General features: G+C 45.0%; 1 protein-coding gene across 1 annotated transcript; it reads right to left on the minus strand.

The window, feature by feature from the left end:
* Nucleotides 1-7834: 7834 nt before the first annotated feature.
* Nucleotides 7835-48888, minus strand: SFRP1 (secreted frizzled related protein 1). The gene is made up of 3 exons (XM_081128806.1): nt 48264-48888; nt 43132-43209; nt 7835-11358 (listed from the first exon to the last, which is right to left on the minus strand). The coding sequence occupies exons 1-3, from the start codon at nt 48805-48807 to the stop codon at nt 11036-11038; spliced, it is 945 nt and encodes a 314-aa protein (XP_080984932.1). The 5' UTR covers nt 48808-48888; the 3' UTR covers nt 7835-11035.
* Nucleotides 48889-144179: the final 95291 nt, after the last annotated feature.

Here is a 144179-nt window from a genome sequence, read left to right on the forward strand (position 1 = left end):
AGCTCAGAACTTTACTACTTGTACCAGCAGGGATTATTCTAAAAAGTCAATAAATGGTCCCAAGGGGAGTGAGCCAAATGCAGACGTTTAACTGTTCAGAAAGATAAGAGTTGAAAGCATCTGATGAGAAAGCGTTCAGCATTCAGGTCCTGGCTCTGGGCTTTATGAGCCCTCATTCTGATCCACTGTCAGTTGCTGGGTCCTCTGCCAGGGAAATACTGGAACACCAGCTTTTCCCTAATTTCATTGGTATGTCAGCAGCTGATGGACACCGTCTGTGAAGACAGACCAACCTTTAACACATTCGAATCTACTGGCACGAATTCACCATTTTCCTCTCATAATGGAAAAACACAAAGCTTGTTTGATAGAAGACACCTTCAACCCAATAGTGCCAATAGGAGGTGAGGAAGCGGCTCCCAGGCAAAGACAGCAAAGACACTGGAATGCTGCCCAACCTCCTCGCCCTTTAGGGTAACTTTCCTTTCTCCTGATGGCCCCACGTAGGCCACGACCGGCAAGACTTTGATGTCTGGTTGTTTCCACCCACCCCTGTCTTTTTTTGTCTTTTTTTAAATATATCTTTATTGATTTCAGAGAGAAGAAAGGAAAGGGAGAGAGAGGGAGATAGAAACATCAATGATGAGAGAGTCATTGATCGGCTGCCTCCTGCACGCCCCCGACTGGGGATCGAGCCCACAACCCGGGCATGTGCCCTGACCGGGAATCGAACCCCGATCGCCTGGAGCCTAGGTCGACGCTCAACCGCTGAGCCACGCCCGGCCAGGCACCCCCACCCCTTTCTTAACCACCCAACACGAGTTACTTGAGTACAAGCCCTGTGCAAGGCACATGCTGAGGGCAGTGGCAGTGGCAACAGGGTGAAACGCAGACCTAGTAGTATCCTGGCGTAATACTAAAGGCATTACGATGTGTAATGTACAGGATACTAGTATCCTATCTCACGGTGTCTACAAACAGGCTGAAGTGATTAAAATATCCCAGAAACAAGAGTGATCAATATAAGGCAGGCTTGGCACCGCACAACTTAACACTTTAACATCCCACTGTACCTCTCATAGGGCGGGTGCTTGCGGAAGAGGGGCCTGATTTTGGAGCCGTGTTACACACACAGACACCAACACAAACTCAAGCATACACATCCCAGCGCCAACCCCTACACACACTGACACTGATACGCACCCACGCACACCCACACCCACACCCTGGAAACAGATGTGCTCCTGGCACACAAGTTCAGGGATACTTTTTTTTAAGTTTCTCTCCTGAAATAAATAAGAAATGGGAAAAAGCCCAGGGCTTCCTAAAAAACTTTAGTGGCCCATGAAGGCACTTGTAGCTGAGTTTATAGTATGTCATACTATGTCCCATTCCAAACAGGTTTTATGTGTACCTCATACAAAAATGCACCCCCAGTTCCTGGAATGGTTGGGTTTCTGAAAGAGTAACAGTGTTCATGGGAAGCAGTTGCTGGAATTTCAGGTGAAGAGGAACGGCGACATGGGGTGTTTATCCCAGAACTCCAAGAGCTCTCTGCAGACACACGTTTATTCCTGTAAACAGATGATGGTCTTTCTTTTTATGTACTCTGGCTCATTTTCAGCACAGGTCAAGTTCAAATGCTTCGTGCTGCCTGGAAAGTGACTGGGCCTGAGGAAGTCCAGGTGGTTCTGATTAGGTCTAGAAGCACATGACGCGTCCAATATAGAACCCAACTGATTCCAGAGGGCTATGCTCCTGTCCTCTCCATCCAAGTTTATTCCTGATGGAATGCGACTCCCCAGTTCAAAGGCGAAAACTTTGATTTCTTCTTCCTACCTACCCTACTCACAAAAAGTCATAAGAAAGGGGGAAGAAAGGCTGGCTTGGAATAGAGGCCCCGGAGGTTTGTTTGGACATCACTCGCCCTTTGTAAATCAACATTTTAGTGAGCTGAGTGCACATGAATCAGAAACACAAGGGTCACATTTCCTCTGAAATGATTGGGATGGGAATGCAAAATGCGCTCCGAGGTTAGCCTAATCCAAAATCAGGAGGCAGGCCAGGCCCTTGTCAAGTCTCCCTTGTCCTGATATTTGGCCCAGCAACCAGGGACCCCAGCTGGTCAAGACAGAGCTGCAGCTCTCAGCCTTGAATTCCTGCGGCGAACTCCTGACAGCCCAGCCGCCTGAGGGCCTGCCTGCAAGGGGAGCCCGTGCCGGGCCCCATAATCGATACCAACCGTACCAAAGGCGCTGTGATGGGCCTTCTCTGGCAGGCAAAATATGAAGCAAGCGATAATGAGAACAAGGAGAAGGTCTGACATGGAAATTTCAGTAGGAAACAAGCAATTACATGAGAACAAACATGCCCAACGCCACTCACAATCATCTGAACACATAACAGTGATTGTGAAAACGAGAGCAACAAATGCAGACCCCGAGCAGTCTGCACTTTGGCCAAAGAGTCCTCCCGGGGCAGAGCCCTGACCTTCCCTGGGAATGTATGCGACTGTGTGTGTGTGTGCGCACGCATGCACGCACACGCATGTGTGTGCCTTTCGAAACACATGAATTTCATTTGACTTGATTGAAAGCTGGATCCCTTTCCCCTGCCGTTGAAACCACTTCTCCTGAACAAACACATTTCCATCCACTAGGCGGGGAGGAAACAGTGAGTCAGAAAAGAGGAGAGGATTTTCTCGACCTGCTGAAGGCTCAGTGAGAGGCTTGCTGAGAAATATCTAGACCTGGAGAGAACAGTCCCCAGTGGAGAGCTGTGCTCTCCAGCTCAGAGTGAGAGGTGGCATGGAAATGAGGAGGGTCGAGGAGGCAAATGTCTGCTAGGAGCCACACTGACCGGGACACACCAGCTGTCCTGTATTGTCATCAAGATTCACGACACGATCAAGCCAGTTCAGGGGGTTTTAAAGGTGAGCTTTCTTTCCAGCCCACGGAGTGGAAATAAATGCAAGCCTGGTCCCGGTGTTCATCTAAGCTGTCCCTACCACGTCTCCGGCGTGGGATGCCTTCATCACCTGTCTCCAGTCTCCATGTCCTAGGAGCTGTCAGTCCTGGCACTGCAGAGAGGAGGCATCTGAAGTAAGGAGGCAACTTGAGAGAAGCACGAGAGGACACAGAGTTTACACATGCTGGTTAGCAAGTCAGAGGCAGAGCTAGGAAGGGTCACGCTGACATTAATTGCAGTTTACAGGCCGGTGCTTATTTTTACTCTAGCCAACTACGACTGCCTCCGCCTCATCCCTCTCCTCTGCCTCCTCTGCTTCCTCTACCTCCTCTGCAGGGGCCGGGGACCTTGCCCAGGCATGGCCCAGGTCAGGACCGGATTTGCCAGGCCAGAGGGATATACTGCTGCTGAAAGTCACTGGTCACTGGCCAAGACCAGCAGCCAAATTTAGATTCTTGGTGGCCTCAGCTGCCAGCCTTGGGAGGCAGTACTGATCCCAGAAGAATCCAGTTAATTCTGCAGAACCCACCCTGGCTGTCCCTGGGCCGCATTGTGAAACAGGCACTTGGGTTTTGGCCTGTTATGCCTTTATTCCTTCATATTATGGGCTTAATCATCTACGCAAAAAGGCAAAATTACCCAGATCTTCATAAACTCTCCAGAGAACTAAGCAGCAAAAATGGAAACGAGGCCCTTAAGCCACCTCCCACCTCCAATCCATTCCCAGGTCTAAACAGTGACAGGTGATTATAGTGAGAATTAGTAAACAGTGCAACAGAGATGGGATCATGCACAAAGCACTGCAGCAGGTCTCCTCATCGCCCCTCCCCTTGTTTTTTTTGAAAGGAAATCTAATGTGCAGTGCTGGGTTTTTCGATCGCTTTAAGTCTTCACATCTGTGGAATCCCAGAGAAGCCCTGGCCTCGGACCTACCTGGCTAGCCAAGGAACAGGCTTCCTGAATGCGTGCAGCCCTAGAGCCCAGGACGCAAATGCTCCCGGGAAGGAAGGGAGTAAGAGCCTTTCCTCGGAGCTCACGGATGCCCACAGCAGAGCAGGGCTGAACCCCACAGACAGAACCATGAGGATTCCAAACCCTTCACCCGGCTCCCACCCACCAATCCTGGCATTCAGGTGATGAGAAGGTCATCCTAATTAAAACCACGTGGAGGGGTTTCAGCCGTGGAAAATTGCTGGATCCTTTCTCCTTCCTCCCACCTCCTCTTTCTCTCCTTAAACACATACATGCAATTCTCCTTCCCTTTATTTAAGCAAACAACTCCCTCCATGATTAAGTACAGCCCCTTCTTATCTAAATAGTCCACAGATGTATAAAGACACAGGAGCTTTCTGCTCCTATTTGGAGCTTGTTCTGGTACCCATCTTCTCCTAAGCCTACAAAAGGCAGCCTTCCCCGGCCTTCGCTGACAGAAATTCCTAACGCCTGTTCCCCCGGTAAGTCAGCCTTGCTTGGCAGGCTGTCCTCAATTTATCAAAGAGGTGGGATTTCCCCTCCAAATACTTCAGTTCCCCACCCCCCTGTCTTGGCCTCTCCCATAACCTGAGCTTGAAACTGCCCAGATGTGAACAAATGGAACATGAAAAGTCCCAATTCTGTTGTCAAAGTCTGATATTACTTTAGCGGTCGAGGTAAATGCCACCAGTTGGTTAACTCCAACGACCTCTGGTTGTCCGGGACAGGGACTGGGGGAGTTTGGTAAAGGGCAGAGATCAGATTCTAAGTTTGCCAAGGAATTAAAAAAAGAAGGGGTCCGTGAATTTCCAAAATTCATGGAGTCTGAGGGAAAAGAACCAACCCTCAAGACCATGGACAACAGTGAAATCTAATGGGTGGGTTGAGAAGATAAGCCCCAGCTTTGGGTTTCTAACTGTGACTCTTCTGTAATAGGGCAGTAAGACAGACATGAACAGTGCAGGACGATGGGCCAGGTACAGAAGGTCGTCGGGGTAGAAAGCTCCAGGTGCCTAGCAAGGGGCAAAACTGAGAAAACAACGACCTCACCCCCAGGGTAACCTTTCCTCCGCTAGCATAGCATATCGCTGGTCATGCAGTTTAGACCCATTGACCTTTCATATTGCCGGTCATGCAGTATAGTCCCCCTGACCCGTTCCTCCCTAGGATAACATCTCGGCCTCAGTTGTATTTCAGCTCCAGGTCCAGAAAAGCAACAAAACCAGACAAATGATGCCGTGCTGCCTCAGGACCAGCTGCATTGACTAATAACCCCCTCCCCTGGCTCAGACCAATCAGCGGAGACCATGACCCTGAAAGAGCACACCTGCAAAGCTGAATGAATGTTCTATTGAGACCCTCCCCTGAGACTTCCTCTAATATTCCCGCCTGCAAGAGAAAGATGAATATCCTCAAAGCAAAGGACCCAACTGGAGCTCTCCCTGAGGGGAGCATGCCCAAAAATTCCCTTCCCCCACTTCTTCCCTCTAAGGGTCCCCAAGAGACTTACAACCAGGGAAGCAATGGGCAGTGGCAGCTCATCCTGGGCTAACCCCCTGAACCTGTCTCCAAGGCCCCCATTTCTCTGACTTCCCAGTGAGCCAAAGCAGCCCAGCCTAGGCTGTCCTGTGGCTTCCACGCTAAGCCCTTCCTGTTTCACTGTCCTGAGTGTGATTTTGCTGCTGCTTGTCCCTTAGAGCCTCACTACTCAAAGTGTGCTCTGTGGACTGGCAGGGTCAGCCTCTCCCCACAGCAGGAGCCCAGAAATGCGGAACACCAGCCCTGCCTCAGACCCACCTGGTGGGAATCTGCATTTTAACCAGGTCTCCAGGTGACTCTCGAGCATATTAAATTTTGAGAAGCACTCCTTGGAGAGCCAGGTATACCCAGCTCTAAAGGAGTTAGGCTCAGTCCCTCCCTCATGTACTAACTGGCCTCTATTAACTAATGCCCAGTAAGAATAGCTCAGAAAACTTCAGAAGGGGCTGCAGCAATATGAAGTGTGTGGATATGGGAAAGGGAAATACCCAAAAAAAATCTTTGTCTCATTCCCAGCCAATTAAGTCCTACTAGAATGTTTTGCAAAGTAAGACCCAGTGGACTGCGGGGTCCTAGAGCGCCAGTTCTAAGTTCAGAGTCCAGGGCCCCGTGGCAAACAATCTGGACCCAAATGTCTGCAGGGTAGAAGCCAGAAATTGCATGTTAGCTAGTTCCCCTTGGGGATACACACTAAGATTTAAGATTCTCCCTACTTCCTTTGATTACTACTGGATGATGGGTACAGATTTTCTCTCTCAGGAGCAAAAGTGAAATGATGGCACTTCTGGATTCATGGTGGGGAAATGGCGTTAGAAGTAAGACCAGCCTAACTTGGAAACATAGTGACTGGCCCTTCATCTCTTTCTGCCTGTAAGTCGGCGAGCACCGGTGTAATTCCTTGAAGAGGCGTGGGTGCTATAGAGCTTGAAGACAAGGCTGCTGTTTTGACACTGCCAGCATCCTAGACACAAGGTGCAAGCAGTCCTGACCCTTGGACACCCCAAACTCCGGGGCTACTCCAGCAGCTGAAGCCAAGATGCCCTTGTACACATTTCATTCTTCTGCTGATGTTAAAAGATAAATTCAAACAGCAATGGGAAACCATGGGTCATGGTGGTAGGGCTTCAGTGGAGTGACCATGACATCCACACCCAGCCTAAAATACATTTTCCTTCTTTTTGTCTTTAAATATGTTTTTATTGATTTTTTTTTTTTAGAGAGAGAGGAAGGGAAAGGAATAGAAACATCGATGAGAGAGAAACAATTGGCTGCCTCCAGTGCTCCCCCCACTAGGGATTGAGCCCGCAACCTGGGTATGTGCCCTGACTGGGAATCGAACCAGTGACCTCTTGGTTCATTGGTCAACACTCAACCACTGAGCCACAGAAGCCATTCATTTTCCTTATTAACCACAGGGGAACTGAAAGGAAATGCTAATAGTTTCCTTGGCTGGGCTAGTTCACCAGTCAGGTACACTAGATGAGGAAATCTTTCCATACTGGAGCACAACATTAATGGAATTTTTACAAGTCTCCATACGATGACTGAAAAAGTGTCTCTGTGCTTAGGTGTGGTTTTGTGTGATGGAGTATTTCCTCACTTCTAGATAAAGCTGCCAGTTGTCTGAGGTTTGGAAGTGCCTTGTTAGTCAGGGAATGACATCAACTGAAGCTGTCACTGTAATTGCTTACAGAATTACAAGTCACACTGAACAATTCCTTAGGCAATAAGTATATAACCTAATATGAAACAGCATGTGCCTGGCAAAGGCCACACTCTGGGTCCAAAGGGAAGTTCAGTGGTAAGTCAGACGTCATTCCCACAAGACTAGGACTTGGGAGACCTGAGTTCTAGTTCCAGCAACACCATTGACCTAGGAGCCCCAAACTCTTTAGGAAATCCTAGCCACCTCTCATCTTAGTTTCTCCATCTGTAAATTACAAGGGTCTCCTCTAAGGTCTCATGGGAGTCTAAGATTCCAGATACCAAAGAGTTTTCAAATTTTAGTCAGTAATTTTAACATTGAATTGGCCAGAGCAGCAAGAGCATTTAAAAGCAGAAGAAACTCAGGCAGGGTTGAAAAATAGATTCTCGCAGAGCAAGTATTTAACCGTCTTTCTGATCTGAAACACACACAGCCAGGAGAAACACTCCTAGAAGCTATTCATGGGAGCAGAAGGTAAACGTCGGATGCGGGTGAGGGTGCTTCTCCAGCCCACTCATGCCCAGCTACTTCTTGAAAGCTATTTAATTGAGACCAGAAACATCACGGAAAAAAAATCAGGAGTGGGGTATGTGTGCAGTGGAAGAGGGTGAATGGTGTATCGTTGGGGGAAAAAAGTCACAACTCACATGATCATTGATTAATTGAGTGATTTTAGTCAAGTGAATATTGATACATGGCAGGAAAAGCATGAAAATAAAATGAACACATACGGGAATTACTATTAACATAAGTGATAACATCAAAACATCTGGTAAAATGCAGTTAAAAAACACACACAAATGAAATGGAATGTAAAACATTTTCACAGTATTCAAAGCTTTTGTAGAAGATTTAGATTCTAAAAGAGGAGTGCTACAGGAAAGAACTAGAGGAAATAAGAATTTTGCCTGTGTCCTATGTATCTGCTGGTGACAGGTCAGAATGGCCAGTACATTATTCCATGGGAGTTACCTAAGGTGTGCTTCTAGAACAGATCGCCTAAGCCCATCACACCTGTGGAGTTACAACAGGGCAACAGTTACCTGGAGTCTGGTGAGAAACACAGATTCTAGGCTTGAGGAAAGGTGTTTCTGTAATTTACAGATGCAAGTGAAAACTGGAGCTCTGACTGGAGTCTGCCTTGGTGTTAATTCGGTGGCACCAAGAGCCAAGTGTTATACAGGATATTCTAAAAGTAAAGTATTCTTGGAATTCTCACCTCCCTTTCTATCTTCTAAGATAACCACTAATATCTGTCAAAGGTTGAGCTGAGTCCTGTCAATGACCTAGCAGGATTCTACCCAGAATGATTATCTGAAACCTTTACAAATATGACCTTTGCACTAGCAATAATTACCAATCACATACACACCTCCTCTTTTGGAAACCAACGACCAAGCCAATGAGTCTGCACATTGGTTTTGTTATAGCCTTTGTTCAGCAAAACAAAGGTTTGTGATAACAATGCAGCTTTGGGCCCTGAAATTTTCATGTGTTATAGACAGAGCTGGTGGGTGCCTCAAACTCACTGTAAAACTCAAAGTCCTGGGATGCTGTGGTTGGGGTAAAAACTGCAACTGCAGTTCATATTTCCAATTTACTTTGAACTTTTTCTGAAAATGTCACCTTCTACCTGAGAATTCCCATTTAGGGAGTTGCACAGCACGGCCACCTATTATTTTTCCATAATCTCTCTGAAATAACTGCTAATACCCCACACAAACCCCTCTCCCAAGGCCCCTGCTTTGGAATGAGGGTCCTGTTGCATGATGCTCTCGGTCAAGACAAGCAGATACATCAGGTACAAACGTTCAACGAACACTTGAGTGAATCAACCAAAACTAAGACCCAGATCCATGCACTCGTGAAACTGCTCTGAATTTCAGTTGACAATAGGAAAGTAGGATATTTCTAATTAACTAATATATATACACATTTTAAAAAACCATCCTAAATTACAGGCAAATCACTTAACATCCCCAACACTTTATGATTAAAGGTCAGAGAGAACCAAAAAAAGGTGTTAAAATGATGGGATCACTAATTATGAGAGGTTAATTACATCAGGATAGCCCTCAGGTAGGTAACAAAGTTGGCAGCTGGTTTTCAGGCTGGAGTCTTCAGAAGTTAACAGCATGTTCCACTGTCTCTGTGTCAGTCCAGGGCACGCGGGTAACACTAGCTTGCCTCCCTGCAGCACCCACGTTGGGTATAACCATTCGCCCAGAGGGACAATCACTAAAGTCCTCGAGGTGTTACAGAGAATTAAGAATCAGGCTTGGGAAGAAATTAACATTGACTGTTTAGAATTGCTTCCTATACACTGAACCAGAGAAATGAAGTTGCTTAAGCAAAACAGTTTATGTACATCACTTATTAAACACAAGGGCTTTGAGAAGTATCTCAGGGCACTCAGGAAAAACTGCAGAGATGTGTTGTCTTCGGAACTCTCTCCTTGGGTGGGGAGACACTTGCGGTCTAACTTTCCCTCTACAGAAATAAAAATACTTTCTTTGAATGCAGGTCAGGCTGGCTGGCAGTTCTGAATTTCTTTGACCTGTAGGCAATCAGTTTCTTTCTAGGAATCTATTTCTTCACAGGAAAGACAGGAATAGGAAGCACTGTGAGTTTTGATGAGTGTCGTGCTGGGGCCAGAGCAATCTAGGACTCCTCAGGAAAGAGGGCCCACGGCTATGCACCAGCTAAGTCCACCTCCCACCCAAAATGCCCAGCGATGGCACCACTCTGCTAGAAAGTAGCCTCAGATGCACGAGAGACCCTGGTCTTAGCACACCTTTCAAATGCTCAATGTAGACTTTTTTAAAAACCCTTGAAAAGGAAGTGGGTTTTTTGGTTGTTAGTCTTTTAAAAAATGTGAAATGAACAAACAGATGACATTAGAATACTAAGCTCTTCACCCAATTACGGTTCACCCAGACTAGCAATTTGCTGGACTGTTGTAATTTTTTTTTTTTCTTCTTTAACTATGTTTTTTGAAATCCACTAACCATGGCCTCCTGGGTCTGAAAAGCATCGTCACTCTCATGCCACGGGCCTGGTGCCACAGTGTTTCCTCTTTCTCGCACAAAGGCAGGCACATGCTGCCCTCCCCATGTGCAGGGGTTAGGTCATGACTGATGTCAACTGCCACTCACATGGCGTCTGAGACTGGCTGGTTCATAGCGAAAGACAAGCCCATGGGCAGGAAGGGCAGGCGTGGCCTCCCGTTGCTTTTGCTGTTGCTTACTGTGCTGTGCTTTTCTTCCCTGCATCCTCTGCTCTCTGGAACTGATCTTAAGTTGTAAGTGTGGCAGGTGCTTGTCTCTGTCTCAAGCAGACACAACAATTACTCTGAAACAAAAAGTAATGTGTCTTCCCAATAGTTAGAATTTCCTGCTTCCAAAGGAGTAACTGATCGACCCACAAGCAATTTGTAAAGACACAAAGAAAGGTGCAGGACTTAGTTTTTGCTGCTGTCCCTCACATTTTGCTTAATCCCTTTTCTGTGTGCGTGGAAAAATTTTCTCTTTAGTGAGCGTGTCTCTGGTTGACTATGTCTAGGGTTGATCGTGTCTCTGAGTGACTGGTTTTGCACCTCCTGTCCTCAGTGACACACTGCTCCAGACTGGAGATCATACAAGGCTTCCTAATCTAACAGGGTTTCCTTACCTGGGTGTGCAGCTTTAAATACTAGCTATACCGGGGTGTGGAGGGTAGAGTAGGGGGGCTGCAAGAGGAAAGCCAACTGGACTACAAGGTTCTCTACCCACAGAAGCGGTGAGTTCCGGCGTCTGCTCAGGCCCCATCCCTCACCCCAACCCACGGCTCCCTCCCCAACCCGCCCCAAGAGATTCATTTAAAGACCGACTGGAAAGTGGGACATTCGTGATTTTTCATTTTCTTCATGAAGTTTTTGAACTCCTTGTTTTTCTTGTCCCACTTGTGGATGGCCGTCAGCAAGTACTGGCTCTTCACCTTGCGGCCCATGATGAGGAAGTGGTGGCCGAGGTTGTCCAGCTGGTGGCAGGGGCAGTCGGCCCCGTTCTTCAGGTACAGGACCAGCTTCTTCAGCTCCTTCTTCTTGATGGGCCCCAGCTTCAGGGGCTTCTTCTTCCTGGGGACGATCTTCTTGTCACCATTTTCTTTCTTCACTTCTTTTATTTTCATCCTCAGTGCTAGAGATGGGGAGGGCGGGGGGGGGAGGGGAGAGAGGAAGCATTTTAGAACACAGCTTTTCACGTAAACCCACCACCCAAACCTGTGGCTGAAGGGGAGGGTGACATGAAAGGCAAACAGCAGGCCAAAGGAGGCCATTTTAGAAATTAAGTAGCAAGGGCCCAGTTATCCTTTATGACTGCTTCTGCTTCTTGGTTTTGTGGTACCTTCCAGTAGGTACCTCAACAGTGGCCACAAGGGCCATGAGTCTCAAGTATATTTTCAAAACCAGCTCATATTTCTCTTTTTGAAAACTTGGTGACTCAGAATAGCACACAATGCTTTAAGAGAGGAAGGGGATTATATAATCCAATATAATCCATATAATCTAATGCTTTAGACCTTTGCATTCCAAGAAAAATGTACCCTGAGGTGTGTGTTTTTAAGATATTGGTTTCATTTTTTTAACATCCAAGGGGCATGAAATTCCTCAAAAGCTGTGTCCTCTAAACAAGATGGATAGACTCTACGTGTGCACAGCCAGCGAGGGAAAGTTACAGGATGCTTCAAATTGTCATGCTCACGTGCATGAAACATCAGTGCCCACCTGCAGCATTGGAGAAATCAGGGCCCCACCAGCGTGCCTTTTAAGGAGGTTTGACACCAGATACCCCTAATGTTTTGTCAAGCGCTAATCAGCCTCTAGTGGCTGCCACCAATGTTCTCTCCACTGAGTAGACCCCAACGGAAGCAAACTCTCTTTTGACTTCCCGTTGTTAGATGAGAGCAAGTCCTGGTGAAGTCCTAAGAGGTAAACGCGGGTGATGAACTCTCAAGTCTAATCTGGTACATGGGCTTCTTCTGTTCTCAGCACATCCCCCTGCACAAAGGGAAAGCCAGCGTGTCCACCCACTCGGGCTTCTCTTTTCTTTGTCTCTACACACCCTGAGTTAACATTATTTCATTTTTTAAATTAATTTATTTTTTATCCTCAACTGAGAATATGTTTATTGATTTTTAGAGAGAGGGGAAGGGAGAGAAGAGAGAAAGAAACATTGACGTGAGAGAGAAACATTGATTGGTTGCCTCCCATATGCATGTTAACCAGGGATCGAACCCACAACGTAGGTATATGCCCTGACCAGGAATCAGACCTACAACCTCTTTGGTGCACTGTATGATGCTCCAACCAACTAAGCCACCCAACCAGGGCTGAGTTAACTTTTTTTTTTTTAACATGTTTTATTGATTTCAAAGAGAGGAAAGGAGAGGGAGAGAGAAACAGAAACATCAATGATGAGAGTCATTGACCAGATGCTTCCTATTGGGGATTTAGCCCCCATACCCAGCCCTGAGAGAGAATCGAATTATGACCTCCTGGTTCATAGGTCGGTGATCAACCACTGAGCCACACCAGCCAGGCAGTTAACATTATTTTAATGCTAACGTGTGAACCAGATGCTTTAGTGATGGCTGCACAGGGTCCCTTGATGAAGATAAATCAGTGTGGAGACAACTCTCTAAGTTGTTAGTGCATTAATACACGGCATCGCTGTAACAGTCCTAAGACCAGCCAGTCCCGATATTTCCAAAGGAGTTGGAAATCATTTTCTAGATGCTAGTCACCAGATAATTTGTACATCCTCTGAGTTCTTCTGAATTCAAAATTACTCAGCCCCCACCTTTTTAAAAGATTTTTTTAATTGCCTTTTAGAGAGAGAGGAAGGGAGAGGAGAAGAGAGAGAAAAACATCATTTTGGTGCATAAGACCACATCCAACCAACTGAGCCACACCAGCCAAGGCTCAGCCCCCTCTTCTTAATAACACAAAACTTCCACCCACACTCCATGAGGAAAGGCTTAAATCTGAACTAAATAACCACAGCTAACAATTATGAAAGCATATGGCATGCCCAGGAGTGTGCTGAGCATTTTCCACGCATTTCCTCAATGAAACCCAACAACTCCATGAGGGAGGTGCCATTATTTTCCCCAACTCACAGGTGAGAAAACTGAGGCCTAAGGGGTTAAGTCCCTAATGCTAAAGGGAAACTCATGTCTGAATGTGCACTTTTAATCACTGTGCTGCCCATGCTGACCCTATGGTTGCAAAATTCTTTATAATGAACCCAAAACGTAGAGCACTGATTAAATGGGCCATGAAAATCGGGGGGAGGAGCTCGAACTCTTCCCAGTTTCATCCACATTTCAAAATGACTTGACTTGTGAAATGGTAAAAGAGGTTGTTCTGGCAAAGGAAACGCTGCATTTATGAAGGCTTTATAACTTAATATTTAGTTGATTAGAAAACACACCCTTGGCCTAACCCAAAAACAAGGAGAAGGGGAGAAAATGTCCTAGGAACAAATCTTTAATGAATGAGTCAAAGTCAGTAAATTAAACATGTTCCCACTGCTTTCTTTTTCTTACACAAGGACTCCAGACCTTGCAGCTTACTTAACCCCATATAATACCCTAGGCCTGGTGTCACTTATGAAATGCCTCACTCCTAAGAGTGGCAGAAGGTTCAGGAACTGGGCACCGAGCAGCAGAACGCTCTCGCTGAGGATTACCATTGACCTCACAGGCTGGTCCAGGCTTCCCCGCACACGTGGGAGTGAGTTCCTTTCTTTAATTCTCCCCCAGCCCGAACCAGCCATTGCCCAGCGCCTCTGATTATGCTTTACTCCCACCCCCACCATGGACAGATGTCATGGGACCAGCAGCGGGGGGTGTAGAACAGAAAGCGGACCTTACCCCAGACGTGTCCAAACAGGCCCACACCTGGTTAAGCTTCCCTTGTTGGCTTACAAACCTTGTGCCTGGGGTTCACTTGAGAAAAGACTTCAACTGTTCTAGTCTGTGTGGCTCGCTAAATAAGAAAGGTTCTCAGCAGGGTTGAGTGAGGAACCAGCCAGAGGAGACACAGTGCTCAGGCCCAGGCAAAGTCAAGTGTCCATCCCTGCCTCCTCTCTGCCAAACAGAGCCAAGGAAAAACCACACAGAAAGGCAGCAAAGAATACTGCAGGGAGGCAATGCAGTTGGAACAATTCTCCTTTCACAAGATGCTCTAAGATGTGGCCCCGCGGTTTAAATGAGTCTCAAGCTACTTCCCAAAGTCCAAGGCTGGAAATGAAGAGCTGCCATAGAAGTGATCAATTCCATCACCGGGAGGGGTGAATGCATGCCCAGCTGACACTGTGGGCACCCTCTTTTCTGCAGAGGAGTGAGCCATCCTTTCTTAGGGTCTCACCACGTGCCGTCCTCTGTCTATGAGCACAGGAGACGGGCTGTCGGCTTGGCTTCTAATTTAATGCTCACAGCATCCACGTGAAGAATCTTCATGATTATTTATTACAATCAAGAAGGACTCAGGTTAAGCAATGAAAACACATGGCCACTGTTTGTAAGAAAGAGAATCAGAAGTAGAACCCACACCTAACCCCAGAGCCCCCGCTCTTTCCTACCACACCACCACTGGGTTTCAAATGATATTGCTTCAGTGGAAATTATCTCACTCTTCTGACTGTATTGCTTTTAATCACAACTCAAATCAAAAATTAATGGTCCTTTGCCATGACCGTGTAAAGGAATTTAGTTTACATAAGCGGGGGGACAGTGCGGGGAGGGGAAATCAAATGACGGACATGTGTTCTGCATTAGGCTCTTTATTCCTTGCCATTTGGCTCCCTTTCTTTTCTGAGGTGGGGAAAGTAGGGAAGGAGGAGGCACATATGGCCAGAAATTACTAACATCTTTCCATCTTTCAAGGGTTTATTTTAGGGATGCAGATTACCAACAATGTTTGGATAGGCGATTAGCCGTCCGAGGTTGATTTCCCTGTGCCTGTGGTTACGTGGGCAGCCCCCCACCATGCCTCATCCAGTGGCTGCTGGGACAGGGGTGGGTGCTGGCCCAGGAGCAGCCTGGGACTGATCACCTCTTCCTCCCCTCCCAGCCCCCACCCTGCTGACAGTGCCTGGCCCCCAGGGCTTACGCCCCTGGACTGTGTTCTCAGTTTGCAATGCACCTGGTGGTGGTGCACAGGGAGGAGATGCCTCAGGAGGCAGCAGCTGGTGCGGTGGAAGGAGCCCTGGGTCCTGGGTTCTAACTGTGTGACCGCAAAATCTGGTTTTGGGCTGAGTGTCTGTTTTCCATCTATAAAGTGTAGAGTGAAGTCTGCAAGCCTAGCAGTACTACTATTCGGAGGCACCATGCTGGGCAATACCAGGCAGCCAGCAAGGCTCATCTCCAGCATCCCCACACTGTGCTCATACTTTTGTCCCCTCCTGGTGAGCCACTCACATGGGGAGAAGCCACATCGGCCTCAGGCTCTTGACCTCAGCTACCTGTAGCAGCTAGACTCTGAACCAAAACAAAACAACACAACAAACAAAACAGTTCTCAGGGTATTTCTGTTGTTACTTGTTTTTAGCAACAACTTAGCATCCTTCAAGACTAGAGTATACTCCCACCATTCACCTCACCAGTCCCTGTGAGCAACAATTCAGAGACCTAGAAACTGTGAAAACCCCACATTTAGGGTTGTAATTAGGGGCTGTTTAGGTCTTTCTCAGCAATCTTAAAATAAATAATCCCTTATATTCAGGTAGGCCCTTAAAGCTTCATTCCACTTCAGTCACCTAAGCCATATTTTTTTGCTCACAAATTACAGTCCCTTGGTGTACTTCCCGTGAGGCTTGGCCATATTTCTGAGGCTGAAATGGGAACAGGAAACGCATTACATTCAAGGCAAACCCACACTCTCTTCAAAACCATCTCTTCCTCCTGACCTGCTTATACTAATGGTGCCACCACTCTTCCAACTACCTAGATAGGGTGAGTCAATGTAGGACAACTGTTAGCCAAAGGCCAGTCATTTAGACAAGGAACAATGTGGAATTGCTGCAGGAATACAAGAAAGACTTGAGGGGAAAGGTGGGGATGGGGCTGAGTTAGTAACCAGATGTGTGACTCATCTGATTACAGATAGTAGTTACAGTGAAGAGTAAAGCACAAAGACAAGAGAATGAGGGACCCCGGGGAGCACCTACACACGGGGGAGAGGAGGAAGAGTTACTGCTAAAGTCATCACAGGCACAGAGAGAAAGCCAGGCAGCCCGGTATCTCAGGAAGCACAGGGGGAAGGTGTTCTGAATGGAGAAAATGCTCCTTGATCCCAAATGCTGCAGAGTTTAAGAATAAGTGTGAGACTAGATCCCCCAGTTTGGCAATCCGGGGGTCCCTGACAACCCGTGGGAGGCCAGGATCCACAGGGGTGAGGGTGAATTCCAGAGAGCTAACAACCAGAGGGAAGTGGAAAGGAAAGGTATGCCACACTGACAACCACCAAGCTTCTGGAATGTTTGTGTAGATTTACCACTGGCCACTTCTAGCCAAACATATCAGACTGAGCACACGCAATCATTTCCACTCCTTTCTGAAGTCAGTTTAAAACTGTAGTAAAAAAACAAAACAGTTATACACACATGTAGAAAAATGGTAAAAGAAAACAAGAACGTATCAACATTTAGTGTAAGAGAAAGCAAGTGGGTGGTGGAACCTGGCTTGACAGGGAGAGGAAAAGCCGAAACCTCACTGCCAGTGAGAAACAAGTCGATCCACACTGCAGGCCTCAGAAACACCCAGGAATTGGGGCCACTGGGTGCTTCTGCACCCCATTACAGGAGTTGTGTTAAACACGGGAGCTGGTAAAATTCTGTATGAGGACACTCAGATCTACCAGCCTGGGCCATAAATCCAGGTGACTGTCCTTCACCAATTCCAGCAGCAGCCAAGAGCTTGATTCTCTACAGAAGGTGTGAACCAGACAGGCTGTGGGCATGGCTACACCAGACAGGACAGGGTGGTGAAGTGCTGCCCTAGTGGAAGTTTGCATGAACAGTCAGACCCTCAGGCCTTAGGACACTACATTTATATCCCCCAGCCAGGGAACTGAAGGGTTCCTATGTAAAGAAGCTAGTAGCCCAAAAGAAAAGACCTACAGCTCCGAAACTCTAAAATGAGGCCCCACAAAAAATAAAATAAAATGAGACCTTACAAATCATAGACCATGCATTTACACAAAGAGCTTCCAATTCAGTGCTTCACGAAATGGCCAGCCAAGGATCAGCAGGCATTTTAGGAAGCCCCTAAATGTGAGCAACAGAGACCAAAACATACAAAACGAAAAATAATAATTCAGAGATAACAGAGACAATGTAGGGAACATTAAAAAAACTTGTACAAAGATAAAATCAGATAAAATATTGCAGTCATAAAACCAGAACAGAAAGCTGTTTTAAAAAAATGTTTAGAGAACAGAAAGAGTATTTGGAATTTTAAAACATAAGAACAGAAGTAAAGAATGCAATGCAAGTACTTTAAGGTAAGGTTGAAAATATTTCCTAGGAAGCTGAACAAAATGACACAGAGATGGGAAACAGAAGAAAGATAAGATAGACGGTCAATCCAGGAGTTTCAACACCTGAATAGAAGGCATTATAGAGAGAACCAAGAAAATGAATGGGAGAAAATATCAAAGAAATAATGCAAGAAAATTTCCCAGAAATGAGGAACACGACTTCTCAAATTAAACAGCCCTGGCTCAATGAATCATAACATCTGGAACCACCAGGGATAAAGAGAACTTTTAAAATCCTCTAGAGAACGGCATCAGAATAGCATTGGATTTATCCATAGCAACACTAGAAGCTGGAAAATAATGGATCAATGCCTTTAAAATGCCTGCATTTGATACCGAGCCTATCAGTCAGCATGTGAGAGCAGAATAAAGACATCTTCAGATATTCAATGATTAAAGGAAAATTATCTCCCACATGACTTTTCTCAGGAATGTACTCTAAAAAATGCAGAACAAGATGACACAGAATTCAGAAAAACAAAGATCTCACTTAAAATAAAAGCAATGGAAGTCTTAAAATGGTTCTTCCAGAACAACTGTGTGGCAGGTTGAAAGCTCAACCAGTCCAGACTGAAACAGGAGGAAAGAAGACTCAGACAGATTACCTGCAGATAAGTTCTGGGGCTGAATTCATAATACAAACATAAGAACTGGGGACAAAAATGAGGCAATTAACAACTCAAGGAAAAACAAAAAGGTGTACAAGAAAGGAAATATAAATGCAGTACACTACATGGCTCAGCTGCAGATAACATTTATACAATTAGAAAAAATTAAACACTGAGTATGAATTTAACCAACACTGTCATATAACTTTATTGGGGAGAAGTGGGGTGATGGTGTAAAACAGGTAAATCTTTATCTTCAATAACAGAAATAAACAATGTCTAAAAATTAAAATTAAGAAATCAAATTATAACCACGTTAAATATCACCAAAAAATAGCTAAAATGATTACCTCTGGGTTGCGGGAGTTAGTAGTGGGAAGGCACAGGGCAAGGGACTGCAGTTTTTTGTTAAAAGCCTTTTATTACTATTTGACTTTTTAAACTGTACTTATTTTGAAGCAAAAAACTTAAATTTTTTAAAAGGTGTGTAGTGTCTAAATAACTTAAAATATACATGAATCTACAAAATGTGAGATCTTAAAAGAAACACAAAGATTATATTTCCAGGTCCTCCACTGCCCCTCAACTACAGCAGGTTGGCAGTAGTTAGGACTTCTTAAGGGTTATATTTGAGTAAGAATTCTGCTTTTTCCATTGATTTTGGGGGGAGAGGGTGACCTACAGATCTACTCAATCCCCATCATTCTTTAGATAAAAAAATCAATTAGTTAGAATTTTAATTATTTCCTTTGAACTGAAAGGGATGTTAAACCTAGTTCAACTGATGCTCAAAAATAACTTGTCCAAGGTCATTCAGCTGGAGGTTCCCATAGCTCTGCTGAGAACCTGCTCCCCAGCCTCTCCAGCAGAGTCCACTGCTTTATTCCATAGTTCCTCCAAGCAGAAAAGCAAGAGGGGATGAATGGTGCCTGCAAGATTCTAGGGACAACTAGACAAGCACGTGGACCCATTTTCACTAATCGGTGTTTATGAAAATTCATCCCACAGCAGATAACAGAGCACATACCCAGATTCCTAGTGACTTGCTTTTTTCCTCAATCGCTTTCTTTTGCAGAGAGGGCTAAAGTTCCCAAATAGATGATTTGAGAAGCTGGGGGGTTAGATTGGCAAACTCCATACAAAGTAGCCTATTACTGGCCCCTTGGATTAGGAGGAACCCACAGATGGGCACCTCGACATCAGCTCTGTGGCCTCAGCTCACATCCCTCATCCCACATAGAGCCTCCAGGTGAAAAAGCCTGTTCAGATAACAAGACCTCGCAAAGTAATAAAAACAGAGAGGACCCGATTTTCTACTTCTGGACCCATTTTCACAAATCTCTTGGGTGGGCATCCCTGAGGCAGAAAGCACCATCCCCAAACCCAACTGTGCATATGAAATTGGGTAACATCGCTGGGTAAGGGCTGGGTTGTGAGAAACTGCAGCCTCCTTCCAACTCACAGCAGAGGGTCTGGGCACCGTGGCGAACTGGCTTTGAGGCAGTAGGGCCAAATGAGTCCTACTGACAAAGGCCCTGCAATGGAGGCTTAACAGACCTCTCTGTTTCCAGCAGGGGCAGTGTTTGGCATCATTAATTCGTTTAGCAAAGAAAGCAGCTCGCACTTGGTCACAATAACTCAGACTCTCTCCCTTGACCACAAACCACACGCTGCATACTTACATGCATTTACTGGCTGCAGGACCTATGCTACCAAAAAAAAAAGAAAAAAAGAAAAAAAGAAAGAAAAATAAACCCCCCCAAAAAAGACTGAAAGCAGCTTTCTTTTTCTCTCATTTACAAAAACGGCAGATGTAAAAAATGCTCCTTAGTGACTTACTTAGGGCAAATTATTAATTGATGTTGCTGTTTTCTGGACCCCAGACATCTTGGGGAGATGGGAGAGGTAACGCAGGAAAATGGAGTTTGCAACTTTACAGGCCCCTCCCCAATAGACACACACACACACACACACACACACACACACACACACACGCAGCACTGATGTCAGCCAGCCAGGATCTCACTGCCTAATTGCTTGATTTCATGGATTGTGTTAAGTCCCCATTGGTTTAAGCTAATGGTGCAAAATGAAAACCCCACTTTAAGAGCAAAGAGCTGCCTGGTGTGGTTTTATTTGGGAAGACGTGTGCACTGGCAGCTCTAGCAGCAGAATGGGACAAAGAAGAGCTCTGGACCCCTCCCCTTCCAGTAAGCACTGTATCTCTCCTCCCCACCTCCCCAAGCAGGAGGCAGAAGAGAATGGCTTAAATAAAGTCAATCACTAGGATTGATTGAATCTTGGCTCCAAGTCCAGGCGAACCTGCCAAGGCAAACAGTTTTTCCTGCCGCAGGGTCACTGTTTTCCATTCCTCTCCATTCCACCCCCTACTGTTCCCACAAATGGCAAGCTGGAGTGTGGAATGGTCTCTTGGAATGAAAAAAAGTGGAGAATAGGCTTCACAACCAACAAATCGGAAAAGCCATGAGCTGTCCCTGGCTCTGAGAGAGGAGTCCTCAAACTTCAGTATCATCAGAATCACCTGGAGGACTTGTTACAAAAGCACATTGCAGAGCCACCCCCAGAGTTTCTTTTGGTAGCAATGGGGTGGGGCCCAAGAGTTAGCATTTCTGACAAGTTCCCAAGTGTTACTGAAGCAGCTGATCCAGGGACCACACTTGAGAACCACTGGTTCAGAGAGTTTGAGGGGTGGGGAGAAGGTGGGCTTTTTGATTTGTTGCCTTGGGTATTCAGTGGTGCATTCTGATGATTCTTTCTTGGATGGTGTTTAAACATGCTGGTGGCCGGGACAGCCCTCCAAACTCATGCGTGCTCAGGCTGATTTCAGCAAGACCAACATGGGCGTGTCCAAGGCCCAGCGGACCCTTGGGCGAGCTGTCGAGCACTGTTTTCAGAATTGCAGAGATCCGTGGGCCCCTATCCCTCAGTGGTGGATTCTTACAAAATCAGGAAAACAAAAGCTTTGAGAGAAAAAAAAAAAAGAGTGCACATTTCAGAGGAAAGGACTCTAAGTCCAGAGTCAGCAGAATTCAGCATTTTTGTGTAAACCTGGGTAAATCATTTTACTTCCCTGGGTCTCTGTGTAGCCATTTGGACCAGCTATTCTCTGTTTCCATCCCAGCACTCGCAATCTTTCTAAATCTTTTCCATGTCTTGAAATTCAACACAGAAACCCTAATCATACAAGGGAAAGCATCCCCCATCTCGGGTGGTAACTGCTAGCCTGGCCTACTCACATCTCCAGGGAAACTCGCTTACATAGAGCATAGCCCAGGACTAGAGGGAACACAATGGTACGAGTCTAATCCTGGTCATGAAGCTGTCTAAACTCAAAGACAGCCCCAGAAAAGCAAGAGACACAGTCCAACCATGGTGGAGTATCAGGAGTGTTCCCATTTGACAGATGGGAGAAGAGGCCTGGGGTGTGCCCTGACCCATTGGCTGGCCCCAGGCCCTGAGCTGGGATATCCCTGAAGAAGGGCCTTAAAAACGCGCAGCAGGCACATCTCAGCTCTTATCTCTCTCTTTTTATTTATTTATTTTTTTGAGAGAGAGGAAGGGAGAGAGAGGAACGTCTATCAGTTGCCTCCTGCACACGCCCAGACTGGAGATCGAACTTGCAACCTGGGTATGTGCCCTGATCGGGAATGGAACCTGCCACCTTTCGGTGAATGGAACGACACTCCAACCAACTGAGCCACACCGGCCAGGGCTTGTCTCCCTTTTTTATTTCTTACTTGATCCCTCTGAAGGCAGAGGGTGCACTCCAGACTAAATTTGCATTTTCCTACCCATCCTTCTGACAAAGCTACAGGTCATCTTCTCCCTGAAGCCTTCCTGGCCTGGTCCAGCCATGCCCAAGGAAAAGGGCTTCATTCTAGGTATAAAGGGATTCAGAGAGGGACGCCCCTTTCTGAGCCATCACGGACTTCTCAAAAGTACCAAGTAAGAACACAAAAGAGAAGCCTATGTCCCAAATCCTTCATTCCACCCATCACAGGATTCTCTCTGAAGCAGAAACAGAGGTCTCATCATAGAGCTCAGCCACCCCACCCTTGGTATTAAGGTTCTTCCTACTGATCCACATTTCTGACCCTACATATCTATCCAACTTGCTGCACTTGCATTTTGTTTCATGTCTTCAGCCTTTCAGGGTTTTATGTAAACAGCAGGGAGACTAGGAAGACTGAGTTGCCTTAGCAGCCTGCCCAACTCTGGCACTTGGCAGGCACCAAGGTCCAGTGTGAGCCTGGGCCACAATAGACACCCCCCTGTCCAGGAGATGGGGCAGTGCCCGGTTTCACTACAAAGTCCCAGGAAGGGTGGACAGTGCACATGTGGCTGTCCTCTCTCCCACCCAGCCAAGCCCCGCTGGAAACAGACCTGTGACTCTCTAATCTCATTGTTCTTCATCCTACGCCCAAGAGTAAGGCTTCCGACTACTTCACAGGTAAGAGCACTGCCAAATTTCAATCCTTGTTTTTCATTATGTGACCTTTGACAACATGTACTCCCTGGCCTGTTTTTTCCTCTCTTTCTGCCATTTAGATTTCAATATCTTTAGTTCTTGAGCTTCAGGACACAGCCACATCTTTTGCTTCTTTTCTTTGCTCTCACAAAAAGTATGCTACCTGGACACAAGTTAGAATTAGAGAGACTAGTGGGTGGCAATCACCTATATCTCCTCTTGTCCCCTCTTAAAAGTCTGTGGGTTCTCCCTGTGAAATGTGAATGGAATGATCTGTAGGCCTTTCTCCTGGAAATATGTCAAGTCCCCCATGTCAGACAGACCTGCTGGTGGACAGGAAACCGAGTGAAACTGTCCTTGGGAAGACAACCAACAGGCACCAGGTGGCTTTTTCAGCTGTTCTCAAGCTTTACTTAAAACGATCCAATGTAGGTATCAGAAGGTCAAACCAAAATCAGCAGCTGAGCTTGTAAAAACCTCCCAGATCAACACTATTTTTCTAGAAAGAAAAAGAAATTCATTCCTCCAATTTTCTTTTATCTATTGATTAGTTCAAATAATATAGAGTTGATTAGCATTTGTTCCTTTGCTCAGACTGACTGCTCTGGACACAGGTGTCCTAGTGGGGCCACAGCACAACTGGTGACAGCACCCACCTGCCTCCAACACCATCATGATCACCTGTTAGCATGAGAGCGGAGGAACTCTCTGGAAAAAATAGAACACTACGATTTGCAGTGAGTGGGATCCACACATACGCCTACAGGAACTTTCGAGAGTCACATCACTGAGAGGGCGTGAAGCCACTGGAGACACCCAGGAGGAATGAAAGTCTGGCTCATTAGTCCAGACTCAGAAGCAGGACCCAAAGGAAGGAAGGAATCGTGGCTCTGGGTACAGCACAGTGGCTACTGTGTGCACCAGCCACACTGGGGAGAAAATGTGCTTTGGAAAGATGCTCAAGAGCTGTCTCACTGCAGGCTGTGCCACATCAGGACCAGGTACCCCTGTGTAGGGCTCCTGCCCCAGGGCACTCCTGTGCGTCTCTGAGCACTGGGAGCCCCAGCCCAAGCACAGTCTTCTGCAGTGACTACCACCAAGTCTTGAGTGGGCAGCGAAGCCAACAAAGGCAGGCTACCTGGCTAGCAGGTCCTCGGTTTGGATAGAAATGGTATCCTCTGGACCCACAGGCAGCCAGGTCAGGGGACATTTGGTAAAGGCCCCAATGTTCCATTCAGGATGAAAGTATAGGGTGTGTGTCATCGGCTAACCCAGCCCTTCTTCCCTGAGGTCACATACCCAGTTACTTAAAAGAGTATCTGATGTGCCCAGGCCAACCCACTCCAGGTCCCCTCCTCTTCCAACCCAGCGGCCCGTGTTGACGGCTTTTCTATAATGGAATTCAGGGTAAAATTTTCTTTGAAGAAAAGTTCTGTTTCATGGCATGTATGTTTGAAGATCGATAACTTAGGACACAGAAGCACAGAGTCTTAGAGTGGAATGGGCTTTAAGAGGCCATCTAGCCAAAGTCTCGTTTCAGAGATCAGAAAACAGAGGAAATGAGGACCACAGTCTCAGCTGTCAGCACTGATCAGGAGCTAAAGCCTGGAATCCAAGTCCCTGTGGCCATCCTGTTCCCCCTCGTTCCCCAAGCACGAGTCCCTCTTGTGTCTGTCCTTCCCACATACACACTCCGAGTTGATCCCCCAGCCTCCCAGGCTCCAGCCCCATGTGCTCACACAGCCGCCCTCTCCCTATTCCAATGCCAGAACAAAATGCCAACAACGAGAAAACTGAGCTGCATCCAGGCTGGAGTACAGCCCCAGCTCACTATCATATAAGTCGCCTCCTGCAAGAAATGTGGCTGTGGTGAAAGGGAAAAGCTGGGGGGTCCCACCCCCTTCAGGGAGAACCTGGGAAGTGCTGCCCGGCCCTTTGCACTGGCCCAGGACCACCCATCAGATAAAACAACAGGCTTTAGCCCCACTCTCAATCCCCTCCAATTCAGGAAACTCTTACTGAGCAATCCTGGGGCCTGTGCAGGTGAGTCCCCAACCTATCTTCCTCTGACGAGCATTTTGGAGAGAGACTAACACAGAAGGATGTGCTCCTGTCAGCTTACTCATTAGAGAGCAGCCCCAGAAATGGGCTCCTGGACCTCACACCACCAGGCAATCGGACCTGGGGGATGCCAGTGATCCCCCCCGGCCACTTCAGAAGGAGCTCTCTGTTGTGTCCTGTGCCGGAGTTTCCCGGGGTGTGGGCCCCCCAGGGACCCCCATGCTGAGGACTCCATGGGAAGCACACAGACAGCTTCTCAACTCCAGCCTGGGGTTCTCTTTCTCAGGAACCCAGAGAGCGAGGCAGGAGTCAGAGTTTTTCGCTGGCCCAGACCAGATTCAGCTCACCAATCGACTCCCAGAGAGCAGCAGGACAGGGGGACCTGGACAGAACGATGCGCAGAAGAAAAGGCAAGTGCCCAGCTCTTTGCTAGGCTTGACTGTTCTCCACTGGAGTAATCATTCAAACAAGGAAACCTGCCAGGAGACACATTAAGCCTGTAAGAAAAGACGGCTGCAGGCAAAGAGCTGTCAGTCAGGCAGAAAAATCAGCAACACAATCTATTGATTCTTCTCCTTTGCCAGTGAAGGGGCAGCCCCATGCTCGGCATTCTCGCTGCCCTCCCCCATCACACACAGTTATACAACTGTGAAGGCAAAAAGGGATTTTTTTTAAAAGTCACCAAGAAAACTGATACCAGGGAGTGGGGGGTAGACCAGATGGTCTTGCTTGTATGAAGGAAAGGGCAGGACAGGGGGAGAGGAGAAGAGGGAGGCCCGGCCTGGGGCCTGCACTTCATTCCATATCTGTGGGATCTCCTCTCTGGCAACTGGAGGACCATTCCCCAAGAGTCATAACCACCAGGATGCTCCAAGCCATCTGGTCTTCATCACGAAGACACACAATTAGGAATGAATTCGAGATTCTGCTTTTGCGCACCTAGGAACCGGCCCTCTCCTGGCTGAGTGGGTCTACAGGAGAGGTTGGAACTGAATAGAAACACATTTCAGAGGTGGCATTCCATGTTGCTGGGTGATCTAGTGACCTGGGGACCCTGATTTATTACCCCACCTTCCTCAGGAAAATAACCTGATATTCCCATGGGAAAGAAGGTTCATCCACCAACACAGTCACCTTCCGGGTGGAAAGCAAATAGCAAGTGCTCCATAAATCACTGAATCATGGAATCTGCAGGGTTGGAAAGGACCATAGATAGGGTCATGCCTTCTGAATTCTTCCCAAATACAAGCCATTCAGGTATCACAGGCAAGAGATCATCTAGCCTTTGAACAGCTCCTGTGGTGGGGACCCTACTACCTTGTTGATCAAGGTTTTATTTCTTCACCAAGCCAGGTTCTACCAGAGCCACACAGAACAAGTCTTCCCTTTGCTGGACTAGACAGTGTCAACTCTCTTGACTACTGTCCCCCTCAACACTTGTAGTCCTGAGAGGCAGATTTCTTTAGACACACAGGCTTATCCATCGGAGGGACGACATGGGAGAATCACCAGGCCCCTTAGAAAGTGGGAAACATCCAACCTACTGTGCAACACGTACATCTAGGAACGGTGCTTGGCAGCTCAGTGTCTGACACCTCACAGCTCTTGTACACAAAATACCTGCCATCATGGGCCAAAAGGAGGCTGAACACTCATTCTACACATGGTATCAGTGTAGAGGAACAGTACAGAGTGCCAGTGGAAGCACCAGATCACTCCCAGATGCGACATGCCTGCACCAGGACCTGCAATGGCCATTGGCCCCTTTGGGGGCCAGGTAGGCACAAGATGCAGGCCTCGATTTTCCATGTTCCTCTCCCACCCCATGGTTTTGGACCTCAGTCTTCTGGTAATATGTGCTCCCTGTGAGCCCCGAGATGCTTAGGAGTTAGATTGGCCTATATTTTAATAACCTCTAAAACTACAAGCTCCTCCGAAAGAAGCATCATTGTCACTACCCTGGTTCAGATTTGTTGTGACTGTAAAAATGCACTCACCCTTTATTTGTCCTTTTTAAAGAAAGCCAAGTGTGTGTTTATGCTATAAATGCTTTAGGGGGAAAATGGCCATGCTGGGCATGGTGACAGCCTCTGCTCAACAGGAAGCCTTTCTGGGGATGCCAAGTGAAGCTGAAGATGGCACCTGTAATTGGCTGCCAGGGGGTAACTTAGATGAGAATTTGCACTTCATGCTTTCCAGGACACTTAGCATCTCATGGGTCTACATACCAGCTCCAAGAAGTATGCATAAGTATCCCTATTTGCTGGTGAGAAAACTGAGTGTAGAGAACTAAACTTGGCCTAATTCTCACGGTTGGTAAATTGTGGAGCTGGAATTAAAACTTGATTGTGAAATTTAGATAGTGCTCCTTAGAAATCATGTGCTCCACGCTTCCAAACTGCTTTCCCATGAGGCTGTGTGCTCTCCATGCAGGCGAAGAGGGTCCTATGCCCTCCATCCCTGGGTTTCTGGGTTAACACAGGGGAGAGCAAGAACCTCGGGACAAGGTCAGGAGAGGGAGCCCAAATGTGGACCCAGTCCAAAGAGCTGAGGACAGGATGCCTAGCGCCCACAGGCACTGCCCGGGGATGCTCACCTACAATATAACAATACAACCCCAACTCCACCTCCACCTCGACTCTTCAGGGAGGGTATCCAACTTACTTGTCCTCTGCTGCACACTCTGAGACACCAGCTTCTCCTCCACAGGTGCCTTTGATGGGTGCCAAGTGTTCCGGAGTGAACACTTCTGGGGAGCAGGGAGGTGCCCACAAAGATATTCTATCAAGAAACCACATCGCAGAGATTTTGCAGAATAAAACTGTATAATTTCAGGGCTGGAAGGAGCCTTAGAGTTCACCTAGGGTGACCCCTTCAATTTGCTTAAGGCAACAGGCTCAGAGGCTTGAACACATTGGCCCAAGTCACAAAACTGTCCTGAAATCAGACCCCAGGACAGTCCTGAAATCAGACCCCAGGACTCCGGAATTTGTGTCATTGTCCATCACATCACATCTCCTTGCACAGAAGTTTTTATTTTTGTTTTGTGACAGGTGGTAAACTGAGTCACGGAGCGGTTAAGTGGCTTGCCAGAGCTGACACAGGAGGTGGTCGAACCAGGCCTTGACCTCAGGTTGGTGTGACTACTGGGGCCACGCATGTTCTTTCTGCCCTACTTGGTAAATCCCTGGGATTACAGCATGCCCTTTATGACAATTCCCACTAACCACTGGAATCTGCTAAGGAAGTGCCTCCTGCCCAGAGAACCAGCAGTTCTAAATGGACTTGCTGCAAACTCTAAAACCTAAACAAAATAGGCCAAGTTGGTATCTGGAGTAATAAACAAAACACCAAGGCTGTAGGAAGTGTTCCCCAGACTTACAAGATGGGTCTGCATAAAGACGAGCTGCAGAGAGATCTTTATGGGCTTCTCTAGAGCCTTCCTGATCCCGGGGGAATCAAGACCACGTTCAGAAGGCCCCTCCGAAGCGATGGAGGAAGAACGAAGCCTCTGACCTCACCAGGAGAGACTAAGCACCTGAGAGGCCAGGGCAGCGGTAAGAGGCGTGTTCCCATTAATTGTGCAAGCAGCTGTCTGCCATGCTTGTGCTTGCCAGGCAGATATGCTGAGCACACAGATAGATAATCACATGTGTGTGCACATGCACATGGCCCACTGTACCACACGGCTACACACATATGTGTACACCCACAGCTCAGAACCTACCCATACACACACAGACATAAACACACACAAGTCACACATGCACCCCAGCTGAGGCCTCTCCCCCTGTCCTGTACTATAGCCACAGCCTCTCTTGGCTCTCTCCTCCAAAAAACCCCAGACACCTGAGCTGATCCAGCCCCTCAGGCCCTGACCAGTCCAGCGATTACAGGGCTGGCTCCAGAAGCACTGTGCTTACTGCCTGCCTGGGCCACTAACAAGGTCTGGAGAGAAAAGTCAGGGCAGTTTATGACAGCCCCTAATGACGACTGCTCTTGGTAATGACCAGCTCTGCGGTGACCCAACTCTGAGTTGATTACAAGCTCTGGCTCCTGCTCCACACACCCAGAACAAAGGTTTCCCAGGGCCCTGACCGCAGCAGATGGCCCCCTGCCCTGGCTGCCCAGGCCACGTGCTGACCTCATCAGACAGGCTTCAGGAGCTCCTTCAAGTGGGTGGCCAGAGCTGGTCCAGGGCTAGCCAAGCACTGCCCGGAGCCCTTACTTAAGGGAGGTGACTTGAGGGCCTCTCTCCCCAGTCCTCACCCTAACCCAGACATCTCTCCTGCCCCAAACATCCCAGCCCCTGATGCCTGAAGTTCCATTAGTGCTTCATCGTGGGGATGAATGCGTGCCTGCTCTTCCAGGTGTCCGTCTCCTTCTCCCCCTGCTCCCCACCCAAGGTCTTCTTTAGAGATGTAAGTTACATTTTCAAACAGGCTTCTGATACTTCTCCATTACCAAGACGAGAGCTCCATTGCCAGCATGGCATTTAAGACCACCATGAGCTGACTTCTGCCAACTTGGTCAGTCCCATTTCTAGATACTGGGCATACAGACCTTATGAGCTGACCACAAAAAGATTCTCCGTGCCCCAATGTACAATGTCATGCCTCCATGTCTCCATCTCTCCTAGGCCCTCAACCTAGATATTTTTCCTATGCCCGTCTTCTTGGCCTGGCAAACTCCTACCAATTCCTTGGAAAGCAGTACAAGTTATCTCCTCCCTGGAGCTTTCCCTGGCCCCTCCCTAGGAAGAACTGTTCCCTCCTCTGTGCTCCCATGGCTCCCCATTCTTACCTATTACTGGAATTCCAGCATTTGATGGCATTGAATTATATTTATGTTTTTTGCTCTATGTCCCCTCTAGATGGTGAGGGCAGGCACCACATCCCATTCGTCCCACATACCATTTTTATGTGCACGTACCAGGGCTGAGCCTGATATGATACATCCTCAATTCAACTCCACTGGCATTTATTCTGTCTCTAACACTAACATGAGATCAGTTCAGCAAGGCACTTCTTTCTCTAGGGCAGGAAACGCCATGCTGAATAACACAGAAGGGCAGGGTACCAGAGCCCGTGAGGCAGGAGAGAAGCACCTTGGGGAAGCCCTTGACAAATGAAGCTTTGGCCTCATGCTGGCCCCAGCAATGGGGAGGGGGAGGTGTCCTGCTCCTCCCATGAGCTCACCCACAGATACACCTTCAGCCCCACCTCCCAAACTCATTCAGTCAGATGGAAGCATGATAAAGCGGGTGCTCTCACCTCAACAAGGTGGCTCTGTGCAGGGCTCACTCAGAATCCAATGAAAAAGGCAACATGCAACAGGGTAGAATTGGACCTACTAAAAATCTCCCCGTCGGAACTTATGTGCACAGGTGAGACCTATCTTCCGGCCAACTAAGGTCTTACCTTCCTTGCCAAGGGCTCAACTCAGGATTCAGAGCACCACCTAGAGGGAGGAAGTAGGTGCTCTCTTTGGCTTTGACTATGGGGACGCTTAGACCCCTCTTCCTAGATCCTGGGGAGGAATGACGCAAACTCTCCATTTGCTCAACTGACAGTTCTCTGGGTGTTGATCGCAAAGTCAGCATATGCAGTATAAAGTAACGCAGGCCCATGTACTCAGTAGAAGCCCAACAATCGTCTGCGGAATTAAATCTGTGCAAGAATGCGCACCTCCTGTGGTTAGCTTTTCAAAAGAAAATGCCTGTGTGCACACACAGACGCCCACATATCGTACACCTGTTTTTAAATGAATACATGTTTAGAGTGAAGAAGCTGTAACCCGAGAGGCTGGGTGCTGGCTGACATTTGGCGCCTTGCGCCTCTGAACCTCAGAACAAAGGCTGTGGCTCTCCAGTTAGTCCTGCTCCCTGTGGGTGGAAGGGGCTGTAGGTTCCGTGCAGTTTAGAAGCTGCCCCCATCGGCCCAGGCTCACCCTTCCACTTCCCAGCACCTTGCCCAGAGCATACCACAACTCTTCTTTTTATTTTATTTTTTATAATACTTTATTAAATTTATTGGGGTGACAATGGTTAATATGAACATATAGGTTTCAAGTGTGGATTTCTATGTTACAAGATCTGTATATTGCTGTGTGCCCACCGCCCAAAATCATATCTACTCCTGTCACCATATATTAAGTCCCTCTTTACCCTCCATCTCCCCACCCCCTTCCCTCTGGCAACCGCCACACTGCTGTTTGTGTCCACAAGTTTCAATTTTATATCCCACATATGAGTGAAATCATATGGTTCTTAACTTTTTCTGACTGACTTCTCTCACCTAGCATAACATTCTCAAGGTCCATCCGTGTTGTTATGAATGGCAGTCTCTCATCCTTCCTTATGGCTGAGTAGTATTCCACTGTGTGCATGCACCACACCTTCTTTATCCAGTCCTCTATAGCAGGGCATTTTGGTTGTGTCCATGTCTTGGCCACTGTGAATAATGCTGCAATGAATATAGGGTGCATATATCCTTGCAAATACATTTTTTTTAGTTTTGTGGATATATATATATACCCAGGAGAGGGACTGCTGGGTCATGCAGAAGCTCTATTCTTAACTTTTTGAGGAACCACCAGACTGTTTTCCATAGTGGTAGTACCAGTCTACATTCCCACCAACAGTGAATGAGGGTTCCCTTTTCTCCACAACCTCCCCAACACTTGTTATTGCCTGTCTTGTTGATCATAGTCACTCTAGCAGGTGTGAGGTGGTATCTCATTGTAGTTTTGATTTGCATTTCCCTAACTGCTAGTGAGGTAGAACATTTTTCATATATCTATTGGCTGTTCGTACGTCTTCTTGGGAGAGTTGTCTGTTTCAGGTCCTCTGCCCACTTTTTGATTGGGTTGTTTGCTTGTCTGGTGTTGAGTTTTATGAGTTCTTTATATATTTTGGAAACTAAACCCTTGTCAGAGCCACTGTCTACAAATATCATCTCCCATCTGGTTGGCTGTCTCTTGGTTTTGCTGTCAGTTTCTTTTGCTGTGCAGAAGCTTTTTAGTTTGATATAGTCCCATTCACTTATTTTTGTCTTTACTTCCCTTGCCTTTGGGGTCAAGTTCATAAAATGTTCTCTACAACCAAGGCCCATAAGTTTGGTACCTATGTTTTCTTCTGAGTAACTATTGTTTCAGATCTCACATTTAGGACTTTGATCTATTTTGAGTTAATTTTTGTACATGAGGACAAACTGTAATCCAGTTTCATTCTTTTACATGTGGCTTTCCTGTTTTCCCAGCACCATTTATTGAAGAGACTATCTTTATTCCATTGTGTGTTTCTGGCTCCTTTGTAGAAAATGATCTGCCCATATACATGTGGTTTTATATCTGGGCTCTCTACTCTGTTCCACTGACCTATGTCAGACCACAGTTCTTACTGACTGACCTCCCTCCTTCCCTCCTACAGCCCTGCCCCGCTGGGTGGTGTCTCTGTCTTGGGCCCATGCCATACTGAATGGGTAACCACTGTAACACACCTGCTCATTCCAACTGCTGCTCATTCATGGGAAGTGGGCCCAGTGTCACTGGGCCCCGCCACCCTCCAGCGGGGTCCACAGGCAGTGGCGAGTCAGGACCAACTCTTCTTCACACCTCATTCAGCCTGAGACCCCACGCTTTGGGCCAGGGCCAGCCCTTACACGGGATGCAAAGTTAGCATCCAGAAAGGACAAATGACATTCTTTACCTGCGTTTGTTTACCTGCTTTAAGTTTTGTCACTTTAAGAATTCCTATTTGTTTTGAGTCTTCACTACTCCCTTCCCTTTTCTAGATCTCGTCTCCTGACACCAGGAATGCCTTTCTTTACTCTCTCCATTATCCTAAAGCCCGAGTTAGGATACTCCTCTCCTCTAGGTAATTTGCCTCTTTGTCTCCAGCCCCCACCCCTTAAGAAACCCTTCCTCCTTCAGGCCTGAGAGTAGGGACTATGCACTGAAATCACCGGGAACAGAGTCAAACAAGCACTGTAAAGGCCAGCCTCATCTACCAGATTCTTAAATTTCTGAAGGACAGGAGCCGCGTCCTCAGTGCGGAGCTGAGACCACAGAAAGCCTGGAAGACAGGCCACCTCTGCCACAGACACAAATACCAGCATCCATGGCCCGTGTGCAGCAGCTGGCATCGCTGCCCCATGTGGAGTGCAGCTTGAGGGCACTCTCCCAGGTTACAGCTGTTTCTGAGATTTTTTAGCTCTCCTACCAGATACAGAGTTAGGGATTACCTGCAGCCAAAGAGCCATTTCCAGAAGCTGAATGGATCCGTTGTGGGAAACACACCTGGGTGAACTAAGTTTCAAAGGGCTCACACAGAGAAGGGAACACATCTGAGGAACTATGGAAGTGTCCTGGGAAAATGCTGATGGAAGGGCAAGAGAAAATAAGGCAGGCAAAATCCTGCTCATAATCCTGCCAGAAAGAGCCAGAACACAGTTCAGGGAAGCTGCTTCCTAATTCCTCCCGGCTGCCAAAGGACCATGTGGGCATCTCTGTACAACTCACAGACATCCTTTCAGAATTTGTAAATGATTTCCCCTCATGCCTGCCCGGCAGAAAAGTACTCCTTTATTCCCCTAAATACCTGCAAGCCAGTAAGCATCTGTTACCTGCACATCAGTCCCTAAAGCTGCCAGAACGGCCTGGCCTCACACACCCAACATGGAAAGGCGGTTCACTCTCAGGACTCAAACCTGAGCACAGGTGCCCTGCTCATGAGCCCAACTCGAAAAGCCCTCATCAAACAGACACAAATGTCACCTCTTCTCCAGGGTCTCCCCCACCACCACCCAACAAGGTGGTTGGGATGACAGGGACCAGGGTGGTGCCTAAGTTATGGAAGGTACCCACAGACGCTGTTAAACTCAGTCCTGACCCAGGCGGTGGTGGTCTGGAAGCTCTAGCCTCTGGGACTGAGAACAAGTGGTTTGTAACTCAGAGGCCCCTCCCTGAGAAGCCACTATGAACGATGACAGCCACATCTTCCTTTCAAAGATGGAGAAGGCTTATTTCCTCTCTTCTCCAGCATCACCTTTCATTTGTTCCTTCACTCATTACTCAGACAGGCCCTCTTTACTCCCAAATGGATCGCTCACGACCACCAATGAGCAAAGCCAGGAACCCCGGGGAAGCACCCCAGGGCTTCTGCCACTGTAATTCCAGCTTAGCAGAATTCAGTGATCCCCCCCCTTCCCACGGTGCCCTGGCCGCAGCTCCCAAATCATTCAACACGCCCCAGTCCCCTGCCAATTTGGTTCAACAAATGTCTATTTTCAAAGAAACCTAAGCTGCCCGCTTCTGGTTCACTTCCCTCATAACTCATCACAGGTTGTGTGTGTGATGCTGAGGGAAGCCATCCTGAGGCTTGTCCCCTTGGATCCAGGAAGTCCCCAGTGCCAGCACTAAGTGGCACTCAAGCACAGGGAGGCCCACACAGCAGGGGCAGCTCCTGCACACACAGGCCCTGCCAGTTCTCGCTCCTAGTGGCCCAGGGGGCCGGGCTGCAGTGCCAGGTCCTCCCAGGCACAGTGAGAGTGACAGCATTAGTGACAGGCCAGTCCTCTTACACAGCAAAGCTGTAGCTCAAATATTTATTGTATGTGTCTGGCTTTCACACGGAATTTGCAACCTGCCAGTTACCAGTGTTTACCTTGGTAGAAATTCACGGGAAATCTTAGCCTGAACAGGCCCAGAGTTTATTTTACTGCCAGATAAACAACTTTCTTTGATAAATCATCCATGTGACAGTGTTCCTGAAAGACTAAACAAAGATTTCAAGTGCAATCTATAGGCCTTTGAGAAGCCTTCCAAAGCTAATGCATGTTTAATTGGCTGCTCTAAGCAGGCTGAGGCAGGGCAAGGGACTGACATTTCTTTGGCCATTTGTACTCTTTTTTTAAAAAAAAAAAAGTTACAGATTGGAGCTTCTGGCTCATTTCTGCAAAATTGGACAAAATTTACCAATATTTAAATGTTCAGATGCTTCTCAACATAGCCTGTTTTTGGTTAAAGGGAGTACTTATCAAACATCACAAGGCAGTTTTTGGAAAAGAAATTAAAAATTGCCCTGGAAATGCTGCTTGAGAAAAAGGGGCGGGCAGAGGGAAGTACAACACACAAGGTCTAAAATCTCTCTTAAATAGACCCCAATATATTAGAAGTTGAAAAGCTCATATTAGGAATAAGATTTTTAAGTAACACACAAAAACACAAAAGAAAAAACTTGGGTGGGCATGTCCTAGAATTGGTCTATACTCAGCCCAAGCTTCCTGTATTCTGCAGTTTTGATTGTCTAATGACATCCGGTTTTACAGTGACATAAGGGTGGCATCCTACTAAAACTGCTAGTAGGCTGGTTTTTTGTCTGCTTTGGTTTGGTTTGGTTTTTTAACTACAGCACCTTGAAGTTGCATAAAGCTTTCAAAGTTTTTCCAAATGGGCTTTTAAAAAGGCTTCTTCAGCTTAATCCTCTGTTAACCAGAGAATTAATTGGGACATTCCATTCTATTTCCTAAATTTTTTTTGCCAAACCAGGCGATTTCATTAGTGCTAGGATTTTCCTACCTAGGCTAATTTCCATCCTGAAATAATCATACACACACACATATATATACACACACATACATATATAGGTGTGTGTGTGTGTGTGTGTGTGTGTGTGTGTATATATATATTATTGATTTCAGGGAGAGGGAGAGAGAGATGGAAACATCAATGATGAGAGAGTCATTGATCAACTGTCTCCTGCACGCCCCCTACTGGGGGTCTAGCCCGAAACCCAGGCATGTGCCCTGACCGAGAATCGAACCATGACCTCCTGGATCATGGGTTGACACTCAACAACTGAGCCATGCCGCCAGACTGGAACAATCCTTTTGAATAAGAAGAGGTCATTATTACGGATGAAGCAGCCACCGGCCGTATTCCAGGAACGGGACACACTTGGTTTATTCAGCAATTCCCAGTTAACACAGGAATCGCCATCCACATTTTGCAAGTGAGGAGACAGGCTCAGGGAGGTTTAGAAACTTCCTCGTGGTTGCTCAGCTTATCGGGTTGGGGTTTAATCCAAGCCTGTTCTTTCTACTCTACTGTACTGCCTGCTTTTCTCCACAAAAAAAGAAATCAACCATCGCTGAGTTCTTTCTATGTTAGGCACAGACATTAGTCCACTTATATCCCACAAACTCTGAATGTAGTGAAGGAGCACCCTGTGCCCCCTTCACAGGGCGCCTCCTCTACCATTCCTGGCAGGATGGAAATGTGATGGGCATGAGAGAACATGAAGGAGGAAGGGTATGGAATCTGGACTGGCTACCCAGGTAGGTGCTGATGGGAACAAAACCTGGAAGGGATGCCAGGTGGAGTGGCCTTGGGCAACCAAGTGACTAACTCCTCTATCTGAGCCTTATTTTCCTCAGTCTTTAGCATGAGAACCCTGGACTGGCTGATCTTGAGGTCCCACCATGCCCTGCATCTTTAGAATGACAAAGGGGTACAGATGAGCAAGACAACACTCAAAGAAATGGGCCATTTGTGAGGGCTACAGAGCAGCCCCCTTATCCAATCTCATCCTTTACCCCCTCTTCCTCCAACCACTCCCAGAAAAGCTTCAGAGAGCAGGGGTGAACTTGAGGGCAGATCCTCCTTGCTCCCCTTCTCCATGATAGTTTATATACACATCAGATGATAAAGAGGACATTTGTTAAGTGAAATAAGCCAGACACAAAAGGACAAATACTGCAGGATTCCACTTATATGCAGTACCTAGAATAGTGAAAGTCATAGAGAAAGTAGAAGGGTGATTTCTGGGGTGCGGGGAGAATGGGGAGTTAGGGTTTAGGCACAGAGTTTCACTTTGGCAAGATGAAAAATGCCCAAAGGTGGACGGACAGCAAAGGGAACATATGCAATGCCACTAAACTGTATACTTAAATATGGTAAAGATGGTAAATTTTATACTATGTACATTTTACCACAATAAATTTTTTTTAAAGATGAGGGCAGGACTACTCATAACCAGAGAATGATAGAATCGCAGGTTTGAGGGTACATCAAAGGATCCCCAAGCCACACCGCTGGGCAACTGACCATCCCAAGGAATATCCTGGTCAGAACCAGTTCACCACAAAAAAGGGGAAGTCATGTGTCAGCCAATCCTGAACCTACCATGCCCACACCTAGACATGTCCTAGGACAAAGAAGAGCTACCATTCCAGGTTGGCACAAGGAGGGGGAAGTGCTGAAACCAGAATTCAGTTCAGGAAAGATTTCAATAAATAAGCCAGAGCAGGAGTTCCTGAGATGCACCTCTCACTTGTTTGGTGAGAGTCACAAAGGGAGGGCTCGTCTGCCCGGGACAGGTGGCTGGGCTACTGCCGTCCCTGCAAAGAGCACCAAAATGAATGTTTAGTGAGTCTAGCCTGGGCTGGGCCCAGGGTGAGGTTCCTTACACACCAGCTCATCTGCTCCTCATCAAAACTTATACCTGGCCATCAGCTGTCATTTCACAGAGGGAACTGAGGCTGGAGAGGTTACAAAACTTGCCCAGTGCTGCAGAGCATTCATACGGTGATAGAGGGAGGAGTGAACTCGGTTCCAGAGAATGCCGTGCCCACCCACCGATCCTGGGTTTCTGTGTATTCTCTCACACTTAAATGTGCTTTCACATCTGAGAGATGCTAAACAGAAGTGCTCGGTGAAATATGTTTTATCTAAGTGTCTTCTTGCCACAGGTAGAGCCAAGAAGAAATTAGAGATGGAGATAGGATGTACCACAATCACCAGAGGGGAACTACAGCTCTTTCTCCAGCTTTTCCTCAGTTCCTGGACGTGACTTCCGAGTGCAAAGTGCTCCCGATATGACCTCAATCCAAACTGCTCAAGACCTGATTCGTCTGGCCAGGGCCCCAGGTTTGGCATCTATTCAGGAACTCTATCTGAGACTGCGGGTGAGCCAGGAATGACATCACAACTCACCCGGCCAACTCGAAGGCTTGGAAGGCTCCTGGTTCAGATAGGTCTGTGCACCGTCCAGCCCAGCCCAGTGCATGGGAAGACTAGACTGGTCTCAGGCTATGAGCTGAGAATTACATATCCGGTGCACTTAAAGTGCCAATACCACCTTTCCCCTCACATGAGATGCCACAGCTCCTTCCTAGTATTTACAGAGCGGTGGGTGGAATATGTATTTTGGAGATTGTCAGCGACAACTGTTACCCTTCTCCCATGTCTATTTAATTCTACTTTGACTGAACTAGATTTCTGAATGTTAGGGCTTTTTTTTTTTTTCTTTTACATATATACTCAGTCACTCAAAACAGGGCATGTAATTTTCCTTGGACTTAATAAACAAGTGGAACATATTCACCTGGAAAGGAGCCTTTTCCCTTTATAAATAAGGAAGTCCAATTTCCAAATCCCTGCCATCCCATGTCATTCATATTCTCATCTGACAAATATTTATTTTATGCCTCCATGTCCAGGACCCTGTGCCAGAGGCTGTAAGTACAAGCAGACCTTGTTTCGTTCATTCTAAGACACAGATTAGCATTACATTTGAATACAAAGTATGTTTTCTTTATCAGTGGTACCAAATGAATAGTGCATCTCACAATTAATGGGCATCTTACATTAGGTGAAATATGGTACAAGATATAGCCCCTGCTCTCAAGCAGCTTACAGATGTTGCAATTACTGTGCTGGCTGCCAGTTTTCTTCCTCTGTGGGAGGAAACTCGGGGCTTAGTTTGGAAAGGCTGAACCTACTCTTTGCAAGAGATCAAACAACCCTTCAGAGTGAAACAGTGTGCCTCCAAACAGCAGCACAGCCAAGACACCTTGAAAAAGGAGTGAGAACAAATTAGCGAAGGTGCAGGAACCTCCAAAACTATTTCTTCTAGGAAATATTCCCAAACACTACCCATGAGAGCCGATTTATTTTTTTTATTTTTATTTTTTTGCTTTCCTATTTGACTCATTTTTATGTTGCAAAGTATGGTTTTACTCTTTATGAGGAAACACATAAATGGAAAGAAAATCCTTCCAGAAGGCAAGGAAAATTTCTGGGGGCAAAGAAATCTTTTTCCACAGTGAGAAAATACCGGGCTAAAGAAGTTGTCAATTGAACTCTCAAGCTCAAAAAACTGGAGAAACCAGCACAAGAGAAAGCTCTGATCTTAGAAATACATCATCATGCACAGTTCTACCAGAAAAACTCATGGGTGTTTGCAGATACTAGAGAAGCTTGAGAGAGTGGCCAGAGGTGCGGTCCTAGCCTCACAGCAATTATAAATCAGATCCTCACATCCTTAGGACAAGCTGACCTGAAGACGGCTATGGGCACTGGGTGGTTAACAGCAGGATCATTAGTGTGCCAGCTTGCAAATATTGCATTGGCCTGTGTAAGAGAAGAAAGCAGCACCCTGTTGTCACATAGCAGGAAAACCAGAAAGGACAAAAAGCAGATGGGTGCTTCCTGAGTTAAGCACAGCAGGCAGGCTGGCTGCCATGTTGAATTCGGAGGCTCTGCACCACCTAACTTTTGGCTCTGCCACATCTGGTACTTGATCCAGGCTGATCCAGCTGCATTCCTGAGCTTCAGAACACAGGTGTTTCTACTGATGCTTTTCCCTGTTGGGGGAAAACAATGTGTTCTGAACTGAGGGGGTCCAGTACAGGGGTGTTGAGACTGGTGGCCAAGCAGACCAGGCAGAGTTACAAATGCACTGCCCAAGGAGGAGGTAACAGGGTGGCCACGCAGGAGTCTGAGGATGAGTTGGCAGGAGGGCAAGTGTGCGTGCTGACCCCGAAGGAATGCACCCCTTGTTCCTGGAGCTCACAGAGAGTCTTCCCATTCCAGCCAGGGTGTCAGGGCCACTTACTCCAATGTTTGATCCCTAAAGCAGGGAGCAAAACGTTCTTTTTCTTTTCTGTTGTGTGTCAGCTTGCATTGCTGAATGTCTTTGTTTCCTAACTCAATCCCATCAGTGTAAGCTGACTGCCTCACTTACTTGAAATGAACTCAGAGAAGAAACAAGTTTCCCACAAGGCTGCATTCTCCAGGGTGCTGAGAAGGACAGAGCTAGGCTCAGCCCCTGCAGAGAGGGACAGAGGAGGAGGGGGGACCCTATTTATTGTCTTAGAAGAACATTACAAACAAAACACTGAAAGTCTCTCCTGCATCCAGATGAAAGCAGCACAGCATTTACCATACCCGTACTGGAGAGATAAATGCCTCTATGGCCAAGTCCAGTGGCTGTTTGTCTTCTCGTAAATGAGGAAGGCGGCATGAGGAAAGATAAAGGAACTCCAGTTGGGAAAGTGCGATTCCTTATTTATGAAATAAGTGAACTTGATAAGACGATCTGCAGGGTCCAGGAAAAAGTCAAAATTTCCACGAACCCAAGAATAAAATAATCTCAGAGCTAAAAGAACACAGTCCCAAAAAGCTAATCACTCCGATACACCAAGACCTGACTGGTTATTAAAATAAGATATAGCCCTCCCTTCTGGAAGGCATGAGCAGGTGCTGGCTGACTCAGTAGGTACCTACTATAGTGGGGGAAATATGTCCATCCCCAGGGGAGTTATTGAGCACCCTTTAGACCCTTACCTTACACCAGAAGGTCAACCTTCCACATTCAAATTCTTTCCCAAGGCTTGCCTCTTCAGCTCATGTCTAGGGAAGGCCTCCAGTTTAACTAGCTGCCACAAAGCCCCCAGCTACCAGAATTTTGGTGGGTAACTGAGAGAGATTAGAGGGGACCTGATGACAAGTTCAGGCTGTTATGTCCCAGACAACAATCTGAGCATAAGCATGGACCCGCTTCTCACAGCTCCTTGGCATTAACTTTGGCCCTGAGTTCCCACAGCCCCCTCTTCAGCTGGTGAATTATAAAATGTGACTCCAGTTTCTAGGAAATCAGTGATTAGTGTTTGATCAGGATTTTAAATTTTTTTAATTAAATTTTAATTTATTCCAGGTAAGTATTTCTGGATATGGCATCTAGCACAAGGCTTTGCACTCAAGAAACACTGAATGAATAGATACATGAATCAGTAAATAACCAGATGCATTGGATCTGAGCTCCGTAACAGGAAGACATCCCCTGCCAGTCACCTCCACACACTCAGTTCCAGGGTTTGCCATCACATTTCCCTCAGGAGCCGAGCCTGACAGAGGTCATATGAGCAGCTAGTACATCTGCTAATATATTACCTTTCAGAGTTTAATATGATTCCCTGGATTCGATGAAATGTCAGAGGGCCAATTTCTGAAGATAAGTGTGGTGACTTACAATATCTGAAGAGGAACAATGACATCTACAAGAGTGGCCCCTTAGTCACCCCTCCTAAGAATCCCTCAGGAACACGGCCATACCTGAGCAGATTCTTCCTGCCCAGCCATGCAGCCAAAGTCTTCTCATCAGGATTTCTGAGATTTTATTTATGTCTTTTTTCTCCATACTCAAAGGTGTCTTCAGGAAGGAATCCCAACCCCATGTGTGGAAGTAAAGCTTGTTGCTAAGGCAGTGTGGGGCTGTGCACCCACGGGCTTTACGGCAGGAGACCCACCAGGCTAGGCTGGTATTCAACACCCCCTGGTGAAACAAGAGTGTGACCATTGAGAAGCAAATGTCACTCCAGTCAGATGGAAGGGTAATCAGAGCTCTCCACAATTTTATTTGAGTTCATTTAAAATAATCAACAAAGAGCCCGGCTGGGCATTGCTCAGCGGTTGAGCGTCGACCTAGGATCCAGGCGATCGGGGTTCGATTCCCGGTCAGGGCACATGCCCGAGTTGCGGGCTTGATCAATGACTCTCATCATTGGTGCTTCTATCTCTCTCTCTCCCTCTCCTTTCCTCTCTCTGAAATCAATAAAGATCTATTTAAAATAAAATAAAATATAAAAAAAAAATATGTAAAATAAAATAAAATAACAAAGAAAAGCGTGTGACAAACACAAGCAGCAAAATGCAGAGTAAACCAAATCCTCTTTGAGGTCCTGCTATCCCCCCCAAGGACGAAGGAGGTCTGTAGAGACACCTAGTATAGAGATAATGCACACAAAATGCCTCCCTCCTCAAGAAGCTCTCCATGCCAAAGGATCTGATTTCTCCAACTTGTCTTCGGTCACAATGGCAAACACCCTGAGAGCATGTCTGTCATATGTAAACTTCCTGTAACTCACGTGTTCATGCACATACGTGTGCAGCTCATTCAGACATGGCACTCTGCCGGTACAAGGCCCCTTCGGGTACTTTATGATATTTGGTTAATGAAAACACGGAGTAGTAGCTCTGAAAGGGCATAAAGACTCGTGTTACCTTGATAAGAATTCTGTACAAAATCCAGCCTCAGGGACGCAACGCAGGCACCATGAGAAACGCCCTATTCAGAACCAGGCTGAACCTGCCCTTCAGCAAAGCAGGCCTGGCTCGAACCATTCTAAGCATCCATATGAAAGAGACGCAGGCATGAGGGAGTCGGCCCCTCGAATGGGTGCGGTGAACATTTACTTCTCCCAAAGGAGAGAATCCCAGGGTGTCTGGTGCACAGGTCTAAGAGGCAGACCACCAGGGACCATCCCTGAAAGGCCACCTGAGATCGGCCCCCCAGGCCATATCTAGCCCTTCTCCTGGGGCTATAAATGCTGATTTGAAATTCCCTTTTAACCCAGAGTGATTTGGGGGAAAAGGGAGAGAAATCCCAATATTGTGAGGATGTCAGTTTTCTCTGCCCCTCCTCTGAATGCCCTCATGTTGGACTCTCCCCTCCGGGGAAGGCACCCAACCATGGGCCATTTCAGATCCTGGGTAGAGTGGTGCTGACACCTAGGGGTGGATGGCGAAAGAGCCAGTGCGGAGAGAAGGCCAGCCCAAGCTGCACGGTGTACCTCCGGGGAGTGTCCAAGGAGTGGTGTTTTCCCCCAGTTCCTGTCCACCTGTCCCCAAGTCTACCTCCCTCCTAGAGAAGGTCACCAAAAACCTGTCCAGTGACCTCCCACACAGAAGGACAAAGGCAAAGTTTGACTTTAATTAAAACCGGCCAGTTCCCCACCCCGTTCCCACATCTGCCTGAGAAAAGCAGCCACAGGGGAGGCTGGAGGTAGAGAATATAAAGCCAGAAGAAGATGCATCGACAGGCTCTGTTCAGCAGGGACACGGGCCAGGAGGAACCGGGGCGCTTTCTTACCAAACTCGCTCGCACAGAGATGTTCGATTATGGCTTCAGATTTCAACTCGTTGTCACATGGAGGACACACGGTTGTGCCTGGGAAGGGAGAGGAGAAGGAAAAGAAGCTGTGAGTTGTGGGTTAGGGGGTGCAGAGAGGAGCCGTCCCTGGGAAAGAGATCAGCCCACAACCATAATGAAAGTAATTAAAGGCCTTCTGGAATTTCTGAAGGGCAACCCAACAATCAAAGAGAGGGCTCCCAAGGCCCAGGACCTAATGCTATTAAGCGGACATATGGTTTCTTGAAAATCTGGGGGCTAGAGCTGTTGAATATAGCACAGATACTTACAGCATCAACACCTGGGGCTGGGTGGGGGCGACTCCTATGGCTTGTGGCTTGATGGGCTATGGCGGGCCTCTGGGGAAAGCTGACTTATAAACCAAACACATCTATTCCAGTTGTCGGTTTCCTGTTCTTCCTCCCCTTTCCTTTGAATATCCCCCATCTGATTCCTGCCCCCTTCCCGTTCTCAAGCTCCCAACAAGACAGCAGATCAACCTGACCGGCTCTCTAGGAGCCAAGAAGGAAAAAAAACCTCAGCCAGACTCACAAACTCTAACCCCAGGCCCTGAACACCTCTCAAAAAGGGCTATCACTAGCAGGAGCTGCCAAATGGGAGGACAGAGCTGGATGGGAGAGACCCTCTGGAGGCATTTTCATGACACTGTGAAGTGCTTTGAAGAGGAGATGTGTGTGTGGCCGACATCAGGGCCACTGGTAGGTGGCTAAGTTCCAAGGGGAAAAGGCATCTGAGGACGGGGCTAGAAGCCTCCTCCAAGTCAAAATGCTACTGATGCTGGAGGGATCCCAGGGAAATAAAATGTCTCTGTGGAAGGGCAGGGAGAAAGAGGTACAGTGTAATCCCCAGAAAGATGCAGTGGCTTCTCATCACCACCACCATCACCATAAGCATCTTCCAAATGACTTGGAGTTTTATCCGTGATCTGGGAAAGCATCAGCATGCTCTAAGGGGCACTCCATCCTTGGCACAGCACTAGAGGCCGAGCCAGGCTGGAGCCAAGGAGGACAGGAAAGTCACCTCAAGGAAGGATGGTGGCTGAGCGACCTCTGCTCAAACATAAGGCTCTTGACACCACCCCCCTCCTCCCCCCTTCCCTCTCCATGGCTCCTGGGATAGCATCTCCTCCTCAGGGAGCTCCCCTGTGGCTCAGTGAAATGGGCAAGGCCTCCCAAGATGAAGGAAAAGCAGGGCGCTGCACAGCCCTCCCAGGCCCATGCTGCCCCCAGGACACAGCGGCCCAGAGCTGGCCACCCCCCTCCACTTCCAAGCAGGGTCCCTACATGGCCCATCAGAGACCACATGTCTTAGTCTTTGTTGACAGATTCCTCTCCAGCCTTTACTCTACATCCAGGGCCAAACACCATCCAGATTCTCAATGCAGCAAGAACCACAGCCACGCTCCAAGCGGAAGACTGTGTGACTGTCTTTTGGCCCAGATGTTGGAAATTTGCTTTTCACCCAAAAGCAAATTTGAGATTGGTAGTGTTTCTAACAAAGGGAAAAACTTACCCAGAGTTTTACATATGGTTCTTGCTTCCATGGGGAGAAAAACAGGGAAAGGAAGTCCTGCAATATGGGCAGGACCATGTAACTTATAGTGGGAGCATCACCTGTGCTTTGGGGTTTTCCTTGTTCAGGTTTTTTGGTTTTTTTTAATGGAAGCTAACACACTGCAAGGTTCTATGAATATAATCCTGACCAAACAAGTAGAAGGGCAGGGCCATCAGAATATAAACGCCAGGTCTCCATCTGCTCCTCACACTCACATCATTTTATCTAGACACTGGGTTCCCGATCCCAGCCAAGGGCTCTGTACCCCACAGGGGCATTTCCCTTGGTACCATCAATGACCTTTGGCCTTCAGTGCCTCTCAGGGCAGCAGGAGTTCCTTGAGGTGAGCTCTGTGTGTTCTCAATGTGGCTTCCCCCCATCTTACTTTCCTTATAGCCGGCTATGGAGCAGCAGCAGCTCGATCCAGACAGGAGGAATGTGTAATGCAATATTAATCTGTGCCCCTTCTGACTGTCCTTGGGGCCCCACAGGCTGCCTCAGCAGGAAAAATCCACCCAGGCATCTGTCTGAGAGGTAGAATGAAACCGCTGTTTTAAAGTGTATTTAAAATGTTTAAGCAAAGGGACCAAAAACTAAAACGTTTTTGTGTTTTATTAATATTTAAAGGGGAGTAGAAGAGAAAGCCCAACAGTGGGATCAGGATTAAGTAAATTTTTAAAAATCAATGCACACACACACACACACACACACAGCACATTCTCTACCCCCTCTCTCACACAACGCTCTCTCTCTCTCTCTCTCTCTCTCTTACACACACACACACACACACACACACACACACACAGCAGGTCTTCCCTGGTCAGCTCCTGGATACACGGAGAAGGGACTCCATGGAAGGCTGTTGGGCATAATGAGGGCACTGTGGCCTCTGTGACCTGTGACTAGAACAGCCAGGCTGATTTAATGCACAACATGCCTAAACAACAACTAAACTAAACTAAAAGTATGTGCTTGTTCATACAACTTCAATCAATAAAACCTTGCAGGAAGGAAAACAACTTATCATAATGTAGAGGTCTAATGTAAGTCAAGACTTAGAAATAACTTTCCTAGGAAAAGAACCATTGCCTCTCCCATAACAGATGCTTGATGCAGTTTGGGCCATGGCCTTTTTTTGGGGGGGAGGGGGGCGTTGTCTTTTGCCTCATTTCTCATAACTGAGTTTATTTTAATAACACATGGCCACAAAGGGCAGCCCAATACCCCAAAGTATGTAAACAGAAATCAGCCAAATCATACAGAGATCTGATGCTGCTTTGAAAACTCAGTTTTAATTTTCAAGAATAAAAGAATAAAAATAGGACATGTGTACTTATTGTCATCCAAAAGTACCAGCCACCAGCCATCAGGTTATAAGAACCAGTAGTGCAGTCATCTCAACCTGCACCAATGCACATGCACACAGCCCTCCCACCTCCATGCTCAGCTGACAGTCAGTGGCCATTTGGCCACAGAGGAAATCATGTGGGGCTCCTTCCCACTGAGTGGCTGCAGGCCTGGGGAGGAACAGATGCCCTCTCAAGGCAGAGCCTCTCACCAAAAATGCTGAGGGGGGACAACCAGTTCCCTGGTCCCACACCTGACTGGTCCTCTCACAGCCTTTCTCTCTGTTCAGCAGCTGGTCTTGGGAGGGTGACTACTGGGCACTCCTGGGATGGAGGAAGAAGAGAAGAGGGAGGTACAACAGCCCAGACAGGAGGAAGCACACCAGTGGAGCAGCAACCAAGGGGTGAAAGGCTTCAAGAAGACACCCCAGACTTTTGGGGGTTCAACTGGGAGGATTCTTTTCCCTTCCTAAGTAGGCACCCCAGCCAGTCCTCCCATCTTCTCCTCAGAAGGTGTTCCCCCAAAGGTCTGCTTGTCCACCAACTAACTGACCCAGAAAGACAAGTGGACTCAGCCCAAGCAGAGCTGGCCAGGGCCTCCCAGGGCAGGACTAGGCTGGGTTGGGCTAATCCCCCAGTGGCCGGCCAGCCAGCGAGGAAGGGGAGAAGGAAAATGCTGTGGGCCGCAGGGGGTGGCTCCACACCGCGGAACACAAAGTGCTTTGTTTGCCCTAGGTAATTGCTCAGCTCTTGCTCTCAAAGAGCTGCACTTCCCAAAGGTTAACCCTGTGCAGACACCCAGGAAGTGGACAGCAAGAGGTGCCCGGATTCCCACCAGCCGGGACCCATGCCACCCAACATCAATCACATTGGACTGATCTTCTCCCTCCCTAGAATAAGTAAATGCGTTCAAAGTTCAGGGTGCCCCTTTGCCCAAACCCACCCCTACCCTCACTCTGCGGGAACACGCCCTTCAGTGGACATCTCTTTTTGGCATCACATAAAGATATGCGAAGTCAGCAAGCAGCCTTCCTGAATGTTACATGACAAGAAACACCCCCACCGGAAGCCCCCTCCTCAAAAAGCCCTCCAGACTTAGCCCCTGAGCTAAACACACCTGGGTATGGCTCCCCATCTCAGACTATCTCCACATCTTTAAGTCTCTGCTTCCAAAGAATTCAGGGTTGAATTTACTCCTATAAAAGTCAGGACACTGTGCTGGGGGGTTTGCTTGTTTCCTTGTGTTGCCTCTCTGGGATTTCTCTCCTCCCCCCCCCCCCCCAAGAACTGCCCTTTAAGTGGGAGGGAGTTCGAGGAACTTCAGGCAGTCCCAGAGACAGTTAGGAAAGTCTCCAATTTGCAGAAATCCACTCCCCAAGGAGAGGCGAACAATGAACTAATTACATTTTTATCTTTCTAATTACCTGGGGATTTGTGTAAATGAGACACGCAGGGGGTATGCAAGCATGAAAAAGAGATTTCCCACCCCCACCCCCAACCCTCCCCAAGCCGTTACCTGAAAGGGGTGGAGAAACAGAAAACCCCGTTTCCAAAGTTTCTTTCTCAGCTAGTTCTGCAGTTTCGGCTACTTGGCTGAATGACTAGTTAAGGCAAGAGCTGTTTGTTTGTTTTTGTAAAATCCTCATGGAATCTAAGAAAATAAAGCTGCGCCCCAGCATGTATCCCGGCCTTCCTGAGCTTTCTGCACTTTGGGTTTTGGGTTTACCCTCCTGGTGCATCCCGTCTGGAGTGTTAATCACTGCGATGAGGGCTCGGTTCCCTCTCGGAAGGGAGACGGGCTCTCCTTTTATTTGGAGCTTAAGGCTTTGTTTCAGGTACGGAAAACAGAGACTGAACCCCAGGAAGAGCAGCTCCAGAAGCGGGACCCCGTTTGGGGGAGGAGGGAAGCGCAGCCGCCGCGGCCGGGCCAGCCCGGAGGTCCGTGCACCTGGGTCGGGAGAGGCGCTAGGCAACACCTGGGACGGCCTGGAAGCTTTGGGGGGAAAATCATTCTCTGCCCAGCTGAGGAGCAGTCTCTAGGGAGCACGTCCGAACTCCGGGGGGAGCGGCAGCCGGCGGTCGGGGTGGCAGCGGCTCTCCCGCAGCCCCCGCTGCAGCCCGGCGGATCCCAGGGTCCCCAGCAGCCCGGGGCATCGGAGGGGGTGGCCTTACCTTGGGGTTTGGAGGCTTCGGTGGCATTGGGCGGGGTCATGGCGATGCAGACATCCCCCTCGGGGAACTTGTCACACTTGAGCATCTCGGGCCAGTAGAAGCCGAAGAACTGCATGACCGGCTCGCAAGAGTCGCGCACGGCCTCGCAGAGCCAGCGGCACGGGTAGATGGGCCGGTCCAGGCAGACGGGCGCGAAGAGCGAGCAGAGGAAGACCTGGGTGCCGATGTGGCAGTTCTTGTTGAGCAGGGGCACCCAGCTGCTGGCCTGCTGCTTCACCTCGGCCATGGTCTCGTGCTCCAGCAGGTTGGGCAGCACCATCTTCTTGTAGCCCACGTTGTGGCACAGCCGCAAGTCCGCGGGGATGTCCACGCACTGCGGCGGCTTGGTGTAGAAGCGCCCGCTCTGGTACGAGCCGATGTCCGACTGGAAGCTCACGTAGTCGTACTCGCTGGCCGAGCCCGCGGCCAGCAGCCCCGCGGCCAGCGCCAGCAGCACGCCCCCGGCGGCCCCGCGCCGGCCCCCCGCGCCGCGCCCGCTGCCCATGCTGGCTCCGCGCACTCGCTCCCGCTACGTCGGGGCTGCCTCGGCCGCCTCCCCGCGCGCGTCCCGCCGCAAACTTCCCGGAGTCTCCGGGGACAAAAGGCGCCGTCCCCACCGCGGCCCGACTCCGCGGCGCGCTCCGGCCCGGTCCTCGGCGGGGGGCGGCCCTCGGCCTGCCGCGGGGAGGGGGCGCGCGGCCTGAGTGCTGCCCGGGCTCCGGGCGCGCGGCACCGACTCCCGAGGCTGCGGCGCTGGAGTGCCCGGCGCTCCCGCGGCCGAGCCTGAGTCTCCCGCGCAGCCAATCAGCGCCGGGCTGCGGCGAGCCGCGCGCGCCCGGCCGTCAGTCACCCGCGCGGCGGGCCAATCGCTGCCCTCGCCACGGGCTGCGCTTTACTAGAACTTATCGCAGGTCAACACCCCTTAAGAAACAGAATCGAAAAATAAATAAATAAAAGGAGAACCGAGCGCGGGGCGGGGGGCGGGGAGCAAACGGCAAAATAACGGGAAGAGGAACCAGAAGCGTGGGGTGGAGAAGACGGTGTTGAACGCTGTTAATTAACTTGCGCGGGTCGCCGAGGAGCGGGGAATTTAACAGTGCTTGCAAATCCAGGAGATAACGAAGGCTTTTTTTTTTTTTTTTTTTTACAGCTTTTCCCCATTTCAAACCGCAGCCCACCAGACCAGCAGCTTACCCCCTCGGTGTTGCTCTCTGCGGCTGCGATACAAAGACGAGTCGTTTTCTTTCCGACAAGCCGGGGCTGGGGAAAGCTGCTTTCAAACCCCCAGCCGGCCAGCCCAGCTCCCGCCGAGACCAGGGGAAGGTGTGCAGTTGGGGCTGTTCGCTGGTGGTAAAATGCAGCACTTTTCCAGGTGGGATCACCGGATGGTGGCCCTCCTGCGACACCGGAGGCATTAAGTAAACGCTGCTCAGCGCGGCGGGAAAGATTGCTTGCAAAGGCGCTAGCTTTTTTTTTTTTTTTGGGGGGGGGCAGAGTTGTTTTAAAAAAGGGAAAGAAGAAAAAAAAAAACTCAAGTCCCAGCTCGACAGCATGTCTGTGTGTGCACGCATATCCACATTGACATGTTTGTGGTGTAGAAAGCCAAAACATTAAAAACACATGTGCACTTATCAGCGTGGTGTGTGTAAATATCAGATCCATCACTCAGGCACACATGCTACATTCAGTGCTGGCCCAGGAACCTCAAGTCAAAACCGAGGGCTCCCATTAAGGCAGAAAGCAAGGGGAGAGTATTAGCAGAAACACAGCTGGGCCTTCTCACCTGCCCCCCCCCCCCCAAGAACAGAAGTCCCCCTGCCACCCTCCACCTCAGAGTTCCTGGGAATTCTTTGTATGTTTCAAACATTCAGATAGCTGGGAGTGTGACTATGACTGACCCCAAGGGCAGGAGACAACAGCGAGCAGTTTATGAAGTTTGCTGGGTCTGGGCCGCGGGTGCCCTGAAGTGTGGGTGAAAGGAGGCAAAGGATGCTGAAAACCCCACAACTGAGTTGTATGGTACCGCCCCATGTGGCAAATGGGCCGCAGACCTTATTGCTTAAGGCAGACACTGTAGGAGGCGCTGCCTTGCCAGCCAGCTTGTTTGTAAGGCTCCAGGGAAGCTGGCTTTGGATTCTGCAGACCAAATTTTTTGATGGACAGATTCCAAGCAAAGCTACTTGAGTTTGTGAAGAAGCAACTGTTTCCTTAAAGCACTCGTGCCGGTATGGAGACTGTGATTCCACTGCGCACACAAAACCCATCTGCAGGCTCAAATTCTCTGTCATTTCTAGGCTAATGAGAGGTACACCAAAGCGAGAGAGGAGCAGATGGAGGGAAAGAGACGGAGAGAGATAAAGCAAGAGTTTGGACGGCAAAGGGTTAACCCCTAAACAATTGGTAGAGCTCAGCGGAGAAGCTGGGGAAGACATTCCTCACAGAGAATAGACCGCAGGAGACCCGGCAACTGTGTCTCAATTCAAGGGGCATTTAGAGAAAAATGCTGTTTGGTAGGGGGTCCTTTCCTCTCCTCCAGCCAGGCCCTCAGTCCCAAGCCAAATGTGTCTGTTTACTCGCTCCTTAGAAAGAGTTGTGTTGGTAAACAACATCCTCTCACCTCTGAATCCAGGCTTGGCTGACCTCCCGCTCATGTTTGCACAGTTTCCCCCAAATGGTGGGAGAACTTGAGTCTGTTCACCACTACAATTCTGGAAATCCATCCAGGTGACATACCTCCACCAGTCCTGGAGTCTTAAGTAAGGAGTAAATGTCACAAATCCATTCATGAGAGGCCCTGGCCTATATGTCTGGTTGATCCCTGTTGGCTTTGATCACCCACAGTCCCCAGCTCCCCACCCCACATCCGAATGGTCTTACTGCTTTAGAAAGAGGCCTCTTAGGCTATGCGGGGGACACAACTGTCTCAAGGACAAATGGGGAGTGGGGATATAAATAAGACCCCAGAATCCTAAACCCAGTACGTTTCTGGCTCCTTCCACAGCCCAGCTGGAAGGGAAGCACTCGGGTCTCAGTTTCACTGATAGACTTTATTCTATACCTGGAACTTTGGAGGATGGGCACCAGACAGTTCGCACCAGGGAAGAGCCTGAAGACTTTGTATTTTAGCGCTGCGTCCAGTTTTTTGTTTTGTTTTGGTGTTGTTTTTTGTTCTTTTTCATCTTGTCAAACTTTTGCACTTCAAAGCCCAGTCTCCCTTTTCCTCATGGCAAAAATGTTTATGTGTAGAGGGAAAAGTTCCAGAACAATGGTTCTTTAACCATGCTATTGGCATGACAGAGCGCCTAGAAACCAGGATTCCTGAATAGAACAGGGGCAAAATATAACTTTCAACTTGTGTTTTTCATTTCAAAAAAGTTCTGATTTATACACTGCCAGGTGCCCGTACATGAAAATTGGAAGTGTGTTGCCTGTTGCTTCATAACACCAGCTCAAGGAGGCATTCTTCAGTCTCCCTATTGCCCAAAGCTGACTGTCAGGCCAAACAGGGTCGCTGAAGGGCCTCCCAGGTGCCTACCTGGTGGCCTCTTCCCACACACACACAGCTCCTTCCGGCCCTCTCCTAGAGACACTGGGTGGGGGGAGGGAGGAGCCTTTCTACTCTGTTCCTTTTATTCTGTTCCATTATCATATCATCAGTGATTTTTATGACACTCTCCTAAGGTACACTCAGGATCCTCTCCATCAGCCAGGAGTTGTACAGCGAGGTGGGAGGGTCTCCTGCCTACGGCTGGGTGGTGGTAGCTTTGGTGCAATGCAGAGAAAAGCATTCTGGCCCAGAGTCAGCAAATACAAAGACGTATGGCCTCAGTTCTGCTTACAGCTAGGTGACTTTCACTTTATCCCTCTGGCCTTAGAGTTCTCACCTGTAAATCAGAGCTATCATGCCTGCCCTGCTACCTCATGAAATAAAATATGTGAATTATCAATAGCTAGTGTTAGTGAGGCACACAGGGTTTTAGTAAAATGTGAGATGTTTAAAGTGATATCCCATATAAGACGTCACAAAGCACAGTAACGTTCTTACTTGGACAGGTTTCTTTTCCATTCTGCCTCTATAGAGATGCAAATATTATGCCCACTTTATTAATCCTGAGCCCCTCTGACTCAAGAACTGGCCTGACCTGCTATCTAGGGTTTGGGAATGTCTAGGAAGACTCATAAAAATTTGGAGTTGAAGACAACTCCACCCCTAGGTGGATTAGGCTCTGTCTCCTATCTGCACCCAGAGCACCTGTACACACTTCATTACAGCACTCACCTTGTTTCATAACTGCTTGCTTTGGGGTGTCTACTACATGACTGTGAGCTCTTGGAGAGCCTGCATCTTGTCTTATTTTGTCTCATTTATAACTGCATTCCAGCATCTAGCATGGTGCCAGGCATGCAGTGAGTGCTCAATAAGGCTTTCCACCCCTGTAAATGCATAAACATGCAGTAAAGGGAGGAGATATGTGAAACATCCAAGCTAAGAGGGACTGCACCCAAGCATTGATTTTGCACTACTTTTCCTGAGAACCACGGCAATAGTAAGCATAAATCACTCACATAGTTCTCTTTGTCTGTCGGAAGGGGAAATCTCTCCTAGATCTGACTCCTTAGGGAACTGATTGTTGGGGCCTTTTACAAATCCATAACAGAGTATGGTGCTTTTGTATTGACTCTCCTTCCATCCCAGAACCTACCTGCATACAGATGACACATCCAACCCCCCTATCTCCCCAGGGCCTGCACCAGGAGGCTGCTCAGCAACAATGGGTTGGCGAATGTAGTAGCCAAGTCTGAAAGGAGAACAGAACTTCCTGTACATCTTACATGGACACTGGCCCCCAGACCCTAATGCAACCCTGTGTAAGAACAAGGGCTGGTGCCTAGAAGGCTGGGGATTCTGGGAGCCTCTGACAGTGCCTGGGCTTGAAGCGGGGGCTGGAGAAGCTAGAAGGGGGCTCTGCCTGTAACACCTGGGGCCAGGTCCTGGTGTTTCAGAGCTCAAGGCTGCCCTGGGACATCACAGGGCAGGAAAACTGGGCCTTTAGGCACGCCCTCCCCCTGGTGATCCGGAGTGAAAGTGAAGTGGCACATGCTTCGTTGACGGGAGGCCTGTAAATCTGCTGAGACTGCTGCAGGGAGGGCGGAGGCGGCAGCAGACACATTCCCCTAGGAGCCATGTGCTTATTTACCTAACCCTTCGTGGCAGGCGCGCCAGACGGCTCCACCGCCTTTCTCAAGGGTTAGAGCTGAGAACAACTCGGATATAAATGAGGTGTTGGGGGGAGGAATGGGAGCGGGCCCATCATCACACTCCTTCACCTTTCAGGAGAGCCTTTCCTTCCCCTCCGGGTCTGGCGACCTCACCCTCAGCTGTGCAAGCGCTCACCTCCTGGTCTCCATCTGGGCTGATGAGAGGTCCCCTCCTCCCAGTCCCCATCCGAAAGGCGCTGCTCTGCTGGGCAAAGGCACAGTGCCCCATCTTACAAAAAGGCTCAGAGCTGGCAGCAAAGTTTGTTATTCCCATATCACAGGAGAAGACACAGAGCTGAGTGGTGGACTCAGTCCAGCCATCACAGCGCTCTAGTGGACAGACTCAGCCAGGAACACCGATCTTTGGATTCCAATCCTGTAGACTCCGCACTAGGCCTAACTGTCTTTGTTAAATGCCAGTCCCCAGGGAGAGAAACCCAGAGGGCCTTTGGCTGCCGTTAACTTCTATCATGAATTCATTCATCAGACTCTTCCAAGAGGTCAGCTAGAAGGAAAAGATGGTTCTGAAAAAGGGAGAGGAGAGAGAGATAGATCCCAAGGCCTGAGCAGTGCATGAGAGGTGTTCCTGGGGGGTCCTGCGGGGGAAAAAGAGTAGCAGGAAGTAGCCAGTGCCTGAAGGGTGCCCGGGCCTGGGTTGCGGAGGAGACCACAGTGCACTGTGCAAGCAGCTGCCAATAAACCCTGTGTCGCTGACCTGCCATCATGAGGATGCTCAGAAGAAACGATCTAGGGGAGAAAAGACTGTGAGCCACTCAAAGAGGGAGGGCTCACTATACACCCATGAGAGAGGGAGCAAGAGGACTGTGCAAGAGGCAGTCCACAGTATAAGGCAGGAGGTCTAGTTATGGTCCTCTCTAGGACCTGGACATTTTGAGACTTCCATGGTTTTTCAAGGGGTGACATTAAAAATATTTAAAACCTCGAATATATGCCAGGTGAAAACCACCTGTGTTGCCTACAGGTGTATGAAGGCTGGATCCCAGCCCTGAGGCAGTTCCAACAGAGGTGTGAGTGGATATGCAGTTCCCAGGAGGCGCCAGGCTGCCGCATGTCTCTGTGCTGAGCCCATGCTGCCCCCACAGGGCCAGCTGTCCTCCCAACCCTTAGACAAGACTCAGCTCTTCACCTTCTCTTTGCTGGCCACAGCCCTGGGTCTCCCAGATGGATGTGGCTAACCCAGTCTTCTGTCTGCCCCATGCACCGCAGCTATCCGAGCACCTCTCTTCACTGTTTGCTTCTTTACACGTCTGAAGCTCCTCTAGAAGCTTCCTGAGGACAGAAACTATGTTTGTCCTTGCACCTCTAGTACTTAGCCCAGTGCCTGCCACATAGTAGGTGCACAGACATGGGATCCCTGAATGAGATTGGTCCTATGACCCAGCTCTAAGCAGTGAGAAGCACACGTTGGTAAGTGGGTCATGGGCAACCTTAAAGGGCATGCACCTTGACCCTCCCCTCTTCTTCCTGTCTGGAATTCAGATGTGATACCAAGAGGTACAGCAGCTATCTTGCAACTATGAGACCACAGGCATGAGGATAAATGCCCACACACTAGGGTGGAGGAACAGAGAGATGGAAAGAACCTGGATGGTAAGGAATGACCTGAGCAGCCTACCCTGGAATTCTTATGGGGTGAGACCTACAATCTCTCTCCTTGGCTTGCTTGAATCCAAAGTCATTTGGGTTTTCTCTTTCCCACAGCTAGAAACAAATCTAATTTAAGCGGGTCTATAGTCTAGAGACTCTAATCACAGACAAGAAACTGAAAGATTGAAAGTTCTCATTCTTACTGTCTCTTGGAACTGTTTAAAGTGTGATCCCCAGACTAGTGGCATCAGTACCTCCTGGGAACTTGTCAGATATGCCAAATCTCAGGCCCCACCCAGAGCTATTCAATCAAAATTTGCATTTTGAGAAGATTCCAAGAAGCAACAGCCTAAGGAGCTCTTCCATGTACCTAGAAGCTTGAATCTCTTCCTTCTGCTTCGATGCCTGTAGCTGTGATACACCCCACCTCTATGTGTCAGTGGATTGGTCACACACGTCCACCTGCATTGCTCTGTATCCCCCGACTGAGCATCCCACTTTACAGAAGAGGAAGCTGAGTCAGAAAGGCTCTTTAGGTAGCCCATGTCCAGGGCATTCAGACAATCGTTTAACAATGAAATCAAGCTCTCAGGCAGAAACGGTGGACAAGCAACTCTTTTCTTAAGGAAGCAGTGCTGTGGGAGTGTTACCAAGTCAAAGGGTAGGTGGCGAGAAGCCTGCCCCTTGGCCCCTCTGAGGCTGCCTGCAGCAGCCAGGAGCCAACAGACCCTGCCCTCTTCCCCACGCGCTGTAACATAAGCAGCTGTATATCTGGAGCCTTCTGTAACCTTCCAGGAGTTTCACACTCTATCATATTTAATATCTGTCATTACACAAACATTGCCTTTTCTCAAATCCTTCTAACACTTAGAGTGTTACAAGCCTCCCCCACCCCAAGAAAAGCATAATTTGTCCATCAAACCCTTTTGTTCTTTCTTTATTTTTAAGTGTAGTCTAGACCAGCAAATTGCTTAATACACAGTATAAAGCTCCATAAATAACAGCTTCCCGAGTGCAGCCACTCAGCCTTAGAGCGCTTTCCAAGTTCTGCATTAACTCCTCGTGTGAAGGGGTTTCCAGCCATTTCGGTCCATAAATACACAACCGGCTGCTTCCTAAAGGGCCGTGTAACCCTTACCGCCATCGCGTATGTTTTCTTTTATTGCCATTGTCCTTGGCGCCTTGACAGGAGAATAAAATATTCTTCCTGGAGAATATAATGCTCTGCCTCCCTCATGTTTCAACTCACACAGATTCCCCGACTTTCGGTTTTATTTCCATCCCCACCCCAAGGACATTGCCTCCTCAAGGTTAGGGGGGATTTCAGGTTGTAATTTAATTCCATCCCCTCTTGTCATAGCCTGTGTCTGGGCTGGGCCATGTGGGAAAGAGAGGACATCTCAGGCAGATCCCCAAAATCCTAAAACCATAGAGCAGGGGAAGAGAGATACGCATCAAAGGGGACCCGGGGATTAATGTGCACAGAGCAAAGGGCTGGGGAGAGTGCAGGCGTGGGCTGAGATCTTACAGTTAGCCAGGACACTGTGGATCATCTTGAAGCATTCATCTGCCCACCCACCATCCAGCAACTCAGAGAAACCAACAGACAGGCTAGGCGCACAGCCCCAGAACAAGCCCACCAGGACCCCGCCTCACTCCCACCCGGCATCAGGCACACAGAGATCCCGCACTCCTCAGGCCTAACAAGCCTGCCGGATTGAGAGGCATTCTCTCTGTCTCCCATCACTTTGTCCACCCCGCCTCGCCCAAACTGTCCTAAGAAGGAGGCTCTCAGCCTTCTGATAGCTCTCCCAAAGTTGGTGCAGTCGTCAATGAGAATAAGTATACTTGTAATCAATAAAAGGGGGGGGGGGGGAACAGGCCATGTTAAATCCAAAAGGGAAAGAAGCCTCTGCAGTGTGAGCTCACCAAGCCCTGGGGCCAGGAACTCACACTTCCAAACCTCTGTCTCGTTGGGAAAGACACCAAAGACACACACACACACACACACACACACACACACACACACACACAGGCACATCCTGCCTTCCCTTCTTCCTAGTGGATGGAAGCCTAGCTTTGTCAAACACAAGAACCAGAGATAGTGACCCAAGACTCTCACAAACCTCTCCTTTGTGCTTAAAAGGGCACATGTGATAAATGTGTGAGCCCAGGCTCCCCGTCTCCAAGCCCCTCTCCCCTTATCTTTCACACATCATATTTCTCTCCGTGCAGGCATAACTGACCCTGGAACGAGAGGTCTGCAGGCTGCTCAAATCAAACCCGTGACCCTTCCTGTCCTCTGGAGGAGGAACGTTCCTGGTGGGAAATGGGTCACAGGGGAGAAGGGGGGGCAGACACACTGCGCGATCAGTGAATGCGTCCTGCAGACTGGCAGTGCGGAGGTGCGAGGGAGCAGGGCAGGGGCGATGTGCCTGCTTCCCCAGAATTCCCCACTGACTCCTGCTCCTCGCAGCAGCCAAGGCTGCCTCTCCATGTCCATTCCTGGCTCTCTCACTGGACTCTCAGCCACTCTCAACACCCTTCCTTCCACCCAAGGGTTCCATTCCAGATAGGGTGACTTCCCCATAGCTGATTTTCAAGGCGTCTTCCTGGGAGGTGAGACACCCATTGGCCCATGGGCTGGCTGGGCAGCTCCCTCTTGGGGCCCAGGGTGGGCAGGGCTGGAGAGTGCAGAGCTGGGGGAGGGAGGCCTGCGGAATGCAGCCCTCTCCCCAAGCCTGCGAGGCCAGGCCGAGGCTGGCCTGAGGGGCATAATAGAATACATTAGTCCCAGGGCCCATTCAGCTCTGCCTCTGGAAAGACAATGGTGGCAACTGAGCTGATTTTTGCCAAATGACTGGCTTTAGTCCATTCGGAGCAGAGGGGAGCCCGCCAGACAAAGTCCATATTCAGGGCTTCAGGAGGGGTCGGCTAATGGGCACAGGGGTACCAGCACCAGGTTACTTCCTGAGACCCACACTCAAAGAGTGACAGTGCCTGAGAAAGAGCCTTGAGGCTGACACCAGCCACCTGCCCATCCCTAGACAGATCCCACACCGGTCCTGAGGCAGGTGAGGAAGTTACTGCTCTGAGAGGAGGCAAGACAGATTTGGTCTCACTTTGAGAAACCTGGTACCAGTGGCTGACTGCAGAACAAGCTTTACTGTTTGGAATTCCACATGGGAAAAGCCAGCTTGGCAGCTGGAAGGGAATGATGCTGTAATCACGTCACCCTGTGTGAGACACCCGCTGCTGTGGATGGAACACTGGACTAAGAGTCTAGTTTTCCAACCTGAGCTGAGTGACCTTTGCAATCTCTTCACCTTTCTGAGACTCAGTCCTTAACTTAGAGGGAAGCTGGGCCAGATAGACTCTAGATTCCTTCAAACTTTGAAATTTTATATAAATAGAAAACTCCCACTGCCCTTTCTTTACTTTTCTGCCTCATACTGTATCAGGAACTCTGAAAACACCAGGACTTGGGAAACTGAAAAGCCCAGGGCAAATGTTAGCGATAATTATGACCTTTGACAGAGTTCAGTGTGAATGGACCAAAGCCAATGTCCAAAATAGAGCTGTTCTGATGGGATTTTTTTTTTGCTCCTATAATACAGCATGAGACAGCTACCACATTGGCATTGCTGTGATGAGCAAGTACCTGCAATGTCACCCCCAACCCACCCTGCCTTCCCCAGACTCACTTTCTGTTCTGCTGTAGATACACTCTGATCAGCCCAAGGGAAAGGCCCAGGATTTGGTCATAAGCTTTTAGCACTTTTCTTTGCATTTTTCTTCTTCTTTGTTGCATTATTAATACGGCTGATATAAGAATTTTGCCTAGATTTTCTGTGCGCTTGAGAAAGTCATTCTAAGCACCTAGAGACCGGGTATTGAAAATGGAGTATTTTAGGATAGAATATTGCCCTGCCGGTCTGGACTCAGACATCCCCTACTTGGTGAGATCTTTCCCATTTAAAATTGCACCCAGACCACTCCACCACTTGCTATTTCCTTCTACTTCATTTTCCTACCTACTTCTTATCATCTTCTAACACACTACTTATTTTGTTCACTTATTTTATTGCCTGTCACCCCATTGCCACCACCCCCAAAATGTAAGCTTCCCAAGGGCAGAGACTGGTATCAGTTTTGTTCACAACTACACCCCAAAGAACAGTGCCCTGGTGCCTCTCAAGCTCTCAGTAGATAAAGGCCTGCTGAATGAGTGAGTAAATGAATGAATGGCATATGGAGAATATAGAATACAAACCTATATAGTGTGATTCAAATTTTGCAAGATGAATAGAGGGAAGAGAAGGTGAAAGAAGGGAGGGAGGGAGGGAGGGAGGGAGGGAGGGAGGGAGGGAGGGAGGGAGGGAGGGAGGGAGGGAGGGAAGGAAGGAAAAAAGCTTTAAAAAATCTGAAAATAAGTACACTGAAATGTTAAGTATCTCTGGTTGTTAGAAGCATCTTTTTTTTGCTTTTCTTCATTTTCTAAAATTTCTACAATGTCTAAATATCACTTTTAAAAAAAGGTAAAAGTGTAACTATTCATTGTAAAGAAAAGAAGACAGGTGAATCAAACAGCACACGTGTTTTTCTCAGGCAGAAGGAGCCGTGTGAGTCTCTAATATTCGCCTCAATTACATAGGTTCTTAAAAATCCTGCTTCATTTGAAATGTCAGGTAATTATTGCAAAAGATTTAGTGTGGGAGGGGGGTGAACGATGGCTCATTTTCTGGATAATTGCCCCCATTGTCCAGGTCACGATGCCTATGCAGTCATACTCTGCATCTTCCTTCCAGACCACACAGAAGTGAAGTATGGAGAGAGAGCTCTTAGGCCAGCAATCAATCAACAAATTCTTAATGAGCTCCTACTACGTGCAAGGTTCTGTACAGGATGGGTGTCCTCGCTCTCCCTCACACACATGCCCTCAGCTGCTCCATTACCTCGTACCACCCCGGTGTGCTTTGCTCAGGCCTCCTACCCTTCCCTGGCATCACAGGTCCAGTCTGGGCATCTGTTCATTGCATCATGCATCCCCCTAAGAGAAGAGATTTTGAGCTGTTTCCACCAAGGAGCAGAGGAGAGTTTGAAACAGACTCAGAGAAGTTTAACAGCCTGCTCACAGTCCTACTGTAGGTCATTGGTGGACACCAGGCCCCTAACTCCCTGCCAGCACACTGGCCTCTGACCCCTCCACCCTCCTGGCCATACTGGGCATAGAACACACACTGCCTGAGGTAATCCACCCATAAGATGGCCATGCCAAGAGGGGAAATTTGGAAGGTCATTTACCTGTCGTACCAGAAGAATTGGCAGCCACTCTTTCTGGGCTGCAGGAATTTATCCTGTAGTAACTTGCCACACAAAACACACCTTTCCTGTATGGACTGGACCCCGTCCCAGGACGGGTGAGATGGTAAAAAGGCTTCCCTGAGTGCCACAGAGAGCACCTGAGTTTCCTGCACAGGCCTGGGGATGTTGGTTCTGAGGAAATGCTGGACAAGCTGTGTGTCACCCACCAAGAGAGCTTAGTGGTTTGAACACCAGGGAGTATGTCTGGGCATGCGGCAGGATCCAGCAAAGCTTGCAAGGATGTCTTGCCAAACTAATGAGGATCCTGGCAGAGAGCAGCTATCGCTGGCAGGGATCCTTGCTCTAATTGGGATCCAGGCTTGGCCCCCCTGGAGGGCACCAGCTTGTGAGTGCTGAGCCTTGTCCTCTCTCCACCACTGCATCAGCATCTGGCCTCTTAGTCATTCATTCAGCTACTCTGTGCTGGGTCCTGTGCTAAACCAGGGGAATCAAAGTGAACATCAGACAGATCCACTCTCAGGATACCCCCGGCCTCCTGGAGAGGACCTCGTTTGCCTGTCCAGCTGAAATAATTCAGACTCTGATTCAATTAAGATTTACTACTGAACACCTTCCTTGTGTCAGACAGACACTGTGGTAATTGTTTATCCATGATTAGCACAATGTAATCTTCTCAGTGAGTCTAGGAGGTACATTTGTTCTGAGGAAACTGAGGGTGAGACATTAAGTGATTTTCTCAAAGCCACACAGCTAACAAATAGAAAAATCCATATCCAGGGCTCAGAAAAATTTTAACGCAACACAGGGATGGGGTGGGGGTGGAAGAGAGGAGCTTTAATTGAAAAGTTAACAAATCATTTTGAGCCCCCATTTAACTAAGCTAGAATTAAACTAAGCTAGAGATCTTCATGTTTGCACTGGGCCACACTGGACCACACTGGGCCTCACTGCATCCAGAAGTCAAAATATATTGCTAGGATGGGTGTCACTCCACTCACCACTTGCCATTAAAGTTGCCCCATCCCACCCCATCCCACCCCAGGCTAGCAGAGGACCACAGTACCCTCTGCCTTTCTGAGACAACTACGATTGCAGAGCAGGGTAACACCTTCTACAAGGGGCACAGAGGTGGACGTTTTGGAACTGCTTTCCAATCTGTGTGGCTTTTTCTTTTCTGTGTGTCTCTTTCTTTCCTCCTTTTTAAAAAGAAAGCAAGGTCTCTATTGTATCCTATTGTGTGCTGGCTGCCTGGCGGCTGGTTTTTTCCGCCTTGTCTCATTAAGATGGATGGGGCTGCTGCCTTATTAATAATTGGGAAGGTTGCTCTTTGTTCCCCTTTCCTCTCCTAACGATGCCTGTTCCATTGGCTCCATAAAGAGTCTTGCAGCCCCCAGGGCACGCTGGAGCACCTCCCCTGCACACAGGGCACCGGTTGCCAAGGCAGGTCCATTGGCCAAGCCAGGGAGTCCCAAATGCTCTCACCTCCAGAGCTCTAGAATCATAGGAGGAGGGGCTGGGAGTGTCGCACAGCCATAGGGAGACTGGTCTACCTGCCCAGAGTCACCCACCCTGCGGAGTTAAGAACCCCAAGCCCTATTCTGGGCACTGCCCCTGGCCCTCTCTGCACTGCTCCATCCTTTGTTCACCTGACGTTGTTAGCTTTTTCTAATCCATCAGCAAACATGCGTTGGTTACTATGATAAGGGGAAGGAGGATTCATTCATTTACCAGTATATTCAACACATTTTTTAAGGGTCTACAATGTGCCAGGCACTATTCCAGGCACCACAGTGAACAGGCAGGCAAGTTGCCTTCTTGCCTTACTTTCTAGTGGAGTGAGACAAGACAAAACAAACACACGTAAAGGAGAAGATGTTAATAAAGTGGGAGGTGCTCTCAAGTCTATCAGGAGGGCTTCGATCAGGGAAGGACTCTGAAGAAGTGACGTTTCCCTTGAGACCTGAATGGACAGTTCCAACTCCCAAACAAGAGGGTAAGGCCCTCAGGACCAAGACTACCACACGAGAAACAATTAGGGAACAAGTTGGCAAGAAATCATGTGGACTGACACTTAGTTGGGGGTTTCGGGAAGAAGGAAGAGCCCAGGTTGGGTAACATCGGGGATAGCTGGAGAAGTTGCTAGGTGTTCCAGGGTGGGGAAGGCTGGCGCTGGGGCAAGGAGCAGAAAGAACATGGCCTGCTCACAAGACAGTGAGGGGTGCAGGTATGGTATGTGAGAGCCACTTGCCCCTTTGTCCTAAGTCCCTCTAACTGATGTACCTGAGTTCTTGACCACCTTCACCTCTCCTCACTCTAATCCTGCCTTTCTCATTCCAGATGGATGGATCTCCTCCTGGAGGAAGGACTCCTGTGGGCCTGTCTGGCCTCTGGGTCCTGGCTCTTCTTGGTTAGCCCCATACTGTGGCTGCAGAGCCCAGACAAGAATAGCACAGGTAAGACCATCTAGTTCAAGGAGTACTCCTAAGAGAAGTGAAGGCTCCACCAGCTTGCCAGAGTTTCTTAAAGCCATTGGCTGTAAAAATTATGTTCTATTCACAAGTTTAGTCTTCGTCAGGCCTGCCCTCTCTGCAGTAGGAACTCTCTACCCCCTGCACCCTCCTACTGAGAACATGGGTGTTCGTTCTCAGAAAACACTTCAAGGTTCCTCCATGGGTCCCCTCCACCAATGCCCCACTCCCAAAGAAAGCAAGAAGGAAAAGGAGAGATGATATTTGTTTGTTATACTACTACTTGATTTTCTTCAAGTAGCCCTTCTTCAAAGTCCCTCCCCCCACCACCCCCCCTGACATTTTTATGCCCTGGCCTTATGAACTAAAGCTTATTCAAACAGCTGAATAAGACAAGGATCTCTGCTCCCAGGGACATCCCAGTTTGACAGGTTCCAGGCCCCCCCTCCCCCACCAATGCCATGTCAAGAAGATTAATGCTCTTTCTCCAACCTGTGAATGGGAGGCTGGGCTGTCACCGACCCTCCAAGGAAAGGAAGCCCCCATGTTTGGATGGGACCAAGAGAGCTTGGTTGAGTGCACACACGCACACATGCACACACATGCACGTACACACCCTCCCAGGATCCACCAGGGGAGGCTTTTATTCTCAACCCGGTTTTAGGGCTGCTTCACAGTTTAGCATGGCATCCGAGATAAGAAACTAGGTTGATCCTCTCTTATATGTAGGGGCTGGCAGGTCCCATCATGGAGGGGACCAGGGGCTCAGTCTGAGTGAATCCTGCAAATTTCATAGGCCTCCACAGTTACTGCTTTTGGTCCTGCTCTCGAACTCACTGATGAGAAAAGAAGAGCAAATCCAGTGAGCACTGACTCAGTGCCTCCCGGGAGCCAAGCACTATGCTGGCGTGGGAATCCTGGGGTGTACAAGACGCTGTCCCTCCCATGGCCAGCCACCCTGCCCTGACCCCACGCTCAGGGTCTGCCCTGACTCCCACTTGCTTTGCTCTCCTGCCTCAGGGCATGATTGGCTTTTCTCCTCCTGATCTCACTACCAAGGTAGCACTTTAGAATGGCCTTTCTGCTTCCTAATTGCTTAGTTATGCTAGAGACACTGGAGGCTGGCTAAGTCTGCACTTGGCCCCTCTCCAATCCCCATGCATCTCCCTAGGCCCCCCTCACTTGATTTTTAACAGTATTTACATATGTTTCTCAGCAAGTTCCCTCAGCCTAAAATAGTGATAATCCTAGTAACTATCTTATAAGGGTATATTAATGCCTTTAAATGAGATAATGCGTTTAAAAGCATAACAATGTCTGCCAAGCAATACTCGTCACTTGTCACCTGCAAAATGGTAGCAATGTATATTCTTCTTTGTTGGATGGCAGGACCCTTTGAGTATCCACAGCAAAGTGACTAAGATATATTCATCTTTATTCCCCCTGCCCCAGCTCCAGCTTAGACCTTTGCACACAGTAGATGTTTGTTAAAAATACTCTGTAGCCATCTGGTTCTGGTCGCTCACCTCTCAGAAGCTAGTAGCATCAGGACTTGCTAACCTAAGGAGTCTATTTGTACTGAGGTGTTAGGGGTCCAACAGCTCTCAATGTGTTATTCTTCCCAGATACAGGATTTACATGCTGGGAGTTTATATTCCTTAAACCAAAAGAATGCTTAACAGTGCCCACTTAAGGCACTGAAGGGGGAGAGATAATTATTGTGGGCAAAATACCTCTTAACACTCATTAAAGTACCATAAGAAGTAAGCTAACCTTTCATTTAAAAGCACAGTACTAACTGGCACATTTATACCCACCAAGCAGTACCTCTCATTGTCACTGACAAAGTTTAACTGCCTCAAACTCTGCCTCCCAGAGACTTTAATAAGTTCTCCTGACCAACGTCTTTCTCCCATAAAGGCTACCCTTCACTTAGTCATATGGCCACACTAGGCAGTACTTTCTCATTGGATTCCACCTTAATGTGTGTGGCATGGACTGACTACTGCCAAAGAGCTGGGACAGGATGCCAACTGGCAGGGGAGTGGCTGGCTAGCCTAGCTTGGCCAGCAAGGACTCCAGCAAGGACCCCTCCAGGCTCAAAGAGGGAGAGTGGGTGTGGACTCCCCCACCGGGCATCTGAGAAGAGCCCTGGAGACGCCCTTGTGATGCTGCCGTTTCTGCCAGCTTTGTCATCCCAAAGCACAGCTCTGGACATGCCGCACACTTACGCAGAAGCCTGGAGTGGATCCTGACTGCCTATTGCAGCAAAGCCTGACTCCAGGGCCCTCTGCTTTTGGCTCAAAACCCTTCCTGCAGCTTTACCTCCCACTCACTCCCACTCCATGGCCAAACTAAACAGCTCACCTTGCCCTGAACAGCCACAGCCCTCCCACCTTCCAACCTTTACCCTTGTTGCTTTATCTTGAAAGGCTAATCCTATTTCCTTCATCATTTGAAATCCCTTCACCTGTCCCTCCAGGTTCAACTCAATCGCTACCTCCCTTCCTGACCTACATTGGGAAGATCTCCTGTCTGAATGCTCACAGCAATTCATACTCTGCTACATGACCCTGCTGTTTTTCTACTTTGCTTTATGTGTGTATTTGTCTCATCTGTGTTCCTAGATGGAAGACTCTTAAAGAGCAGGGGCCTAGTCTTGTATATTTCCCTCACCACTCTTGCACAGTTTCATAGATGGTTGGATGGATGGATGGATGGATGGATGGATGGATGGATGGAAGGAAGGAAAGGGGAGGGAGGGTGAAAAGGTGGGAGGGATGACAGGAGAAATGGGAATGAGTGAATAAACAAAAGGCCCTTTTCCCTGGGGATCTACCAGCCTCTTAGTTAGTAACCAAAGGCCTGGCTCACTGAAGATGGGATGGTCAAAGTGCAGGCCCTACTCTGAATGGCTTCCTCCTGCCCCTCCTCCCCTGCCTGGGGCCCAGCTTCAGCTGCATTCATCACATAGGCCTGGGCCCATTGAGAAAAAAATTTGCAAAGGCAGAGCAGGGGTGGCCCTGCCCCGTGAAATCCTCTTCTTCAAGGGCCACTGCCCCCACAGGAAATCACTGAGGGGCAGACCAACCTGCTGGGCCCCTTTATCCCATGGCCCTGACACCCCGGAAGCTGACTGTGACCACACACAGCAGGAGACACACACAATCCCCTCAACCAGCGAGTCACTGGTTGTCACTGGCAGTGACGAATTCTCCATGCTGCACAGACACACAAAAGCCAATGCCAAGAGACAAGAAAAGCCACAGTCAACAATGACGCTTCAGTTAACCAGAACTCCATGTGCTGCAATTCTCATCTCATTGAGGTTTTTGGTTATTTCATTTGGGGGTTTCAGGGTTTTGGGGGTTTTTTTTTAGATCTTTGTGCCCTCTCTGGAGGAAAAAGTGAAACAATACAAGAAAACAAACTGACATTAGAATTGTGGTCAAGAAGAGTTTCTGGGGAAAAGGAGGGGCAGCGCTTTCGCATCTGGGGTTTCAATGGCCGTGCTAGTAAAGACAGCAGCCCTGACTCTGCCCCAAGGCCGGCGACTCTGCCTCACCTGTGTCTATTAATTGATTGACCCGGTTCACAAAACTTTACCTGAAAGGGTCCCAATAACCTGTCTTATGCTGCTTATTTTCCTCTGCCTGGTAACTGCACGATTTGTAAACAGTGTTGTGACTAAAGCCACCCAGAGGCCAACACAGCCACACTACCCAGGAAAGGGCTCTTTCTGCTGCAGTGGACAGAGCTCAAGCTATGTCGCCCAGCAGACACGTCTCATCACCTACTCTCCCGGTGACCTCTGCAAGCCAGGTTCCTCATCTGTAAAATGGGGATAATGGTTATAATATCCCCTGGTGGGTGGCCATGAAGATGAGTGGGATGGTGTACGTCAAAGTGTCCAGTGCACACCAGCACACAGTGGGAGCCACACAAATGCTGGGTTTCCTCCCTTCTCATCCCAAATCTCTCTCAGCACCTCTGGCAATCACTCCTGGGAGTTCTCCTTGCAGCCCTGCAGGCCTCAGGCCATCCCTCTGGTTCCCACAGGAATCTGTTTGGAGCCATCAGGCCCTGAGACCAGCCCTGCAGGTACCCTCCGGAGGTGAAAAGGGTGGGGCAGGCACCTGCCCTCCCTGAGCAACTCGGGCTCCCTCCAGCTCCTTAGCACTTCTGTCCAGAGCCAACAGTCAACCCATAAAGTCCTTCCCTCACCCCAAATGCCTGTCCTCTCTGATCGGCCTTTTACCCTGGCACAGTGCCAGCTCTATCACATACCTGAGATACTTCATTTAATCCTTATAACAACCCAGTGACATAGGGACTGTTACTCTTCCCTACAGATAAAGGAAAGTGGGGCCCAGAAAAGTAACCTTCTCAAAGTCACACATCTAGGAAGTGGCAGAACCAGCATTTGAGCCCCACAGGGTCTGGCTCCAGAGCCAAGCGCCGCAGGCATGCACCTCGGGGCCCTCTGCATCGTTGCACCCATGGCTGCAGCCAAGAGGAGCCCCCATAGCACTGCCTTGGGGGACCCACAGTGGGTAAACAGTTCCTATATATTCTTCCTAATTCTCACAGTGAGCCTGCACAGTAAGTATAATTTTCCCATTTTGCAGATGAGAAATACAGACGGAGGTCCAGAGACATCAAGTCAAACTGCTAAGTCACAGAGCTTATAAGAGGCCAAGCCAGATGCATCTGGCCCCACAGCCTGCAGCTTTTCCACTGCACTGGATCAGACTGTCTGCTCCCAGAGGTTGGTGTCGGATACACAGAGGAAGCTGAAGCTGAACATGCCGGTTTGAGAGGTAAAGATACCCCATCTGTCCAAGAGCTGCCCCTGACCCACAGCTACAAACTGAATCCCAGCCCCAGGCTTTGCTGCTTCAGAGCCTTCCCGAAGCCCAGCCTAGTATCTACAGTAATGAGCTCTGTTATCTGGGACGGGAACACTCGCACTAAGACAGATTAGTGGGGCTGCCGTTATCTGGGCTTAGCTGTCTGTTGGTAGAGAACAGACCCCAAAAGGATTAAGACAGGGTGGGGACACTTTAATTTGGGGAGAGGGACATTGCATGTTCAAGGGGCTGTCAGGGTGACCGGAGTGGGGGAAGCCTGACAGATGGAGGTGGGAGAGCCCAGAGAAAGGGGTGACAAATATAAATTCTACATTTTCTTGGCCCAAGGCAGGCATGCTTAAGTGCTATGAGTTCCCTCACTTCCACTCACAGAGCTTGTAATGCTCTGATCCTGGCTGAAGAACTATATTCCGTCAATATCATTTATTTACGTATCATCTTCACTTATTCATCTTCTTTGCCTTCTTCGAAGTACCAAACACAGTGTTGACCCTTTTCTACCCCTACAAGTCTCCCCTTCATGAATGCAGGGACCACTGAGTCACAGAGCACTCTACGAGCAGGCCCCAGCCCGACCTCTGGGACTGTCCCTTCTGTGTAACAAAGCACAGACTCCTTAGCTGGACACTCATGCCCTGGAAACTGAGACCCTGCCCTTGCCCAGTGAGGACTCTTGAATGGGAAAGAGCTGTTGTCCCCTGGGGGGGCTGCAGCAAGATAGCCACCTCTGGCCCTTTAAAGATACTGGATCCTTCTTGGTGGGGGTGACTGTGGCACTCAGAACTGGCCAAATGGACTCCAGTCTGCAAAGCTCCCTGGTTGAAGCAACAGGTCTTCTGCACCCTCTGAGGGAGCCTTGGTAGGTGCCCCCCTCAAATGCTGACTTCTGCCTCTGGTGTATCCACACCCATCAGACCTGGGAATTGGGTGATGACTACTCACACCTGCGTCTTGTCTTATCTGTGACTAGGAATCCAATAAATATTTACTGTTGATTTCATGCCCAGAGATTGTAAGTGAGCAAGTAGGCTTTCAGGAAAGTGTGAACATGATTTAAAAAAAAAATCTATAGCTGGGTCCTGCAGAATTATTTGGGGGCTGTAAGTATGTCATATCTTGGGCAAGAATACATTTGGGGATGAAAAGACATGAGGTCCTCCTTTATCACAGCCCCTTCAAGGGTAATGAGGAGGAGTGTTGTATCAGGTAATTACTACCACAAAACAAACAACTCCGAAACTTAATGGGGTCACTCACGTGTCTGGTTGTTGGCAGGCTGTTGGCCATGATGACAGAGGCAACTGGGCCACGTGGCTCTCATCACCAGAAGCTAGTCCAGGCTTCTTCAAATGGTGGCAGTCATGGGGTTCCAAAAATAGCAAGAGAGGACAAGTCCCACTGCACGAGTCTGCTTGATTCACCGCAGGCAAAGCAAGTCATGTGACAAAGCCCAGTCTCTGCTTGGCAGGGCAGTCAGAGTCAGAGTGCAGAAGGGCGTGGATCCAAGGAGGGAATGATGTAAATAAATAAATCACCAGGCAGGCTGTCTTTTACTAATACATTCCTCTTACAACATCATCAAGAATATCTCTTTTTTACCTCATTATAATAGATGGTCAATAAATATTTTAACAGATGTGTAAACAAATAAATACACAATGAAATAAAGAAAAGGAGGGGTGAGTGAAGGAGTGAGGGAGAGAGTGAGTGAATGTAGGTCTAAAACTCAAAGTGCCTAAAGAATATTGTGACCCTCAGGCCTGGAGGAAGATTCTGGAATTTTGAGAAGAAGCGTAAGAAAGACATACAACTCTTTAAGGTACAAAATCCCTAAAGAACACGGTGTTTAGAGAGAAAAGGTTTATGGGTACAGAGACAGGAAACTGAACTAAAATATCAAAAGCCCTTACTCCTCGGACTTTATTTCTTCCCTAACAATAATGTGATTAGTTTCTTCACTTTTTTATTTCAACATATATTTATTGAGCTGCTACTCTATGCCAGGACTAGGCCCTGTACTCATCATGTTGCCAGTCAGAGGTTGTTCTAAATGCGTGCGTCCCAGGCCTGCTTTGAGGCACACTCCCTGCTGCTTCTCTGTCACAGTGTCACCATCTGCATGGGAGGGGAGAGGCATTGCCCAGCTCCCTCCCTAAACCTGGAGGGCTTCTCAGGCTGGGAGCTGCTGGGAGACTAGGCCCAGATCTGGGTTTCTGGATTGACAGGCTGGGAGCTCCTGGGCGATAAGACCTCTAAGCAACTTTGTGCCTAGAATGTTCTGGACAAGACTGGGAACCATGATAAGCACCTGAGTGATGTCATCCATCACAACCAAATGATCCTATGCCGAGCAGAAAGCAGATATCCAACTGATGATAGTCAACACAGGAAAGCCACTAAGAAAAAGAGAGAAGCAAGACAGGATCTTCTGGGCATCCCCAAGACAGGGCTCCTTAGCGATGCACAAACCGGCCCTCCCCAAGCTATTCAGCCATCATCCTATGACAAAGCCCAGCTTCCCAGTAAAGACAAACAACTCAATCACCTGAGCAGAGCTCCAGCCTCCAAGGAACAAATGGCAGAGGCACAAGCCCCGAGTTGACCTTTTGGTCCCAGAAACAGAATGAAAACAGAGAAAAATATGGAGAAAGTTTTGACCCCCACTCCCTGCCAAGCTGTATGTGGTACCTACCCATCACCTCCCAGCATCTCAAAGTCGCCCTTTGTGCCAACTGACTGATCAGGAAGAAGACAGGAACGCTCTCGACTCCCCTGTCCCCTCTCCAAATCTTTCTGGGTGCCCGCTCACCATATCTCATTCCTTCTTCCTATAGGCTTTTGTATCCTTTCTTACACCCCAACTCTGTGTCAACCCCATTCTTTCTCTTCAGCCTTTCTCCCCACTGGCTCCGTCCCTTCACCCACAAATATCCCAACACCTTTCCTAGTCCCCATTAGTCAGCATCATAAGATACCATTGGTAGTTCTTTGTGACACTCTCCCCCAAGCAGACCATCTTCCTAACCTCCCTACTCCTCCCCAGTCCCCAGCATGCAGGCTCAGACAGTGACGTTTGTCTTTAATACCTCGAAATAGGAAATGACCTTAACACTATTGCGTGAGGCTTCCTCCATCTTCCTTCCCATCCCCGATACCCACACAATTAGTGGCCAACTTCTATCTGTCACCCTTTCTAATAGCTGAGGATCATCCCTTTCTCTTCATTCCTATGAACATCACCTTCCTTGGATGTCACAAGGACTCTTGTCAGAGTCTTCTGGCCCTAGTTTCTCCACCTCCACCTACCACCACCGGTTTAAATTCATAGCCTATTTGGGACCAACCCTTTTAGATTTCTACATTTAATCCTGTCACACTCTCTTAAGCCTGGAAAGATTAACCTCTGTCCTGTCAAATCCTACCCAACCTTCAAGAGTCTGCTCAGTGGGACCTTCTCTAGAAATCTTTCATTTCCTACCCTGCTCCCTCTTACCATCCCACCCCCATGGGCTGGAAGTCATCTCACTATCCTCTCAACTGCTATAGCTCTTTGTGCCTGTCCTAAGAAGCTATCACTTTCTGCATTGTGTCCTAGGTGTTCATATATTTTCCTGTCCCCCTTCACACAAAGATTCCTTGAAAGATGTAACTAAGTCCTTTGTATTTTTATATCTCCTACAGAACTAAGATGATTCCATTGAATAGAGTTGTCGAATGAATGAATGAATGAATCCCCCAGCTTTCACAGAAGGCAGTCACAGAGCATCTGTAGCTCTTTGGGCAGGGTCTTTGGGATTCTTGCCCAAAAACAATTTGGTGACTGTAAAAGTATCAGTTGAATTGTTTACCAGAGCTATGTCTCTTGACAGCCGTCTACAACCACCTCTGTATAGAAGCAATGAAATTAAAATCCACTGTACTGAACTAAATTCCTTGAGCAGCCCTATCTTTACCCCACTCCCCACCTCTCCGCCCCACTCCCACATATGGAAGATGGAAAGCTGCAGCTTCTCGGTTGTTCCTATCAGAACTGTAAACAGCCACCCCACCACCCTGGCTACCCCACCCCCAACCCCAGCTCAGCCACTGAGCTCATGTCTTCTAGCCTAATTCATTTTCTAGATAGATGGAGCAAATATCTAGCAAATATTATTTATGACTTTGTGATAAATAAGCCTTTTACAGAAGTTATTCAAGGAGTTCTGGGGAATTTCAAGAATAACTTTCAGCAAGTTTCAAAGGTCGGGTCAGCCTAGGATATTGAGCCCATAGTATTTGCTGTACTGTTCATCTGTTTTGAATTACTGGTCTTACCCAGCTTCAGTCGACTCTCAATGGACTGGCTGTGCTTTAGCTCTCTGGCTGTATTTTATTTCAGTAGTGGGCAAGGGACTTTAATAATTATTATTTGTGCTAGACTGACAGTGGGGAGAGAGAAAATGGATATTAATGAAATTCAAGTTATAGCAGATGTGCTGGGAAGGATGGGTTATACCTGACCAGCCACCACTTCTTATGTACCCCCACAACCATGCACACACATCAGTGGTATCCCCCTCCGTGCAGAGGAGAGAAGGCACCATGCTGAACCTGGCAGCAAAGAGGTGGGGTCATAAGGGCAGGGCTTTCCCAGACAGCCAGGAAGCAATGGGCTAGCCCGGGCCCTTTACTAACATACAAATGCACGTCTGATATTCTTGCAGAAGCTGCAAACATAGCTTCTTGGAAGCAGAGACTGTCTCACTCAACTTCGAATCCACAGAACCTAACAATTTGCTAGCACATAGTAGGCACTCAATAAATATTTATTAGATTGGGTTGGATTGGGTTGGGTTGGATTGGATTGGATTGGATTGGGTAAGATCGAATGGAATTGAATCCAATCAAACTGGGCTCTCATTTCCCCTCCACTCTAACTGTAGCTTCCTTTCACAAAGCCTTTTGGGTTTTGTTTATTTGTTTTTGTTGGTGGTGGTTTTTTGTTTCAGGGGGATTTTTTTCTGGTTAGCTTATTTATCATGGTTGTTTGGGTTTGATTTTGATTTACCCTGAGAATGAATTTGTCTGAGGCAGAAGTTTAAAGCAGAATATAACGGTTTTACCAGATCTACACATTTCTCCCTAGATAATTTGGCAAAATTCATTTCCCATTCCTGAGACCTGAGACTATCAGCCTATTATTCTATAAATGGTGTAGAATAAAGAAGTAAAGAGTACTGTCTCATCTTACACCCTTTAGAATAGTAAAATTTGTGTCGCCCTATTAGAGTTTGAAGATGGCTTTTTTTCTGAGCCTGCTCTACTAATTTGAAACTCTTTATTTGGCATATTTCACTGGGCACACATGGGTCCTTAAAAAAGTAATTGGTGAAGTGAACTGACTGCAGAAAGCTGGATTTGTTCACCTCTTTGGCTGTTTGTTTTTAACTTCAGAAGGTAGAAAAACATCTCCCCCTGTGAGAAATCAATCAAGGGCACCCTTTGTCTTAAGACTGAGGCACATTCTGCTAGATCCCCTTCTTATAAACATCTGTCCCTCTCACTTACATACTAAATATGGCCTGAAGAAATGCTACCTCAGTTATTTTTTTAAATCAAATTATATTTAAATGCACTAGTGGACATTTAAAGAAACACCTCCTGCAATATGAACAAGTCTCTAATTTACCTACTAGCAAATATAAATGTTGTCATATTGGGCTTTCTCAAGGAATATTCATCTCTTCTTTGTTCTTTCAGAAAAGACAATTCTCAGCGGGTATGCAGTCTCCTTCCTGAAACATAGAAACCAGGGGTGAGGCCCCAGGAAGGCATGTGCCTATTAGCCAGAGTTGCATGTGGGTACAAATGGGAACCCAGCTCCAAAAGGGAGGGTTAGCAAAAGAGAAAGAGCTGAGATCATCCCAAAGAGGTCATTAAATTATGAGGAAGTGTCTATTTTAGAGGATGCAACAGGATGGAGCAGTGAGGAGAAGAAAACAGAAAATAACAAATCCAATGGGCAAGAGAGATTGAAAACCCATGATGACGGCCTTTGATATCGTTAGCTCGTACTTGCTCCTGCATCCAGTTCTGTGTTGGGCCAGGTACACTAAAAAGCCCAGGGACAGAGCTGACAGGGTCCCCAGCTTGTTAACCTGATGACCTTGGATTTCTGCAAGCCTCTCCAGCTTCTGGATGCAAACCCTCACTTAAAACTCTCTGGCCATTAAGACATCCTCAGTCTCTACTTACCCCAGGTTGAACACTCCATAAATTATCCTCTCTTCCCTTCAAGTCCGTTAATTCTCAATTCCACAGGTAATGTGTGTGTGTGGGGGGGGGGGGGGCTTCCTACCAGGGTGAACCCTTCAGGTCTATTTCATGAGGAAAAGCATCCTTTTATTGAGAAGGAGAGAAAAATGAAGACTTGCCTTTGTACTTCAAAGCATTTAGGGGCAAAAGCCTCATTGTGGATTCTGGTTAACTTGTTACTTGACAAACCACTCTAAAACTTCGTGGTTTAAAACAACAATGTGTTATCATCTCCCATGCATCTGTTCGCTGGGTCAGCTGAGCAGTTCCCTTTTAGGATCTCTCATGGGATTGTAATCAGATAGAAGGGGGCCAGGGGTAGAGTCACCTAAAAGCCTGGCTAGACTGGACATCCCAGACGGTTCACTCATATTGCTGAGAGTTGATAGTGACTGTAACCTGGAGGTCGTTGTGGTTGTTGACCAGAGCATCTTCATGTGGCTTCTCACAGTATGGTGGCCGGGTCCCAGGATGAAGTGTCCCAAGAAGCTAGCATTCTAAGACACCCAGACAGAAGCTGCAAAGGTGCTCATGACCTAGCCTAAGTCCATGAACATCACTTCCAGCGCACCCTATTGATCAGGCAAGATATTAAGGTAAGCCTAGATTTAAGCGGGGGGGGGGGGGGGGGGGGACGACACATGACCCGACTCTATTCCACCTCTTGATGGGGTGAGAAGTACGCAGAGAAGGAGGGAGGGACTTGATGGCAGCCAGGTTTATAAACCCTACCATGGTGGTACCATAGTCTTCTCTTACTCTAAGATTCTAAAACCATTTCACTAATTTCTGACACTGTGCTATCTCTATCCCCTTCCCCTCAAACTCATGATTCCTCAGTTAATGCCTTCTATTAGGAACACATCTTTTGCAAGTCAGTGAAAGGGGTTTGACAGCTTCTTTGTAAAGCCACTCCTAAATTCAGCACGGTAGGTTTTGATTCAGAGAATGGCTACCTTAAAACCACTAGGAAGCTCTTTTTTTTTTTTAAGTTATTTGGGTTTTTAAAAACAATTAGAGAAAGTCCATTGGTCTCAATTGTGTCACACCTATTACAGAAAATTTCAGGTGTCCGCACCACACTTTGCTTGGGCTTTTTGTTTAGAAACCAAACAACAATCCAACTTCTGAGGTTCTTTGGACTTATATTTCAGAGTAGAAAGTCAAAAGAAGGAAAAAAAGACTCTGGAAAAAGTGAAAATTCAACTGAAAATAATGATTTTTGAGAGGTGGTGTAATTCTAAAACCTTTCCATTTGAAAGGAAAGGAAAGCTTCCAAGGCATCGAAGGTCTGCAGAGAATAAGTGAGGTTTATACTGAAGCTCCCCACACCCCGGCCTCACTACTGTCTTCCTCTCCCGCAAGCAGGCTGCAGGCTGCAGGCTGAAGGAAGGCTGCCAGAGCAGAAATACTGAGCCGTTCACTTTCTTCTGAAAGAGCAAGCAGCAGGCTTGCCCTGGCCAGGGTCGCTCAGCTGGTTGGAGCATCATCCTGAGCACCAAAAGTTCTCGGGTTCCAGTCCCCACCAGGGCACATACCCAGGTTGCAGGTTCGATCCCAGGTTGGGGTACATACCCGAGGTAACCAGTTGATGTTTCTCCCTCTCTCCTCTCCCTTTCTCTCTCTCTAAAACAAAATCAATAAAAATGAGGATTAAAATCATTAAAAATGGGGATTAAAAAAAAAAGTAAGTAGGAGGCTCTTTACCCAGCCCATGCGATCTGCTCTGAGATTCCGCTGAAATTTCTAGGGGCATCTCTATTCTGAGGGTCTCTCGCCACCCCCAAGAATGACTGCCCTGGGGCCCCATCCACACATGAGGCTAAATATTGTTTGTGTGAAGCCGCTTCCAGTTTCCTGTAGGCTTATGTGGCAGTAAGAGGAGCCAGGAAAGCAGAGGCAGACATTGTTATTTGTATTTTGCCCTCATATATACTTTTTTGTTATCTCTCAGGTGGCGGCATGGTTTGGGCAAAAGAGCACTGGATTGGGGGGGCAGTGAGCACAACTTGAGGTCTATGCTATTTCTCCGCTAACAAGCTGTGTGGTACTCTCTCAAGCCTCAGCTGGAAAGTGAGATGGTTCTACTACCAAATAATCCTTAGGTCTCTTCTGTCCCCACATTTTCCCTCAGGAAAACTAAGGTCAGGAAGAATTGATGACACAGAAATCTCATGTAACTAGGCTGCACACAGAAGCAGTTCTGCTTCTCTTGTCCCACCAGGATGCCCCTGCAGCCCCGCAACCATCATTTGAAATGACTTATTTGTCCAAGACCCCTTTTAGGCCATTGTGGGCAGCTGATAAGAAGCGTTTGCAAACTTGAGACCATAGATAAAATCCATAAGCTCTTTTCCTAAAAGGCAAGGAACTGAGTCTGGGGGTTGGGGTTGGGGTGAGAGTAAGGCCTGTTCTCTGAGCTCTGGAGGTCTCTATATTCTTTAGCTCTTAATCATTAGATCGGAAAAGGGGGGAGGGGTGGGGAATGAAGGCAGAGGGGGAGGTAAAGGGGAAGGAAAAAAACTCAACACCAACAAAAAAGACAGAGCCTCACACTCAGGTCCTCTGGGACCAAGAACTCCATTCAGAGTTTTCAGAAAATAGGGTCAGGCATGTCTTGTGACCTGAGACCCCAGAGCTCCTCTGTTCCCCATAATTATCTAATGCAGCACTCTCCCTGCCAAATACAATGAAACAATTTGTCAGTTCAATTATCTGTCAGTCAACACTGAGGCCTTTTCAACAGGCCAGCACATGTGTTTGGAGAGCTTGTCAGTGAGGGCTGTCTAGCCAGACCCATAACCATGGAAAATGGAACCTTTGTTAATTCTGGTTCTTAGAAAAGTAAATCCATTCAATTTCTCTTCTCTCGCTCTCTCTTCTTTTCTAAATGCCTTCAGTTTGGAATTTGCACAAGGAGCTGAATTGGTCCTGCTCTGAACCTTAAATGACTGGCCAAAGGATTTGCATGAGGAAGCAGAAATTAATTATTCCTCTTGGGGCTTTTTCCCCCTGGTTTTCTGTAATTCTGTGTTTAGAAGTGAGATTACACCCTGCATTAGCAGCAGGATGGGGGTGGTGCAAGGGGGGAGCTACACAGGGGGATGGGGCAGGGAGGTGTTTGCATTTTGTTAGGGCTTCCCGACCAGCGGGCTTCCCTGCCTGCTTCTCCTTTCCCTTCCTGGGCTGTGGTGCAGACAGAGAGGAAACTCCTTGGGGAAAGATCCCTCTGGGGTTCTTCAGATTCTCCACTTGAAGAAGGAAATCCCTAGACCTGAGATGGTAGCTCCTGTGAAGGAAGCTGGGCCTCCTTCACTGTAAGGGGACCTGGAGGGGGAAATCAGTCTGTGGCTGAATCACGGAGGCCTACATGAAGAAATCTGTACATTCTCTGATTTCCCAGAATAGTCTAACTTGAAATACTCCATCCCAGGGTCAGACTGTGTGAAGCTCCTTTTTGGGCTGGGAATATAACATTGCTATAAGACAGTGAGCCAGCAATGAAGACCAAGGATCTTTCACGGTTCTCCAAGGCGCACATGTGTGCGCACGTGCACACACACACACACACACACAGCAGCTAACATGCTTTGAAGGTGGGAGCTGGGGGTGGGCACACATGAGCTCATTCATGGTAGTCCTAGGTTAGCACTTCTACCTGGATCATTTTTGTAGTGATTTTTTTCACATACATTGTCCTATAGCAAATAAAATTATAATGTGCTTTAAAATTCATAAATTATAAGTAGTAAAGGTACTAGTGAACTTACCCGAAGTTTATCGTTGAGTAAATGTTGGTGGGAGAACTTTAAGAACTGCCTTTTCTTGCTTAATGTAAGTGTAATTGAAGAAAAAAAGAAAAGAGAAAAAAAAAGTCACATACATTGAAGTTTGTCCCACTTTAGACACAAATTTTCCCCCAACCTGAGAATCTGTCTTCTCCCCACCCAGCCCCATGGGTTGTGTTCCTATAACAAGCCTGAGGCTGAAATCTTTTACTTTCCCTCCTTCCAGGCCTAGAGCCCAAGAACACACACTGGTGTTTTCCAGGCATTGGGATTCTGTCCCCAGGACATCTAAGAAAATAGATCCCTGTGGCTTTTCAAGCCAAAGCGCACGGTCTCCCCAGGTGCATTAGAGGCCTTGTCTGAGCAGCAGCACCCTGCCTTTGCTCCCTTTGTTCTCTCCACTCCCCTTCTCATGTCCCTCCTCTCCTGGGGCTCCTTCCTTCTTTTCTCTTTCCCACCCAGTTCCTTTCCTACCTCTTCCCTGCTAGTTCTTTCTCTGTATTGTTCTCTCCTCTTATCATGATGTTCTTCTTCTTTCTCTCTTTTTCTTCTTTGAACCCTAAGACTTTCATAGCCGCCCCCCCTGGCACTGGGTTGTGCACAGAGAGAAATCATCCATTTTTCTTCCCCCCCCCCCATTTTATAGGTAAGAAAATATAAGCCCAAGTAGGGAGGTCTTAAATTCGGTCAGGAACTCAGAGGTGAGGCTGCCAAATAAATAAATCAATCTCACCTTCAGCTAGACCTGATCCCAGCCTGGTCCCCCACCGGGGATCCCTCCCCTACCCAACCACCGGGACACACACAGTGCACTTTTCTCCACTTGACTGAGGCGGCAGATTCCTCTAAGGACGGTCCTGGCAGCTAACCTGCTGAGCCCTTTTTCTCCTAAGCCATGAGTAGAGCTTCTCTTAGGCTCCGGAGGAAGAGTCCATCATGGCAGACATGACGACAGGGGAAGAAACAGCCTTTCTAAAGGAATATTCTGCACATATGCTGGGTCCTACACAATGACTCTGAAAAGCCACACACTCATCCCAAATGTACAAGCATTTAACAAAATTATTTTGAAGTGATTTCATGGGAAAATAAAATTATATATATATAATTATTATATATATTATATATATATATATATATATATATATATATATATATATATGGCCCAAAAACATCATATGCACTATTTTCTATTAACCCCATGTTTTCAAGGAGGTTCATTTTCAATAAGACCCAGCTTCATTCTTTACTTCTCTCAGACTTATTCTCATTGACTTAGAGAGCCTTCCAAAAATCAGTCCTACCTTTAGTATAGAAAAATTAGCAACCGTTAGGGCAATAAGAAAAACTACTTCCCAATCCTGAAAGCAATTCCCAAAGCAGAGTATTTCTAGAGGAGCCAAAGTCTAGGCAGGATCAGGAGAACTGAACAAGCATCTCCTGTGAACATCCTGTGTATGATGCTACAGCACTGAGGCAAATGCCCACCGCAAGGCCAGGCCGGAGGAAGTGAGGGAGGGGAGGGAGCGAATCGCCACCGCCAACGCGCAAATGCGGGGCTAAGGGAGGGAGGAGTGGTCAGTCTGTTTTCTCTCAATGCCGGACAGGCAGGCCAGGGCTCTCACCTCCCCCACCTTTCCCCAACCTCCCTGCTGACCTACTCCCCCTTCCCCCAAAGCCCCCTTCACTTTATTGACACCAGTGTTTAACCTTTCACCTCTGGCAACCTCCACTGTTTGCTCCTTGGGAAACACGGTGACACGGCTGCCCTCTCTCCTGGTCACTCCCCAGAGAAAAGGGGGCAGAAAGAGCCCAGAGCTGAATGAGCCGCCGCAGGCAGGGGCTGTGTCTAATCCCATCTCCGGCCCTGCACAGTTGAGAAGCATTTCCCAAGGAGGGGAGCCCTTGCAAGTGTGGCCGATTCTCTGTCTCTCAGGAATATAGTTTTTCCAGCAGACTTCCTGATTCTCTCATCCTGCCTTTAGATCGTCCCAACTTTTCTTTCTCACAGCCAACTTCCCTCTAAACCTAGGAAACCAAAAATATATATTTGGAGGGAATGACAACTGCCTACTATGGTGAATTCAAAGACTAGAGTCCATCTGTGGAGAAAATGTTTCCATCCAGAAGGAAAAGGAAAGGAGCACCCAGAAAAAATAAGGTCAAGCTTTGAATACGTGCACTGCTGTCCCTCTGGTCACTGCAGCGTCCCAGAGATGCGGGGGCCTTGGGGGTCTCCAGCCTGAATGCCTGAATGTCAGAGGCATGCCTTTGGGCAGTGGAGGCTTCTGAGTCTTTCCTGATACTCTATACCCCCTTTAGCTTTCTCTGGCTATGATCACAAAATGTCCAAAAATGGCAATGTGTACCATTCTCCTGGATGACTCCACAGTGTGCATATTTTATATACAATTTAATCAGAAACCCAGAGATGATTTGCTGGAAGCAGCCCAAAGGCCAATTTGCCACCCTTCTGGGAAACCGTGAATAAAGCTTTCTGGGTTGTGAAGCAAAACTACCCAAGGAGCAACACCACAAAGATTTAAAACTCACACAACTTCACTGAACTCACTGAGTGTAAACCGCTTGCAACCATTTTACCTCTAAGTCAGTAGGCGTCACATGCATTAACTGAATCTAATAACCTGCTTGTTATTATTAAAATTCTAACTCAACAAAAGTGATAGACGAGCACATAATATAATGGCCGTTTGGGGGGAGGTTGCCAGCAGCCTGGGAACAAGGAGGAAAGGGCGGTAAAGGCCAGAAGTCACCAAGCTGGGTCTGCTTCCAAGTGCTGGAGTGATAAAGTGGTTATTAATGATAACGATAATAATTAATTTGTAACATGAAAATAAAATAGTGGGCTCTCTTACTCTCAGGTCTGATGTATCAAAAGAATGTGTGCAAAGCATTCCACAGATTTACAGATGAGCTGTTTGTACAGACCTTAAGCATAGATTTTAAGAACAAAACAAATGAAAGATTGTATCGTTTCAGTCTTCAGCGCATAGAAGTAATCATGAATTTGTATATGCTTGAATACACACACATGCTTACTTATAATAAATGCATATGTGCAATGTAGCATGCATATATATACATAGACACATATATCACACATACATAACCACACAAGTCAGAACAAACATTTACTCGGACTCTTGTCCAGCTCTTTTGTAGGTGGGCTCATTGGACTGACCTGTCAAAATGTAGAATAAATATTTGCAGTAGATCTTAATTCATCTCCCTGAACATGGTGAGAGTCCAATCCGAATGGTTTCACGATATTATCGGTATAATCACTTTACATCCCTGTAGACTTTAACTTTGGGGAATCTTTAAATTTATAAAGAGAGAGGGAAGGAAACAAGTATTTCTCATTCTGCCATCCATGTGGCAGTCCAGCCTTTCTTCAGTGAAATGGAAAGCAGCCATAAGGACGATCGAAGAGTGTCATATGAAACTTGAGGTAGCGTCTAAGGACTCTGCCATGGAGAAAATTCGAGCTTTTCCCCACAGATGGACATCTCAGCAAGTGGCGGGGGCACAATTCCCGTAAGTAGGAAGTGACGGCTTTAGGAGGCCAAGAAAACTAACAGGTGTTTCGACTGCACTTGAAACAGCGAGGGAGCAGGAAGCTGGAAGTTCTGATTTGGGGTGGTTCTGAAGAACAATGGGGCCATTGGAAAGTACTTGTTGGGGCCACTGGGCTGTGAAAGCCCGCTGATAGACATGCAAATGTGAGGGGGCCTGAATAGGCTCGGCAAAGCCGGGTTTCCACGGGCTGGGCGGGGAGAGCTTTGGGGAAACAGGCGGAAGCATATGCCCTGAGCCAAAAATAACGTTTGCGTTGTAAGGACTTTTAGGTAGAGCTGAAATGAGCCATTGAACGCTTTTTTAAAAGTGCCATTGGATTCTGAAAAGGCAGCAATAATGCAAATTTGAAGTTTGCCTTAGTTAATTGGGTAGAGGATTCACCAATTAATCATAGAGAGGCAGAAACCGATTACTTGGTCTCACTGATGAAATGCTTTAAAAAAAAATACTATACTCAAACATCTGAATCTGACAACCTGAAAAAAGAGTAGCAAGGTCTTTTAACCTCTAAAATTCACCTGAGCTGAGATAAACAGCTGAGAGCAGTAGGTTAAGGTTGCATTAACACTCAGCCACGGGTGAGAGAGCCCTCTGGTTCCTAAACCTTGTCTTGGCCTAATCTCTGAGGGGGAAGCCCCAGGGGTCAGCAAAGAGCATGGCTAGTGCCCCAAACCCTTCCCAGGCTCAGCCCTGAGCAACACCGCCAGGAAGGAGTGTGCTGAAGTTCCCATCACCGTCTGGAGGGATAGCCGCTAACCTGAAGTCCAAGGAAGGACCCAGGAGGAGGAAAACCTTCCTTCTGAACGCAGATTCCGAGTGTCTGGTATTAAACTGATTATCCAGAATTTTGGCTTGCTGCCCAGCAAAATGAAAATTTACAAACTGCAAATGTCCTTTTTATTATTAATAACATTTTTATTGATTCAGAAAATACACCTGGTGTATTTCTTGTTGACATCTGTTGAAACTGTTTTAGTGTTGTGTATAGGTTCCTGTCCCAAATGAAGGTGTAAAAAGAATTTTCAATAGAAATAATAACGTGTGGATGAGGGAAGCAGAATGTGCTGGATCTGTGTAAAATGAACTGCTCAATTTCTCAACATTTTTTCCATGAGGCTCCCATGCAGTGAAATCATTCTTTCTAAAAGGAACAAATCATTTGAAACGTTTCAATAAATATTTTGACTAAAAATCTATTTCACACACAGAGATAATGGTCTATATTTTTGCAAAGCACATCTGACAACCCTACCCTAGACTTGGCTTTATAAAATAAGGGCTTCCTGAACAAAAGGCTGGAAAACCTCATGGCCTTCCTCCTGATTCACTAACGTCCAGGAAACAGAACAGTCATTCCTCTAACTTCCAAGCGTGGTCTGCTTTGTTTGGTTGGATCTTGTTTCCCTTCACCCTGACCTTCTTCCCAAACTTTCTATATCCATTCAGAAAGATATCAAGGGCTGGAAGGCAACAGTCTGGGAACCTAGGAGGTGCTCTGTTGCATCTTAGGAGGTGTAGTCCTCGTAAGTAATTTGTTGTGGACATGGGGCAAGACAGTAGGTGCCTAGCTGGAAGGGCTTGCAGGTGAGAAGTTCCTAAAAGAAGTGAGGCAATGAGAAGGAAAAACAATAGCTGTTGCCCACAGGCCGAGAGAGAAGAGAACACATTAAAAGTAGACCCGAAGAGGGTATGGGGTGAATGCTAGAAGCAAATCTCAAAGTCCTTTGGCAAGCTCTGAGTCAACACAGCTATTATTCATAGAGATTCCAGAGTAAAAAAAACAAAATAAACCAAATGAGGTCTATGAAAAAATACAGCAGAATGACAGGAAACTCATCTCAAAAATTCAGGGACACCCAGCCGGGCGTGGCTCAGCTGTTGAGCGTCGACCTAGGATCCAGGCGATTGGGATTCGATTCCCAGTCGGGACACATGCCCGGGGTTGAGGGCCCCATCCCCAGTGGGGGGCGTGCAGGAGGCAGCCGATCAATGACTCTCTCATCATTGACGTTTCTATCTCTCTCTCTCCCTCTCCTTTCCTCTCTCTGAAATCAATAAAGATTTTTATTTTAAATATGATTGAGATAAGAACTGTAAATAAACTCAAAGTATATCATCAATTAAACCAGAGTATAGAGGAGAAACCTAAGAGAAAGGATTTACGAGAAAAATTATGTCTAGACCAGAACCCACTGCAGAGTTAAGCCCTCAAATATTTGTAATACAAATAAATAATCAAGTGCCTTCTCATGAAAAATGAGAACTGGAACTGAAGCAACAGCTTTATATGTGTGTAAAATATATATAACTAAAATATATTAAAAAGACCACAAAAAAAAAAGATGTGAGAATTCATGTTGAAGGAATAAATTACATTTTAGGCAAAAATCAATAAGCAATGCCCCACATCTAAAATGTAGTTTAGGATATTTAAATTATCAGATGCAGATAAAAATTCTCTAAGATTCAGGAATAATATATTTTTTTAAAAAGATTACCTTCAAAGGAATAAACACTAGACTGCTTTAAAATTCTATGCTGCAGTACTAAATGTCAGGCAAAAAGTCTACACAGTTTTGATAAAAAGAGGTTGTGGCCCAAGAATTACTCCCAGGAAAATTATCTCCCATTATGAAGGAAAGATATGCTTATATGAGCAAAAAATATGACTACATACAATTTTCTTAAAGAGTCGTAAAATATCACTGAACTAAAAGAGAGCTTAAGAATGGAGGAGTTGTGGTATAAAATGACAGTGAGCTATTACACCAGACGAACAAAGGGTTAGGCATGAAGAGCTGTTGCAAGTCTGGTTAAATAACTAACTGCAAATGTTACAGGTTACTTCTAAAACAGAAGATACACAATTAAAAAATAACAATTTAGAAACAATAATCTGACGGTTTCACAGGTGAATTCTTTCAAATTTTCAATGAACAGATAATTCCCATGCTATTTAAACCTTCTCAGAGCAGATGGAAGAAATGGAAAACTTCCCAGTTAATTTGACAAAGTCTGCATAACTGTCAAATTAAACCTAAGAAAGCCAAAAAGGAAACCTAAATGCTAATCTCACTTGTTATTTTAATCTAAAAATCAAACTAAAATATTAACAATAGAATCCAACAGTGTATTAAAAGAATAATATTCTGTGGCCAAATGAAGTTTATTCCAGAAATGAAGGATAATTCAATCTTGTCAAATCAATATACATTAATATAATAAGTCAAAACTTGAGGGAAACTAAAAGGTATTTAAAATAACTTTACAGTTACTTCTGATTTCTTTTAACTACAATAAACTGGAAATAAAAGCTACTCCCTTAGCCTAATCAATATATTTGTTTTGGATCAGATTTCACTATCATACTTGATGAGACATTAGATAAATCTTCTTTAGAGTTAGAGACAAGATATGGATATTAGCTATCACCACTGTTAACTAACATGAAAATTCTAACCCATGCAATAAAATAAGAAAATTATATAAATAATATCTAAACAGTGGGAGATAAAATAAATTATCTGCAAATCATTTTCCCTATCACCTACAAGATCAACTAAAAAAATAAGCAGAATTATTAGCAAGGAAGGTGTGTGATTACAAATAGGCATATAAAAACCGATGTTTCCTATACACCAGGAAGGAAAGGATAGAAATGAATGGAAAAGAGAATATAGATGCAACAAAACAATAAATAAAATACCTAAGACCCTTCTTTAACAAAGTGGTTGATTTCTAGATAAGATGGTTCTACCAGTTCATGCTTTGATATACCCCCCCTTCAATAATAGATAAAATGTAAAATAGAATACTAGAAAGCTCTAGCTCATTCAAAAATAAAATGAGCAATATCATAGATCGAAACTGAAGAGAAATACTAAAGAGTAAAACCGAAGCTATGGGCCTGCTGGGCTTTCATCCAGAAGCAAGTGACGACTCCAGAATTCAGCTCCTTAAAGATAAACGTACTAAAAGTGCTCCGGCCAGGACAGGACAGGAGCCAGGCTCACTGCTTGAAGGCAAGAGACAACAGAGTAGTATCTGAAAAAGCCTCAGGGAAAATGATTGTCAACACTGGATTATAACCAGCTAAACTATTATTCAAGAGTGAGGGCAGGACATCTGTAACACTTTCAACAATAAAAATAAATTTAAAAAAAAAAAAAAAAGAATCACCATAAAAAAAAAAATTTAAATAAAGAGTAAGGGCAAAATAGAACGTTTCAGACCTACCCAAAAATTTTAAATTATGTTTAACAGTCCCACAACAAAAGAACTACAAATAATCTGATTCAATAAAAAGAAAAGCAAATGCAGAGGCAAGACATGGAATTTTACAGCTTGACAGATTTTAGAGGGAAGGAGGTGGGGGGGAAGGAAAGAGATTAACCAAAGAACTATATACATATACACATAGCTCAAGGACACAGACGATAGTGTGGTAAAGGCCTGGGGTGGGTAGAGGGGGGAAGGGGGGGAAAACAGGGGACAACTGTAGTAATGTCAACAATAAAAAATAATCTTAAAAGAAAATAAACAATAGGGAGCACTAAAATGGATAGATTTATCGGTAAAATTAATATTAGCTATATAATATATACAATTTTAACTATATAAACTTTCTATAATTAGTAATTACAGGTAATTTTTATGTTTGAAATAAGATAAAAATGAAAACTCTAGACCTGAGCTGTCCAATATGGTAGCCACTAGCTAAATGTGACCATTGGGCACTTGAGATGTAGCTAATTTGAGTTGGGATATGATGGAGTGTAAAATGCACACTGGATTTCAAAAACTTAGTGTGGAAAAAAAAATGTAAAATATCCCATTAATAATCTTTATATTGACTACAAGTTGAAGTAAAAATATTTTAGATATGAGTTAAAGAAGATATATTATTAAAATTATTTTCACTAGCCCGGCCGGGCGTGGCTCAATGGTTGAGCATCAACCTAGGATCCAGGCGATTGGGGTTCGGTTCCCGGTCAGGGCACATGCCCGGGTTGCGGGCTCAATCAATGACTCTCTCATCATTGATGTTTCTGTCTCTCTCTCTCCCTCTCCTTTCCTCTCTCTGAAATCAATAAAGATATATTTAAAAATAGATAAATAAAATTATTTTCACTATTAGTTGTTAAATTGGTTACCACAAAATTTAAAATGTGGCACTCAGTAACACTCGTCTAGATTACAAATCAGATGATGGAATGGCAAGACTGGAGAGAGAGGATTATTCTAATGAGTTGTCATCATTAGATAAGTTTTTTGTTAAGAGGGTAAAGTGAATAACTATAGATTTTGTTATAAACAAAATTTATACTTAGTATAAATGTTTCAAAAGAATAGAAATATCACCTCAGTGCTTCCAAACCATCTGAAAAAAAATAAATAAATAAGGGGGATTTAGAAAACTTTATCAGTACATCAAAGGAAGGAAATATAAGGTGCAAAAAAAATGAGAAAAAGAAAAAATAAGATGGCAGAAATAAGTCCCAATTTTCAGTAATTATAAAATTTGCGATCTAAACTACTAAATTTGACTTTCTTTGAAGCACATGTACAATAAAGCATCATCTGCACACTGTATTGTACGCCCGTTGGCCCAAGCAAAGTCTCTTTCTGTCCCATTTCCCACCTCCACCTAGTCCCCACTTCCTTTCCCTCTGGCTATCCAGGAGAACATAATTTTTTAATTACACACGAACAAAAATTGAGCATACAAAATTTTAACGTACCTTAGATTTCAAAGAAAGTTTCAAGTGATTTCAAAAAATCAATATGACACAAACCATGTTCTCTGATCTTGGTTCAATTAAACTAGAAAACAACAATAAGATAGTTTTGAAGAAACGTATGTTTGTTCACTGTACAATGAACTCCTAAGTATGAACTCATGGAATCAAGACAAAAATCAAGACAGAAATATTAGAACTGAATAGTAAATGTTCAGTTAAATATTAGAACTGAATAACAGTAATAGTGGTACATATGAAAACTAGTCGAATGCAGTTATATCGAAATTACAACTATAAAGTCACTCAGCAAAAAATATTTAAAAGATAAAAAGATAATTAGATACTCAACTCACTAAGCAAGACAGGACACCACATCATATATTAAAGAAGAGAGAAGGAGGAAAAGAATAAAGTTAAGAGCTACAGTTAATTAAATAGCAATCATGGCGTCAATACTACTAAATATTGGCTTTATAAACATTTGTAGAACAAAGCTATAAGACTTATCAAGAAAAAAGGGAAAGGGCATAAACAAACAATATTTAAAACAAAAATGGTACAATCTCAGAAAAATAGTGTTTTTAAAATCATAAAATAATAGTATGAATTAAATGCTAATAGATTTGAAAATGTAGATACATTGGACTAATGTCTTAAAAAATAATTAGTTACCAAAATTGGCTTAAGAAGGAACACAGCCCTGGCCGGTGTGGCTCAGCTGGTTGTACCAAAAGGTGGCTGGTTTAATTCCCGATCAGGGCACGTACTCCGTTCCTCTCTCTAACATCAATAAAGAAGAACATTTTAAGAAGAATTAGAAAGCTTCAATAAACAAACAAAAAGTTTAAAGAAAGTGAATTGATAATCAAAAGCCTTTCTCTGTAGAAGCACAAGGCCAGAATGTTTGATGGGTGATTTTCCAAAACATTCAACGGACTCTAACAAGTTTTAAAAAAAGAAAAGAAAAAGAAAACAAGTGCATTTTTACTCTGGTATGGTACAACCTCAATGCCAAATGGAATGCTAGTATGACTTGATATCAGATTACTAATCTTAATTAATTTATTAATTACATTATTAGATTAAAACAGAAAATACATAAGATCATTTCAATAGATGCTGAAAAGATATTTGACAAGAGTCAATACCCATTCATGCTAAAAGAAATTCTTAGGAAATTAGTAATAGGAGATGAATTCCTTTATTTCTTAAGCTATATTGTTAAACATGATACAAAAAACTATTGAACATCACAATTAATGATATAATTTCAAAAGCATTAACAATAAAGTCAAGGGTTAGACAAGGATCTCCACCACCACTGCTTATATTCAACATTATACAGGAGGCCCTGGCCAATACAATAAATAATAATTTAAAAAGAAAATTTAAAATTCCTTCTCCCCAGATGATGATTTTCTACATGGAGAATCAGCCTAAGAAGTTTACAAACTATTATAACTGATAAGAGACATCAATAACATTTTTAAATTAATAATAACATCTCCACAGGTAATTATGAATTTGAGATTATAATAAAAAAATAGATCCCATTTACAACAGCAATGAAAACTATAAAGAATCTGTGTATATAGCTTATATCAATATAGTTATACAGGCATATAAACATATCAAAAATGTAGGACACAATTATTGAAAAAATTACAAAACATTAATAAAAGATATAATGAATAAAAGACTGGAATAAGTACCAAGTTCATGAACAAAAAGGCTCAATATGATTAAGAAGCTAATTCTACCCAAATAAATCTACAAATGTAATACAATTCCAATCAAAACCCTAACACATTTTTGTGAACTTGATAAGCAGATATAAAATTTATATGACTAGCAAAGGATCACAAAAATATATAGTTATAGTAATTAAAATAGAGTAATATTGCTTAGGGATTACGCAAACTCACACACAAAAAGACCTACACGTACATGAAAACTTGATATAACAGAGGTGACATGATATATGAATAAAGACTAATCATTTAATAATGGGTGATGTCCATTTGGAAAATAGATACTACTTTATTCCCCCACACAGCAACCAATTTCAGCTAAATTAAGGCCTAACTGTAAAAAATAATGGTTTTAATTTTAAGTTTTTTAATTAAAAAAGTTTTTTAAGTGTAAAACTTTTTAGGAAATCATTAGGACTTCACAAAATACAAATCATAAGGAAAACTGATAAATTTGACCCAAATAAAAGTTAAAACTTAGTATTTTTTCATGTATAAAACCAACAAAGGATTAAAATCAGTACTTATAGCCCTGGTCGGGTGGTTCAGTTGGTTGGAGGTTGCCCCGTACGCCAAATAGTTGCAGGTTCAATTCCCAGTGAGGGCACGTGCCTTGGTGAAGGTTCGTCCCCCACGGGGGTGTGCACAGGAGGCAACCGACTGATGTTTCTCTCTCACATCAATGTTTTTCCCTATCTCTCCCTCTCTCCCCCCCCCCTCTAAAAATCAATAAAAACATATCCTCGAGTGAGTATTTTAAATAATCAGTACTTATAAAGGGCTTATAAATCAAGTAAGGGGGGGAAATGACAGTACAAAAATGGGCAAAATATCTGAGCAGGCAATTTAGAGAAAAGAAAAAAATAGCCAAAAGATGAAAGAAAAATGCTCAAATCTCACCAGTAACCAGAGAATTATGAAGTAGAACAACAGTGAAAAAACTATTTCAAATTCATCATATGGCAAGAATACGGGAGCAGTGGGAGCTCTGGTAAACTATTATGGAGCAATTTGAAAATAATTAAGTTAAAAATGTAGGACTTCAATCTACATTTATAGATACATATTCTAAGAAAACTCTCTCACACACATATGTGTACACAGAGACATAAAAATATATAAGTTGCATCAATGTTTGTAATAGCAAAAAAATAGAAAAAATTTTCATTCACCAAATGAAGAGAAAAATAAATTATGATATATTTACCCATAATTTCTGGTATAAAGCAGTTAAATTAACTGCAGCTACATGTATTAACATTAGTAATTCTCAAAAACAATGTTTTTATTATGATTTTATTTTTGGTTTCAACTTTATTATATGATATAAAAGTGTTTCCAACTCATTATTATAACAATTATTCATTTATTCCTGGATCTCAGAATAAACTATGAACTCTTAAAACAGGCATTTGTTCTGTTCTTTTGTTGTGTCTTTCACTTACTGCAGAACTGATTGTTTTTCAGTTACTTTTTAAAAACATAACGTTTTAAAATAGTATTTACTAAATGAAATTTGAGAACATGCAAAATAATACAATTTATTGGCACTTATTATAGTAGAATCAAAAGATACTTGGAAATCATAAACACAAAATTCAGGAGAATGTTCCTCTCAGGAGGGAGAAAATGAAATCAGGGAAGACTACATAGGAGGCTTCAACTGCCGCAGAAATGTTTTAATGTTTTTGAAAACCTGAAGTAGAGATAACAGAACATTAAGATCTGATGAAGCTGGGCGATGAGCGAATGGGTGCTTATGTAATATTCCCTGTTGCAGTGAGGAAGACTGCAGCCCTGGGATTTCGAGCCAAACACGGAGCGTATGCTGACTTCGACAGGGGGTCATTCAACAGCTATCCAAGTGTGGCCAGGGCCGACCGTGTGGGCCTGAAAAGAATCTGAAGTGGAATTGGGTAGGAAATCAATGTACTGGACCTAAACATGTTGTGAAGCAAACTGGGTAGGAGGCTGCAGACTTGATACAGACAGTAGAGTGAAGTAATAGCGTATCTTAACCTCAGAAAAGCTCAGTACCTTCCAAAGGGTATGGACTCAGTCTCTGTCTTTTTTAGTGACTGTTAAAAACTGACTCAATATGTTGCTGAGTGGCTCCAGAAGAATCAGCTCTAGTGTCTGGTCCAAAATCTCTGGCCTGTAGCAACCTCATTCTACTCCATTCTCTCCCCCAACTGGACTGGGGTAATAACCCTTGTTGGCCTGGAATGGTAGAATTTTTTCATTCCTGGTTGTCTTTTTAACCCTAGGAAGGTTTAGAATCAAATACAGAGATGAGTAAATAAATCAAACTGTCACATTAATACTTTTGTGTTACATTCAAAAACAGGTTCTAATAATCACTGGAACAATCTGTCTGAATTTGGTATTTATGGAGATTATAGGGTTTAAGGGTTTTGGCATATGATTAGAGTTGATTCCATTTTACAACATGCAATTGAGTAATTAATTTTATAGGCGTGAGTTGAAAAGTGTAAGAGACTTTAGCTAAGTTTTTAAACAGCACTGAAATGTTTTTAAAGATTTACTGTATTTATCAGTTTGTTCTATCAGACTTAATAGAGTTGTTCAAGTACTTGGGAAGGCTATGCTTGTCAGAGGCAGTTGAAGTGTTGAAAAGAAAACCAACGTTAAACTTATAAATACAGCTTTAATGACGAAGGAATTTAATCAACTGAGTTGTAATTGGGACTAATTGGTTAAGCCTGTACTCTTTTCACCATGCATTCCTTACACTTTAATCAAAGGAAAATTTTAATTTTTATATTTGACTAATTTCATGAATAGAATAATAAGTTTTGTAATTTGAATTTAAAAGATTAAGGAAAATCTAGTTTTTAAATCTGTAATTCTAAGAAATTACAAATATTAACATTAACAGCCTGCAAATAATCTTTTTCTATGCAGGAAAGCTATCCTCAGGAACGGGCAAAAGCTCCACTGATTTCTGTAAGTGCGCTCATAATGAAATAAAAAATCTCCCTCACTTTTTTAAAATAAAAAATATGTACAGGTTATCTATAAGTAACACTACAAATATTTATTGGAAATTTTTTAAAACCTTAAACATCAAGAGAAATATACTTTCCTAAATGAAAAATTCAGTATTAAAAATACGTCAAGTCTCCTTAGATTAACATAAAACACTTTCAATAAAAAGTACCAAGATTTTTAAATTACAAAATTATTCTAAAAAATAAGTTTTTAAAAAATCAATAATTACCAAAAATGTTTGAAAAATAAAAGTTCTAAGGAATGACTCACTCTGCCAAATATTAACTAGTATTATAAAGCTCCAGAACTTTAATAAAAGAATGAATCTGGTGCAATAACAGAAAAACAAACCAACAAAACCTAAAAGAAAGCTTAGAAATAAGTATGTGAATATCTGTGCCTTTCTACTCGTAATGTTTCCTTCTGGGAAACATGCTCTGTGGTAATCCTTCTGGGGAAGTGAAGTGACATATAGCTAGTGGTACATTTGGGGGGACACTGGGTTTGATCGGCCTGACTCTGTTCTTCTTCCACTTGGGCCCACGCTGTCCACGGGAACGGCCATTCGCCCCTATTCCCAGGCCGTCCCCACATGCTGGGAGGGCTGCCTGGTCCAGTGTTTCTATCAGTGGGTGGGTCTCTCTGCCTGACTCAAGGTTCAGTCAACAGACGCATTTGACTTTCATACTAAACTGTGTCCTCCAACTTAACCGGTATCAGTAATCAAGACTGGCCACCCTCATCTCAGTCTCCTCAGAGCCAGCTCGGAGGAGAGCGATGCCCTTCAGAAATCCCCATGGGAGGGGCAATGGTCAAAAACATTTAAATCAAGGTTACCTTGATTCCCACAGGAAACATACAGCCAAACTAAGTATGCCTGATTGTTTTCCCCAAATTTACTAAATAGCAAAGTCAGCCAACTTCCTCAGGAGTGGAGTGGGGAGAGAGAGAGAGAGAGAAACCAGAAGTATCACGTCCGTGGGTTTGCCCAGCTGGGGATAAAACATCCAGAAAGGAGAACCACTCCCCACTGTGCAATGTTGCACCTCAGTTAATAAAGCGGCGCTGAGAGAACTGACAAACTGATTGAACAAAACAAGGTCCCATTCCTACCTCGTGTCGTACACTCAAAGGAATTTCACATGGGTTAACGTGTTAAATGGCAAGGAATTATGTTACATATTGGTGAGTATATAGGTTAATATTTATCCCACCTGGGGTTCGAGAAGGAATTAAGGCCAAAGAAAACAAAGAAAAAGATTAAGAATTATTATTATATCAAAATGAAAGACTTTTTTATCGGAAGAAGCATCATTTATAAAATGAAAAACTAAGTTACTGAGTTCCATGAGTGCCAGCAGAGACTGAAGGAGAGGAAGAGGAGGGGCTCAGAGGAAGATCAAGGAGTGCAATCTGGAGAGTCCTTTTACACCACAGAACTTTTAAAGTCACGAAGACAGGAAAATTGTCACAAAGGTTGCAGTACTACCAAAGAAACCTGCTCCCAGTAATGACGGCGTGAAACCTTTCCTAGACAATAATAACATGTGAACAAGTTACTTTTTAAAACAAGAAACTATTTGAAGAAACTAGTAAACACAAGTCCAAGAAGAGCTTATTCTTTTTTTAAATTGGTTTTTAGAGAGAAAGAAGAAGGTGGAGGGGGAGGGAGGAGGGAGAGAGAGAAAGAAACATTGATTTATTGTTCCACTTATTTGTGCATTCTTTGGTTGATTCTTATATGTGCCCTGACCGGGGATCAAACCCACAACCCTGGCATATCAGGTCAATGCTCTAACCAACTGAGCCACTGGACGAAGAGTTTGCTCTTGAAAGACAACTGCTTCAGGTAAGAACCGTAAGTTTATAGTTTTGATTTTGGCTTGGGAAGGTTTGTGTTTTTGTTTTCATTTTGCCCCAGAACACTCCCCAACCCTCATGTCTCTGAGATTTTTTTTTAAAAAAATGAACCTTACCAACTCAAAGCGTCAGAGGAAAGAATTTAGGGATGGCAGGGCAGTAGAAACTTAGGGAGTCCACCCTTGAAAGACAGAACTGTGCTGGGTAAACTTGTGAGTTTTCTCCTTTTTAGACATGGTATCCCCAACCAACCAACAGTTAAGGAGCAGAAAGCTGAAGCCTTATATAGTAGGTATTCAATAAATACTTGCTGAATGGAAATTTGCATAGGGAACCTCCTACATAACATGACCCCGTCCTAGTCCCCAAGGAACTTTCATCCAAAAGAGGAAACGTTGGATACTGACCAACTTAAATGCAAACGTTTCTTTTAGTATGACAGTTTAAATATTTTCAATCTATATGTATTTAGTTGTCCCTAAATTCATATAGTCACCCTGATGCTCCTTCCAGTGAGTAATAATTAGGCCAAGTGTATCTCATTTTTTTTCTTCCCAAAGTGATCTTTGGTTTAGAACCTCATGGAGATGAACTTTAAATTAATATCTAAAAGATAGAAGGAAAGGAAGACTCTGGGGAGGGGCTAGTCTGGTCCGGCCTACTAGCCCGCCCCACCCCGCTCAGCAGCCCCCCAAGAGGTCAGCGGCTCCTGAGAAGGAGCCCTCTCTCAGGAGGCAGGCCCAGGGCGGTGCACGGCTGACCCAGCACAGTGACACATTGCAGGGGAGCAGCTGGTGGAGGAAGAGGCACAGGAGGAAAGCTGGCTGCTTGAGGAAAAACAACTCTCCGAGAAGAAGAGAGTCTCCAACCAAGAGTGACATTTGGCACTTGCAAAGGAAGTGGCCATAGACAGAAGATCACAGCTGGTCTGACTTACGTAAAAACAAATCCAATCCTGTTTCTTGCAGCTTGTCTTCTGTCTGTAAACACAGACGAAGTTATCCACAGATGCAGGTTCAAATTACCCCAAGGTTCCAGAGCTCAGCGTGGGAGCCTTTGGGGTGAGCTTCAGAAAGTCACTGGATGGAGTGACAGAGGAGAAGATGACTCTGTCATCCTTCTCACAGGCTTTCCCCAGCAAACTGCAGGGTGGTGCACTGGGGAGGAGGGAGGATCGGCAATAAAAAAGGCAGACCCAGGTGGGGGCGATGGTTAGGGGAATGGGGGCCTGACTCTGATCAAGACAGTAGGAAAGAACAGCTGGAGTAGGGAGCTTCCCTCTCCCAGAACCTCTGGGGAAAAGAATTCTGGTAAGTTGCTCCGGCCCCAGCAGGGTCTGAGTTGCTCCATAAGGACGCGGCCTTGACAGCTTCTTGAGATGCAGGGTGCTGCCAGGCGCATCCTGTAAATCCACTTACTTCATTTGTTTGGCTTTTCCTTTCTTTTCTTTTTTTTCCTATTTTTGGTGGGATGAAAAGAGGGACAGGACTTTAGCCAAAACGACCCATTCTAGATAACAGGAGTAAATCAAAGAGTGAGTGCCGTTAAGTAGCCAGAGCTCGTTTCTTACAATTACCAAGTCCAACATGGACCCCCCTCCTTGCTTCAGAGAGCAGATGCACATTTTCACAAGTTCTGCTCAGTGGACAGCTGAACTGGAGGCTGCATGTCTCCAGTTTCAGAAAGAGTAACTCTGCCCACTTTCCTTTTTCCCGCTGGCCCCGTAACTCTCAAGATCAGGTAGGGTAATTCCACAGACTTCCAGTAAATGTGTCGCTTCCTTAGAGATTCACTTTGGGAAATCCTGGATTCCTGATGTGGCACCGGGGGATGTTTTGGTCTCCTGAAGGGAGTAAATGAACCTGCACAAGGTCAGTCCTGGCGGGCTCCTGCCCTTCCCTGGGCCGGAACTGACCTACTTCCCCACAGGCGTCCCTCTTCCAGGTCTCTGCAGGTTGCTTTGTCCACTTCTACTCCCTCCCAAGGCCGAGGGCTCGGGCTGGCCTTGCTGACGCCCTAAAAGCCCTGGAACTTCAAGGGAGGTTGGGCTGGAGCCCAGGGATCCTCCCGTGTTGTCTGGAGCACCATCTGGTTGGGAGGTTTATCACCCGCTGTTATCTCAGCGTTCCTCAATGCAGCTTAAACCTATTAATTCCTTATCTTGTCATCGCAGACTAAATGAAAGCATCCTTCATTATGCTTCCTTCCTTTGGAACAAAAATCTTTACCTCTTGCTCACCCCCACGTAGTTGGCCTCTGTATGTTTCCAAGGACTCCTTTTCTAGCTTCCTGTGAAGTACTTTGGTCTAAAGAGCCCCTGGGGAGCCTGCCTGGGAGAGGAAAGGCCTGAAGAAAATGAAGACTGGCTCTCTCTCGGTGTGCTGTGTGTGAGGCCCCTGGGTGAAACCCTCCACTCTGAAATGAGTCTCCTGGGGCCAAAGAATCTTCTATTTCACTCTCAATGTTTCAGCCAGGCAGATTTTTGCAACCTCAGGAGCCCACTTTTTAAACCACAAAGAGGTTGTGAGGCGCAACCCAAACAGTGGCAGAAAGCAAGAGTCTCTATGGGGAACTAGGACAGGAGATGAGGGGGGATGTCTGAGACTGGAGGACACTCGGAGGGCAAGGACCAGGAGGGAAGCTGCAATTTTGCTGAGAAGGGTGCTGTGCAGTGAGGTCCCACACCTGGGAGATAAGATTACCAGGCCTGGGTCACCCACCTCTCTTTGCCTCCTTCCTCAGAGTAGCCTGGGAGGTGAAAGGACAGAACATGGTAGACCTCTCTGTGCTTAGAAGGAAAAGGAACTTCTCTGCTTAGCTGCATTTGGCTCATCAATGTGTCATCTCCACAGGCCAATAGAAAGAAGAAGCGCATATCTCTTCCAACTTTGCCTTTTTAGGCACGAGGATACATTTTCTCCTAATCCCCTCAGTCACCCTCCCCTCTGGTCTCATTACCCAGCATTGGGTCATGTGGCCCCTACAGCTGCCCCTAGCAAATGAAGAGAGATGGCTGATTAGTTAGACCACTCAGGATCCACCCCTGGAGTGTGGGTGGGTGGGTGGGTTCTATCACAGCTCTTTTCTACCTGACCCAGAATTCTAACGGGAAAGTCATTTAATCACACTCTTTCCTCATCACAACCTCTCATCCGGGTCACCGGGGACCCCCTGTCCTAAGGCCGCGTTCTTTCTGACCTCTCAGCGATCTTGACATAGTTGGTCATCCCTCCAGTTTGAAACCTTCCTCCTCCTGTCTTCCAGGCCACCACTCTCTTGGTCTCTTCCTCTCTTGTTGGTCATTTCATCTCAGTTTCCTTTGCCGGATCCCCCTTATCTTTCCAACCTCTAAATGAGAGAGTCCCAGGGCGTAGTCCTTAGACCTCTCTTTCCTTTCTCTTCATTCTGCTCCTCAGGTGAGCTCACCTGTGAGGTAATAAGGCTTTAAATACCATCTTACTGCTGTGACTCCCAAATATTTATCTCTATCGTGTCCCTCTCTCCTTAACCCCAGACTTATAAATCCAACTGCTTAATCAACATCTCCATTTGGATGTCCAATAGGCATCTCAAGCTTTAATGACCAAAACTCCAGCCATACATTCAAAATATATTCAGAATATGATCACATCTACATTTCCACCACTTCTAACTCTGAGTGTCTTTCCTCTGATCTATTGCAAAAGCCACAGCACTCTCTCCTTCTACTCTTGCCTCCTACAGCCAATTCTCCTACAACAACCAGAGTGAATCTTGTAAAACATAAGTCAGATCATGTGACTCTTTTGCTCAAAATTCTCCAACGACTTCTTTTCACATAGAATAAAAGCCAAATTTATTAGATATGGCCTGTAAGACCCCACATAATCAAGAAGGCTTGAAGGAAGCAAGGAAGGGGGTGACCTGAAGGAAGTAAGGCAACATGGTACACAAATATCTGGGGGAAAACCTCTAGTGTAAATGGAGTGAGGAGAGAATGTGCTTAGCGTGTTTCAGGAACAGATAGGACCCTACTCTTCTGACTTCCTTTCCTACCACTCCCCTATAATGGGGTTGCATAGTGTTCCTCAAACTTCACATCTATTCAGGACCTCAGAATGTGACCTTATGGCCCCCCAGGCGTGACTCAGAGGTTGAGCGTTGACCTGGGATCTAGGCGATCGGGGTTCAATTCCCAGTCAGGGCACATGCCCGGGTTGTGGGCTTGATCAATGACTCTCTCATCATTGATGTTTCTCTCTCTCTCTCCCTTTCCTTTCCTCTCTCTGAAATCAATAAAGATATATTAAAAAAAAGAAAAGAGAAAAAAAAAGAATGTGACCTTATGTGAAAATATAGGAGGCAGGTATAATTAGTTAAGGATTGAGATGCGATCATACTGGATTAGGGTGATCCCTAAATCCAACAACTGGTGTCCTTCTGAGAAAAGAAAACCCACAGAGAGACAAAGAAGAAAGTCAGGTAAAAATAGAGGTGGGCTGAGGTTGGATTATATTGTCACAAGCTAAGGAACACTTGGGGGCACACTTGCTGAAGGGACAGGTTAAGGAAGGATCCTTCCTTAGAGCCTTTAGAGGAAGTGTGGCCCTGCTGATACCTTGATTTTAGACTTCTAGCCTCCAGAACTGTGAGAGAATAAATTTCCATTGTTTTAAGCCACCAAGTTTATGATAATTTGTTATGGCAGCCCTAAGAAATTCACACTTTCCCTCCCTCATTTGGTTTCAGCCACATGAGTTTCCTCAAACTCCCCATGTGGATATGAAAGATGCCATAGGATTACATTGAAATGGCAGGAATCCTGACCTGAGAGACTGACTTCGCCTAAGTCCCTTGACTTAAGCTTCACACATTTTCCTTATAAGACAAGATAATCTCTACATTTCCTCTAGTTCTGAGAGCTCAGAATTCTCCTAGTCTTAAATCAGTGCACTGAGAGCAATTCTCATTAGACAACCTTGGGTCTCTCCAGAGCTACAGGACCTGCCCCAGATGTGTGCAATGGAAAAATGTTCACCTCGTAAGGCAGCTGAATGCCACAGGGAAGCTGCTGGAGCTGGACCAGTCCCTGGAAAGAAATCCAGTCCACATTTGCTTAACAGAACTATTCTTTACAATCCTGTGCACGCTCTCACTATGGTGTCAAGAACTATTCCTAATCAACATCTCTGGATGGGAATGGTCTGGTAATATTATGAACCATTTACACATGGAACCAGAAAATACAGCAGGCCACAAGCTGATTGATTCAGAAACAGGCTTTTTATGCAATTGTATTTTCCAAGAACCAAGCCCTCTGATTGGGAACTCAGTTTTGGACATATTTAATTGAATGGACCTCTTCTAGACCTGCTCTTGATGGTTGTCTCGTGTATTCCAACAGCTTGAAATTAGCTTGGGGTAGGAGGGGTGGTAGGTTATTGGCACTTTGGGGCTAGAAGAGAGATCCTCCACCCAGTCCTCTTTTTTTTAAGAGCAAGGTGTCGAGGCTTAGCTTGCTGGAGTCATTTACCCAGGTAGAATGAAAAGGAGCCTGGAAAGAGCCCTGCTTCCATTCCTAGGAGCATCATCTTCTGCTTCAGCCTCAAGTATAAGCTTCCTGCACGTTCTGCTGACTGTAGTGTTCACGCTGAAAAGGCGTCTTTTTGCTCTGGAGCTGTTGCTCCTACCCCACGAATAAAGAAGCTGCCTGATTCTGCATGGAGCCACCTTATGTTTTCTAAACCACGGAAGTTAAGTTTGCAAGATTCTTTTCCTTACTTTTTTTTTTTCTTACGGCTCTTCAAAGACAGAAAACAACAACCATTTCCAATCTGATCCAAGCCCACAGAATTGTTTTTAATTCCATTCATCAGTATCTCATTCGCCCCAAGAGACTATGGGATGTTTCCATATTTACATAATGGGCTCATCATTTTAAGCTCCATAGGGTCCTCTCTGACATGGTGGCAATTATGTTTCCCTGCGAGCTTCCAAGTTTACTGTAAAGGCCAAAAGGGTCTCAGACACCCAGAAAACATACTTTTTATGTTTTTATAAACTCTATAAAATTGTAATTGGATCAAACTTTGCATTCAAAAGCACATTCTTCACAAATATTTTATATGCACATAAAACATTGAGAAAATGTTAACATTATGATCTTAACTGTTTGCACATTGGAACCAGCTAAAAGTTAGGAAAATGAAATCCATCTGCTCTCTTCTTTGAAACCCGATTACTCTGAGAGCATAAAAGAGTGCCTCAGGGGGGTTTGACACTGCCCTCTCCCAACTCCTGTTATCAGGTGACATGGGGGGGTGGAGGAGGGGGTCTCAGCGGGGGCAGCTGCTTTCTGACTCTCTCTCCAAACTAAGGTCTGGCCAATCCAGGAGCCTTGGCTATATAATGGAAAATCCTCTAACAGGCTGGGCAAAGAAGGGGATGGTTGAGTGGTCCCCACAGCCCCAATTCTGGCACCTGAGGCTCCTGAGAGTCATTTCACCTGTCTGGCCTAATTCCCAAGGGCCTGGGGATAGGGAAACCGAGTTTCACCCCAGCCCTTACAGCTTATTTGTTCAAGACTGCCCATTAGGTGATTATTAGCCTTCATTATGAAGTGCTAGCCGCCTAATTAGTTCAAGCTGAGGAAGGGGGTTAGCAGAGGCAGGGGAAATGAGGAAACAATCCGAGCAACAGCTGACATTTGCTTTCCAGGGGAGCCCTGCCCCTCAGCTCCTCTGTTTTATCTGTTAGCACAGCAAATTGGACCCCTCATTATCACATTTACAAAGTGCTTGGCACACACAGGGAGAAATAACCTGGAGATGGAGAGTGTTGGGCGAGAAGCTTGTTCCCCCATCCAAAAAGGACAGAGCCCCAGGAGAACAAAACACATTTCTCTGCAGTCCCACCCATACCTGGTGGGAACAGCCCCACCAGGGCGAGGCCAAGTGTAAAGAGGATTTCTCCCTGGAGGGGGGAGGGTCTCAGGCAGGAAGGATCAGACAGCATGAAGAAACTGTCCTGGAAAGGCCACCAGGTCCCATTCGCCCTCCAAGAAGGAGATTCATAGCCTGAGAGATTATTGAACAGGGTATTTGACTGCGTTGGTGGCAACACAAACATAAAAAGGATTTTCTCCGTTATTAATAAACAAAGTAGTAACTCTCAATTTTCAATATGCATAAGAATCACATAGAAATCTGTTAAAATACAAACTCTGGGCCTCACCCCACCTCTAGAATCTCTCTGAGAGTATGCCCAGGGATCTACATCATAACAAAGGTCAAAGGTATTTTATGAATGACACATTAAGAGACAGTGCAGTAGAACAAATTGTTTAAAAAACATTTCACTCATCAAATAGTCTCTGTTGAGTTCCTACTATATAAGAAGGTCCAGGACAGGGACCCATAAGGAGTGATCCACATGGAAGTGAGTGGCTGAAATAGGGTAGAGAGCAGGAGAGGAGATCAAGGAACTTGGAGACCAGTGGGTTGGAGGATCTCAGAGCTTACAGTTTAGTGGAGAAAGTCAGTCAGGGTAACACACAATTACTACACACTAGGCCAAGTGCCACACCTGGGCAAGGCAGGTGAGTGGAAACATGTGGGAAGAACCTATAATCCCACCTGAGGGGGTAGGGAAGTTTTCCCAGAAAACAACATCTAAACTGGGAGCTAAAAAAGAATAAGCCATGCAACAGGCATCCAGGGACAAGAGAACCTAGGCAGAAAATACAACTTGTGCATAGTTCCAAAAGTGACAGACAGGTCTTAAAAATGGCTCAGAATTCACCAGAACATGTGAGGCTAGGGGTTGTGAGAAATGTGGCTGGAAATATTTGTAAAGAGCTATTCTGGTTTGGATTTTATCTAAGGGAAATCACTGGAGGAAACTGAGATTACTTTAGCTTTGGTTTGGGTTTAAGAAGAGCAAGACAGAGACAGAAAAGTCCAGTGAGAAGGTTGTTGTAGTAATTTCTCTCCTCAAGCCCCAGTGATACCTGCCCAAAGGCCCTCTCACATTGCTGATCTTCATGAACTGGGCTGTTGTTCAGGAGGTAATTAACTGGTGCAGGGCAGATCCACCACTAACCGGCTTGCCAACTGGCCGGAGCGCCCTCTACTGGTCCAGATATTCACATGCCACACAACTTGAAAGAAGTGGGGAAAGAGAAGGCAGACACATTAATTTTCCTCATCCCTAGTGGGGGGATTCTTGAGGAAGAGTAAGTTATGATAATCCTATACAAACTGAGAATAAATACACCATTTCCCATTTTCAAGTTGCCTCCAAGAAGTTTCCACAGGAAGATCCTCAGACCTGCCCCTTACTAGGGGCTTCTGTAATTATCTATGAATAAGAGGTTGACATGGATCTCAAGCCCCTGCCCCAACTCCATTCCTGAGTGCCCAGACTCCCCGAGAATCATCTCGTTGTTGATTTAGTGTGCTAAGTTTTCCCCTCCGGTCTCTCACCCTGGAACTATGGGACACTCCCACCATTATTATTAGCATCCAAAAATAAAAAATAACGAGCATGGAGGAGATTATACATTCTCAAAGTCATTTCCTCTCTGTAAACTGCAGTTTCCTCATCCACGAAATGGAGAATTTATCCATCTATTCTATTTCATTGGTTTGTAAAGCACAGTTAATATGTGGAAGCACACTATGTATGATTACATGTAACTGTTACTAGTCAAACTCCTATCTGTGCAAAATGCTGTGTCACACAAAGAAAATGAGAGCCCCCAAATTATAGGAGCATTTAATCCAAAATAAAACACACTGAGAGTATAAAGAAGCTTTAAAATGGTAATACTAAATGGCATTTTCTAGATCTTACAGGAATTGTTCTGTTCATTCCCTCAATTAAAAGAAAGCATGATACAATGGCAAAAAGTCACACAGACTTGGATGTAAATTATTGTTCTACTACTTATTTGTATTGTAACCTTGGGCAAGTTAGCTAATATCCCTGAACTGAAATTTCTTTTTTCTGTAATGTGATTAGGATAATACCTACCTCTTTCATAGGGTTATAAGAAGAGCTAAGACCAGAGTGGGGTGAGTGAGGCACTTGCCTAAGGCACAAAATTTAAAGAGGCACCAAAAAAACAAAAAAATCAAGATAAATAACATTTTAATACAATATTTTTAAGAATAAAAATTAATGCAGAGATCTATGATGAACAAAATAAGATCATTGTTATTGATTTTTTCCCTTTTACCATAGTATAGCTCAGCACGACACTGGGTCTGAGTTAATAATAAACTAAATGAGATAATTATGTAAAACCTAGAATAAGGCATGTAGCATAGAAAGAACCCTGTGAATTTTTGATGAAGGGTGGAATTAATGAATGAATGATCATTTGATAACTCTGAGCCTCAGAGTTGCTACAGGAATAAGAGATGATGGCCCTGGCCAGTGTGGCTCAGTTGGGTGGGCATAGTCCCAGGCACTGAGGGGTTGCCCGTTTGATTCCTGGTAGGAGAGGGCTCGATCTGGGTGGGGTCGTGCAGGAGGTGGCCGATGGATGTTCTGTTCTAACATTGATGTTTCCCTCTCTCTCCCTCTCCCTTCCTCTCTCTCTAAAAATTAATTAAACACCCTTAAAAAAAAGAGTAAGATGATGAATATAAAGCTCATGTTACATCATGAATAATATTAAATTGTAGAGATTTTTGTTTTATTTATAAACCACTTCCACATGCCTCCTCTCTTTCTTCCGTCTTCATCATGCGGTAGCTGGATGGGTATCATGTGTCCATGTCACAGCTGAGGACTGAAGTGGGTGAGTGACACCAATAACAAACTGGAACTCCTATGCTCTGACTCCTAAAGGCACACTCTCTCCAACACACTCCACTTTGCCTGTTTGAAATCTCACGGGCTCTATAAAATCATGGATCTGATTGACAGGACTGAGGATCCTGAATTTGACCTTCAGCAGGGCCCTGTGGCCTCCATCTCCTCATTGCCCACTGCTCAGTGTTTGCAGGGACTCGGGGCCGGTTGGACGAACAGTTCCACAGCAATGGGTGGTGACGGCTGATACTCACGGAGGAGGGACCTTCCTTCCCTATTCCCACTTGATCCCGTTGGGGACATCCTGCCAGAGCCTGAAAAAAGGTATGGAAGATGCGAGGTGTGGGACAAGGGTTCAGTTACTCTTTCTGAGGAGGGAGTGAGAACTGGTGGATTAAAGCAAAAGGGGTTCTTGTGAGAAGATGCTGTGACCCCTGGACCCCAAGAGAAGCTGACACTGATAGGACAGTCAAAAATCCTGGCCGCTCTACTGTGGAACTGACTGCAAAGTTTGAGGTTTACTATGATGAAACAGAGTGGGGATTTTTTTCCTATCAAAATACAGGCACATGGGTAACACAGTCAATAGCATAAAAAAGCTTATGATGAAAAGTCACACTGTCCCTTTCAACCCTGTACTACCCATGGTGCCACTTCCTGGAAACAATCTGTTTTAAAGCTTCTTTCTCTGTTTCTTCTGGTGGTTACCTTATAAAGCTAAAGAAAATGCTTCATTAAAAGCAACCACTAAGCTCTAATGTATCAACTGCTAACTACAGTCCATCGGCCACCGGTTGGAGCCACGTGAACAGGGAAGCTTCAACTCCTCACCCTCTCCTAGTCATCTCCTCCCACTGTTTGACACTTATGCTATAATTTTTATTCCTTATTGGTTTCCTTTGTATCTTTAAATAATATAAACATTTATTCTCGTTCCATCCCCTCTCCACAGTCTCTCTCGCCTTGACCCGTGTGCTGTAAGGGCATCAGCGCCCAGCACTGTCCTGGCTCAGCCACGCTTCACCTTTGGCCCAGTAACTCCCATTAGCTTGGACGGACAGGGCCGCCCGGCAGCCACTCCCGCGCCCCAAGCTTTGATAACCCTGAATCCTGACAACCAACGAACAGCATTTACATCAGTGTGACCCTGTACAATTCTGGGCCCAGTAATGTGCCACTGTGGAGAAATATAAAGATGACAAAAAGTCCCTGTTGTCAGGGCGATCCCATCTGGTGATGGGGACAGAAGCTTCAGCTACGTCATTAGGTCCTTAGCTAGAAGAAAAGACACACTGTAGTGTCTCTTTAAGATACCCAGGGAGCTGCCTTAATTTTTAGCTAAATTTGTTGTCCTCCCCTAAATGCATGTCAGAATTTGGAGTCATGCTCCTCTGCGTAACAAATATTCATTGAGTAACTACTGTGGGCCAGGGGCTGTACCAGGGGCTGGGCTGCAGAGCCCACAGAAGGAAGACAAAACCAAGTATGGCCCCGATCTTATTTAGTGCAAGACATATATAAACAAGTAATCCCACAAATCTATAAATAATATAATACATACTGCATAGTATAATATATAAACATTTTAAATAAAGTAACAAATTGTGATAAAGGCCATGTAGGAAAAGAACTCTAAATGGGAGTTTCATGAAGTCCGTGTGTAAATTTTCTCCATAATCAGATAATCTCACACACACACACACATGCACACACACCCACCCCACTTTTTTCTGGTATCATTTGTTTTATACACACTTTTCTGCATCTTGCATTACTCACTCAAACATTTCCTCAGGGAAATCGCTCCAAGTCATCTGGTATGGCTGTAAATCTGGGTTTTTCTAATGGTTGAACAATATTTCATGGTGTGGATGTATCATTATTTATTCAGCCATTTCCCCATGGACAAGAAGTTCACTTTTTTCCCGGTGCCGGGCCACTACAAACAATGCTGCAATAAGCATCTATGCCCTCATGAAATTGTATACATTTGTATACATGCAATAAATTCCTAGAAGTATAGTACTGGTTCTCAAAGAGTGTATGATATTTTAAATTTAAATGGATGTTCCCAGCTGCTTTCCAAAAGGGATGTAACACTTCACATTTTCATAAGTGTCTTTTACAGACACCCCTGACAATGAACTGAGTCCTTCTTAATTTTGCTAGTCTAATAGGTGTACACCGATACTTTATTACTGCTTTATTTTGCATTTCCCTGATTACTAATGAATTCCAGCATCATTTCGTATAGTCTTTTACTATTAATTCTGTAAGTTGTCTACGCAAACACACTGCCTCATTTTCTGTTGTTTGGTAAGTCTTTTATCAATTTCTTAGAGCTCTTTATATATTAAACAAATTAACTCTTTGGCATTACAAATACTTGTCTGCATTACAAATACTTTCCAAGATCTATTATTAATCTATAGACTTGGTATATAGAAATGTCTCCTAGACAAACACTTAAAATTTTTATGCAGCCAAATAAGCCTTACTTTTCTTTTATTACTTCTGTGTTTCCAATCTTGGTCGGTACAATCTCCCTAACTCCTATAGTCTATATTTTCTTGGAACATTTTAATGTGGTTTTTTTTTACATTTGTCTTACATTTGTCTTTAATCCATCTGGAATTTATTTTTGTGTTTGATATAAGAATGGGGCCCATTTTTTTCTTCCAGATGGATATCCAGTTATGCTAGCACCATTTATTAAAGAGTCCATTATCTTCCCTCTGAATTAAACCACCACACTTGTCTTATGTTAAATTCTCATTCATTCTGGCATCTAATTCTGGATTTCTAATTCTGTTCCAATGACCTACTTGTCTATTCTTACATAAATGCCATATTGGTTTTATTATAGGGGCTTTATAGTACATATTGTACATGAGGCAAGTCATCCCTATTGTCCTCCTTTGTCATAATAATCTCCGTTTTGTTTTTATCTTCACCCGAGGATATGTTTTTATTGATTTTAGAGAGAGGGAGCATGAGAGCAGGAGGAGGAGAGAGAAACATCAATGTGGGAAACATTAACAGGTTGCCTCCCGTATGCGTCCCGTCCTGGGATCGAACCCTTAACCTTTTGGTGTTCAGGGTGATGCACCAACCAGCTGAGCCACCTGGCCAGAGCTCTCATAATATTCTTATTATTGGATATTCTATATGAAACTTAAGATCTTTTCATCCAGTTCTAAGGAAAAGCCATCAAAGTTTTAAACTGCAAAGATTTATATATCAATTCGGGAAGATAGTCATTTTTATTAAATGACTCTCCCATCTAAGAATATAATGTGCCTCTCTGCTCAGATCTTATCTTATGTCTTGTAGTAAGGTATTTTTATATAAATTCTGGGTCTTCACTTTAAATTATTTCATCATTATTTTAAATGATATAACATTTCCATTTCCATTACTAGGTGCTTACTGTTAGAATAGTGAAAAAATGTTGTTTTATATAATTAGCTTGCATCCAAGTTCTTTTATTAAATTCAGTAGGTTTTTTTCCTCCAGGCTCCTTGGATTTCATATCTACAATCTTATTAGTCACAAGAAGAGATGGTTTTACCTACTCTTTTCCAATATGTAGGCCAGTTATTTAATTTTGTTGCCTTATTACATTTTCTAAAAACTCCAAAATGACATTAAATGATTGTGGTGATTGTAGGATCCTTCTCTCTAGTTTTTTATTGTAATTGAAATTGTATTAACACCATATTTCACTTTAGGATAATATTTCCTGTTGTTTTTTGGTAGTCTTTATATTCAAAAGTTTCCTTTTTTCTATTCCTATTTATATTAAGAATGACAACTTTAAACCAATGCCTTTTTGGCATTTACTGTTGTGTTGAGATGTTTTTTCTTTTTTAAATTATTGATGAGTTTATTTGCTGTTCTGCTTTTTTGTTATTGTTGTTGGTTTTCTATTTCAATAATTCTCCTTTTGTTTCTAGATAGGAAATTCTTTTTAAATCCCTCTTTGATTTTAGTGTTATCTAGGACTGTTTCTTATTCCCAAATAGTTATTACTTGTTAATACCCTTTTATTGTTTATTTCTAATTTTATTCATTCATGACTAGAGAATGTGTCTTATAAAAGTCCCACTGTTTTTTATTTTGGTCCATTTTATGAAGGCTTTTAGGAGCATATAAAAAATTGTATGGGAAACAACCTAAAAGGAAGGAAATCCTGCCACTTGCAATAACATGGATGAACATGGAGGGCATTATGCTACGTGAAATAAACCAGGGGAAAAAGACAAATACTGTGTGATCTTACTTACATGTGGAATCTAAAATAAGAAAAAACCAAACTCATAGATACAGAGAATGGATTGGTGGTTGCCAGAGTTGGGGGGTAGGAGGTGAGCAAAATAGATGTAGGTCAAAATTTACAAACTTCCAGTTATGAAACACACAAGTCCCCAGGATATAATGAGATAACAGTGAAGTTTGCTGCATCGATTAGCTCTTCCTTTCATGAACTATTTCTCTGTACAATGCAAAGCTATTTGATAGCTTTTTACCCACAATAGACCTTTCAAAATTGGAGTCAGTTCTTTCGAATTCTGCCATGATTTACCACCTACGTTTACGTAATATTCTAAATACTTTGTTATCATTTCAACAATTGTCACAGCATTTTCACCAGGAGTAGATTCCATCTCAAGAAACTACTTTCTGCTGATCCATAGGAAGCAACTCCTCATTCATTAAAAGTTTTATCATAAGATTTCAGCAATTCAATCTCATTTTCAGTCTCCACTTCTAATTCTAGCTTTCTTGCTGTTTCCACCACATCTACAGTTACTTCCTCCTCTGAAGTCTTGAACCCCTCAGTTGTTCATGAGGGTTGGAATCAACTTCTTTCAAACTCCTGTTAATGTTGATATTTTCATCTCTTTCCATGAATCACAAATGTTCATAATGGCATCTAGAACCATGAATCTTTTCCAGAAGGTTTTTTTATTTACTTTGCCCAGATCCATCATGACAAGATTAGAAAACCAAGAATTTAATATTGGAAAAGACATTTCTGTATCTTCTGAATTGAGAACATTTTCACGTGGGTGATGTAAGGGGAACCCTGGGGTTCTGATGACTTTGTTCTTTCTGCCTTGTAGCTTTTGTGTATCACATATTCTATGCCTCTTCTTTCTTACCATCTTTCCATCTCTTTGTGTTTCTCCATCATCTGCACTGTGTGAAAATAGCTGGTCTATGTTTGCAATACTCATAGATCACTTGAAAATAAAGACAGATAATCTAGGATTTTTTAAAAATGGAAAAGATTAGACCAATCTGTTTGCAGAAGCTTATTGACAGAATAAAAAATAATCTTCAGGGGGAAAAAACTATGGATGGTGACACCTGAGAAATGAGACACAACAGACAACACTTGTCAAAGATTGATACAGATGAGAGAAATTAAAAGATGGTGCCTTTTTTCCTCAGTTCCCTGTCTGAATATGAAAGCTTTCTGAATCTACTTGACATTGTGAAAAATGCCAACTTCCACAAAGTATAACAACTGTTTTTGCAATCTTTAGGGGACTTGGTTAAAACCAGGGAAAGATAAGTTTTCTACGTTATTTAAATAATAATAAAATAAATAAATGATGAAGTCTACCTTATTTAAAGATCAGCAAACTGTAACTCCATTGGTGATAAAAATGTTCAGCATTTTAAAAATGATTAAAGCTAAAATGTGCAACTTTTGAATAAACTGTAGTTTTGATGTGTGGCACTGCTGAACAACTTATACATACTACATTTTTATATTTTAAACTAAAAAGTCACTTCAGGAATATAAAGGACATTTTAAAAGAATTGCTTATATTTTAATCTTCTCAAATTTCCCATTTTGCTTTCACAGCTTCCATTTTTTTCTGAAAATTGAACATCTTTAGAAATCACAGTAAGAGAGCGGTGGGGCTGGAGATGGATCCCACAGCATCCCTACTTCAGGATGAATTTCTCTTTCCCCTGCAGGGTCTTTAAACTCCATGAAAACAAAACAAGACAAAAACTAATTTTTTATGGAATAGTCTGTGTATTCCCCTGTATGTGTGTGTGATTGATTAACTTGGTAACATGATTGTTACTCACATTACAACACCCTGGCCTTTGACTCCAGAGGCTGGGTGTCCTGAGGGCTAGGCATTTCACCAAAACACAAAGCCACTGTGCTGAAATGTAAACAGTCATTTCCCTCAGCCATCTCAGCCTCCTGATGGATCACAGTCACCCATCTAGATAAGAAATGAAAGAGATTTACCAAGCACTTGACAGCCTTCTTGCTGAGGCAAGGAAGGAAGACTTCTATCTCGGGCAGAACTACTGTAGGCCCACCCTTCTTGTACGTCTCCCATGCTGGCACCAGGCTGGCTTTGGGCACAAGGTGAATAGGTTCTATAGGCTTTAGATCTCTCTCAACCCAAGCCCCTGATGCTCCCTGGCTGTCCAGGTGTCCTTTTCCCCTGGACCCCACCCAGGCCTGCTCTCTGATGGAGCCCCATGCTCTAGATCAGTGGTTGTCAAAATTAGATATCTCATGGGCCAATTCGTTTTTAAAAGATAAATAAAAACAAAGAAACTAACTTGGAGTTGCCAATTGTTTTGTCATATAAGAATCTAAAAAACAAAAAACAAACCTACTATCAACTTACATCACTTCATCTTTTTTTTTTTTCCTTCTTATTAAATTTATTGAGGTGACTGGTTAATAAGATTGTATAGGTTTCAAGTGTACATTTCTATGATACATGATCTTCATTTTGCATTGTGTGCCCACCACCCAAAGTCAAATCATCTTCTGTCACCAGTTCATCTTTCAAAGCAGACATATCTATCCCAAAATAGTTAAGTGTGATCTCAAAATTAGTTAATCTTTTAAACTACCCACTTTTCTCTTCATGGATAACTCGCTCCATTGCCCATATTTTTTTTTCTTTTTCCCAGGATAAGTGAAAACAGCATCACAGCCTGGTCCCAATCTGCCCAAGCAGGTTTGGAAGCCACTGCTCTTGATGGGCCTAAATCTCCTTCTGTGCACTCAGACCTTCCTTCTGACCGCTAACCATTGTAACCTGCGGCAGCCATAATAAATCTAGAGTAGTAACTTCAGGCATTGAAGGTCAGTGCAAAATAACCAACATATTATCTTGCACATACAAAGAATTAAGATGAGGAAGGAAGGGAGGGGCTAGGGAATGAAAAGGCACCTCTTGTCTCCACATCCCCTTGGCCCTCTTCATCCTCAGTCTTTGCAGTGACAACCAGCTTCACACATGAATAAAACCAATGGTTATCTTGCTTCAGCTGAAATTCACATTGCTGCTTTCTGCCCCAACTTCTCTGAGCAGGAGAGAACCTGGATGGGTATGTGTCTGTCGGGGGTGAAGCTGAAGGAGAGAATTAACCAGAATAGGAGGTCCAACCCTTGCCAAGGTGGGACTGGAGTCAGAACCATCAAGTCCATGGAGCATCGTCAACTCCAGTTAGATCTGAGCGGAATGGATGCTCAAGGATTGGATCCCAGAGAGCAAGGCAGGGTGACGTGGCAGTACCTTGGAAGCAGCAGTGCTTCTCAGCCTCAGGCAAGAAGCGGAAATGTGAACATGAAGGTTGTGGAGGTCAAGCCAGGAGGCCAGAATGCGGATGCAGACACAGCAAGGAGCTAGCAGAGATGAAGTGGTAGGGTGGTCACCTAGCTGACCAGACAGGGCTCAGGGACAGCCTCTACTGCAGTAGAAGAAGCCCAGAGCCAGGCAGAACCAGGCAGCCAGCCTGGCCCTGACCATAGAGTTCACAGGAGCTCCCAAGGCCTCCAGTGCTCCCAGACACCAGCTGGAGGGCTATAGCCTAGGGTTCTCCTTGGATCTGGGGCAGGATTTCAGAAAGAACCCTGTAGTGACAACACCGACGTAGAACTGAAACCAAGCTATTTGGAAAGACAAGACAAAGAAGCATGAAACCACTAAAGAATAATTTGAAACAGTGGAATTAAATGCCAAAATACGTGGTGCAGATAGAAGACTGCCGTCTGCTGTGGGCAGGAGACCAGTGGATGCCAATTTCTCTGAGAAGGCTGCAAGTCACTCATTTATCTCAAGGTTTCTATTTCTTGTCTTAAGGAGGAGATGCAATTATGGAATTTCTGGGGTCACTGGCAAATAACATTCTCGAAACTCACTTTTAAAGGGTTTTTTTCTTTCAAGACCCACATTTTGTTACTGAGCTCCCTTTGTGACCAGGGAGTCTTTTGCACAATTTCCAAGGCTTATTCCCTGGGGAGTTCCCTTTTCCCTTTCTTAGAGAGCAGTTGTGGTTGATGCAATGTGCTCACAGCCAGCTGTCTTGAGAAGGACTCGCCTCCAGAGGTCCTGTCCCTGCCTCACAGCTGCCCACTCAGTGACCCAGGTGCGCAGGCACTGGAGATGATCACAGAAGACAAGCCACTGACGCAGCCAGGACCGAGCTGTCAGTTCCGAAGCAGCTTCTCCCTCCAACAACCCGCACATGCAGCTGCATTTCAGCATCAACGGCGGGAATTTCAAACGCCCTGGAAAGAGAACTTCTGTGAGGGGACGCTCCTCCCTTGCTCTTTAAGCACAGTCTTCTTTTAGATTGAAACAATTTAAGAATGCACTGCAGACTCAGTAATCCTTTTCTCAGAAGGAAGGAGACTGATTAGAGAATAGAAAGCAGAAATGGACAAAATCCAAAGAGGACCACTCCCCCACCCCAAGTCAGCGGAAAAGCTAGATCTTTCAATCGAGGCCTCACCCTTTCAGCATTTTCTGGAATGCGATGGAATTATTTCTGAATATAGGTGTGCAAATAGGCATGATCATTTTGAATTTTGAATATTTTCATTTCATACATATAATAAATATCAATACATAAATATATATGTGTGGATAGGTAATAGATGAGATGATAGATAGATGATAGATGATAGATAGATAGATAGATAGATAGATAGATAGATAGATAGATAGATAGATAGATAGATGATAGATAGATGATAGATAGATAGATAGATGATAGATAGATAGATAGATAGATAGATAGATAGATAGATAGATAGATAGATAGATAGATAGATGATAGATGATAGACGATAGATAGATGATAGGTAGATGATATAGATGATAGATAGACAGACAGACAGACAGACAGACAGACAGATAGATAGATAGATAGATAGATAAATAGATAGATAGATATAGATGATAGAAAGATAGATGATAGATGATAGATAGATAGATAGATAGATAGATAGATGATAGATAGATGATTGATTGATAGATAGATAGATAGATAGATAGATAGATAGATAGATAGATGATAGATAGATAGATGATAGATAGATAGATAGATAGATAGATAGATAGATAGATAGATAGATAGATAGATAGATAGATAGATGATAGATAGATGATAGATGATAGATAGATAGATAGATAGATAGATAGATAGATAGATAGATAGATGATAGATAGATAGATAGATAGATAGATAGATAGATAGATAGATAGATGATAGATTAGATAGATAGATAGATAGATAGATAGATAGATAGATAGATAGATAGATAGTAAGGTCATAATAGACATGTTTGTTTCCTTTACTCATTAGAGCTCTGGGCATAATCTGAGACTTTGGGCTCAGCCTCCAGCCAGCAAGGCCACGGGAACTCTAAAGCTGGCTGTCTCTCTGGGCAGCAGAATGGCCTCCTGCTGCTGTTCTGCTCTCCCCTCTCCACCTCTCTCACTGCTTTGAGGCCCAGCAGAGCCTTTCTGAGTGATTACAATACTTTCAGCCCACTGGGACAGTCAGGCCTTTCTCTCTACTTCTCCATTCTCTTTAGGAACTTCAGAAAATTGCCCAGGGATTGGGCTAACTCCACCCTGTCCCCACTATGGTCTTCAAGTGTCCACCATGCCTTTCAGCTCTTTCCAAAGTTCATATCCATTCCATGACTTCCTGCTAGCTTTCTCCTACCTGTCTACCTTCTCCCTGCTAAAGCCCAGGAAGGACAGTTTCTCCTGTTTGTTTAGAAGTTCTTAAGCCCAGGACCCCCAAGGACAAACTAACAGCTCCAACTGCCTCCCAGGGAGTCCATGCACCCTCATGAAAGCTGAACTCCTAGGAACCTGAGTTAACATCCCAGATTGCCTGAGGAGGGGGTGTAGATCTCTTTCACACCAACACTGCACGTTTTACACCTAAATACACACAGTGTATTCACTCATGAAACATTCACTAATGGCTTACTAGTGCAGGATACACAGAGATAAAGTAGAAAGGCCCACACACCCATATAATAGAGAGAAACAGAGAAAACGAGATTTTAACCAAGGTACCAGCAAGGAAACAAAAGTTAACCCTCCTAAGCCCCCATAACGTAGCCAGCTCCTTTGGCTCTGAATTCTGAGAAGCCATTTGTATTAGTGCCCTCCCACATCTCCCCTTTCAGCACATTCTGCCCCCGCCTCCCATGAGCCTACCTCCTGTTCCTTACCCCAGAGCTCTGCCCAGTTAGCTCCCGTCTGCCCATCCCAACAAGTTAAGCTATTTTTCCCTTCCCCAGGGGAGTGCTATTTTCATGAGATTCTATAGGGACCTAGGAGTCTTGGCATCAGAAATGTCAGAGACCACTCTCTTCTCCAGCCAGGCAGGCTCCATGAGTTCTTTCTTCTCTCTGCTACAGTTGCAGGCTCTCTGCCTGCTTCCTCTCCCTCTACACCCCTGCATCCACACCATCGCTGGAAGCTGCCCTCCCACCACCAACTTTTAGGTGGGACAGAGTCTCTCTCCCCTTCCTTGCCATCCCTGAGTGTGAAATTAAGGACTGCAGGCTAATCATTCCTGGGAAACAGAATAGCCACAGGTCGAGGGTGGAGGATGTCCTAAAATTTCAGAATTGTACACTGGGCTCATGCCTGCAGTCCCTAATCTTCATTTTTCCATCACAAAGTGAAGACCTAAGGGCTGTTCCTCCCCTGGAGCTTGATGTTCGGTTTCGCTGTGCTATGCTAATTTTCTTTAATTAGTTGCCAGGATTTAGAAAGTGAGAGATTTCACATAAAAAATCTGAATTTCGAGCTTCTCTTGAAAAATTGCAAGCTGTGGCCACACTGGGCCCACATTTCCATGCAGCAATGATTGGCAGCAATCGCTGTCCCATTTGGAAATGGAATTTGTCACTCTCGTGCCTCACCAGCTCTAAGTCGGTCACTGGCCGCTAACCATCCACCCAGTTTACTCCACCCACTTAGGACTCTTCCCAGGCCTTTGAGAGCATTTGAGCTCACAGCTCCTGTCCTGGAGTCTTAGGCCATTTTCCCCACTCTTCCTCATGGGAGACTGATTTAGATTACACAGGGTTCTCAGCTATCAGGGCACAGACCAGTGCATGGGAGCAGGACAAACTTCAACTCAACTTAAGAAAGAACATCTTGCCTTGTCTGGTGTGGCTCATTTGGTTAGGTGTCATCTCGTACACTGAAAGGTCACCAGTTCAATTCCTGGTCTGGGCACATGCCCGGGTTATTCGCTCAATCCCTGGTAGGAGACATGCAGGAGGCAGTCAATCAATGTTTTCCTCTCACATTGATGTTTCTCTCTCTCTCCCCCTCTCCCTTCCTCTCTCTCTCAAAATCAATAAAAATTCTTTAAAAAGAAAGAACATCTTAACAATTAGAGAGGCCTGCAATAGGGAAGGCTGTCTTGGGGAAAAGTGAGTTGGAGAGAAATTCCAGGCTCAGGCAGTGTATTAAGCCCCTTCTGACCTTGAAGTGTCCATTGCTATCAGACAAATGCTCCAAGAAATCAAAGGAGATATCACTGACAGCTGGAAGACCTCAAAAGAGGGGAGATCCCCTTAGAGCCTATAATAGCAGATAACAGTAGTTTCTATTTGATTGTAGAATCGATTAAAGAAAAGTTTGATTTCACTTAATTTTCACAGTGATGTACTCCCCTAACTCACTCTGCTGAGGCCACATCAAAGCTGAGTGGTGAGGAGGAACCTGGCCCACTCAGGTGGTGAGGAAAGCCAGGGCTACCCCCACCCTCAGTGGGGCAGCAAACCTAGAGTTAACTCCCTTCCTCCTCCAGAGAGCAGCTCCTTACTGCAACTGGAGAACTGGAGGTGCCCTTTGCAAACAGCAGAATCAAAGTGGAAAAATCACAAGGCAACTTTTCTGGTTTCAACTTGTCCCCTACAGGAAGGAAATAGATTTTAATATAAGATCTAAGAGGCAACATGTTTAATAAACTGCAAAAAAAAAAAAAAGTACTTTTGGCATGATGCTAACATAATGAGCTTTGGGATAAAAGGGGATTTTTTAAAGAAAGTTAGACATGAATCCAAAAGGGGGCTGGAATCTACCTCCCACCATCCCACCAAAATGCTCTCTAAGCAGTTGGGAGCAATCACCCTGACTCTGTCACAGATACCATGCAAAAGACAAGATTAAAGGCTTTTCCTGCTCCCTTTCCACCCAAATGGAAAAGTTTATTACAAAAACTCTTTGTGCAAGCCAAGCAGTATATAGTCTCCTTGTGATGGGACAATCACTTAGACACTGACAAATCCCATTCCCCAAGTTGTGAGGCCTCTAGCAGGCTGTGCAGGGAGTCAGTCCCAGAGGTCAGGAATGGGAATATTTTATTGTGTCCACCCCCACCCCAAGTGAAGAAATATTTCATTCTCATTCTCCTTAACCCAGTTGGAATCTAAAGTCTAGACAGTTTTCAGACAATAACCATTAGAGACAGCAAAGGGGAATACATAGGCCTCCCAAAGATAAGCGGGCACTGGGCTTGTCTAATATTTTCTGGGAAAATCTCAGAAGGCCCCTCTGATGAGGGAAGAGTCTCTGACAGTACATTCCCAGATGCTCATACATATTTTACTCATCCCTGGAGCCCTCACCCAGTTCCTAGAGCCATGGCAGGAAACAGTTATCCTCTCCCCAAAACTTGTTCAGAAACAAATGCAAAGACAGTCCATGGGAAAGCAGGGGAGTGTATACCAGTGTCCACCGCAATCTCCCTTCATCTTTTTATTTAGCAAATATTTATCAAGTGTCTACTGCTCCTCAGGCATTTCACTGGACACAAAACTGTACACAAGCCCAGTAAAGACCCTGTTCTCCTGAAATTGAAATTCCTGCTGGAAAGTTTGGCAAACCTTCATTCAGAGATGGGATGGTATCTACGGTGTACCAATTTAGAATAAAACTTTGAGATGTGAGTCTCACTTTACTGCTTATCCCCTCAAGCGTCCAAATGCCCTGCCTTGTTTCCCATGTCCACTGTGGCCTGGGGCTCACAATATGTCAGTGTCTCCATTCCAGATAGCAAAGACATTCCTTTCCATGCGATCTCTGACGGCAGAGACCACACCCTCCATCTTTCTCCACACTTCCTTAGCACCACGCATGGTTATGGCACAAAACAGGTGCCCGAATAATAGTTGAATAGTTATTGATTAATCAAAGAAACTTACAAGCACTGAAAGGGTTACCTACACCTGTCAGCTCAAGGGCTGTTGTAAATGCAAACGTGATCTTTCTGCCTCTGTGGGGAGGAGCATTTGTGCTGGTCTAACTCTGTTCCCTTTAAGATCGACCAGTTTTGGCTGAAGCACTCACGGTCTTGTGTGTAACATGCACTCCTGAAAAAGGAACAGCAGTTTGACCAGGTCAGGTCAGACTCCAAGGCGGCTTTTACATGGTTACATTGATGCCACTTTTCTCACAGGGGGAGCTGGAAACTCTATCAAGCCTCTGATCTGATACCAGAGTCTAATTCTAAAGCTTCCCTGGGTCAGCAGCTAGGGCATACATAAGCTCTGGGAAAAGAAAGAAAACAGTTTCCCTGAAGCTGGAAAGAATTATGTGCCTTTATCCCAATGCTTCTATGCCTCTGATGAAAAGACTCAACCCTGAATCTCAGAGTGATCGCCTGGAGCAAAGGCTTGAGAAAGATTTCACCTCTTCTCTTGCCAAGATGTGGCTTTTAGAGCCTGGGTTGCTGATGAAAATGTCAACAGTGTTCACATCAAGAGGAAAACGATTGTTCCACTCGACATTCCAATAGATCAATGGTGGTCTCAGGCACCCTTCGCTGGGCCAAGAGAGCACAACTTCCCTTCCCCAGCCAGAGATCCAATGTGGTTAGTAGGGGTGCCTGCTCCAAAGAGGCTGAATGAGGAGAGAAGTTGAGGCGGATGGTGCCCTCTCTCTCTCCTGTAGGGATCCTTAGAGAGGCATCTGGTCTTGGCTCCATATTCTGAGTCTCTCCAATGAAAACTTGGAATCTAACTTTGGAATATGACCTTCTTCCAAGATCTCACCAAGAACAAATTAAACTTGGTTCCAAAGGGCACCCAACTGGACCAATCCCAAATGCTATGGATCTGAATGATGGCAGAATTAACTAGTGAGCAGTTACTGTCCCTATGGGGCTAACTAACCCTACTCAGCCCAAGTTAAAATATAAATGAACGCTTGAGGGCTAACGGACCTGACTGCCAAACCTTGATTAAGAATGAGCTCGTAAGACTAGGATACTGAATGTGCTATAATAGCTGAGCTCGTCTGTCTCAATGAAAGGGCCCACTTGCTTATTACCATTACTAATAAGGGAGGGGAAAAATGTTGAAAAGCAGCAATGATATAATCACTAGCTTTGCAGTGATTCTGGAAAAGGGGCAGATACTTCTTATAGAATTAGCTATGTTCTTCTACAGAATCATAGAATCATCTAGTTGAGTGGTTTCCAAACTGTGCTGTGAGAACAAGGAATTCCAGAGAGATCTCGGGACCTGCTTTAGCCGAAGTAGCTCCACTTGCATTTATTGACTAGGACTGGGGCTCTGACTAAGATTTGTTTAAAGAAGTGGTTTTGCTGTTTGTACCGGATAGGACTCTTTTAATCGCCAAAGACAGAGACCCCAATTTACACACAAAAAAGATTTAGGCAAAAATAAAGAAAAAGTTAAGGCTATGGGCTTCCAGCACAGCTAAATACAGGGTCTTAAATAACATCAGCAGAACTGAGGCACTCCCGGTCTCTTACCCTGCTTCCTAATGTGTTGGCTTTTTCAGGCAACCCTTCCCATGCAGTGGCAAGGTTCAGCTTCCCCTGGTTCATCTCACAAGTCCAGCAGTTCTCTTCCCTAATGGCTCTCCATCAGTTAGGATCAGGTTAGCCTGCCAAGTAAAAGGAAACTCAAAATGACAACCGTCTAAGCATGAAGTTTATTCTCTCTATATCAAGAAAGCCTAGAGGTAAGCAGTCCAGGATGAATGATTACTCCACAGTCATTAGGAATCTGGACTTCTTTTCAGTTGCTTTGCTATCTACCATAGGTGACTTCTAATTCATAGTCTCATGTGGCTGCTTGGGCTCCAACCACCTTGTCTGTATTCCAACCAACATAAAAGAGAAAGGGAATAAAAAGGGCTTGCCTCCCTTCCTTTAAGAACACTTTGGAGAAGTAATGTATGGTAACCTCCTCTTCTGTCCCATTGGTCAAGTTTAACCATATGCCCACAACTAGCTCTAAGGAAGGCTGGAAATGCAATCTTTATCCCTTGCACTTATAAGCCCAGTTTAAAACTGGTTCTACTAGCAAAGAAGATGGAGAAGATGGATAGTGGACTCTCTGTTTAGTGCTCTTCCTACTTCTGCTTAATTGCTCTCAGCCATCCATCTGGTATGTTTATAGAAATGTGAAATTTGAAGTGAAGGGTCTATAATTTACGCAATATTTGGCTAAACACAATGAGTTCCAAAAAATTGCTTCATAACTTTTTTAACTTTTATGACCAAGATTGGAGATTTACTTACCCCATGGACATAGTTACATAAATATAGAAGAGAATAGCTTCCTTGCTTTCCCTCTGATGTTTTCTAACCAGCGTGCAGCAGTGTTTTCAACGACCATGAGCAACCTGTCATCTCAGCATCTGAGAATACGTCTCCCTCCCTCACCCATCCTTTCATGAGGCTGCTTGCCAAGCACTGGTAAACAAAGATGAGAGACGGTTCTTTCCCTCCAAGGGCTCACATTTTTATGGGGAAAACGAACAGGTGGACAGATAATTAGGTAACATGGGAGAAGTAGGCCTGCGTGCTCAGGATGTCAAGGAGGGCAGAAAGAGAAGGGCCTCACTGTCCAGCTTCACAGGGAGGTAACACCTGAGAAGCCAGCCAGGAAGGAAAGGGCTCGGGCACAAAGATCAGGACGTGCAAACACACGTGTGCCTCAGAGGACTACACGGGGTTCTGTATGGAGCTCAACTGTATGTGAGGGGCACGGGGGAAGGTAAGATAAGAAAGGGGACAGAGGGACAGATTTTAAAGGTCCTTGTACACCTTGTACCTAGACCGAGGAGAGAGTGATTTAAGTTATTCATCAGTTCAAAATTAAAATGCGATTTGAGGCGGATAAGTGCTAAGTCACCAGGCAAGTTCCAAAGGGAAGGAATCCTGTCTTTCTGGGGCCATCGTCCTTAAAACGCCGGCTCTGCACCCAGCACTCAGAGGTGCAGGGGAGAGGCAAGGTGGAGGCAGAAGAAAAGCAGTTGATCCTCATGATACGCAGATCCCATATTTGTGAATTAGCCAACTCCCTAAAATGTATGTGTCACTCTGAATCCACAGCTCAGTGCTTGCTTTCACGGTCCTTCAGGAACATATGCGCAGGGGTGAAATATCTGGGTCGCCCTGTGTGCACGCTCCCAGGTGAGACTGAACAAGACAACACTCTGCCTTCTTCGTTCATGCTTGTTTCAAATGTCCCGAGGTGCCACATTTCTGTGCTTTCTTGTTGGAGTTTTACACCATAGGGCACCATAGGTATCCCTTTTCTTCTCTGTGCCTCAGAGGGACACGGCATCGGAGGCTGAGCTCACCTGGGCCCCCCGCAGCCTCTGCTAGTGCCTCGCTCAGAGGTCCACATCCAGCCTCGTAAACAAAGGACACAGGCGGAAAGCCCTGCCAATGGGTCGCCCCCAGGTCAGGTACCAGGCTGTACTGACTGGAAGAGCAGCCGGCAGGGACGAAACAGGCGGAAGAGAAAGAGAAGAGAAAGCACCTACATATGCCAGGCGCTATGTAGGTACTGGGGTATCAGATGTCATTCAACCCCTCCCTGGAGATAATCCCCGCTGCACAGATACGGAAATGGAGACTCTGGAGAGTCAGTAACTTACCCAAGGTTACAGCTATTCAATCGAGAAGGACGCTTCGACCCCATGCCCACTCGGTGCCCGTCCGTGGACTATTTCTACCTCATCATGTCGTCTCTACTTTGCTCCCACAGAAAAGTCAGGGCCAGTGACAAGGACTCAGTGATAAGGGCTGTGAAAGTGCTCCATGAATTATTAAAGTCTGCACAAACGTAAGAGGACATGATGGTAAGAAACCCCGAGGGGCCATCTGCAGTTTGTGAGCACCCCAGAATCTGGCCGTACCTAGCGCCGCTGCCCACAGGGAGGCGGCTGGGGCTGCCCTTGCGTCTGCTGCTCCGAGGCCCCAACTCCTCGATGGAATTTGATTAGGGTTAGAATGCGGGAAAAGCCCTGCATATTAGCATCTTTCTTTTCCATCCTTGCTTAGTACAGGTTCATAGTCTTTCCCAGTCACCAATTTCATTCAAACCAAGACCTTATTGGGCCCCCATCCAGCAAGGTCCAGGCTAGTTAGTCTTGGTGCCTGGTGCCTGGTCCTGGTGTCAGCACTGGGTACCTGTGCTCCTCTGCAATGGGGTTTCCCTAACTTCAGTGTGCATCCAGGGCATACAGCAAAGCTTTGCCCTGGATTTCCTGCTTTGGGCCCCAGTTCTCCACATCATCACAAAAGTCTTGCCTTGAATTCCTCAGTAAAGAAGCTTAGAAATGGGGTGAAAGCCTGGGGAGGGGGTGGGAAGAAGGTGGAGGGGGGTCAATGGGGGGGGAATGGGATATCTGTAATACTTTCAACAATAAAGATAAATTTTAAAATATATTTAAAAATTTTTTTAATATAAATAAATAGATAATTAAGCTTAGAATATAGCCAGGAATATAGAACCGATTCATGGATCCACAGATCCCCCAAGAGCAACTTTCCCAAAGATAAATGCAGGAACTAAGAGCAACCATCAGAGTGACCAGCAGGATGTCTGAAAACTGACACCCCAGCCCTGAAGCCTGAGAATGCAATCAGTGGTGTGGGATTCCGAGCTTCACCATTCACTAGCTGCGTGACCATGCAGCATTCTGTCAGTATTCACGTATGTATTTATTTGAATTATTATGCAATGACATAATAATAAAGCTATCACTTGTTGAACTACTATATTATGTATGCATGCATTACATCTTGTTATCTAATATTTAGTTAAGGACAAAGATCAGACAAGTTAAGTGTTAAGTAACATGCCCTAAGACACAAAGCTCATAAGTGGTAGAGCTTGACTCAGAACCGAAGTTTTTGATTCCAAAGCCCATGTTTGTTTCCATTAGCTGTGCTCTTTTCTTTCATTTTAGAATGTGAGTTCCTTAAGGACAGGGTGTGTCTCCTTTGTTTTGTACCTTCAAAGCCAGAGTAAGCTTTGAAAGGGAAGGGGGAGGGGGGAGAGAGGCCTTAGGAGGAAGCCCACACTTCCCAGGCACACTCTGCAGCACCTGACTAAGGCCTCCTGCAAGCAGAAGATGCTCCTTGACAAGGGCTTGCAGCCAAGAGACATAGAAAGGACCACAAGTTCCCCTCTTTCCACCAAGTTCCACCTGCCTCCTTCTAGTCCTCCCAACACCCTCCCTCTATCCCCAAAACACAATATCTTTGTTATATATATTTAATGAGCTTGCTATAAACATTGGACATCTGGAGTTGGGGGGATAGTTCTGAGGCTAAAGTAGGTTTTCTCTGAGTGCTCTGACTGGTTTGTCAGGGTGTCAGGCAACACACAGCTGATTTCCAAGAATATCAGACTCCTTCACTCCCTCTGCTGCTGCCCTGTGCACCCACATCTTCCCTTGGTGATTAGCTCCTAGCTAACTCTCACCAAGTGGCACCCTAGAAACAGTGCTCTAGCTAGTCTATGCCTTTTGGAGTAAGGTAAGAGGAATCTCCTTGCTCCAATGTTTGGGTTAGCAAAAGCACCCTGGAAGGACATGGGTAGCCCCACCATGGAATGTGTCCAGAGCCCTGGAGGCGGTCCAGGTGCTTGGGGAGCTAAGACATTAGTCCCTGTCTGATTTCCATCCCTCTGCTTGGCCCTGGTGTTGGGAGAGATTGATTGAGCCCACGCCCTCAGGATGGGGCAGCACTGTGGGAGCAGAGAGGGAAGGATGAGGCAGACAGATGGGGTGTCATGGGATTAGCCAGCTTGCCTTCGCCAAGAGGGAATTTTGAGGGGGAGGGAGCCCAAAGAGAATGAAGCCTCTGCCCTACTGACCCCTTCCACAGCAATCAGCAGAGGGGGCAGGATCCCTCTGATACCTACGCAATTAAACAGATGCAGCTGTGGCCAGCATGCGAGACCACTTTCTTCTGCCAGTGCACTAATGGGCCCTAAGTGGATCCCAGGTTCTCAGCTGCCAAAGGGAGGTATCTGCCAGCATTTCAGGCTGTTCCAAGACAGAGAGGAGAATAAATAATGAGGATTGGGGGTGGGGGGGGGTCTCTATTTTTCCAATGCAAACTAGAAAGAAAAGCCAACGCTCCCAACAAAAAGTTATCAAAGAAAAATTCGAAGGCACACACGGAGCAAAATAATATGAGAACACAGGGTAAAAATACTGGCAATCAATTAATCACTGGCTATCTTATTGACCAATTCATTTGGTCCCAGAAAAGAGCTAGATTAGCAATTCTCAATCAAGAGAGGTATATACACACACACACACACATACATGCATATACGTATACATATATACATATACATATATACATATACGTGTGTGTGTGTTTTAATTCTGGAAAGTAGGAGGTAGCTTGAAAACATTCTCTGTCTTCCCCCCATACTCAACTGCAATAGACCACTACTATATATAGGTGTTATAGAAGGAAAAAGTCTTAAAAATAACTTAGCACCTCTAACCTCAAGGAGCTCAAACTGTTATTAGAGAGGCCAGACTTCTTCATCTTAAATCATAACCACAGAAGGCAGAGAAAACCCAGAGATTTATTCCCTAGGTTGTTTTTTAAAATGTTTTTATTGATGTTTTTAGAGAGAGAGGAAGGGGGAGGGAGAGAGAAAGAAGCATCAATGTGAGAAAAACATCGATTAGTTGCCTCCCACATGCACCCTGACCGGGGATGAAACTGCAACCTGGATATGTGCCCTGTCAGGGAATCAAACCAATGACCCTGCGTTGCACAGGATGACATCCAACCAACTGAGCCACACTGGCCAGAGCAGTTCTGGGTTTTAAAGATAAGAAACTTAAAGTCCAGATGGGAAGAGACTTGCTAAAAAACTCATCTAGTTTTGCTTATGAGAAAAAAATATAGATTTAATATAAGACAGAAGACAGCCTAATCCTGAACTGATCATTTCTACAGAGTACACAAGTGTGAGTGTGTGTGTGTGTGTGTGTGTGTTGTGTAGCACAGAAGTTAGGCTCAGTGTACTATGACACAGTGGTGTGTGACCAACCTTCGAGCTATTGCATGCAATTGGGATCAACATGTAAAATGTATTTTTATAACAGCAATCCCTAGGATGCTGAGCTGAGAGGGTCATGGCATGGAGCCAGGTATAGCCTGGAGTTGAGTAAGAGTCTGAAGTACTACCTGTTGCCTGGACTTTCCCAGAGCTTTATCTCATTAGTAATTCCAATGACACAATCAGTACAGGAGACAGTTCTATTCAAATAGCATCATGACACCAGAGGGTGGCCAAAAGGATAAGGCAATATGAGTGAACAATTTAATAATTCAATACCTCCAAGAGGGCTGCAAAAATTGTAAAATTCAAGAGAGAGCCAAAGACATGAAAAACTTGTGGCCCATTTACTAACCAATGGGGGTGCTCAAGACAGACTGAACCACAAGGCTTCATTGAAAGGCCATGAGATATGGAGAGAGCAGAGGCTGAGAATGAAGAGTACCCTTAGGAGAGGCACCAGGTGTTCTCCTGGTTTCAATGAAAGTTTAACTACTTTCTGTATATATATCAGACTTTTTACTAGTTCAGATGAGCTACCTCCAAATTAATACAGGTAGTGGGACTTCTTTATATTTAATATTGTTTTCATCTCTTCAAAGCCCTTCTCCTTCCCCTACACTCAGTATTTTCATTTGGTCCCCTAAATTAGAATTTAGGTAGTTGATGGCTCATGTAAAAATACATTTGCTTTAGATACTTCTCTAACATGATAAAGAATGTATGTATCAAGCCAAGAGTTAATGACATAATAGAAAAACATCAGAAACATTGTAATTTAATTAGACTCAAGCCCCACCCCCTTCAGGATGGGCTGGACTTAGTGACTTTCTTCCCAAGAAATATGAAAGGGGATATAACTATCTTTACAGGGTAGAAACCTGGCAAACGCCACCCTGGCCAGGTGACCAAGTTTCACATTGCAGTGACAGGTCATGTTGATAGCATATACTCCCTGATATGATGTGATAAAAATGAAACACCACCTCTCTAGTCTTCTTCCCAAAAGCAATAGCACAGTCTAATCATGAGGAAATATCACACAGATTCAAACTGTGGAGTATTCCACACAATACTTGGCTATTGCCCCATCCAAAACAAGGGAGACCAAGAAACTGTCACAGATCAGACTGAGGCTAATGAGACATGACATCTAAACGCAATGCGGTATCTTGGGCGGGATGTGGAAAGAGAAAAGGGATATTTGTGGAAAAAATGGTGAAATTCAAATAAAGTCTAGAGTTTAGTTAATAGTAATATACCAATGTTGGTTTCTTAGTTTTGATGATTATGTAAGATGTTAATAATAGAGGTGTGGGGTGCACAGAAACTCTCTGTACCATCTTTGCAGCTTTTCTGTAAATCTAAAATGATTCCAAACTAAATAGCCTTCAATCAAGGACTAGCCAAGTTAATTCTATCCACTCAATGACTATCATGAAGTAGTTAAAATTAATGAGTTAGAACTTTATGTACTGATATGAAAAAGATGTTCAAATAAATTTTTAAATGAAAAAACTAATCATAAAGAAGTCCACACAACATGGTTACACTTATGTAAACATGCAGACACAGGTGTAATGTTTAATATATGCTTTCTAAGACACAGAAGAAGCTATTAACAGTGTTTGCCTGTTGCAGTAAACTGAAGACCTGAGAAGAGAGGAAGAGAGGGCTTTTATTTTTCATCTTACACCCTTCTTCGTTATTGAAACTATTGACCATGAGCATGTAATTGCTTTTATTTTTTATTATGAAATATTTATGTATTGGTTTTTAGAATAAAAGCTACTTAAAATGTGCAATAGGAATTTAAAAAATTAAAACCTTATTGGCATATCATCAGTTCTTAAAATATTTAACAAAGTTAAAATAATTGAAAAGTTATAATTAGTTCATTAATGTGATATGCTATAAATGGACAATCAATGTTACAGACCAGTGAGTCCCAAAACAAATCAAAATATATGTATTTGGCATAAGATGAAGGTGGCATCTGGGAAAATAAATGACCAGTAATATTGGGATGGCTGAACAAAGCATGAGGGGAAAAAAAGAAAGTTTGAGCTCTGCCTTATAACTTATCCAAAATTCCAAGTATATTAAAAAGTTAAATATAATAATGACTGGAAGAAAAAGAAAGGATTGGAAGTAAATAGATTTATAATCTATTACAAAATAATGATAATACTATATAATAGATTTATATGATCTTAAGATAAAATTTTTCTAAGCTTAAACCAAAAGCAAAAAGCACAAAGGAAAGACCAGTAGATTTAACTAAATAAAATGTTTACACTTCTGGGTTGTTGTCTTTTAATTCTCACCCGAGGATATGTTTTTATTGATTTTAGAGACAGAGAAAGGGGGAGAGAAAGGGAGAGAGAAACATCCTATACACCCAACCTAGGTATGTGCCCTGACAGGGAATCCACCCTAAACCTTTTGTTGTATGGGACAGTGCTCCAACCAACTGAGCCGCCCTGCCAGGGCACACTTCTTTTTTAGAACAAGAAGAAGAAATAAAATTGAAAGGTGGACAAGTATATGCAAATAATATTTTCAATGTGCATAACAATAAAGAGCACTTAGAAATATCAAAAGCAAAATATAAACATTCCAATACAAAAGTAAACAAAGGATATTAGTTGGCAATTCACAAAACTTTTTCAAGGGTTAATATATATATGTTTAGCCCGGCCAGGCATGGCTCAGCGGTTGAGTGTCAACCTAGGATCCAGGCAATCAGGGTTCGATTCCCGGTCAGGGCACATGCCCGGGTTGCGGGCTGCAGCTGATCAATGACTCTCTCATCATTGATGTTTCTATCTCTCTCTCTCCCTCTCCTCTCCTCTCTCTGAAATCAATAAAAAATATATATATTTAAATATATATATATGTTTAAATTTTCAGTGTCCTTAGTAGTCAATAAAATGCAAATTAAAACTACAATAAATTAGTATTTTATATCTATCCTATTGTTGTACAAAATATTTATCAAAGCATGGCTCACAATAGTAAAATATTGAGGAAAATGTTCAAAAATAGGGATCAACTTAAAAACAAGAGGACAATTTTATTCTATAATTTATATGAAAATGAGGGGGCCTACAATAGTCATAATCATCTTGAAGAGCAGCCATATTAGCTGTATTTAGAACTATTTCTTTTTTACAGAGATCTCTAGAACAAATACAATAGACTATTAACATTTGGTAAATATATGGGGTAGGAACATGGGTATCACATTATGATTTGCATTTCTATATGTTTGGAATATTTCCAAATTTTAAAAATCTCTAACAAAAGTAGACTTGCTCTCAGTATAACCACTTTAAGGACTAAAAATGGCACCAGCACATTATCAGGTAATGTACACCTAGCAATCTGACCACTACCATTTGGTTGCTGCCAATGGAGTGATGAGACTAATGACCTCCAAGGACCTTTTCAACACTAGAAAGCCTGATTTCTGTGACTATAAAACTAGAATTCCTGAAACTGAAAAAAAACTTACAGTAAAAAATCTAATTTTTGAGGGACAATGGTGAACCTGTGTTTATGTATCTTACAAATATTTCCCCAGGTGATTCTAAGATGCTGCCATAGGTGAGAATCAATGTTGACAATCCAGGACCCATCCCAGAGCAGGTGAGCATCTCTCTGGTCTGGTCAAGTGGACTTCGTGCAGAGCAGAAAGCCTGAACCCTGAGCCGACCTCCCCTTCTTTCCCCTCCTGCCCTATATGACAAGTGTAAATGTAGGTGACCAATGTGACACAGCCCAGGCCCAAGGGCCAGGCTGAGGAGAGGTTGCCTTTACAGTACCAACACCTGACAGATCAAAATCTGAAGTTGGAGACTGTTTACACCCTTCCCGTCATTTTTCTGCATTCTGCTTTGCTGAAAGGGTGCTGTCGCTTTTCAAGGGTCTTTTTTTTTTTTTTTTTAATTTATCTTTATTGTTGAAAGTATTACAGGTGTCCCATTTCCCCCCCCCCAATTGACCCCCTCCACCTCGCTCCCACCCCCTCTCCAGGCCTTCACCCCGTCATTGTCTGTGTCCATGGGTTATGCATATATGCATATAACTTCTTTGGTTAATCTCTTCCCGCCCTCCACCCCCCTTCCCTCTTCCCTCTGAAATATGATTGTCTGTTACATTCATCAATGTCTCTGGATCTATTTAGTTCATCAGATTTTTTTGTTTATTAGTTTCTTGTTAAAGAAGACCCTTCAACATTTCCTGTAGTGCTGGTCTGGTGGTGATGAACTCCTTTAGCTTTTTTATCTGTGAAGCTCTTTATCTGACCTTCAATTCTAAATGATAGCTTTTCTGGGTAGAGCAATCTTGGTTGTAGTTCCGCATTTTTCATCACTTTGGATATTTCTTGCCACTCCCTTCTGGCCTGCAAAGTTTCTGTTGAGAAATCAGCTGACAGTTGTATGGGTGCTCCCTTGTAGGTAACTAACTGCTTTTCTCTTGCTGCTTTTAAGATTCTCTCTTTGTCTTTAACCTTTGGCATTTTAATTATGCTATGTCTTGCTGTGGGCCTCTTTGGGTTCCTCTTGTTTGGGACCCTCTGTGCTTCCTGGACTTATAAATTTATTTTTTTCCCCAGGTAGGGGAAGTTTTCTGTAATTAGTTTTTCAAATAGGTTTTCAATTTCTTGATCTCTTTCCTCTCCTTCTGGCACCCCAATACGAATGTTGGGCCTCTTGAAGTTGTCCCAAAGGCTCCTTATGCTATCTTCATATTTCTGGATTCTTTTTTCTTTTTGCTCCTCTGGTTGGGTGTTTTTTGTTTCCTCATGTTCCAAATTGCTGATTTGACTCTCAGCGTCCTCTACTCTACTGTTGATTCCATGTAAATTATTCTTCATTTCAGTTCGTGTAGCCTTCATTTCAAATTGGTACTTTATTATGTCATCGATTTTCTCAATTATTTTCGTCTTACTCTTACTAATATCCTTGAGCATCCTTATAACCATTATTCTGAATTCTGTATCTGTTAGTTTGCTTGGATCTATTTCATTTAGTTCCTCTTCTAGAGATTTCTTCTGTTCTTTCCTTTGTGACATGTTTCTTTGCCGCCACATTTTGGCTGCTTCCTGTTGTTTGTTTCTATGTATTAGGTAGAGCTGCTATGTCTCCTGGAATTTGTAGAGTGGCTTTGTGTAGTAGGTGTCCTGTAGGGTCCAGTGGCTCTGCCTCTCCAGTCACCTGAGCTGGGCCTTCTAGGTGCTCCCCTGTGTGGGCTGTGTGCACTGTCCTGTTGTAGTTGAGCCTTGGTTGCTGTTGGCATCACCGGGAAGAACTGACCTATCAGCTGTGAGGACCAGCTGCAACTACAGCCAGAGATCTGCTGTGCTGGAGACACCCCTATGGAGCAGGATTTACTTCAGTGGAGCTTTGGTGTTCATCGAGTGCTCCCCTTGAGTGTGTCACTTGTGGATGTGGTAGGGCTATAATCCAGCGTGGTCAAGTCTGACCACCAGGTGCACTGTTTCTGGAGCCTCCAGGAGGTGCAAAGTCAGCCATTGCCAGTGCCTGGCCCAGGGCCACCCAGCATGAGCTACACAGCAAACTGCAGATGGCTGCTACTTGTGCTGGGCTTGGAAGTGTCCAGGAGAGGCCAAGCTATGAACCAATGCGGGCTGCCGCTAGTGCCAGGCCTGGGGCCGCCTATCAAGCCATATGGGGCCCGCTGCTGCTTGTTTGAGAGGTTTTAGGAAAGTCCTAAGCCTGAGGCCCGAGAGGCCACTTGCATAGAAAAGCCCCTGGAAATGGCCCGGATGGGCTGCAGGTGGGGAGGGGCGGGGCCTCCGGGAATCGAGGGGCGGGGCCAAAGGTGTGAGTCAGGTGCTGGCGATTCAAATATGGCGCCTGCCTGCCGGCTGTGTGCGGGGAGGATTCGCCAAAGGAGCAACAGCCTCTGCCAGCCCTTCTGCCTGGGAGGAAGCCGCCCCCCACCTCTCGCCCCAAGTTCAGGCAGGTTAGTTCCTCCCCGAGCGTCCCAGGTCCTTTCAAGCTGCTGCCCGGCGCTGGGCTCACAGGGAGCGTCCGAGTGAGTCCGTGCCGGGCCCTTTAGGAGGAGCTGCTGGGGCTCCCGCAGCCTCCGCGACCCTCAGGGACAGTCCCCGCTGGTTTCACAGCCCAGAGCTGTGGGGACATCTCCTCCCGGCCCTGGAGCCCTGGGCTGGGGGCCCGATGTGGGGCTGGGAACCCCTCTCTCCCCCGGGAAACCCCCACCGCTGAGATTCCCTCCCGGGTTTCAACTGTGGCACCGGGTGTGGGCCCTCGGAGGCATCTCCACAATCCAGCCCCGATCCGCCCGCATCTCCTCCCCTCCTACCGCTCTCGGTGCTTCTTCAGTTCCCTGGTTGTGGGGCTTCTGTTCAGCCAGATTTCAGGAGGCTCTGAGTGATGGTGGTTCCATATTTTAGCTGTAATTTTGATGTGTTTGCGGGAGGCGGCGGGTGCAGCTGTTACCTGCGCCGCCATCTTGTTTTCCTCTTTTCAGGGGTCTTAAGGAGGCTGTATTGACACTTGTTATGCTAAACAGAAGCATTTCAGGGCCCAGAGCAAGGACACACACAGTTGGCTGCTCACTTTCATTTAAACTGTTTCTTATAATATCATTAGATTCAGAGTCCATTTATCTGTAGCATATGGATTTCCCCAACATATAAACCATCTCCAAACTAAACCATCTCTCAGCAAAAGCTATTTCCTATTACAGATGTTATTTCCACCTCACTCCATAACAGATTGGAAGCATACCATAGCAGGAGAGAGAGTAAGATTATGTAAGGGCTTGGAAGGGTGTTGTCGTGTCATGCAGACCCTTAATACCCAGTGTGGTCTTCAGACCAGCAGCATAGATATCACGGAGGAAACCATTAGAAATGCAGAGTCCCAGGCTCCCCCTGGACCTGGTGAGCCAGAATCTGCATATTCATAAAATCCCCCTGTTGATCTACATGTACATTTATAGCTGAGAATCATGGGTCTTAAATTCATAGTGCACTGGAATCACCTAAAGCATTGTGTTTTTGTGTGTGCGTTTTTAAAATATATCTTTATTGATTTCAGAGAGAGGAAAGGAGAGGGAGAGAGACAGAAACATCTATGATGAGAGAGTCATTGATCGAGCCCGCAACCTGGGCATGTGCCCTGACCGGGAATTGAACCCCAATCACCTGGATCCTAGGTCAACGCTCAACCGCTGAGCCACGCCCGGCCTGGCGAAGAGTTGTTTTTTAAAAGAACTTTAATGTCTTGTTCCCACCCCAAAAGATTATGGTTTAATTGATAATGAGATCCGGCCTGAGCAACAAGATTTTTAAATTCTAATGTAAAGCAAAATGTGAGCATCTAGGCCGGCCACTTCTCTTTCTGCTGAACAAACTGAAATCTGGGGAGTTAAGTGACTCATCCAAGGTCTCATACTCAAGACTCAGACTGGTTTTGACTGCATGACAGCAGGAGATCTGATCTGAGGTCCATGGTAGAGACACAACCACTAAATTGTGAAGTATTTTTTGTTAGTGTCTGTAGTGGGTTGAATAGTGTCCCCACAAAAAGATATGTGCAAGTCCTAACCTGCTGGTGCAGGACTTTATTTTGAAATAAGTTCTCTGCAGATCTTGAAATGATCCTAGATTTAAAGTGGGCCCTAAATCAAATGATGAATATCCTCATGAGCAGGGAAGGCACGGAGAAGAAGGCAATGTGAAGATAGAAGCAGAGATCAAAGTAAAACGTTTATAAACCCAGGAACACCAGGGATTGCCAACAACCATCAGGAACCGAGAGAGAGGTGTGGGTCTGTTTCTTCCTCAGAGCCTCCAGCAGGAACCAACCCTGAGACTCCTTGAGTTCAGAATTCTGGCCTCCTGAACTGTGAGAGAATGAAGTTCTGCCATCTTAAGCTACTTGCTTTGTGGTGATTTGTTCCAGCAGCCTTAGGACACTAACACAGCCCCACTCCAGCTTACCAGCTTATCTAGTACCAACATGGGCGCTCCAAAAAACTGTGTCTGCATCCAGCCCTGAACCCAACAGTTCCTGCCAAGCATGGCAGCCCAGAGCACGCCTACTACTCAAAGGCATTCAAGGGCTCCCTGTTTCTAGTGAAACTAATGCTTCATGGCCTGTCATTGGCATAGGCCCCTGCAAGGAGCCCTGGCAATTTTGTTTTCATAATTTTGTATTCTTACTCTTAGAGTGAGACTTCCAAATTACATATGCTGCAAAAAACAAGAAACTTGTATCTGCCCCTGCCTTAGCTGGACAGTCAAAACACGCTGTGACCCAGCCTTAACTTATCTCTCCAAACTCCTCTCCCACAGGCCACCTAATCGAGCCCTCCCCTTCTGTGCTCCCTGAACATGCTGCAGGCCTCCCATCTTCTAGTCTGCGCCTCTGGCCACTCCTCTGCTTCTCTGCTTATCTAAGTTTTGCTTTCCACAAGCTAGTTCAAGGCCAATTCTGCTTAGATAGTATTTCCTGACCCTCCCCCAACCCAGCTGATGGAAATCAGCTTTCTCCTGCAAAACTCTCTACTTTATATTGCTATTTCCTTATATATTCATCTCCCCTATAATTGGCCAGTTTGTTTCCCCAAATCTCCAAGCACTTGGGGAAAGGGTGAGAGAAACAGACCTCCTAGGCATGACCCACTCAGCACCTCCATCTCCTTCTCTTTTCTGCATCTCCCAGATCTATGATTCCAAAGTCTCAGCCCAAATGGTAATCCCAAGGCCCCCACACGTTGGGCCAGTCACCTTCTTAGTCTCTCCACTATTGCTCTCTTGGTGAAGTTTGCATCCTGGGCTGCAAGGAAACCTCAGTATCTATCTGCACATCCCAGGGCTATCTAGAACTCCCCCAAAGGGTGGGGTCTGGGCATCTCAAATGGGAGCATACACAAAATCTAAATCTATACTGCATGTGAGGTGAGAAATGAGGCTCCACCACTGCCAGCTCTGTGTCTCCAAACCAGACGGAGGACATCTGGATCCTGGAATGGACACGCCATCTCTGAATAACTTCAAAAGGAAAGATGGCCTAGATAGCTTTACAGAAGGCATTTGCTTAATTAGCACACTTGGTTCCTATAAGAACCAAAGAATTTCTTGTTGGCCACATCACTTTAATGGATAGTAAAGGAAAAGATGACCCTGGAAAGCTAGAATAACTGGGGACACTTGGGGTGACCTAAGCAAAGATTCATTTGTGGTCACTTGTGAGCTAGACTGTAAAGATACAGAAAATGAGGTAGAGATAGCTAGCTTACACTTTGCATTTCTTGTGCTTCCATGGAATTCCCTTAACGATTTGGATTAGAACGCTTTCTTTAGCCCATATTTATCAAAATGACAGTTTGCTCTTCCCTCCTGCCCCCCACATGTCAACCTCCTCACAGATACGCATATTGGATTCTCGCTAATCGTCCTCTTCTCTGTGGGAGTGATCCTGAAATGTTACAGTCTGCCTCAGTGGATAAGTATGAATGGCCCAGGAGGAATAAGTTTAAATTATTACTGTTCAGTTATTTATGAACAGTATGCCCCCATACTGTGACAGCGTAAGAGTGCAGACTTTGCTCTCAAGGTGCAAGTGAAGAGCTCACAGTCTAGTGGGGAAATTTCACACTGAGTTGCCATCATTTTGCATCCACATGTCTGAGTGCTATAAAAGAGATATAAATCATAAGTACAAAACACTTTGGAAGCACAAAGGAAATAGCAACCCACTCGATCCCCATGGATGAATCAATCACATTTTTCCCTAAACCAAATGTTCATAGAGGGAAGGGAAGTGGAAGATATAAGAATTATAGAAGAATTACATGATTCAGAGACTGACTGGATCACTGATGTGGCACAGAGTTAAAGTTTATTTCCAAATGTAAGAGTTGTGTGACAGGAGTTCAATGGTTTCTAACTTTGGTCTTGGTTAGGATAATGAATATTCTTGATATATTGAGTAAAGGTATTATACTTGACCCTTAAATAACATAGATTTGAACTGTGAGGGTCTATTTATGTATGATTTTCCCCCCCAATAAATATAGTCAGCCCTCCATATCTATGGGTTTCACATCCATGGAGTCAACTAACCGTGGATCAAAAACAGTATTTTCTATCCGCAGTTGAGAATCCATGGATGTGGAAGTCCAACTATACACACTGTTCTATGCCATTTTATATAAGGGACTTTAGCATCTGCTGATTGTGGTACCCACTGGGGGTTCTAGAACCAATGCCCTATGGACACTGAGCGCTGACTGTAGTTAAGTTTTGGGGCAGTCAAAAGTTATATGTGGACTTTTGACTGCACAGGGGGTCAGTGTCCCTAACCCCCACATTGCTCAAGAGTCAACTGTATTCACTATCAACTCATAACTAAGTAGAGGGATTTTAATTACCAAGAGGTCAGGGAGTTAGCATGAGTACATGACTGAATGCTTGAGAAGTGACCCTGGACAATAAGAAAGTTGCCCGATTAGTAAAAATTCATACTCCATTCAGCAGAACTGAGCTTGTATGAAGTATAATCACTATGAGTTAAAACTTTTTAAAATTAAAGTCCAGTTTCTGTTCAGGATTCAGAAACACAGAATAGCAAAGACCTAAGATTTGGGAGAGAACACAGGCCAACAACAGCAATAAAAAATATGAATTAAAATAGCAGTGGATTGTAATTCCTACGTAGAGTCTAGGATCATTTTAATTATAAGTACGAACTATGAGGTCTACAAATGATAGTGGTAGACAGTGTGAGTTTTTATGCAGGGTTTAACATTAAAAGTTCTTTGCTCAGCTACTATGTTCAGTGATAACTATCCAAAGCAATCTTACTTCTATCCCATGTTAGTTTTTGCTTTGATTTTGACACACTAAGCACTTGAAGGAGGAAACAAACAGATATTAGCAGAAGGATGACAAAAGGCTTTGAGAAGGAAAGTTGGGGCTTCTGGAATCTACCCTGAAGATTCAAATCCACAAATGTAGCTTTATGCAACCTTAAAGAAATAAAGATCTCTAATGAATGGATATGGAATGATTTCCAAGATCGTCATTAAGGAAAAAATCAAGAATAATGTAAATGGTATACTTAGTACATAAAGTATACTTCCTTTTATAAAAGAAAAAAGTGGGGGAAAGTGTAATATACTTCTTTTTGTGAAAGAAAAGGAGACATGTACGCATTTCTGTTGTTGCTTCAAAAAGAAGCAAAGGAAATAGAAACCAAAACAAATGAAAATTACTGTCTCCGGGGGTCAGAGGGCAGGATGTGGAATGGGAGGTAGAAAAGAGATCAAGGATTTTCCAAGAATAAATTTTATACTATTTTGACCTTTAAACTTTAGAAGTATTTTACATACTCAAAGGCTAAAATTAAATCAAAAAGGAAAACAAAGCCTACAACCTTAAATGGAACACAAACAAAAACAACCTAACTGGTTGTCAAATTAACATCACTATATTGTAAGAGACTGTACTATTTTGAATAACTTCTGAATACCATACCCTGCACATCTTCAACAGCTCTGTTCTCTCTGTACAACTATATTCTGAGGATAAAAAGCCCTGCAAGAAAATATTAAACTTCATTTGATAAATGAAGTGTTTTTAATAGCACTATTGTGATTATAATCATAAAACTATATTATGTATATTACAAGATAAAGAAAATAAGTTAAAATAAGTTATTCTGTACACCAAGATTTTTCAGAATAAGAGAGCAGAGATACCTACATAAAAGAAGTGAAGGAAAAAAACCTATGTATTTTTTCTCCAAGTAGAAAATCTACAAAGTTAGATTAGATTGGGAAATAGCAACATAGACTCATTTTTAACAATATTCTTTCCTAGCTCAGGTCCACTGAAGGCCCTAGAAAGTACAACAGTAACAATGAACATACCTACCCAGCACCTGAATCTTGGTTGATTTTTATTTGAACTGTGGTAAAACACACATAGCATAACATTTACCATCCTCACCATTTTTAAGTGTAGAGTTCAGTATTGTTAAGTCAGATCTTAGTTTTTAATACCATTCCCCATTAAAAGAAATCAGGACTCTGAGAAATGGCCGATTTCAGGTCTGGGTCAAGAAAAGAGTGAAGAAGAAACTGAGACATCATAATGTGTCAGAAAGCAAGGAAAGCACTCCAAGACGATTCAGGTCAGATCAGGACACAGGAGCCAACCTGGAGGCACTCCCACTGTCTAAATTTGGGTAAACGTAAGCATCAACAGGGACTGTAATTTATTGTAACATATTAAATAAATAAAATGCATGGGTCTCTAGTGATCCTTAAAGAAGAGAAAAGAGAGGGTAAGGTGGCCTCAGAGGAAAGCTTTTCTTTACAGAAGACCACATAATAATGAAGAAATGATTGAAGAAATATACTTACAAAATCACCACTCTGCAACCTCCAAAGTAACCAATGAGTCAGTCAAGACTCATCAAAAGATGTTAAAGCCATTCAATGAGATGCTGTTGGGAACAGGATGTACACAGGGGGCCAAAGTGTCACCCCTCAGATTGCAAGGGTGGACATGTACCTCAAAATTGCAAGATATTTCAGTCACCACCCTTAGCCAGGTGGTCACGCACAACATCATTACTAGGGAACAACCAGTTACTGTGTGTCTCCTGATGTGGTGCAAAATGAGGAAAACAGCATCGCCTAGGATTTATTCTTGCAAAAATGTTTAACCTGAACCCAATCAAGCCCTAATTCTTATTTTACAGGAAATCCAGGGGATAGAGGAACAGGTTAAAAACACTATATTCTATGAAATACCTGAACTGGACTCCTGAAAAAGTCATGTCATGAGAAAAAGAGCAAGTGATGGGTGGGACTATTGTAGGTTTTTTTTTTTAATCTTCACCCAAGGATAGTTTTATTGATTTTAGAGAGAGAGGAAGGGAAGGAGAGAGACAGGTAGAGAGAGAGAGAGAGAGAGAGAGAGAAACATCAATAGGTTGCCTCCTAAAACATGCCCTGACCAAGGATGGAACCTGAAACCTTTTGGGCATACAGGACTAACATTCAACCAACGGAGCCACCAGGGTCTAGATTAACCAGAACTAAAGACACAAAAACCAAAACCAATGTGTTAATCTCAATTAAATCCTGGTTTAAAAATAATCAACAAAAGACATCATTGGGATAAGTGGGGGAAAATATGTTTGTATAAAATTTTTATTTATATATGTATGCATGTATGTGTGTATGTGCTCTATATCTACAGAAGGAGAAGGAGAGAGAGAGAGAGGGAGAGGGAGAGGGAGAGGGAGAGGGAGAGGGAGAGGGAGAGGGAGAGGAGGAGGGAGAGGGAGAGAGAAAATAATATAAAATGGATAAACTGATTACTTTGACTGATCTCTCTGACCAATCCAAAGCCACCTGACAGGTGACTAAGGGACTAGATGATATGCCCAAGAATGATGGGTTGGTGTAGTCTGAGCTAAAATAATCAGTGTTCTAGAATTGGGTCTCCCTTCTAACAGAAGCTTGGAGAAAGTCCCATTATTTCTCAACTGCCCTTTTCATAAAATTGAAATTAGAATTGCCAGCCTTACAGAGGAACTCTGAGGCTTCACCAGTTAACATCTGTAAATATTGTAAGGCTGAGAAGCATTATGAAAATCAGATGTGCAAATACTCACACATGAGTGAGGTATGCAGAGAAGCCAGGATGGGTCTTCCACACATCAGGGTGTGGGTGTTCAAAGGATTTACTACAAGTGTGGCTCTTCTGAGGTTCTCTTTGGAACTTGCCCTTCCCAGGGTTTGACAGGGGAGTGAGACCCCTGCCAGCGGCACATTTACCCTCAGAGGGAGGCCACGTGATGTGGGGAAGGAGCATCGAATTACAGGGTCAGAAGACCGGGATGGACATTCTAACTCTGACACAGTTTTGGCCCAGAGCCTTTGAACCCGCATCTGGAATAGTAACCCATTTTCTCTGTGTTGGATTCAGGGTCATTTTGTTTTATCACAAGTCTTGGCTAGGCATTAACCAAGGCTGCATAGTTTAATTAAATATATATCAGAAAATGTGTTTAAAACTAATCAGTTTATCTTTCTAGCTTCCCAAGGACCTCAGCCACACTCCAGCCCTAGTACATTATTATTACTATATACCAACTACAGAACCAGAGACTAGAATAAAGGATTTCTATTTTTCAAGGCACTTTGATAATCATCATCTCGGTTGATCTTCCCAATAGGCAGAGCAGAAAATAAATGAATTTTGCAAGTTAGTAAACAGAGGCTCAGCCTATCCTGGCCAAGGCCACATAAGTAGAACATTACAGAGCTGGGAACAGAATTCAGCCCATCAGTCTATGTGCCACCATGGTCCTGGGCCTCACAGTGCCTTCCTTCCAGCATCACACCTAGTTCTGATCTCTACCTAACCCCCAAACCAAGCCCACTCTGTGAGTCAACAGCCTGTCCAAGCTTCCCAGCTCCCAGGCTGTCCTGGGAAGCTTCAAACCTTCTGGAGACTGACCAAGACACGTATAGGCAAAAAAATGGGGCCATCATCAGTGTGTGATTGAGATGACAAGATTCCATTGCCCATTTTCTGCCAAGTTCCAGCCTCCTTGAAGTCATGGATCAAAACCTTTTGTGTGGAAGTACAGAATGCCAGGTCAAGCAGAAAGCTTGGAGATGGCCTAACCTAGTGGTTCCCAAATCTGGCTTCCCACTGGAATCTGCTGAAAAGTTTGTTAAAAATAAAAATTCCTCTGCCCCACTCAGAGAGATTTTGGTTCAATTGTTCTGCCAGTGAGCCTGTAAATCTATGTTTACCAAGCTTCCTTGGGCACCAGCTGGAGGGGGTGCACTGAGAGCAGCTTGCAGCCCCTGTGGAGGAGTATCAGGGGACTCTCCAGGAAAAGAGATTGATTCCCAGAGACAACAGAGACTTGCCCAGGGTCACACAGCTAGACAGTGATTTATAGCTTTCTAATCAAAGTCACACACATTATCCCACTGGGTCCCCTTACAGCCCTATCAGGTGAGTGAGAAGTTGCATATCCTACTCTTACTGGGAGAGAAAGAAGGGCCTTTTGTTTCTCTAAACAACCTTTTCATATTAGTTTGCTAGAGCTAACATAGTGCCACAAACTGGGCAGCTTAAACAAAGAAATTTATTCTCTCATAGTCCTGGAGGCTAGAATACCAAGGTGTTGGCAAAAGCAGTTTCTGATAAGACCGCTCTCCTTGGCTTGTAAAGGGCCACTTTTTGCTGCACCCTCCCATGGTCCTTCATGGTCCTGCCTCTGTGTGCGGCTAAGTCCTATTGTCCTCTTCATATAAAAACACCCACCAGTCATATTGGATTAGGGCCCACCCACAGAACCTCATTTTAACTTAATTACCACTTTAAAGACCCAATACCCAAATACAGCCCTATTGAAGGCACTGAGGATTAGGACTTCAACATATGAATTTTGGGGAGACATAATTTAGTCCATAACATTCTCCCTACTCCAAAGCACTGAGCTGCTACTTGATTTAGACTAAAATCAAGGTAATTAGGAAAATAAAAACCAAGCTTTCAAGTTTAATATTAATTATTTTTAATGCTTTTTAAGGTCCAAAATATCTTCTGTGGTTTTAATGCAATGAAATTTCTAAGAAATGCTATTTTTAAACCCGAAGGCTTAAAATCTGTGTACAAACTTATTATCAAAGAATGCAATAATTCACAAATAATTAATATTGCCTGTCTTTATAGAAATCTAATGGGTTTTGATTTTAAAAAGGAAACCTCTAAAAATAGATACAGGAACAGGGATAAAACACCACATTTTGGAGCAGTTGAGCTAATGGAATAACAACCATCTTAATGCTTCACTGAACAAAATAACCTTTGACCTTGCTTGTGTCTTGTGAAGGCAGGATTCTGGAGGTCAAAGGTTAATTGGCCTGGAAATGATAATATATTTATCTGCAAAATAAATTGAGAAATAATGTGTGAGTAAAGGCCAATCTGTTCTCACTGTCTCAAATTCCTAGGAAAGCACAATGAAATTGACAATCTGTATAGTCTTTGCACACACACAAAAAAGGCATTTTTCCCTCTTTTGTGGACTGAAGATGACTGTGCCAATATAAACTTCTGCTTCTCCTCTTCTGAGCAGTCCGGGGCAACAATGCTATCTCTGACCCAGGGACATGTTTTTAGAAGCATTGGATCCTCTTCACACAGAATTAATTAGTGGTGTATTTTCAAATCTTTCCTAAGTGCCCCCTCCTGGATGCTCCCGATCCTACTCCCACCCACAGCTGGCTAAATAAAGGGGTTCTGCAAGGATGGGGCTGTGCTAGGACACTGTGAGGGTCCAGTCAATTAGAAGTTTGCAAAGTTGAGTTCTAATTTCACATTTACCACCTCCTCTGTAACTTGGAGTAAGTTCATTCAACTCTCTGGGCCTGAGTTTTCTCATTTGTAAAACCACAGAGTGAGACGCAATGACCTCTTAAGTCTTTCTAATGATTTATTCTTTTTTTTAAAGGAAAAAGTATGTGATCTTTAAAAATGCATTTAAGCCTTCTCTCTCTGACAGAAGAAGAATGAAGAGATGGAGGAGGAGGGGGGAGGAGTAGACCAGCAGGAAACGAATGAACTTCCCTCCACGCAAGCATTCAGTGGCCAGAGCACCCTACTACTGAGGGGGGCATTGGACAGCGGGGTCCCCACAAACACACATCAGCCACAACTGGAAGGCAGCTTAAGCTGAACTGGGATCTTCCGACTCAAAGCACAGTGTTGTCACTATCTAGCTGTGTGACCTTTGCAAAGTCACAGAAGCACCTCTGGCCCCCGGTTTCTTCATCTACAAAAGGAGGGAGTTAGATTAGATGACTTTTCTCTTCTCTGGGATTGCATTAGTGAGGCAGCTGGGATTGTTAATTGATAAGGAAGCAGTTCAAAGAGGATCCATCTGTTTTTAATTAAATTCCATTTGAGACATCTTTATAAATGCTCTGGGTTTAGGAGATAACATATTAGGAGATACTGAGAACATACATATTGAAGCCATATGGCAATATATAAAGGACAGACCCAATTAAATAGAATTAAACCAGTGACGCGTGAGAACTGGGAAGCCTATGCTTTCAGAGATTTGGGTAGGGAGTTAAAGTTGTTGCCCATCAAAAAAGTAAGAGAGTATTTTCAATGGAAATTGGATGTTAGCAGAAACATCATTATAGGAAACTGATATTCCACGGCCTCTGACACAGTAAATGAACGTAAGGAAAATAAGAAAACAGAAGCCAGAGGTGAAATAGGAGAAATGGCTGGGAATGTTATCCACGGGGATGCGGAGTGGGAGGAAGGGGCACAAAACCGGAAGCATATGACAATTCTTACCCACAATTCACATTTACCCATGGGTTTTGTTGTTTTATTTTTGTTTTTTAAATCAATAAGTGCATATATGCACAACCCAAGGACACGGACAATGGTGGGGAGAGGGACTGGGGAGGGGGGTGGGACGGGGTGGAATGGGTCATTGGGGAGATAAAGGGACATTTGTGATACTTTAAACAAAAATAAATAATAAATAAATAAGCTTTATTATTTTAGCATAGTTCTAGGTTCATAGCAAAACAGAACAGAAAATAGAGTTCCTACCTGCTCTCTGTCCCCACACAAGCACAACCTCCCCCACTATCAACATTCTGTACCAGAATGTGCATTTGTTACAAATGATGAACCTACATTGACACATCATTATTGCCCAAAGTCGGTAGATTACATTAGGGTTCACTCTTGGTGTTGTACAATGGATGGGTTTTTGAGAAATATATGACATGTATCCACCATTGTGGTATCATACAGAATCCTTTTACTGTCCTAAAAATCCTCAGTGCTCTGCCTATGCACCCCTCCCTCCCCACTCACCCTTGGCAACCACTGATCTTTTTATTGTTTCCATAGTTTGACTTTCCCAGGATGTCACATAGTTGGAATCATATAGTATGTTGCCTTTTCATAAGGGCTTTTTTCACTTAGTAATATGCATTTAAGTTTCCTCCATGTCTTTTCATGGCTTGACAGCTCATTTCTTCTTAGCTCTGAATAATATTCCATTATCTGGATGTACCACAGTTTACTTATCCATTGGTCTACTGAAGGCCATCTTAGTTGCTTCCAAATTTTGGCAATTATGAATAAAGTTGCTATAAATATCCATGTGCAAATTTTTGTATAAACATAAGTTTTTAATTCACTTGAGTAAATATCAAGGAGTGTGATTGCTAGATCATATGGTAAGAGTGTGTTTAGTTTTGTAGGAAACTTCTCAACTGTCGTTAAAGGTGGCCATACCCCCCCTTAATTTTGCATTCCTACCAGTAATGAATGAGAATCCTGTTGCTCCACATCCTTGTCAGCATTTGGTGTGGTCAGTGTTTTGGATTTTGGCCATTCTTAGGGATACAATGAATGGTATTTCGTTTTAATTCACAGTTCCCTGGTATATGATGTTGAACATCTTTTCATATGCTCACTTGCCATCTGTATGTCTTCTTTAGAGAGGTATCTATTCAGATATTTTGTCCATTTTTAAATCGGGTTGTTCATTTTCTTACTATAAGAATTCTTGCATGGCCAGGCGTGGCTCAGCGGTTGAGCGTCAACTTAGGATCCAGGCAATCGGGGTTCGATTCCCGGTCAGGGCACATTGCAGGCTCAATCAATAACTCTCTCATCATTGATGTTTCTGTCTCTCTCTCTCCCTCTCCTTTCCTCTCTCTGAAATCAATAAAGATATTTTTTTTTAAAAAAAAGAAAGAATTCTTAGTATATTTTGGATAACAGTACTTTATCAGATGTATTTTGCAAATATTTTCTCCCAGTCTGTAGCTTATCTTCTCATTCTCTTGACCATATTTTTAAAGTAGTCAACATCTGGTTAAAATGAACAAGGTCAACTTTGAAGGGGAATATAAATCACAAAGCATGCCCTCTGAAGGGAGCATAACGGAAGGGTGGCCAGTAGGGGGAGAAGGGGAGAGTAGTGTATAGTACAGTTCTGTCTCAGTATAAATGTTCTAGTATAAATATCCAAGTTGTGGGTAGAAGTACTAAAACAACTTTCTCACACCACGTAGGAAAACTCATTTCAGAGAGTATATAGAAGTTTCAGAGGGATGGCTGGTAATGGCTAGTAACATTTGCCCTATTTTCCTCTCTTTTTCTCATTCTTTTCATAATTCATCTAAAACATTTTGCAAGAGGAAAGGAGGAGCTTTTATTATACTGAGCTTAAATGGTGCTTCTTCCAGTAAGATTTATTTAGCCTTCCAGGTACTGATTTGATGCCCTGCTTTTGTGAACTCTGTGCTGTACTAATCAGAGACTTCTCACACTTCATTGTGATGGCCTGGACACTTGTCATAGCCCTCAATAGAGCATAGGTACCATGAGGCAAGAGCCTCCTGCCTTAGTTCCAACTACATTCCCAAATCCAGAACAGTACTTGGAACATTATCAGCTCTCAACAAATATTTGTTGCATGAATAAATGAAGCAAGTACTGAAAGATGAGACAAAGATTCATGGTATTAGTCTGCTAGGGCTGCCATAACAAAGTACCACAAACTGGGAGGCTTACACAACAGAATTTATTGTCTCACAGTTCTGGAAGCTAGAAGTCCTGTTAGGAACAGAGGTGTTGATAATGCTCTATTGACTGTGATTGTTAGCTATAGTTATAAGAAATATTAATCATGTTCTGTTAACTGTGATTGTTCTGTTCTAATTAGAAAAAGCACTT

This window comes from Miniopterus schreibersii (assembly GCF_964146895.1).
Source record: "Miniopterus schreibersii genome assembly, chromosome: 2".
NCBI classification, from domain to species: Eukaryota; Metazoa; Chordata; class Mammalia; order Chiroptera; family Miniopteridae; genus Miniopterus; species Miniopterus schreibersii.

Bases quoted from the DNA above. Each gene is read 5' to 3' on its own strand.
- SFRP1 (XM_081128806.1), bottom strand. From the start codon at position 48,807: ATGGGCAGCGGGCGCGGCGCGGGGGGCCGGCGCGGGGCCGCCGGGGGC. The intron at 43,210-48,263 runs GTAAGGCCACCC...CTCCCTTCCCAG, and splicing joins CGAAGCCTCCAAACCCCAAG to GCACAACCGTGTGTCCTCCA. The intron at 11,359-43,131 runs GTAAGAAAGCGC...CCCCATCTCTAG, and splicing joins TCTCTGTGCGAGCGAGTTTG to CACTGAGGATGAAAATAAAA.